The 144,179-nt window shown below is 30.5% G+C and overlaps 13 protein-coding genes across 15 annotated transcripts; 6 read left to right on the plus strand and 7 right to left on the minus strand.

The window, feature by feature from the left end:
• Nucleotides 1–1,623: 1,623 nt before the first annotated feature.
• On the minus strand, nucleotides 1,624–4,555 carry LOC137835672 (UDP-D-apiose/UDP-D-xylose synthase 2). Its single transcript, XM_068644277.1, has 9 exons — nucleotides 3,998–4,555; nucleotides 3,804–3,896; nucleotides 3,617–3,724; nucleotides 3,023–3,137; nucleotides 2,799–2,932; nucleotides 2,590–2,691; nucleotides 2,359–2,451; nucleotides 2,129–2,264; nucleotides 1,624–2,043 (listed from the first exon to the last, which is right to left on the minus strand). The coding sequence occupies exons 1-9, from the start codon at nucleotides 4,265–4,267 to the stop codon at nucleotides 1,931–1,933; spliced, it is 1,164 nt and encodes a 387-aa protein (XP_068500378.1). The 5' UTR covers nucleotides 4,268–4,555; the 3' UTR covers nucleotides 1,624–1,930.
• Nucleotides 4,556–11,284: 6,729 nt separating this feature from the next.
• On the plus strand, nucleotides 11,285–13,156 carry LOC137835673 (GDSL esterase/lipase At5g22810). The gene is made up of 5 exons (XM_068644278.1): nucleotides 11,285–11,728; nucleotides 11,836–11,966; nucleotides 12,086–12,319; nucleotides 12,454–12,709; nucleotides 12,779–13,156. The coding sequence occupies exons 1-5, from the start codon at nucleotides 11,491–11,493 to the stop codon at nucleotides 12,970–12,972; spliced, it is 1,053 nt and encodes a 350-aa protein (XP_068500379.1). The 5' UTR covers nucleotides 11,285–11,490; the 3' UTR covers nucleotides 12,973–13,156.
• Nucleotides 13,157–13,628: 472 nt separating this feature from the next.
• On the minus strand, nucleotides 13,629–19,255 carry LOC137835674 (uncharacterized). Of its 2 annotated transcripts, none has more exons than XM_068644280.1 (10): nucleotides 19,079–19,255; nucleotides 18,637–18,959; nucleotides 17,913–17,978; nucleotides 17,697–17,836; nucleotides 16,741–16,867; nucleotides 16,375–16,526; nucleotides 16,039–16,174; nucleotides 14,839–14,923; nucleotides 14,486–14,757; nucleotides 13,629–13,869 (listed from the first exon to the last, which is right to left on the minus strand). In XM_068644280.1, exons 2-10 carry the CDS (start codon nucleotides 18,772–18,774, stop codon nucleotides 13,726–13,728), a joined length of 1,260 nt encoding a protein of 419 aa, XP_068500381.1. In that variant the 5' UTR covers nucleotides 18,775–18,959; nucleotides 19,079–19,255; the 3' UTR covers nucleotides 13,629–13,725. The 2 variants fall into 2 exon arrangements, with proteins under 2 accessions (XP_068500381.1, XP_068500380.1); XM_068644279.1 differs by having other exon boundaries at nucleotides 18,637–18,981.
• Nucleotides 19,256–20,787: 1,532 nt separating this feature from the next.
• On the plus strand, nucleotides 20,788–30,369 carry LOC137835675 (magnesium transporter MRS2-11, chloroplastic). Of its 2 annotated transcripts, none has more exons than XM_068644281.1 (14): nucleotides 20,788–21,472; nucleotides 21,880–21,952; nucleotides 22,219–22,289; nucleotides 22,894–22,979; nucleotides 23,089–23,179; nucleotides 23,958–24,026; nucleotides 24,455–24,535; nucleotides 24,618–24,783; nucleotides 24,903–24,948; nucleotides 27,323–27,403; nucleotides 27,936–28,018; nucleotides 29,454–29,497; nucleotides 29,606–29,727; nucleotides 29,927–30,369. In XM_068644281.1, the coding sequence occupies exons 1-13, from the start codon at nucleotides 21,092–21,094 to the stop codon at nucleotides 29,699–29,701; spliced, it is 1,368 nt and encodes a 455-aa protein (XP_068500382.1). In that variant the 5' UTR covers nucleotides 20,788–21,091; the 3' UTR covers nucleotides 29,702–29,727; nucleotides 29,927–30,369. The 2 variants fall into 2 exon arrangements, with proteins under 2 accessions (XP_068500382.1, XP_068500383.1); XM_068644282.1 differs by having other exon boundaries at nucleotides 20,796–21,472; nucleotides 29,937–30,369.
• Nucleotides 30,370–38,881: 8,512 nt separating this feature from the next.
• LOC137835676 (uncharacterized) lies at nucleotides 38,882–44,277 on the minus strand. Its single transcript, XM_068644283.1, has 4 exons — nucleotides 43,866–44,277; nucleotides 42,026–43,012; nucleotides 39,844–39,891; nucleotides 38,882–39,577 (listed from the first exon to the last, which is right to left on the minus strand). The coding sequence occupies exons 1-4, from the start codon at nucleotides 44,052–44,054 to the stop codon at nucleotides 39,194–39,196; spliced, it is 1,608 nt and encodes a 535-aa protein (XP_068500384.1). The 5' UTR covers nucleotides 44,055–44,277; the 3' UTR covers nucleotides 38,882–39,193.
• An 11,415-nt stretch (nucleotides 44,278–55,692) lies between these two features.
• On the plus strand, nucleotides 55,693–60,126 carry LOC137835680 (aspartic proteinase 36). Its single transcript, XM_068644287.1, has 10 exons — nucleotides 55,693–56,254; nucleotides 56,479–56,608; nucleotides 56,937–57,187; nucleotides 57,287–57,514; nucleotides 58,161–58,323; nucleotides 58,480–58,553; nucleotides 58,691–58,787; nucleotides 58,961–59,027; nucleotides 59,398–59,469; nucleotides 59,685–60,126. The coding sequence occupies exons 1-10, from the start codon at nucleotides 56,022–56,024 to the stop codon at nucleotides 59,855–59,857; spliced, it is 1,488 nt and encodes a 495-aa protein (XP_068500388.1). The 5' UTR covers nucleotides 55,693–56,021; the 3' UTR covers nucleotides 59,858–60,126.
• Nucleotides 60,127–65,478: 5,352 nt separating this feature from the next.
• LOC137835677 (uncharacterized) lies at nucleotides 65,479–69,311 on the minus strand. Its single transcript, XM_068644284.1, has 9 exons — nucleotides 68,824–69,311; nucleotides 68,507–68,693; nucleotides 67,792–67,925; nucleotides 67,598–67,710; nucleotides 67,265–67,511; nucleotides 66,465–66,620; nucleotides 66,236–66,315; nucleotides 66,110–66,159; nucleotides 65,479–65,830 (listed from the first exon to the last, which is right to left on the minus strand). The coding sequence occupies exons 1-9, from the start codon at nucleotides 69,223–69,225 to the stop codon at nucleotides 65,664–65,666; spliced, it is 1,536 nt and encodes a 511-aa protein (XP_068500385.1). The 5' UTR covers nucleotides 69,226–69,311; the 3' UTR covers nucleotides 65,479–65,663.
• Nucleotides 69,312–82,081: 12,770 nt separating this feature from the next.
• Nucleotides 82,082–87,139, minus strand: LOC137835678 (uncharacterized). The gene is made up of 9 exons (XM_068644285.1): nucleotides 86,695–87,139; nucleotides 86,426–86,612; nucleotides 86,183–86,316; nucleotides 85,966–86,078; nucleotides 84,834–85,080; nucleotides 83,973–84,125; nucleotides 83,674–83,753; nucleotides 83,508–83,557; nucleotides 82,082–82,380 (listed from the first exon to the last, which is right to left on the minus strand). Exons 1-9 carry the CDS (start codon nucleotides 87,100–87,102, stop codon nucleotides 82,196–82,198), a joined length of 1,557 nt encoding a protein of 518 aa, XP_068500386.1. The 5' UTR covers nucleotides 87,103–87,139; the 3' UTR covers nucleotides 82,082–82,195.
• Nucleotides 87,140–95,187: 8,048 nt separating this feature from the next.
• LOC137834404 (uncharacterized) lies at nucleotides 95,188–95,943 on the minus strand. Its single transcript, XM_068642460.1, has 2 exons — nucleotides 95,492–95,943; nucleotides 95,188–95,386 (listed from the first exon to the last, which is right to left on the minus strand). The coding sequence occupies exons 1-2, from the start codon at nucleotides 95,941–95,943 to the stop codon at nucleotides 95,188–95,190; spliced, it is 651 nt and encodes a 216-aa protein (XP_068498561.1).
• A 23,186-nt stretch (nucleotides 95,944–119,129) lies between these two features.
• LOC137834405 (uncharacterized) lies at nucleotides 119,130–119,645 on the plus strand. The gene has a single exon (XM_068642461.1). The coding sequence runs from the start codon at nucleotides 119,130–119,132 to the stop codon at nucleotides 119,643–119,645; it is 516 nt and encodes a 171-aa protein (XP_068498562.1).
• A 3,138-nt stretch (nucleotides 119,646–122,783) lies between these two features.
• LOC137834406 (uncharacterized mitochondrial protein AtMg00810-like) lies at nucleotides 122,784–123,353 on the plus strand. The gene has a single exon (XM_068642462.1). The coding sequence runs from the start codon at nucleotides 122,784–122,786 to the stop codon at nucleotides 123,351–123,353; it is 570 nt and encodes a 189-aa protein (XP_068498563.1).
• A 1,999-nt stretch (nucleotides 123,354–125,352) lies between these two features.
• On the plus strand, nucleotides 125,353–126,411 carry LOC137835681 (uncharacterized). The gene is made up of 3 exons (XM_068644288.1): nucleotides 125,353–125,785; nucleotides 125,868–126,054; nucleotides 126,163–126,411. The coding sequence occupies exons 1-3, from the start codon at nucleotides 125,378–125,380 to the stop codon at nucleotides 126,294–126,296; spliced, it is 729 nt and encodes a 242-aa protein (XP_068500389.1). The 5' UTR covers nucleotides 125,353–125,377; the 3' UTR covers nucleotides 126,297–126,411.
• Nucleotides 126,412–138,023: 11,612 nt separating this feature from the next.
• On the minus strand, nucleotides 138,024–142,957 carry LOC137835679 (uncharacterized). Its single transcript, XM_068644286.1, has 9 exons — nucleotides 142,428–142,957; nucleotides 142,159–142,345; nucleotides 141,931–142,064; nucleotides 141,714–141,826; nucleotides 140,062–140,305; nucleotides 139,177–139,329; nucleotides 138,881–138,960; nucleotides 138,715–138,764; nucleotides 138,024–138,397 (listed from the first exon to the last, which is right to left on the minus strand). The coding sequence occupies exons 1-9, from the start codon at nucleotides 142,833–142,835 to the stop codon at nucleotides 138,243–138,245; spliced, it is 1,524 nt and encodes a 507-aa protein (XP_068500387.1). The 5' UTR covers nucleotides 142,836–142,957; the 3' UTR covers nucleotides 138,024–138,242.
• Between the last annotated feature and the right edge of the window lie 1,222 nt (nucleotides 142,958–144,179).

A 144,179-nucleotide genomic window follows, 5' to 3' on the forward strand; every position in this document is an offset into this window, starting at 1 on the left:
AATATCTGGGTGGAGACCCGAGATAAAACAATTGAGAATAATATATGGAGTGAGACCTACTGTGCAGTTACAGAGTTTTTCAAACCGAGTTTGGTATTCTGTTACCGTGGTTACCTGTTGTAGTTTGAAGAGCGATGCTTGATGGTTGGTGTATGTTGAAGGCCCAAAGCGGAGCTCCAGGGCACGAGTGAATGATACCCAGTCGGTGACTAGGTTGTTCTGGTGTAATCATTTAAACCAACTGAGTGCTTCGCCTTTCATGTGAAAAGCGACCATCAATAGCCTTTGTGCAAGGGGAATCTAGTAAAATGAAAAATATTGTTCAACTTGAAAAAGCCAGTCCAGGGGATCAGAGCCCTCAAAGAAAGCCAACTGCAACTTAGGTGGTCTAATATTAGAAGGGTTTGGTGGATGGTATTGTGGATGAGGGTTAGGGTTTGGCATGGTTTGTGGAGCAGGGATCTGAGGGTTAGTGGGGATGGGTGTTGTAGCTGCTGGAACAAAAGGGGTTTCTGCAGAGGAGGAACTTTGGTGGTGATGTGGAGGTATCGTATGATTTAAGAGAAGGGTAAGGGTGGACTGGATGGAGTCGTTTCTGGCTTCCATGGCGGCGTGACGGGTTTGTTGTTCATCCATCTGGAATTGAAGGGCAGAGAGACGTTCCTGGATGGAATTGAGTATGTCTTCTAGTTCTTTGGCTTGGAGTTTGGGAGCCATGAGAAGCAATGAAAGCACCAATGTTAGGTTTTCGCTACAGTAATACTAAGAACTAAGAACTACGAGAGATAGAATTTTAAGACTAAGGACAAAGCTCCCTCTTCATTCATTGAACTCGTATTTTAGAATTTTAAGACCAAGGGCAAAGCTCCCTCTTCATTCATTGAACTCGTATTCAAATAGGGTTTTCCCAAAGGATACAATGGGCTTCCCCTTTAAGTCACATTAAAAATTGAAAACAATTAAATTGAACATTCTTTAAGCCCATTAAATCAGAAAGTCTTTCATCCATCTAGGTTTATTGATCTGACATTTGGGCCTGTTGATGTTGTTGGGCCTGGTGTAACACACGTAGTCGGATTTCCACTAGGATGTAAAATACAAGCACCTTTGCGTTGCAGGTGTTTGTTAAAATTCCTATGCCATGAGAAAAAAAAGAAAGCAACAAGAAAGAAAAAGATAATTGCAAAAAAGAAACAACAAAACCAAAAAATGGAGCATGCACAAAGAAGAGCTCTAATATCATATCAAAACAAAGAAGAGCTCTAATATCATATCAAAAGAAATTCTGCAACATAATATATTTACATATAATGCAAAACTATATTGCATTCAGAATGGAAATCTAAGAGGCTTAAGACAATTTGGTAAGCAAGGGAAAAGAAGAGAAAGAAAAGAAAAACGGAAGAAAATTCTCATTGATTAAAGAATGGTGTATATTGATATAAGAGAGAGAGCAGCAGTTATATACACATAACTTTCAATACTAGAGAAAAAAAGAAACTAACTGACTGTTGGACCCTATACTAAGAGATAACTCCTGAAAACGTTATTTCTAACCAGACAGATCAGTAAATTTATGTGGGTGGATTTGGAATTTATCAAAATATACGAGATGTAAACATATTGCAGCAAAAGTATTCCATTAATTTAAATTTAGAAAGTATATGATAAATGTTACAGCTGAATCTCCTTTCCTCGTATGTTTCTCCCCAAGCCGTGTGAAAATCACATCCCAACAACACATATTGCCCTCGATAAATTCTTACTTCTTCATAAATATGTAATGAATAATATGGGTATTGGCTACCGAAACCAAAACCAAGGGGAAAAATACTATGTATGTAAAAAATAATTCAGTAAACTATCGTAGGTAAATGCCCCCTATGGGCTGAACACTCTTCTTCTCAAAGCAGTTCATCACCATACAAGTTTAACTTGCCACAGGCTTTGCAATGACTTTCTTGATGGCTTCAGCATAAGTTCTGTGCTGATAGGTGAGAGTTGACTCAAGCAGGTCCCAAAGTGAGGTCTCAGGATTCCAGCCTGAAATAGGAGTGAGTGATACATCATTAACAGGTAAAACATTTTATATTAATAACCTTTAAGGTAAAGTAACAAGGAAACATACCAAGTTGCCTATTAATTATGGTCATGTCAGGTATTCTTTTGTCGCTATCATCATATCCCTCGCCATAAAATTCTTTGGAGCTCACATCAATAGTAGGTTTTTCCAGAGGTGATTCTCCACTTACCTTTGAATAAACCTGCAGAATTGAATGAAAATAAATATTTTATGGCACCAAACACCACCATTTTAAAAATCTAATAGGGTCAAACAATCAAACTTGATGCTTAAACCTGAGTCATCATTTCAGCAAGCTGCCTAACTGTAACCTCATTGTTTGGGTTACCCACATTGAAAATATGTCCATTGGCCCTGCCAGGATTTTCCTGTTAACAAGTTATTGATCACATTTAGTGGAACAGCCATCCAATAAGAATAATACTTTAAAAGGTGAACTTCTACAATCAGATAATCTGTACTTAAAAGTCATAAAGTCTCATTAAAGATTGGATATGGAAGCCTACAATCATCAACAAGACAGCTTCAATAGCATCCTTAATATACACAAAGGTTCTCTGGGATTGGCCACCATCCACAAGCTTAAGGGGCTCACCTCGGAGGAGATTCTGCAGAAAAGGAATGGAGAAAATATTTAGAATAGTAATTCAAAAATATTCACCAGCATATATTCAATCTTAAACAAAACAAAGTATAAATCTCAAGGTAAGCTCACATTGCTAAAGCATGCCAGAACCCGAGGAACACCCTCACTTGGACCATCAATGCCGGGTATGAAATCCATTCGTGGTCCAATCCAATTAAAAGGCCTCACAATTGTGAATTCCAAACCATTTTCAGCGCCCTCAGCTGTCAACAACACCATCTCAGAGAGACAAAAATCAATACATGAAAATTGAAAGTCTATACATAAAAAGTAAAAAAAAAAAAACAGCTTACCATAGACAAGCCTCTCAATCAACTGCTTAGCACAGGCATATGACCATCTCTGCTTTTCAATCGAACCAAAAATACAAGGAGACTCATCCTCCTTAAGTACGTAGTATGCAGGATCCTAACACGACATGGAAACAACATATATTATAACTCCACACATTACCCAAGAAAAAACAAGCAAACCATTCCACTGCTAAGATGCTGTTAGATAATTTTTTTCATAAATAAGATTTATAAGAGCAGGAAACAAGATAAAATGAAGTAAGCTTATTCCATAAACTAAAATCAACTTACACACTTAACTTATACAGAAGCCATCTCATCTAACTTACCCAAAAGGTAAAAATTAAAAAAATTGATTTTAGTTTACGAAAAAATAAACTCAATAGATTTGATTTTCTTGATTTCGTCCTCCACAGGTTTATCTAAACATTGTGTGTAGACAACAGTTAAAGAACACACAAAGATAGATAAAAAGTATTCATTGAAAAGACCCATCATTGCAAAACAACAAACTGTTGACGCATTGCAAATTTCAAACCATCATCGATCATGCACAGATCTGCAGTAGTAAGTCCAAGGAAAGTGAAAGGTTACCTGACGAAGTGCACTATCTTTGGGGAGGAAGCTTCCAATCGTTTTCCCATAGACTTCACAGGTAGAGAAGTGAATGAGACGCTTGTTGTTTTCCGAACAGTACTTAACCTGAACCCAAACTCCAATCCTCAATTCCAAGTTCCACACACAGAGAGTAACAGAGAGAGAAAGTAAAAGTAACACGCACCACAGGAAGCGCGTCGATGAAGTTGCTGTAAATGGTGTCGAGAGGGCGCGTGTTGTAATCCGCGGGAGTGCATATGGCAGCCAGATTAATGGTCTGAAACAGAGAAACCCAATTGTGTCTCAAACATCAAAATTTCCGGAAAAGAACACTGCAAGAAAAAAGATTGCATTTTTACGAGGGAACAAGAGTGAAACCAGATCTGCAGTCTTGATGAGGCCCTCAAGTCGAGAATCGTGCTTGATGTTGAGGCGGTGGAATTGGATGCGACCAGCCCAAGGGAGCGTGTCGGGTTCGAGAAGGTGTTTGATCTTGTCGTTGTAAACATCCAAGGCAAAAACCTTGTGAGGGGTTTCAGACATGAGCTTCTCGCAGAGGTGGGACCCGATGAAGCCACCTGCACCAATCATGCAGATGGTGATTGGTTTTATGAGATTTCCGTCCAGATCCAATCGCGCCGAAGCCATTGCTCAAAATGAATGTCTGTGAGAACTTGAGAAGAGAAAATGATAAGAAGAGTTTAAGGTTGATGTAATATATGAATGGAGAATAGTGTTTCTTCTCTTCTATCCCTTCCACAGTGTTCCTGTTTTGGTTACTGTCACATTAGCGATTGTGTGATGTCAGAGAGTTGCAAGCAAGGTATAAATACTCTTTATTCAGACTCTCTTTTTTTATTCATCAAATAAAGCTTTGCGTATTATTCTAAATCTACAGCTACCTATGTTTCGTCCACATCTTTACGCGCATATCTCACTCACTCACAGCACATACACACTCAAATACTAACAAATAATTCAAATGTAATTAAAAAAATTAAATTACATCTCCATATAAATTATTATATTTTGAATTTTTTTATTTTTACGTATAACCATTCATAATAAAAAGTGAAATTTTGATTATTTTTAAGAATTTTTTTACTAAAGAGATGTAATCTTTACATATTAATTATTAAAATAAATAAAATTTTAAAAAATTATTAAAATAAATAAATCGTGTCAGGTTAGCACGAAAAAAATCATAAACAACTTAATATAATTTTAATGTGTGACACGATTTCAGTATAATTAGATTTCAATTGAATCATATTAACTTAATACAATTTATCCATCATTTTATTTACGTATAAATTACTATATTTTTTATGTATAACTATTAATATTAAATTGATTTTTTAAAAATATTTATATGATTTTTTTTATTAAAAAGGTACAATTTCAGGCTCAATTCCCTATCTAGCACTATTTACACTTTTATTTTCTTAATTAGCACTCTTTTGCTTTTATTTCCCTATCTAGCACCCTTTTGTTTTTATTTCCCTATCTAGCACCTTTTTATTTTTTATTTCCCTATCTAGCACCATTTCAAAAATAAATAAATAAATAATAAATTAATTTTTTTTGATAATTTTAATTTTGAATGCATTAAAAAATAAGTATTTTTAATGTTTAAAATAGTTAGAAATATAATTAATAAATAAAGAAATGAGTTTTTACAAAATAAAAATTAAAAAGTAATAAATTAAAAATGTTTAGTTTAAAATTAATTTTTTAAGAATGAAGAAAATAAGAAATTAAACCCTACAACAACATAAAAGTTGAATCTATAAACATAAATTAGTATTTATTTTTATTATTATTGATGATGTAATCATGTTAATTTTAAGTAAAAAATACAGGACATAATTATGAAAAAACCAAAGTCAATTAGTATTAATTAATAATGGTCACACAAATAATATTGAGGCGTCTACCCTAAATGCAAAATCCTAAAAAAAATATAATGCAAATGCTACACTTAATGCTTAAAAATGAGAAGAAGAAAAATACAAAAATAAATAAGTATAGAAAATAAAAACAACAATAATAAAATAAAAACAAAAATAAATAAACAATGGCAGAAAAAAAATAACTAAAAACATATAAGATATAAAATAAAGGAAAAACAAAATAAGATAAATATACAAGATATAAAAAAAAATCCAAACAAGATAAAATAAGAGATATAAGACGATACTAAATAAGTAGATGTTGATCATAAAAAAAAAATGAAAGATGATCATTCATTTGATATTTTTTTCAATAGTACATTAAATAGTTTGTGCGAAATGAAACATAATTAATGACGAGAAATGCACAATTCTTGGGACATGTTCTTTTTGTGTGTCCTAGTGTTTGACAATATGAACATTTTTTTGTTCAATTATGTTGTTCTCTTATGTCCATATCAGTCCTTATTCGACTTGACTTAGGTATCTCATTTGAGGTTATTTTCATGTCGGGACTTGGACATAGTATTTGACCAGTGTATGCAAACCAACACTCTTCATTTCTGAGTTCCATCAAATAGTCTTTCGTAACATGAAAGATCCGATGCAATATTGTTGTTTTTATTTTCTATATTTATTTATTTTTACATTTTTCTTCTTCTCATTTTTAAGCATTAAGGGTCGCAATTGCATTAGCTTTTTTTTAAGATTTTGCATTTAAGGTAGATAGACACTTCAATATTATTTGTGCGTTCAATATTAATTAATACTAATTGACTTTGATTTTTTTTATAACTATATCCTGTATTTTTTACTTAAAATTAACATGATTACATCATCAATAATAATAAAAATAAATACTAAGTTATGTTTATAGATGTTGTGGTAGAGTTTAATTTTTTATTTTCTTCATTCTTAAAAAAAAATTAAACTAAACATTTTTAATTTATTACTTTTATTTTATTTTGTAAAAAACTCATTTCTTTATTCATTAATTATATTTCTAACTATTTTAAACATTAAAAATACTTATTTTTTAATATATTCAAAATTAAAATTATAAAAAAAATAATAATTTATTATTATTTTATTTATTTTTGAGATGGTGCTAGATAGGGAAATAAAAAATAAAAGGGTGCTAGATAGAAAAATAAAAACAAAAGGGTCCTAGATAGGGAAATAAAAGCAAAAAAGTGATAGTTAGAAAAATAAAAGTGTAAATGATGCTAGATAGGGAATTTACCCACAATTTCATACATTAATTACTAAAATGAAAAAAAAAACATGTGATGATTTTGTTAAGAAAAATAGTGTCAACGTCATATAACTTCAATTAGATAACACAATGTTAATGTAATCAAATTTCAATTAAATCATATCACCTTATTTTAATAAATTTTATTTATTTTAATAATTAAAAATTACATCAAGTAATTAAAATTCCGCTTTTACTTTTATGGAGATCTTTCTATTTATTGGACCTTTTTATCTCGTCTTTATTAACTATCTTTTTTGTTTTCTTGATATATAGAAACTACAAGGATAACAAATAAAAAATATTTTTTATTGTATAATTATAAATTTTTATTATAATTTTACTTTTTGTATTTTAGTAATTCTTATTTAGTGCAATTATATTTTTAACTATATTTATTATCATAAAAGTGTAGACATGCCATATGGGTCACCAATAATAATTATATCACTTCTTATAGTGTACAATTTAATAAAAAGATAATTATTACAGGTATTCATATTCAAATATTCTCTTTGATAATTCCGACACTGTTAGTGGACGTAAATGCCTAATAATTGAAGTTTCTAATATTTAAAACATTAGTATATATTTTAATAGTTATACGTTTTTTGAATAAATCGGTCATAAAATCATGTCATTTTAACTTTTCATTTTTTTTTATTAAAATTTATCATTTTATTAAAAATTTAAAGAACAAATGAAATGAAAAATACAAAGTTTGATTTCATGAAAAAATAATTAAATGATAAAATTCGTAAATAAGGATAGACGGACAATAAAATATACTATAAAACTAATATTAAATATACATAAATTGTTTTTTACGTATATATATTAGTTCCTTTCCCATTTTATCATTAATAACTAATTCATATTTGCTATGAAAATTGGTTAATTTAATTAATAATATTCAATTTATAAGTGATTACAACAATTTTCTCTCAAAAAAACACACACATATATATATATAAACTCTTTAATTTTCTCTAAAAAAACAATTCATAATAATATTTATTTATTTATTTACGAACACAGATAACTAAGGGTGTTGTGATAAAAAAATTATCAATATAAATGCCAATTTTAAGAAGAGAGTTATAAAAAGGACAAAAAAAAATTATAGCAATATCGTGTAATGTGGAACGAAGAAAGTAAATTCACCAACATTTTTTTGTGATTATATTATTAGAATTAATTATTCATTATTTTTGTCAAAAATCAAATATTTAGAATAAAAATCAAATTCAATTTAGTATAAATATAATTAAAACTAAATTAAAAAATGAAAATGAATAATTGAGAAATTTATCAATAATTCTAGATTTATTATAGAATAAAAAATATATTGAGCTATTATTTTCATTTATAATACTATTTAAATTCAAAATATTTAAGAAATTTAAATGAATTCATGTTTAGATTAACCCCTTATTGATATATTTAAAAAACATTCAAAACACCAATTTAAATCATTATGAGTAACTAAACTGGGTTAATTTTAATGCAGGGCTATCACATTAAGTCATAATTTACTTTTTATACTTTTTTATAGGTTCATCTGTACTACATTGTTTTTAAAATTTCATTTTAATTTGAAATCTAATGTAAAAATTCATATTTTAAATAATTGTTTGCTTATTTGTTAGTAGAAGATTAATTTAAAAAAGATAATTTTTTTATTTTATTTTTACAAAGTTTGTAACATGGCAAAACAACACTTTATGTATTAGGATGAGGTGGTGGATGAAGTAAAAAAATATTCATTGACAAATTGGAAAAAAATGGATAAAATGAAAAAATTGATGTTGTTTTATGATTTAAGATTAAAGATACTTTCTATTTATATTTATTTATTTTGATTTGATATTAGTACTCTATATGTGTTTTGTAATTATATTTTCATCTATACAAAACTTTCTTTTACAATTTGCATAGTTTAGGGATAATTGTTTCTTCTTGCACTTCATATGTTTTTCTTGTATCACATACAAAATATAAAACATACTTTTTTATTTTTTTTTCACCTGCATATTTTGATTACATGATTTAAAATGGTATTTTAAATTATATAATTCGAAAATATGAATTTAATAATAGTTTTTGAATTATGTAATTTGAACACACATTTGAAGAAATCCAAAACTTAGAAAATACTTATGAATTATATAATCGAGAAGCTAATTACGAGTTTAAAAAACGTGTCAAAATATTACTTATAAACATTTTTGAAAATACAAAAAAATTGTGAAGATGAAAAAATAACATATGGAATTACAGAAAAAAACAGTCTTTAGGAATTTGACGGAGTTGCAACCTGCAATAACATAGACATGTTTAAAGAACAGATTATTTTGGGTTCTGCCAAATGTGGAATTTTAATCTCTAAAAAAGTTTAATTGCATAATTTTGGTTTGTTATTAACATGTCATTCAATTGCTAACAATTTTTTTAAACATGTATAAGAAAATAAAAACTATTAAAGCTTGTTATAAAAATTTTACCATCACTATTTTACGTGAAAAATAATTTATATCATTATCATTAACAAATATATATAATTTTATCTCACAATTCGATAATAAATTAAAAGTTTCTCAAAATTATTCAATTTTAGGAAAGACCAAATGTACCATTAAAATTTTATAAGAATCAAACTTCCACATTTTCAAAATTATAGTACCAAAAATAGATTCGTGCACGAGAAAAATACTTTTTGGGGTTGAGACTCATCATTTTTTATCTTCCCTTCAAGAGTGGATTCAGGGAGTCACAGACGTTCAAATGGGCACTGATCAAAATTTTATTTCTTATTTCTAATTAATAGATAATAATAGTTATATTTTTATTATACGAATTTTAAATGTAAATATGAAATATTTTAGAAAAACATTTTAAATTATATAGGTTAGGATTATAAGTGTGAGTTTGTTAGTAAGAATATGTTTAAAGAACAATATATTAAAAAGAATACTCACTTAAATTCAAAGCTCTTTATAGTTTATAGGTAGGGATAAATAAAGCATGTGCCATAAGAAAAGTAGACTGATTCTATTTCAAAGTATTATAAAAAATCATGTATGGGAAATAAAAATATAATACTAAATTTAGTATTAAAATACAAGAAATCCAAAGAAAAGATAAATATCACCTAAAGCAAATACTTGACACTAGTTAATTCCAAATGTAAAATTACATTTTAAATGGATGGGAGATAAAAAAAAAAAATCTTGAGAGAATGACTTATATTCCAAAAAACCATTATTATTTATATGACATTTAATAACTTATTTGAGATATTTATATCATTTTGTATTTTTGTATTGTTTATTTTTTTGTATACAATCAAATAAAAATAAATTATCCATTTTTCCTAGATAAATTATACACCATCAGTGCTATGAAAAGAAACCATAGAATTATTTCACCAACCGAACATCTCATATGGTCGAAACCTTAGGTCACAAGAAACAGTTAAGTGTTGCCAACAAGAAAAGCTACTTAGTTTGTATCAGTTACCTTCTAATGAATTTTTTTTTAAAATTTACTAATTTTTATTTGAGGCTAAGCCTACAACTTAATAAATATTAATATTTTAATTCTTTATAGAAATTTTTAACTTTGTGAATTTAAAAAAAAAATTATAACTTTATGCATTTTGAATGTATTTTTTTTCTGTTCTAAATATTAATATTTATTGTGGTTGTATTTTGGTATTAGTTGTAAAAATAGAACTCTTTTAAATTTTATCTATTAACAAATTTTGTAACATGTAAAAAATAAAATAATTTTTTTTTGACAACTGAAATTTGAAAGTGAACAATTTACTTATTATCAAAATTATTTCTTTTAAATAAAATTTATTTCTCATTCTAATTGTAATTTATGCACATTTCTCAACATATAACACTCCATCAAATGACATCAAACTTTATGGTACAAAGATGAACATCAATGTGTCCAAATCCATATAAGTTACTTACCTTAGCTTCTTCCTCTTGTTTCTTTTCCTTTTTGATATAAGTTGTCTTCTGTTGTGCAGTAAATCTGGTGTGGTTGAGAAGTGCGCTTGTTTAAGAAGCTTGTAGTTGCATGTCACGTGCAAGACTATACTTGTAACCGACATCCTTTCTTACTTGTATATTAACTTTAGACAGGTTTTTGGTTTTGGGAAATGTAGAAAACAGACTAAGAAAAAGGCCATTTCTTTGCTTGTCAAATTACAGTTCATGTGTGCTGAAAACTTCATTCAGCCACACCATATAACTTGCTACTAGTAGCTCTCTTTGATTTTGTTTTGAGAGATATCTTGTAGCTCAAGACATGAGCATAATTTCATTGATACTTCTGCAACATTAAGATGGTTACAGCTAAGAACGTTTATGCTACCTACTTATAATTAAAAATTGTACTAATTTTAGTTACACTAGAAGAAGCTAGCATGCACTACGTGGATATGATACCGAGATTTGATATCTATTTTGACTAGTGTATCTCAACTAACTTGTTCAGACATTTATAAGATTCTCGGAACTGCAGCCTTGCCAAACCAGTCCCACTGCATGCTTCAGACCATTGCTCAGATTATCAGTTCCCAATACTATAACACCCCTTTTTAAAAGCCCTCCCACTTCCCTTCTCTCTCTGAAGAGAAACTCAAAAGCATGGGGAATGCAAGTTATTTCATGACTTCCTTTCTTCTGGCTGTAGTGTTCAATGTGGCTAAAGGGCAGCCTCTGGTTCCTGCATTGTTCATATTTGGGGACTCTGTGTTTGATGTGGGCAATAATAACCAGTTATCCACCATTGTAAAAGCAAACTTCCCTCCTTATGGAAGAGACTTCAATAATCACACTCCAACAGGGAGGTTTTGCAATGGGAAGCTTGCATCAGACTACACAGGTATTGCTCAAAATCCCCATTGAATGAAACACCATTTTCTCACCTACATTATCATGTTTTTTTCTATAAAAGGATTGCATGCTTGATCTTTATTCTGTTCACTGCAGCTGAAAACCTTGGATTTACCTCTTACCCGCCAGCTTACCTCAACTTAAAGGTCAAAGGAAAAAACCTCTTGAACGGTGCCAACTTTGCCTCAGCTGCTTCTGGCTACTACGATCCCACAGCTAAGCTTTATGTAAATATACACTTTGCAAGTTTAAAAATCTTCAGTTTTTTTTTACTTGTCTTCATTATTCACAAAGCCTAATGTAGGAATGTGTGTTTTTTCTTTTGTTTTGTTTCCAATTGGTCTAGCATGCAATTCCATTGAGCCAACAGCTGGAACACTACAAAGAGAGCCAGAATATATTGATGGGAATAGCAGGGCAGTCAAATGCTTCATCAATTATATCTGGTGCTATATATCTTATCAGCGCTGGAAACAGTGATTTTATTCAGAACTATTATATAAATCCACTGCTTTACAAAGTTTACACTGCTGACCAATTCTCAGATATTCTAATGCAACAGTACGCCACTTTCATTCAGGCATGTCTTTGTCAACCTTAAGAAACCACCTTGCCCTTAAACAAGGGTTACCAATGATAAGAAGTGAAAAGAGAAAAAAAGGGGCTATTTATTTTCGTTTGCTGACATTTCCAAATTTCAAACATACATGACAGAACTTGTATGCACTTGGAGCAAGGAAGATTGGCGTCACAACATTACCTCCTATGGGTTGTCTGCCAGCAGCTGTCACTCTCTTTGGCTTTGATAGCAACGAATGTGTGGTTAGACTAAACAGTGATGCTGTTAACTTCAATAAGAAGCTAAACACTACGTCGCAAAGCTTGCAAAAATCGCTTTCTGGTCTGAAATTGGTCATCCTTGATATCTACCAACCTCTCTATGACCTTGTCACTAAGCCTTCTGATAATGGTACACTTTCTAACTGTGCTAAGCCTTATCAAGCATAACTCATGAACTAGTTTTATTTTACTTTCACAGGCTTTTTTGAAGCAAGGAAGGCTTGTTGTGGAACAGGCTTGCTAGAGACATCTATACTGTGCAACCAGAAATCCATAGGAACGTGTGCCAATGCATCTGAGTATGTATTCTGGGATGGTTTTCATCCTTCGGAGGCTGCAAACAAGCTTTTGTCCGATGACTTACTGGCTGCTGGCATCTCTCTTATATCCTAATCCCGTGTCATATCTACTCTGGATATATATTTTTAAGAATTGTGCGGTTATTGTTGCATTAGTTTGGCTTATAAAAAAGCAGGTTGAGTATGTTTAATTATAACTTTTACTGTGTTTCAAGTTTCATGTAATAAGACCTATATTCCAATGAGTTTTCGTGCAAAATTTCTACCGAGTATTCAAAGCTGCTCCTCATGGGAAAATTACATATAAACTCACTTTATTGCTGATAAAAAATATACAGACTCACTTTATAACAGTAATACAATGTCCGCTTATATTAAAGACAATTTATATAAAGTTTTCTTAAATGGTTCTGCAATTATGCAAAATGGAGTTTTACCCAAATGTACCTAACAAAAGTTTACATTAAAAAATCAACCTTAATTACAGATGTAAAAGTTCCATGGGTCTTTTTAGTTTTATTTTGTAATCAAAATTAAAGTTTGGATTAAAGATTAACATTATCAAGTTGAATGTCAATATTTAAGTTTTATCCCTAAAAATTAATACTCCAAAAAGCCAGTTGTAAAACTCCTCCAAATTAAAGTTTGGATTAAAGATTAACATTATCAAGTTGAATGTCAATATTTAAGTTTTATCCCTAAAAATTAATACTCCAAAAAGCCAGTTGTAGAACTCCAACTACCAATAGCTTCTAAAAAGATGTACCATAAATAAAAAAATACAAAAACAGTATCGACAGGTGCAGAGCCTTCAAATTGTCTAGACAACTGTAATTTACAAGACACATCAATTGTAATTGAAGAATTTATTACAGCAATCCAACAATCTTTTTACATCTGACTCACTGACGGGAACTTCAGCATTCCGATTATTCTTGGCATTCTCTTTTTCTGCAGTCCACTTATTCAGAATACTGATGATCATCCCAAGCTATTGATTGCGATGGTAAAGTGAAACAACCAATAAATGGCAAAGCAAGCATGTGGATAAATAAGCCTGTGAACTTAACTGTCTGTAGGTGTGGTGGGCATTGTTTAGTTTAGACACATTTGGATGGCTAGATAGAGGTTTAAAAAGGTCTAAATTAATGGTTCAGAATTAAAGACAAGCAATCTAAATATGCAAAGCTCTTGAGTGTTTTTGTTCCCTACTGAAGGATTGTCCATTGGAAAGTTTAATGACACTCAATATAGAAAGTAAATAAAAAATACCATGAATGGATTCTACAAAATTAGATACAAACAGTCAGTGAAAGAAAAAGGAAGACATGATAATAGTTTTTGCCACGCTTGTACCTGATTTGGTAAGAAATCCTTTTTAACATATAGCATCATTAGTAAATTGGAAAAAAAAATCCCCTGCATTTTAGACTGAGTGAAAATAGATATATTATCATGTAATCATGAAACCATAGATATGAATGAAATAAAATTCAACATCTTATTTCAAAGAAATTGTAATCTCAGAACAGATTTCAAATAAAGTCATCCAAAGGGGACCTGAGAATCACAAAGAACAGATTGAACTGACTAAAAGAGAAGGATACAGATACATTCCTAGCATTTGCTGCTGAGCCAGGAGAACACAAGCTATGCTGTTCATCACCAGATTCAACTCGTTGGCTGAGAAGCTCATCTTCAATCAGATCATGTTTTTCGACAAGAACCATAATACAGTGATGTACTCTTGAAGGGCTCATTTCCGATTCTTGAATTCTAACCAATATCCTAGCAATTACATTCCAGACCGCATTTCTTGCTTCCACATCATCCGAAGCAAAAGGGAATATATCAAGCAGACCACCTAATAGGGTCAAATCTAGAAAACCCAATACCAGTTACCATTATATTAAATAATCCAGAGACTCAAGAAAGAATACAAAGTGAATACATAGTTTACCCTGTGATATCCTCAATGCATGATCCGGAACATCAGACAACATATTCGCAATGAGAACTGCAGCAGTAACACAACAGTTCCCAACCTGCAGAAGAAATCAACAATTCAGTTAGCCAAATCATTTTATTTCTTTGTCAAAACTTAAAAGTTTGCTATTAGGCATAAATTAATCTAGAAAATGTTATCAAATAATTAGAACTTATAAAAAAGCTGATCAGTAAAAAAAAAGTTTGGATCATGGTAGTTGAATCATGATACAAATGATGTCTTGGATAGCTTATATTTTGAATAATGGATCGTGAATTGTAAGATTCTAAACATTTAAAAATATAATTAATATTAACAACCACATCAAAAAGAGTGGTTGTATCAGTGGACAGATTAGGTTAAGACTGTTTCTTCCTGCACCTCGGTGCTAGGAGAAACTATGGAGGTGCACGAAGAAACAGCCTTAGGTTAATGTTATAATAGTTGGATTGGGTTGGGTCGTATGCCCCAACTCCTTTGTTAAATGGAAAAAAATTATTTGGGTTGATAAACGTTTGGCCCAAGGAGACTAAAAAGAAAGAGACAATATTAGGATTGTCTTCTCTCATGCACCACTGCCTCTTCATTTTCCATATCAAAGTGAGACCTGAATCAATGATTCAAATTGTGTTTCTTGTTAGGATCGTGATTCCCAGTGCACAAACAAGTTTTCGTACGATTCGTATAGTGGGGGATGTGAATTGTATCGTGCAATACTTCATGTATCCTGATACTTACTAACATGGTTTAGATTAAGTTGTCTGCATTATGAAACTCTCAGCTCAACTATGTGTAGATTTATCTAAAAGGGGAAATGGTCCTACAGAACAAAAGAGGATAGCCTTTTTTATTCAAGTACGAGCAAAATGAAGCAGGAGTGTATCACAAGCAATAGTAACTTCAATTCTCACCCAAAATGAAATATTAACAAAATTTTCAAGTTTTCATCAATAATATCCACTGATAGAGAGAAAGCTTCATAGTTTAAAAATATTTAAAAGCTCATTATGCATCTGGGAAGAAAGAAAAGGATACAATGTTGGAGAAGTTTTTAGATATTTACATGAATAACGTGGTCTTAATTTTTCCGACTTAGATACCAAAATATTTATATAAAAAATTAATATTGTGAAAGATGTATCAGCGTTGAAACTGTTAACAATAACAATGTACCTCAACTTTATCTGGAAACTTAACCAGATCACATATTAGTTGAAACAGGCCTGTACTTGAGCAAATTTCCTGAGAATGATCATCCAAAACAGAAAGAGCTTCAATTGCACGAAGAATTAAATCAAGAATAGAGTACCTGAAACATTAAGATGAGGTTTTATCATACCCATTCCACCAGATAGCCGAATGGAATAGTTATCTGAAAAATAAATGTAACAACAAATTGCAAGACAATGTATTCTACAACCATTTGCCAGTGATACCAGAATTAGAATAAGGGGATAATAGGAACTGTAATTACATCATTGCAGAATGGAGGACTGTGGATCACACTACCTTTCAGGTATTCTTTCACTCGTTAATTTGCTGATCTCAAAAGTCAAGAGACTGATTAATATATTTGCCAAACCAAGCTTCATCATAGGTAGAAGGAGAGCCTCCATAACTTTCTGTTGACTTTCTAATACAACTAAAATAAGCCCCATGATCTGTTAAAAAGTAAAATGATGTCATGTCAGTTATTGGACAGATAAAATTTGCATTCTGATGAAAAAAAATAAACATATTATTTTTCCTCTGAAATTATTGAAGTTTCTAGTGCATATATTCACATATAATCAATGAAGTACTTCACACATTGCAACCTCTGCAAAAAGTAAAAAAAGTTGAAACTACCCTGGATTGGCACCAAGTATTGATTACCTTGTCTAAAAGTTGATGGTTCAATGTATTTTCTGCAATCCATAAGATTTGACAGAGTACGTGTTCAGACTGCAATGCCTCAGCCCATGTAATAGATTCACCACTTTGAAGACCTGCAGTCAATAATCTGTTCCAAAAATTAATTGTAAAAAGGTTTGTATTTAGTAAAATAAAGGCATAGTGTCAAAAATAGTGTGATACTTGATTTACAGCATAACACAGATAAAAGTCTTGAGATAAATAAATAAAAAACATGTCTTTCTTCTATCCATCTATTTGATGGGTAAATCAATGTGTCTTTTATCTTACACACACACTATAATGCAGGAAATTTATTCAATGACAATTGTACAAATAAGGAGGATGAGACATCTTATTAAAAACAAAAAGAGAAAAATTAGAACCAATGTGATTGAATCATGTAGGAACACACACCAATCTTTCCGGAAACAACATGAACATAACATCAGAGCTTGTCCAAAAATTTCACTATCCCAAAAGAAGTCTACAGTCAAAGAAATTGACATTTAAAATTCTGGCTCTAAACAGAAAAGATTCACCAAGATTTTACTGCAAAATATTAGCCTCTTCGTGCGGCAAGGTCAAGTGAAAAGTACAGATGCAAATTCTTAGGACAGAAGAAACAATGAAAGTTAAATAAACGGGGGAAAATTAAAGAAATAGACATAATATACAAGTATAAATAGATAAGCTTGGAACAAATATATATTATTTCTTTAAAAAAAAGACAAAGGAACACTTATACTATCAGAGTTTTTCTTTCACAATGAAGTTATGCAGTATAGAAACAAAGTGAAAATAGCAGGAATAACAAGGCATACGATAGGGAAATAGTAACTAATCATGCAAATTTGGTACTAAACAAAAAGGAAGGAACTAGACATATCCCAATTCTGAAATTGACGAGAAATGTGGGTGTAAAAAACGTGTCATACCGGCATGCTTCATATAGGCATTGAGGATCATCCAGAAATAATTTGTCAATGATTATCTCAATCAGTCCTTTTGTTGAGATTATATGCTTCATTGGGACTTCATGACAGGCAAGGTTCCCAATAATTCCTATACTAATTTCCTACACCATGAAATTAATCCATAAAAAAGTGATAAGAGATTCTTAGTTTTATGCAATCTGAATAACATTGACTTACTGTTACACGCGCTGATTTGCAAACTAATAGATTAGCTAACAGAACTTCAAGTATGAGATTATCCACCTGCAGTATTACACCAAGTAAACATTTCGTTTCCGTCTATAAAAGAATCAAATGACTAAAACTTGAAAGACAGCAAACTAAATGTATTTAGATCTCCAGAACATGAGAGAAAGTCTCAACAACCATTGTAACATTAATGATTATTAGCTTGGTGGTACATGGATAAATTGGGCAGGGTTGGAAAAAATACATTAGAGAACATTCAAAGAATCAGTTACTGTATTCTTACAACGATGATATGAGGGAAATTTAAGACTTATGGCCAAGTTGGTTTAAGAAAAAGGTTTTCTATTTCTGCACATAATAACAAAAAAGACACTTAGTTTTCCTCCATTTCCTGTTTTCATTTTTCTGTTTTTCACCACTCACAAATATTTTTTTTTAAAACGGGAAACAATATAAAACAAGGTGACTTTCTTATTTATACAAATAAGAATTCAAAATGAAAAAATGTTTTATCAAACTAAATAGAAGAAAAGGTTCTGTGGGACCTGGACCAAATTATGGCTGTACAGTACATCGAACTCAACCTACTCATTATTTGGAGAGTGGAAGCTAGTGGTAACAACCTCGCCTGAGCTAAAAGATGATTTGAAATGAAGTAGTACATGATAACAAGAAAGAAACTCGAATAAAGAAAAAACCAGCATTGCTATACCATGAGCTCCGCATGTGTTTTACTGGCAGCTAAATCCCACAAAACGCAGCCGTATTCCTCCCAGGCGCTCTCTCCAACCGAGACATCAGTACCTTCACATTCCCCACGCGAAAATTCAGCAGAAACATCAACATCCATATTCTCGGATTTGTTCCTGGACGATTTAACATTTTCCTCGTTGGAAACAGACACAGAGGGCGCATCCCCTTCGTCTTCTTCCCCTCGATTAGGGTTTTCAGAAGCAACTTCACTATAGGTACTCCGAGAAGCAGAATCCAACGGCAGAAGCTTTCTTATCAAGGAGATTATGTAACTCGGATCAACTGTCGTTGATAAATCAAAAAACTGCATCAGGAGGAGTAATCATTCAAAACAATCACTGAATAGCATTAAAAAAAACATAGCTTAAACGTGTAACTTAAACGGAACGGTCGATGAGAACCTCGTGTGACGGAGCATAAGGGTGGTGCGCTGGACCACCATCTTCTACTTCTTCTTCTTCGTCAATTATTGGATCTGCCGGAACCGCCATGCGCTTCTTGGAATTTGCTTGTTCCCTCCAATTTTAAATTTTTATGACTGATATCGATTGCGAGTGCCTTCAAACTACTAAACGAGTGAGCGAAAGGCATTGCTTTTTTTTTTTCATATCATGGGCCAATGGGCCTGTGTTCAGGACCCGCTCGAAAGTCACTGGGGTGTTTCTTTCTTCACTCCTACATTTTTCGTAAAGTACCCCTCCATTCATGTGAATTTACAAAATTAGCCTGGAAGTTTTTAAAAATCCCAAAGCCCGAATACCACCCTTCTCTTTTCTTCTTTGCCTTCTCATGGATAATATTAAGAGTAAACATGGGTAGTGAGATCCTTTCCTTTTAGGCAGTTTCTTTCTGTACCCCTAAATTTTTCTTCCTGCACTCCATAAGGTTGTGCAAAGACAAAAATGTCCCTATATAAACTGTAAATTTTTTTTGTATTCCAGATTATGAAATGCGGTAAATTTTCGGATTGGTGCTTCCAGTAAATTTTCGGATTGGCGCATCTGGTAATCTCCCGGATTGATGCTTCCGGTAATACATGAATGATAGTGTTAATCCAAAATAAAAAAATGCAAAACATCCATAATTGAAAAAACCATTTTGGATCCGTCAATCTGTAATTCAAAATATGCATTCCGGATTCAGAAATCCATAATTGAAAAAAATCATTCTGGATCCACCAATTCATAATAGAAAATAGGCTTCCAGATTCAGCAATCCAGAAATCAATAATTTATGCAAACTTTGCTTTTGGAACACCCCCTTATCCGGAATGCAACATGATTCACTTCCAGATTGATGCATCCACAGCACACTCCTAGATCCCAAAATTGTGGGGGTCAGTTTCGGAATTTACAAAATTATGGGGGTGCAGGAAGAAAAATGTAGGGGTGCAGGAAGAAACCTCCTTCCTTTTATTCATGAATTTGTTGCGTTTTTAGTAAACATGTGTGGTTTCCAATGACAATTGGCTAATAATTGTTGAAGATAAGTCTCATTTTCTTATTTTGAAATTGGTATTTCATAATATTTGTTAAAATAACAAATTCAGAATGAAATAGAAGAGTATATTATGTTCTGGAAAAGGCAGTCCATAACATGTTTTCAAAAAGGATAGTCCGTATAAGAATACTATTTTCAAAATATATTTTATGAATTTTGGAAGTCAAAAAATATGTTTCAGAAAAAGATATTTTAGAATAGTTTTTTGTCATCTAATTTTTTATTCTGAAAACACTTTTTTGCTTGAGGAGCATCTCCTAGGACCTCCCTTAATTATTAAGGATAATATTCAAGAAACTCCCTAAATTATTAAGGATAATTTAGATATTTAGAAAAATGTGGGTGTGCAAGAAGAAAGAAGAAAAATTATAAGGGTGAAGAAACACCCAATTCACTATAAGTGGTCCAAACTAAACTAGAAAAGTCCGTCACTCTCACTGTCAAGTGTCAACTACACCAATTACACAAAAATGAATTAATTAAATATTTTTAAAGCAGAGGATTGTGGGATTCCAATTCGAATGCTGAAGACTACGAATATCAGCCACACGTAAGTGCAACAAGATTATCCCCCACAAATTTAAATTTAAATTTAAATTTACACACTGTTAACGATTTAGTCTATTTTTCTTACGGGAGTTTCGGACAAATTCGGCTTCGCCACTTTCCGCGGCTATCCAATATCCATAATCAGTTCATCACTTTTCTCGTCCCGTCAACGTCATCGGAATATTATTATTATTGTAATTAAAAGAAACATGTTTAGTAATAAAATAATTGAATTCAGATAAACTATTCACCTGTTCCGTTTTGATCGTTACGGACACATACACCTTCAACTACCTAGCTCATCCTCCTGCACGGCATGCACGACCACCGTAACCATAACTGCAACTGAACTGAACCACGCTAAGATGGCGTTATCTTGGCCACACGTGCTGCAGATTCGTTCTCAACCTTCTCTCGGACATGCTAACTTCGTCTTCTTCTCCGATCTCACTGAATCCCGCTCTGTGGAACTGTCGTACACTGGTTCCCTCACCCTGCTTCGTCGGTGCAAGATCTCCGCTCCATCTGCGGCGGCGCTGAAACCGGTGAAATGCCTCAGCAGATCCACGGAGGAGAAGCAGAGCGACGCCGAAACCGCTGTATCCGACTCCGAAGAAGTTTCCGATGAACCAGATGACCGGAACCGAACTTCCTTTCCGGCAAACGGTCGTGTTGGTTCGCAGAGGATTCTCACCACGTCTTCAGGCGATTCTCTTTCTCTCGGAGTTCGAGAACCGGTTTATGAAGTTCGTTCTTATGAGCTCTTTTATTTATTTTTTTAATTTTGAAATTTAATTGTGGAATTTAGGCAAGTCTCCTGCTCCAGTTAAATGAACTAAAACCTCAGGTCTAATGTTGTTGACGGCTTCACTCTATTTTAATCCAGCTTATAAGTAGACATTTTTGTAGCTGAACTCTCAACGAAACCAATCATTACAGTTTATGTACAAGAGAAGAATACACACCAAAAGATTAGTTCATTAGAGGGGATATCTCTCTGATTAAGTAACACGTTAACGAATTTATCCTATTGGAACTCCTGCAACGAATTTAGCAGCTTAATAATGTAATTGCATACTAGTAGTAGAGTTTTCGTTCATCTCACTTGTTTATTGTGTTCCTTTTCCTCTTTCTGTTTGAATAAATTGTGAAGGTCGTTGAAGTGAAGTCTAACGGGAAAGTGTCAACTAGAAAAATCAATCGGAGACAATTGTTGAAGTCAAGTGGTAAGTAAAATTCATCTATGTCCTAAGATTTGAAGTTGAGAATACTTGCCTCTAGTATCTTATCACATTCTGTTGTTCATGCTATGCTTATTTCACTTTCGATGAGATAAATATGAGTTTCTTATAAACATGATTATAGTAGAATTTGCGCAACAATTGTCTTTTAATGGGGCAGTGTATCTGCCTCGCGTTCTGTTTGTTTTGTGCAATGATACTGTTCATCTATTTATATATCTTTGTTTTTCATGTTCTGTTTAATTACTCAGGTCTTCGTCCTCGGGACATTCGAAGTGTGGATCCTTCATTGTTTATGACAAATTCAATGCCTTCTTTGCTGGTAAAATTTCTTCTTCCCCCCTATCATTTCTTAATACCTCGTTGTATGAATAAACACACGAATTCAAGTTAATGAATATACCCACTGATGAGTGCCCCGTTATCCATGTTATTGTCAACAATGAATTCCACATATTTTTCCTGAAAAATTGTATGTTTCGTTACATAGTTTAAGAAATATATTTTGATTTTGGTTTTCGTCCTCATCCTCCCCAAATTGCGGCAAAGCACTCCTTAGCTACGAGATACAATCAAGTATGTAGATAGGTTAATTGGAAAACAAGACTTGTGCCCTAAAATTTTGGGAGTAAAAACTACGAGAAATCGCTTAGAAATATTAATTTAATCATCCTGCTATGAAGTTAATAGATAAGTTATTCTAGAGCTATTATTACAATGTTAATAGAAATTCATCCTCAAAATGAATTCATTTATGGTTTATTGTGTGTGTATATGGTTGTATATACATATATGCTCACACATACACAAAAACCTTTTATTTTGTAAACTTTACCCCATACGTGGTAAGGATGAATATACTACGTGGGTATAGATTGCTGCCTTTATCAATTAATTATTTACTTCATTTCTTTGTCCTGTATTAGGTCCGGGAGTATGCTATACTTCTAAATTTGGGTTCTCTACGAGCAATAGCAATGCAAGATTGTGTACTGATATTTGACAATAATCGGTATTATTCTAATTCTGAAATAATTCATAATTTATATGGGATGCATTACCATCATTATTCCTTTGATAAAGTAAGAGAATAGACTAAAACTTTTGTTGATATTTATCAGTATAGGTGGGAAAGCTTTTCTAGAGACATTGCTGCCTCGATTGAACCCCAAGAACAACAATGGAGGACCATCGATGCCATTTGAAATTGAGGTTAGTCTGGAATTTCAAATTTTCTTCATTTAGCATCCTGATTACTAAATAGGAGAAAAACAAAAATAGAGTAGCAGTCTCTTCCCGATACTCTTCTGCACTAATGCTATGGCATTGTGTTCTGCTATATCATTGAAACAAGAAGATCCGCAGTCCTATGAGACAAGAAAGTAAAGTGAAACTGGAATGAAGTTGAATATGGTTTATTTTCAAGGGTTGAAATATGATAGTCATCTGATCACCCTCAAGAGTGAGGATATAGTATGAATATAAATGCATTTCTTCCTAATTTTATTCTGAGAAACAAGATAGTTATTAGAATTATATTTCGATACATATATTACTGTGCTCAACTCAAGGTTTGGTAAACCTAAGATGGTGTGGTGTCATGGTAGTTGTTGTGGATGCTTAGGAATACTAATATAAAATAATGACAATATTATAACAAATAAAATGTATCAAGTGTAAATATGAGGCAGAAGGATCTAATCATGGTGACAATTACAAAATGTGAAAGACCAAGAGAAGTGTGTCTTAAACAAAAAGCACACAGGGAACTCTTAAAACTATTTTTGGACAGTCAATTTCCAAGTAATTGGGCCAAAGTTTGTTCCTTGGGGCAAACACCCTCTTCAAAAACAACATTTAATATGACTGTTTAGGTGAGGAGGCATATAATGAGTTGCCTATCATGGGTGTAGTTTTGTCATCATTTGCTTGTCATCTTACTCATACTGTTGTGAATTGTCTTCCCTTAGTCATTTGGTGAAATTTTCAGGTTGTTGAAGCAGCATTGCTTTCAAGAATACAGCGATTGGAGCAGAGATTGATGGACTTAGAACCTCGTGTGAGTATGGGAACACAGTGAGTAACTGAGTATATTTATGTTAATTCTTTGTACGTGTATACTTGCTGATATTTTTGTCTATTTTGTTTTATTATTATTTTGACAAATAGAGTAGCTATTTCTAAACCATCCTCTGAATAAAAACTGGTAGGGAACTTTTGGGTTTATTTTTTCTCGTGTAATGTGCTCCAGCCACTCTCTCTATGCAGACATTCTACACGATCTTAAATATATCATAAAGTGCAAGTCATGGTGCTTTACTTTTAACATGGCATGTATCCAGAAGCAGAAAACTTTCTAATTTTAATATTTAATGGACAATGTTGGGTTTTAGGTTTTGGAGACCATAACAGACATTTATTGCTTCCCTCTATCTCCGAATTCACTACTTGATTGGAATTTTCTCTCCCTCTCCCTTTTGATCCTAGGTACAAGCTCTTCTTGAGGCCTTGCCAAATAGGTTAACTGGTGACATATTGGAGCAGCTTCGTATTAGCAAACAAACTTTGGTACTTCTATCTCTAGAATTTTTAACCAATCTTGAGTGGTTCTGGATAAAACTTGAAATTTAACTTTCTACCCAATTTCTAGGTTGAGTTAGGCTCTAAGGCAGGAGCTCTCAGACAGATGCTGCTTGACCTTCTGGAAGATCCCCATGAAATACGTCGTATATGCATCATGGGACGAAACTGCACACTTAATAAAGGAAACAATAATATGGAATGCTCGGTGCCTTTTGAAAAGAAGAATGCTGAGGGTAAGCTATTTGAAATATAAAGGAGTTTTCTGTTGCTAACATCAATACGGATCTTTCCTTTCCACAGTAGTAGAGCTATAACATAGCTTCTCATTTCTTTTTTTTCTCATGGTATGTAGAGGAGGAGGAGGAAATTGAAATGCTTTTGGAAAATTATCTTCAAAGGTTATATTCTCATTCCAAATATGTGCAATACATTTCATAGTTGATTTTTTGTGTGAACTAACGTGTTGTTGGGGATTTATCTGATATTAAGGCTGCAGTCACTGAATTAAAATAAAAAAACACAAATTGAAAGGAAAAACATTAACCCTTCACCTGTCACTAATATTCTTACACAAGACTTCAATGTTACAAACCCCTTGTACATCCAGAAAAGTTCTTTCAATATGTCCCACGTGGCCTAGGGATATAATCCAAGTGGTCCTTATAAAAGTTGTGCAACCCAGAGAGGTTTTAGAATTGAGTTAGACCCATTCTATTTCTATTACTCTCTAATCCATATTAGAATATCTAAAGTGAAACTGCATTTAGAAACAAGTCTCATAAGGTGTTAAATATTTGCTTTATGTATTGCATGTAACTGCACGTGACTTTATGTTTTATTTCAGTTTCCTAAATAATTTCATAATAATAAATTATTTGCACTTTTACTTGATGAGAAAGTCACTTAATTACTACTTTTACTTGAGGAGAGAGTATGAAAGTTATGATAATTATATGTATAAATTTGTCAGTCTGTTTAGCTCTTTCAATTATTTTAAATATAAACATTAATGAAATATCAAGTTCATTGCTTCCAGCTGAAAATATTCCGACGTGTTCCGTTTCCCTTTTTCCCTAATTTTTTCACCACAATTCCAACAATTGGTATCTAGAGTCCTTTTCTTCTTGGACTTGTAAAATGGAAACTGAAAAGTTTCTCCTTAGCAACTCCTCATATAGTTGATGAGGAGAAGTGTGACCTTTGGGCAATGAAAATGAAGTCTTACTTGGAGATATTTGATCTTTGGGAAGCTGTGGAAGAGGATTATGACACATAATCCTACCAAGGCAGAAATAAAATATCACAAGGAATCAAAAGCATGTCTTTTTGTTGGTGTATTTTAGACCATCTTTACAAGAATCATGACTTTTAAATCAGCAAAATAAAATTGGAATTATCTAAAGCAGGAGTATGTTGAAGATGAAAGAATACAAAACATGCAACTACTTAATTTAATGATGGAATTTGAGTAACAAAAGATGAAAGAGTCTGAGACAATCAAGGAACAATCAAACAAATTGTTGGGCAGTGATTTCGTTGATTCTAGAATTGCTAAGAAAATTCTAGTAATGGTCTAGAGAGGTACAAAGAATCTATGGTATCACTGGAGAATACAAAGGATTTGTCTAAGATCAAATTGGTAGAAGTTTGTAAAGAAGATGGAACAGAGAAGATAGGCCTCACATATTTTAAAAGCATGATTTGTTTAATTTATCTTACAGCCACTCGGCTTGACATCCTAAATTATATAAGTGTTTTTTCTCGGCTTATTCATTGTGCAAGTGAAATGCACCTCAAAGCTGCAAAAAAGGTGTTTAGATATGTTGAAGGCACATGCAGTTCTGGCCTTAAGTACAAGAAGATTGAAAATATCAAGCAAGACTTCTGTGATAGTGATTTGGGTGACTTAATTATTGATATGAGAAGCACATCAGGGTACTATTTTGCACTTCTTTTTATGAAGATTGAAAAAACAAGAAATTGTCGCTCAATCTACAACAAAAGCTCAATTTGTTGTTGCTACCACTACTGTTAACCAAACCTTGTGGTTGAGAAAATTTATTTGACCTTAACACGGAGCAAAAGGAAAGCACTAAGATTCTTGTTGACAGTTTGCAATGGTTATATCTCACAATACCATCTTTCATAGGAAAACCAAGTTTTTCATCATCAAGTTATTTTTCCCAAGAGAAGCGCAGAAAAATGGAGTTGTTACTCTATTTATAGAACAGAAAACCAGGTTACAAATGTCTCTACCAAGCCACTACATATCAACTAGTTCAAGTTCTTAAGATAGAAGATTGAATCTAGCAATCCTTAAAGCAAGAAGTAGTGTTAAATATTTACTGTGTATTACACGTGACTATGTTTTTGTTTCAGTTTTCTAAATAATTTTATAGTAGTAAGTTATTGCCACTTTTACTTGAAGAGCAAATCAGTCAGTTACTACATTTACTCGAGGAGCAAGTCGGTCAATTACTGATAATTATTATATCTCTAAATTTGTCAATATGTTTTGCTTTTTCAGTTATTATAAATCTAAACAATGTTGATCAATAAAATATCAGATTCATTGATTTCAGCTCAAAATATTCTGACATTTTGTTTCTCCTTCTTTCCTAACTTGTTTTTCTGCCATAATTCCAACATAAAGTTTTCAAACTCAATTATTTGTTTATTATTCTAGCAAATGACATTTGCTTTCTTTTGTTTGTAAGTCTACCATTTCTAATGACTTCTTCACAAAAGTGATTTCTCTAAATGCACATACAGATGTGAATCCTGTCATGGTCAAGCTGAAAGGCTTCTTGATTCTGCAAGGGAAATGGAAGATTCTATAGCTGTCAATTTGAGGTTTGAATATCTTTACCTCTTGATAATTGATTGTGGATAACTGCATTGAAAGATTACATACTTGATGCTAGAAAGTTAGTGTTCTTCTAAAGCCATGAATATGGCAACCATGGGATTGTGTTTGGAGTGCTATCTTTGGAAACAATGTGACTGCTTAGGCTCAGAAGTCACATTAGGCATTGAACCATTTAATTTCCATATTGTCAATGAGGTTAAAATCATGGTTTAATACTTTGACATTTAAGAACTTCAATAAGACAGGTGGAGATCAATCAAGAATTTCAAAATTCAAATCTCACAATTAAGAATGCATGAAATATCGGGTGCTGTTATTGCAAACTTAAGGGAGCCATCTCGATACCTTCTTGCAACAGTTTTCCATAGAGTAACCTGTGAGCATCGTGCATTTAGTCAGACATTATAATATAGATTAGGTTAAATTTAAACCCAATTCAAGAAAAACTAATTGTTTTATGTCATCAACTCTATCTATCATTAGAAACCTTCTAATAAAATTGATTTCATTCAACAGTTCACGAAGGCTTGAGGTTAGCAGAGTAGAACTCCTTCTGCAGGTTGGAACATTCTGTGTGGCAGTGGGTGCCCTTGTAGCAGGTAGTTTGGGTGATTATTGGATGCGATATATAAAATGATACAATGGGTTTTAACAACCCGTAGTTAACTAGCCAAAAGAAAACAACCACAGTTTTAACCGAAAATTATTTAATTAATCACTCTCAAAACCACATCAACCAGCAAAACAAAATTTATTTGACATCAATTACATTAAAAATTTACCATTTATTGAAGTGAACTCAAACATTTAGTAAGTTATCAATTTTGTTAAATTTTTAGATGGCATCAAAACATTTGTTTTCGGAGTGCAATCAAAACATGTTTAGAAAATTAATAAATCATTATCAATTTAGTTCTGACGTTTGGCTAAATACATGATTCTACCATTTAACCACCTGGTCAGGGTGCATGCTAATAAATTTGGCACTATTATGATCATGGCTCCATTTTACTGCTTTAAATTATTTATGTATAAAGCACGTACAAGATTTAGATTAAGATGTACTCAATTTGATCTTGAAAGGAATCTTACAAAGGAACATACAGGTTACATAGGAACCTTTATGAATACGGCAAGGTTGAGCCCCGACACTTACCCTAAGCGAAATCATAGATCCTCTTAAATACAAATATTTTAAAATATTAAAGTATTCAATTTAATTTAGTTTATAAAATTGAAAATCCTATTAAAAAAACAAATAAACCAAAAATAATAAAATGTTCGACTTATATTTTATTGGATTTCAGATTTAATTTTAGAAACTAATTCAATCCAAACAAAACATTTACATATTTTTATTTTTATTTATAAATGTATGAGATACCCGTGCTTATAGTTTCATTTCTTATATATATATTTGTAAAATTATCACAACATATACTTATTTATGAAAAATAAACTTATTTAAAGAAAATAAATTTAGCTATTCGAGTAAATGTACACAAATATAATCATTAAAGTCCTAATCTATTTTTTAATAGTATATATTTGAAGAGTTTATATTAAATTATCTATACAATGACTTATAAATAAGATATTTGATATTTGAAATACTTTTAACAAATCTCAAAAAGATGCATCACATTTTTTACAGTCGACAAAATATATTTTCTTTCCATAAGATTGTCGTTTATAACTTGCAAAATAAAATATGTAAATTATCATAAAAGTGACTTCTTCAAATATTTTGAGATAAATACTTCAAATATTTTGAGATAAATACAAAGTATTGATTAGTTTCGTTAATAATTATTTTTCATAGTGATGCCAGAGAGTTTTTATAAAAAAAATATATTTTGAGATAAAATAATTACTGATTACATCAATATTAGGAGATAGACAGATATACTTTCTTTTTTAATAAATGCATATTATGGCATGAATAATTATGTCAACTCCAAGGAGTGGTTTATTATCTGAGAGGATATTATAACTGTTCCCTGATTTTATTATGATATATTTTGGTGACTTCAGGTATATTCGGCATGAACCTGAAGTCCTATCTTGAGGAACATGTGGTATGTGAATTGAAGTCTGAAGTCTTATTCTCTGCATGATTTGCGTGATTCTTATTGGAAGCTGTTATTAATCAGTCTTTAATAACCACATGTTTGGACTTGATGCAGTTGGCATTTTGGCTGACAACAGCGGGGATAATTGTCGGTGGAATTATTGCTTTCTTTCTGATGTATTCCTACCTCAGGGCGAGAAAAATATTTTGATTGCAAGAAACTTTATATATATTTAGGTAATTTAAACCTGTCTCCCTACAATACTGCTCTAAACCATTTTTCTTCCGTCATTGGATCTATTATCATGATATTGAAATTGTAAAATCTTTAATCCATGATATCTTCATAGAAGCTAATGACCTTCCAGTAAACAACATAACTACACAATCTGTATTAATTCCTGAGAACCTGAAAGGAATCTAATTTCTTTTTCAGGTAATGTCAGGTCGTGAACAATTGTAAGCTCCCAAAAATGCAGTGATTTACACGAGGATCAATCCAAAATGACTTCGAACGTATGCATGATGGTACTCACATTACTGTGATGAGCATTCACTTTATTCTTGTTTTGGAGAAAGGGATACATTTTTTTGGTTCGTGAATTCATAATGTATATGGCAATGACTGTCATGATAGATTGTCAGCCATCAGGAGATCATCGTTTGGTTGTTGTGAATGTAGGCGTGAGTCTTGTGTCCACTGAAACATTATTCAACTTACAATATTATATGCTGTTTTTAGGTTCAAGGCACTGCATCATAGAGGTAGTTCAGTGCAGACGTCGATCAACACTTGCATGGTTTTCAAGAATGTAATTGCATGAATTGCATCTTCAGATTCAGTCATTATTCAAAAGATTCCTATAGATTAAGCTCGTTCGCTTGGTGCCTGGTTTTTCCATGCCGACTAAGTTAACTGACCCCTGTCATCAATCAACTAAGAAAAGTGATAGGTAGAAGCAGTACAAATATCAACTCGTAATTCTAAGACCTCGTAAAAAAATCTCTCCAGGAACGCTGATTTCGTTCTCTTAACTATTATTTATATTCATGAATCATACCAGAAAATTATCCTCTCCGTTTTCTTTTTCTCACCATTTCTTTCATTCTTAAGATTTTTATGAAATAAATGTTAGTCTTTACAAAGTGTGTACCGTCTGTATTTCGTTTTTTTTTTTTTCAAAACCTTTGTAAGAAGGGAAAAACAAAACGGAGAGGCTTTTTTTTTTTTCAATCCATATATATGTACCAAATAATTAGACTCGTTAATTAATTAGACTTCACACAAGGATCTCATAAGATCAATAAAGTCTCGTTAAGAGAAGTTTTAAATGACTGCTGGCCCGCTAGCCCGAAAAAAAAATTTAATTGACTTAACAATGGTTCAATGAAGGAGTGACAACTTTGAGTGAAAAAAATTAGGTTTTCACTTAAAACACAATGTCCAAAAAACGCACACAACACACGATGCACTCTCCTTTGCAGCGCTGTTGCTCGCTCCGCTTGCGACTTCGCCTGCAACTGTTGCGCGTTATTGCTCACCGCTACTGCCTGCACTCCTCCTCTTTGTTCCAAAAAACAAAAAGAAAAAGCGGGTCGGCCCGCAAGCCCACGGGCCAACCCGCATGCGAGGTGCATCATGAAAATCAATCCACATTTTGTATACGAGGCGGGCTGGCCCGCTTTGCCACCCCTATTTATCAACACACGCAATTCTCTATAAATAAATTATATGTTAGCCAACTTATTAACACACGCATTCCCTTCATGAAAAATATAAGTAACCATAAACTTGATTTTCCTATCGTAATTAAGACAATTACGAAGCATCTACATAACATTAGACCCCATCTTTTGAACTTTCTCCACAACATGTATAGCTACATAAAACTCAACAACCATATTTGATTAAAACATATTTGAAAAAAACTCAATTCTCAAAAACTATCATTTTCGAAAGGTTGGTAAAAATAAATTCTTCAAAATGAGATATGCTGAATATATTAGTGTTAAACATTTTTAATCAATAAATATCTAGGAATTTGCACTAAAGTAGTTAAGTTAGTTTAATAATCGCTAGGTTTTTTTTGTAAGAAATTATGTAAATTAATTTCTATAAAGTGACTCACATGACTTAGAGTTTGGGCTTTGGGCCCAAATATGATTTAATAATAATAATAGAATTAAAGGCCCATTGGTTAATGTGAGAAATATATATCTGATGATATACCTAATGGAAAACCTACATCTGATGGAGATTGGGTACTAAAGGCTATAAGGTTCTGTCTCTGCAAATAATAGTTGTCTCACTGTTAACCATCACGAAAGTGTGTGACAAGAACGAAATTGCAAGAGATAGATTGGGATAAAGGAGATAAAGTAACTGCTCAATTAGGATCGCTCATGGATCAAGGTAAGTGCCTATTTCTTCTTCACTTTTATGTTTTGTGTGAGAATCATGATATGATAAGATCTATATGTGAACACATTATTGTATGTGTTCAATTTACGTTCATTCATGTTTTGACTTACATGTGGTATTAGAGCCTTGTTGCTCATGTTGTGATTCTTCATTAATGCTTTTCCAAAATCAAATAACCCTAATTTTAAAATATTTTCAATTTAAGAACTTTAATTTTAAAATTAGGATTTATAGATTAAGGTTTTCATTTCTCTATAATAGATCCCTAATTGTCCTAAACCATCAAAATTAAAGAACCCTAATTTTAATTAATCCCAATTGAAAAACCCTAATTTTAAAATTAGGGGTTTATGGAGTGTGCCTATTTATATCTTTTTTTTTAATTCAATTAAAGAAAGATGAAACTGCAATCATCTTTTCCCGTGGCACATTTAGTTATTGTTGACACCCCTTTCATGATAAAGTGAAAAATGGTGGCTGTGTTTTTTTTTTCTAGGATTTCATGATAAAGTGAACGGGGAATTGTATTATAATATAAAATAATGATATTTGTATTATAATATAAAATAATGAAACAATATATAAATATATAAAATAGTGAGAATAATTCTCTGCACCTAATGTCATGTTTCTTTATTTTTATTTTTATTTATTTTATTTTGATTAATGTTTAATTAAAGTTTTAATTCAAATTTTATTATGTTATTATTATTAATTAATTCAATTTGAATTATATTAAAGTTTAATTAAAGTTTTAGTGAAATTTTATTATGTTCATTAAATTCAAGTTTAATTAATTGACTGAAAGTGAGGAATGGAAAATTAATTTTTCGCTTTATGTATTATTTTTTAAATTTGTATGGAATTATTTGTATGATAGATTTGTAATCACCAAAGTGATTAATATTTATGTTTTATTTAATTCCAAATTATGGATGAAATTTTATTTCAATTAATGATATTATTTATGGAATTATTGGTATGATAGATTTGTAATCACCAAAGTGATCAAATCTTTATGTTTTATTTAATTCCAAATTATGGATGATGAAATTTTATTTCAATTAATGATAATATTTATGGAATTATTTGTATGATAGATTTGTAATCACCAAAGTGATCAAATCTTTAAGTTTTATTTAATTCCAGATTACTGATAAATTTTATTCCAATTACCTATAGAATGGATGCTAAATTATTTATATATATGGGTAAATGGAAATTCATTATTATAGGGCATTATGGATCACCCAAAGGTTGATTAGTTGTCCTTATAATTAATGGATATGATTGTTGGTAGTGAGTATGTGTTATTAATTTTGCTTGTATATCCAAAGATAACAAGTGTTTCTAGTTAATGCATACATCTTGCCAAATAAAGTTAATACTATTAGCATCATTATGTTTTGTGTATTAATGGATCTCCCAAAGGAGAACATTAGTATACATATAATGTTTTATGAATCTGTATAGTATATTTAGTTTATGACTCGAAGTATTAATGTTAAGCATGTGTGATTGCAGTATCTGTTCCTGTAGCCTTACGTTCACAAGTTACGTCTGTTCCAGTCTTTAATGCTTATTATGTATGTTTTGAATCAAACTTAACTGAAGTTCCACATAATTCTTGGTGGATTGATTCTGGATGCACAACTCATGTTTCTAACATGATGCAAGGATTCCTTTCAACCCGAACCATAAAGCCAAATGAAAAGTTTGTCTTCATGGGAAATAGAGAGAAGGTTCCAGTGGAAGCAGTCGGGACTTATCGTTTAATCCTCGACACTGGATTTTATTTAGACCTGATGGATACTTTTTACGTACCTAGTATATCTAGGAATTTAGTATCATTGTCTAAACTTGATGTTGCCGGATACTCTTTCAAATTTGGGAATGGATGTTTCAGTTTATATCAGCGTACCTATTTGATTGGATCTGGTACTCTTTATGATGGATTATATAGATTGAATCTCGATAATCTATATGCTGAAACTCTTATGACCTCGCATCATGATGTTGGCATTAAACGAAGTTTGGTGAATGAATGTTCTGCTTTCTTATGGCACAAACGTTTGGGACATATTTCCAAGGAAAGAATGGAGAGATTGGTAAAGTATGAAATATTTCCAAGTTTGGATTTTACTGATCTGAATGTATGTGTGGATTGTATTAAAGGCAAACAAACAAAACACACAAAGAAGGGAGCCATAAGAAGTACTCAGCTTCTTGAAATTATACACACTGATATATGTGGACCTTTTGATGCAAGTTCTTTCAATAAAGAAAGGTATTTTATCACCTTCATTGATGATTTTTCACGTTATGGTTATGTCTATTTACTGCATGAAAAATCGCAAGCGGTGAATGCCTTGGAAGTTTATATAAATGAAGTGGAAAGGCAATTAGACAGAAAGGTGAAAATTGTCAGGTCAGATAGAGGTGGTGAATATTATGGAAAGTATGATGAAAGTGAACAACACCCTGGTCCGTTTGCTAAGTTCCTTGAGAGACGTGGTATTTGTGCTCAATACACAATGCCAGGTACACCACAACAAAATGGTATTTCAGAAAGGCGTAATCGAACCTTAATGGATATGGTTAGGAGCATGTTAAGTGAGTCAACTGTACCTGTTTCATTGTGGATATATGCTTTAAAAACTGCCATGTATCTATTGAACAGGGTTCCTAGTAAGGCAGTTCAAAAGACACCTTTTGAATTATGGACAGGAAGGAAACCCAGTTTGAGACACTTGCATGTTTGGGGATGTCAGGCAGAAGTCAGAATATACAATCCGCAAGAGAAGAAATTGGATGCAAGAACAATCAGTGGATATTTCATTGGTTATCCAACAAAGTCAAAAGGGTATATGTTTTACTGTCCTACCCATAACACAAGAATTGTTGAATCTGGAAATGCACGGTTCATTGAAAATGGTGAAACCAGTGGGAGTAATACTTCACAAAATGTGGAGATTAAGGAAGTTAGAGTACAAGTTCCTTTAACTAGTACCTTTACTTCAAGTATTGTTGTTCCTAATGTAGCTGAGTCACTCAACGATGAAGAAGAACAACAAATTAATGATCATGAAGAAAACAATGAACCCGTAGTAGAACAACCACAAGAAATAGTATTAAGAAGATCTCAAAGAGAAAGAAAGTCTGCTGTTTCGAATGATTATGTAGTTTATCTACAAGAGTTAGAAAATGACTTAAGTATTGATAATGATCCAGTTTCATTTTCAGACGTCGTCAATGATGATAATTTTGATAAGTGGTTAGATGTCATGAAAGATGAGCTTAAATCAATGGCACAGAATGATGTATGGGACCTTATAGAATTGCCAGAAGGATGCAAAAGAGTCGGGTGTAAATGGGTCTTTAAGACTAAACGTGACTCTCATGGCAATATCGAACGTTACAAGGCCCGACTTGTTGCCAAAGGTTTTACTCAAAAGGATGGCATTGATTATAAAGAAACATTTTCACCTGTTTCTAAGAAAGATTCCTTTAGAATTATCATGGCATTAGTAGCTCATTATGATCTTGAGTTGCATCAGATGGATGTCAAAACTGCTTTTCTGAATGGGGATTTAGAAGAGGATGTTTATATGGACCAACCAGTGGGGTTTATTGAAAAAGGAAAGGAACACATGGTGTGTAAAATTAAGAAATCAATATACGGGCTTAAACAAGCTTCTAGGCAATGGTATCTTAAGTTTAATGATACTATTGTGTCCTTTGGGTTTAAGGAAAACATCGTTGATCGGTGTATATATATGAAGGTCAGCGGGAGCAAGTTTATATTCTTGATTCTGTATGTTGATGATATCTTGCTTGCAACTAATGATCTTGGTCTATTAAGTGAGACTAAGAAGTTTCTCTCTAATAACTTTGAGATGAAAGATATGGGTGAGGCATACTATGTGATAGGAATTGAAATATTCCGTGACAGATCACAAGGACTGTTAGGTTTGTCTCAGAAGGCATATATTAATAAAGTTTTAGAGAGATTCAGAATGGATAAATGTTCGACATCTTCTGTTCCAATACAGAAAGGAGACAAATTTAGTCTCATGCAATGTCCAAAGAATGACTTGGAATGGAAACAGATGGAGAATATACCTTATGCATCTATTGTTGGGAGTTTAATGTATGCTCAAACTTGTACACGACCAAATATTAGTTTTGCAGTTGGTATGCTTGGTAGATACCAGAGTAATCCAGGATTGGATCATTGGAAAGCTGCAAAGAAAGTTTTACGATACTTGCAAGGAACGAAGGATCACATGCTTACTTATAAAAGATCTGATCATCTTGAGGTGATTGGATATACAGATTCAGATTTTGCTGGTTGTGTGGATACACGAAAGTCTACATTTGGTTATGTGTATCTTTTAGCCAGAGGAGCGATTTCATGGAAAAGTGCGAAGCAGTCAGTCATCGCTGCGTCCACTATGGAGGCTGAATTTGTGGCATATTGGATCATTGGAAAGCTGCAAAGAAAGTTTTAAGATACTTGCAAGGAACGAAGGATCACATGCTTACTTATAAAAGATCTGATCATCTTGAGGTGATTGGATATACAGATTCAGATTTTGCTGGCTGTGTGGATACACGAAAGTCTACATTTGGTTATGTGTATCTTTTAGCCAGAGGAGCGATTTCATGGAAAAGTGCGAAGCAGTCAGTCATCGTTGCGTCCACTATGGAGGCTGAATTTGTGGCATGCTTTGAGACCACAGTTCAGGCTAATTGGTTGCGGAATTTTATTTCAGGACTTGAAATTGTTGACAGTATTGCCAAGCCGCTGAAAATTTATTGTGATAACTCCGCAGCAGTCTTCTTTTCTAAAAACGACAAGTATTCCAAAGGTGCTAAACATATGGAATTGAAATACTTTGTCGTTAAAGAAGAAGTTCAGAAACATAAAGTGTCAATAGAACATATTAGCACTGATCTTATGATTGCTGACCCTTTAACAAAAGGGTTACCGCCCAAAACATTTACTGGTCATATTGTAAATATGGGCATTATGTCTACTAGTGAATTATGAATGTTGTTAATGCTTATTTGACACTCTGAGCTCATTGATAAATAAAGTTTCTGAAATTTATGTTGTTTTCTACTTTATGTATATGCATGCAAATTATGTTATTATGGTGTGGAAAACAAATTATGTTGTTATTGATGACAATGACATTATGTTTGAACCTATTATGAATTTCTCACTATAAAGTCATATTAAGGAGAAAGAATGATATAGTAGTACATGGAAGGAAATGTGTTGATTCAAATGACATGTAACCGCCATGACTCTTATTATTTCTGTATTCTTGATTATGAATAATGATAGAACCAATTTATGTAAGGCCTTTTAAATGCGCATTTATGTCATTATTAAATCATGAAAGTATTACAACTCATATGAGTCAAGTGGGAGAATGTAAGAAATTATGTAAATTAATTTCTATAAAGTGACTCACATGACTTAGAGTTTGGGCTTTGGGCCCAAATATGATTTAATAATAATAATATAATTAAAGGCTCATTGGTTAATGTGAGAAATATATATCTGATGATATACCTAATGGAAAACCTACATCTGATGGAGATTGGGTACTAAAGACTATAAGGTTCTGTCTCTGCAAATAATAGTTGTCTCACTGTTAACCATCACGAAAGTGTGTGACAAGAACGAAATTGCAAGAGATAGATTGGGACAAAGGAGATAAAGTAACTGCTCAATTAGGATCACTCATGGATCAAGGTAAGTGCCTATTTCTTCATGATATGATAAGATCTATATGTGAACACATTATTGTATGTGTTCAATTTACGTTCATTCATGTTTTGACTTACATTTTTAAGAGTAAATAATCAATTTAATTTTTATTGCAGGAGTTATTCTATGAAATTTTTCCGTGTATTATATTATTTTTAACATTTTTTTTTATAATTTTCACTTCAATTCAAAGATTTTATAAAACTCACTTTAATTAATATTTTATTTAATTCTTAAGAAATATATGTTTATAAGATAAAAATATTTATTTTTATTGTTATAAGGCTCTTACTTTGTGTCGCATATTACAGTAGGAAGATCTTATGAAATCTACATAATAATATCATGAGTGTATGACTCTGCGATGAAAATGTTCTAAATCCTTTAAAAAATTATTTAGAATATTTAATCATTAAATTAGTCTCAAAGTATTTTATTTGTAGCTGAGTTAATCCCTTAAAAAATTACCACCAGTTTAATCCTCTAGTTTCGATTATTAAAGACTTGCTTTCATTGCAGTTTAAATCTTTGAAGGTCTAATCTTAGAAGAGCAATAAATATGCGAAGATTTAAATATTTTAGAGGCTAATATATGGTAACTAAAATTTAGTGACACGTGTAAACTTTAGAAGACTGATAAAAAAAATCTAAACTTTTTTAAAACAGCTTCCTCAAACTTTTTTTTCCATTTTCATTTTTTTTTTCATTTATTTTTCTCCTTATGAAACACATTTTTTTTATCCCTATTCAAAATAAAGAAATAAAAAGATGCTAGTGAATTGTTTATTAGCATACATTTGGACAGAAAGAAACCCATAAAAAAGAAAATGGTGAACTTGCTTTTTCATGTTAAAACACTTTTCTTTTTTCTTTTGAGAAAAGAAATGTAAAAGTTAAACTAATGGGACAAATAAGTTGAAATAAATTAATTAATTGCTCATTAGAATAAAATTAGCTTTTATTTATTTATTTTGTAATTAATTGATTGGATGGAGATAAATCATTTGGGTTGTGTCTAAATCCATCCGCTTATAAACAAAATTAGAAACTCTGATTCAGCCAAATATATATTATAGATATGTGCATACTATGATAATGAACCCTAAGCTCAGTTTTAGGTTAAAACTCATGTGAATTACTAACAAAAAAACAAACCAAAACTAGGAAACAAAAGATGTAGTAAAGTCTTAAGCAACAAAATCTGATCTGTGGATACATAAAAAATAATAATAATAACTCGTTCAAATGTACAGTTCGAACCTCTCAAATATAGCACTTCCAAAAAGATGAAAATCTGACCTAGGGAGAAGCTTCATACAAATTCTCCAAAAAGATAAAACAGTGGTTATATCACAGTGTGACTAGCTTCCCCGGAAAGGGCTTCTTCCCAAATGACAACCTCATGTATGACCTTTGTTGCATATAACAGTTACCTACAACATCATACTCCTAAACAAGCCAATTAACTTCCATTTTGATGGCTTAACAAATTGGAACTCTTAGAGTTGCTTTGAATTTCCATCTATGGCCATATTCCCCATACCAACTTCCACAGCCTCATGCCCAGCTTTTTCCCTCTGCATCTTTTCAGATATTTCCTCATCAATTCCAGCATGCTGCACATTAGCCACTGAGGGCTCAAGAGTCCGGGGACCAGCACTGAACCATGGATGCTGAAGGCAGACTGCAGCAGTTGGCCTCTTTTCAGGGACAAAATCAAGTAATGGAAGAAGGAAGTCAGCCATGCTACTTGCATCTTCTTCACTGAAATCATACTTCTCCATCATCACCTTATTAAGAGGCCAGAAACGCAATCGACGGATGTGTCTCAAATCGCCATATCTATTGAAAAAATCTCGGGAATAGCGCCCACCAAGTGCAATCTGAAGGCAAAGGTGTTCAATTTCTATGAGAAGAAAGGAACAGATAAAATATTCACAGTTGTCGGAATAACATATTGCCGCAAACTACCTACTAGATTGTTTAGTTTTTGGAAAGCAGAAGAATTCATTAACACAGAAATATGGTTGAATAAAATAGCATCAGGAAAAAGTGTGTATTCTATGTTGAATTTTTTTTTCTTGATCACATCAACATGCAAACTGATAACAGCTCTGACATTCTACAGCCAAACGCAAAACAGGCCTACCTTGCGAGGCATCATCCCAAGAAGCTCCATCATCAACGCTAGATGATCCTGTAGAGTAGATTCCAAAATTGTCAACAATACATAGATTGAAATTGAGGTGCAAATAACCACAGCAGTATTTCACAGTTTTGTACATTTTTTTCCCAAAAGAATAGGAAATGATGACATTTTCAGTTAGTAAAACGCAATATTTTAAATGAAACGGAGGCTTAGAACCCCAATCACTTTTAAACAAGTTACTTGACCATGACCTCAATTGATCCAAACTTCAAAATGTGTTTAAAGAAGCATAGTGAAGCATCAATTTTAAGATCATTTGAATAAACAAACAAGTTCAAAAATTGAGAAGATTATAACATCTTCATCAAAAACTCCATAATTTAGTTCATCAACAACTTCAAAATGTTATTGACTTGAACTATTTTGGCCAAACCAACCTACAGAAGCATTTTAGCATGATAATCTTCTCAATCGTTGCTTCGTTGGGTTAAGAAAAGCTAAGGAGCAAAGTAAAAGAGAAGAAAAAGTGTAGGTTTTCTGTTGTTTAAATTTGGCAAATTAAAAGGTGTCGAAGTGAAAGAAATAACAAGGGCAGTGTAGAAATGGGGTGGAGAATTCTGCTAGGCGTATCTCCAACAGATTGGCAATAGCATACAGGAGAGGCGAGTACAAAATCAGACATGATCATAGAGAATGTGGGAGAGAGAGGAAAGGGACAAATGTTTTGGTAGTGGCAGAGGTCACAGGGCACAGAAGCACTACTTTAATATGTATTCAATTTTATCTTAATTTTCAGAACTTGTTCACTGAATTTCTTCCTATCTTTCCTATAGTAATTTCAGCATCTATCAAGGGGTATTGTCCGAGTCTTCCAACATGACTCTCAACTGCAAACAAGCATGACACTCGGACGCAGGAACTGGAAGCCATTTCTCCACTTCCAAAGTGTCGTCAACAGAGACACACTGCAGGTGCATACTTGACATGACGACATATCTTGGACCAGATGTGGCCCTACAATTGGATGCACATGAAATGACACAGCCCATCCCTTGGATGCAGTGCAGACACAGCATGCTCCCTGAAAACACGATATATGCTGTTTTATTTTAAAAATGAGGAAATTAAAAACAAACCAACCTATTTATTTAGATATTATTTCTCCTTGCCATTTCATCTCCACTGTCATGGTCATTCGTAAAACTCAACAACTGTCGCATCTTCACCATCATGCACCATACCTCCACTGTCATGTATTACGAAAAGGAAGGCTTTGATGATGTTAACTATTTAAGGGATAGAGGAAAAATGGATGCAAAATCATGATGGCTTGTTCATGGAGCTCATGCAAAACCATTTTCTTGTGAAAAAAAATTGGAACGCCTACTCCTTCATGCATTCTTTGAAAAGGAAATAAGATGACCCCTCAAAGGACGGAGGATCTAGTATTTGTTCATAGCAATCTTCATCTTCTCTCAGAAACTCCTCAAAAATTCAATGAAGAGGCAATAAAATTGTGGGATATTGCAAAAGATGACTTCTCGTTGGAAGACAATGGGATTCTTGAGATTGCTCGTTTATCTCTTGATGAATCAAGCTCAAAAGATTTCTTTATAGACCTATTGATTTTTTGGATTATGAAGTATGATTAGTACTACTTACTAGACTTACAATCATATGAATATATTCATATGTGTGTGTGTTCTTGTGTCCTATATCTTTTAATTTACATGTATCCTCGTGTTTGTGTCTATCAGCTTCCGTGCCTCTTAGACATTTATAAGGCCTTGGGCTCTCCAAATACAACAGCTAGCTTTAATGGTGTGGCTCTCTCAAGGTTCAAATCAATTGGTATCATAGCCTTTATGCAATAGAAGGTGTGACTCTCACAAGGTTCTTATCAATTTTTAACAAAAATTTACTTAAAAAAACTAGGAGAAATATTATTTAAATGCAAATAAGATTCAAACAATGTGAGGTACAAAATTGAATTTTACCATTGAAAAACAACAACCCAAACGGTCAAGGACAGGTTTTATTCTCAGAACAAACATGATAGCAAGCCAGTTTCAATAGTCAAAATAAAAATAATAATAATAGTAATAGTAACAGAAAGCATTAGATCATTATGACAAGAAATGAAGCCAACCAGTGCTTTCAAAGTCCCAACAGGTGCACTTACCTCATCCCTATCATAGTTGTCACCACTATGAGGATCAAAAAGAACATCGCCAGAGGCAAGCTCAAAGCAAATGCAAGCAAAGGACCATAGGTCTGCTGGAGTTGAGTACTTAGATCCAAGAAGAACTTCAGGACACCTGTACTGCCTTGTCTGAATATCATTTGTGAATTGCTTATAGGTCCAACAAGCGTTACCAAAATCAACCAGCTTGCACTTAAGATTGACAGATTCAAGCAACTTCTTTCTTGTAGTGCGGCTACCTCTTCTCTGACCATGACTTCCTTGAGGAACATCCTTATTTTCAGAAGTCTTTGTGGATTCATCTTTACTAAGAGGACTATTAGGTTTATTGTCACCAGATTCTACACTTGGTTTCACATCATTACTACAATCATCTTGCTCATCGGGTGCTTTGGAATCCTCCTCAGCTTCCTCGGCATGTTCCCTTCCAACACAGCCCTGGGCTGCCTTTTTAGCCTTTTTTCGCAATTTCTTTTTCTGGTTCTTGGTCAGATCTCCATTCACACTCTTACTGGCTATTGTTGTCCCATTTTTTGTGACAGTCTTATCCTTCGTGTTTGGAAGGATAAGTGGAACACCTGATTTTCTAGGATCCTTAGATGGATCTATGGGAGACAGAAGCAGGACATTCTCAGGCTTCAAATCAGTGTGTATTACAGAAAGCTCACGGTGCAAGTAATCCAAACCCACCAAAATATGGAAACAAATTTCCTTGACCATAGGAATGGGAATACCTCGGTAATCACTATACTTGATAAGGGTGAGAAGATTATCACCAAGGAATTCAAAAACCATGCAAACATGCTGGCCATTAGGTCCTGAGTGCTTAAAGTGATCCAAAAGCTTTACAACGCATTTTTTGTCATCTGGATCCCCATCAGCAATTTGTTTGAGAATCTTTATCTCGTCCATTGCCGCTTCAGTGTAATGCTGAGCACTCTTTTGAATTTTTAAGGCAACATATCGCTAAAAACAAACAATTTAAACCATCAATAATAAAGTTCCAAACGATAGGATGCTGAGTGTATGTTAGCTAGGCATTGCTGAAATAATGAAGAATAACATAGACTCTGTTTGGATAAATTTCTTTGTAAACCTTTATAAGAGAACAAAAATTAATTGAACTTTTTCCATAAGCTAAAACCAACTTCTATACTTAACTTTTTTAAAAATTCTTCTTATCTAACATCTCTAGAATCTAAGACGCAACAATTGATTTGAGCTTAGGGGAGAAGCTCAATGTATTTATTTACCTTCTTATTTTCCTCTCCTGTAAGTGCTACTAAAGAAGTTTATAGAGACAGGATCACAGTCCTAAAAGGAATTTCCACCTAATGACAGAAACTCTAATGTGACACAGTAGCAAGACCAACAATACGGCGAATTAAAAGAACAAGGCAACAAAAAACAAATAACCCGATAACAGAATTTGTTAGCTGAAGAAGAGAGATCGATACATACAATAAAATAAAATATATATAAAGAAAAATAACTCTTGAGATACCTGTACTATAGAACATTACAGGTTGACAAATTTCTTTCAATAGCCAACCATAGACCAACAATGAAAAGCATAAACTCCAATAAAAACAATTTCTTTCAATCACCAACTTTAGTAGGCTAGGTCAAATTCAGTTCATCCCTCCATAGACAAAAAACGGTAATAAATAGAAACAAAAACTTGTCCAAATCTCCATAGAACAAACACTCCTTCACAACCCAAATAAAATACAAAACTTAAACTCTCTTAACTAATTGTAAATTGTCAAAAGCGTTCATTTCTGTCATCTTGCGAGGAAACAAACAAAAGGGCACGCACCGATTTGTTAGTGTCCCAAGCGAGCCACACAGTGGAAAAATGACCCCAACCAAGCTTGCTCTGCACCACATACCACCCATTCTTGAAAGTGTCACCAATCCGAACCGCATGGTACCCTCCGCGCCTGTAATCTTCAGTTCCTTCGTCCTCCGAACTGTAATCACTCACCTCAGTCCGGTCCTCCGCCATTCCAGGACCTTCAAACACAAACCCAGGAAGGCAATTTGGAAAATTTCAACGAAGATAATCGATTTGACCAATATTGAGAAATATTGGAGTGAGAAAGAAACGAGAGAGGGGCTTGAATTCGGTGAATGGTGGATATGGGAAATTAGGGTTTTTGAGTGATCTTGTTGCCGGGAAAACAACATAAGAACTAAGAAGGGAATTCAGTAGTAAGTCACATTTTGCCATTTTAAATAGAATAAAACTAAAACATAAATGTTTATTTTTTATAACTACAAGTTATAGTAAGTAAATATTTTTAATAGATAAATTATATTGTAATTAAATTTAATAATATATAATATTTTGAAGATGTAATTTATATTTTTAATTTATTATAAACATTTTATAATATGTTTAATTTTTATTTTAAGTTTTGGTATTTTAAAAGATATTAAAATTTAATTTTAAAAAGAAAATGAAACAACTAAATTGAAAAAAAAAATATTAGAAAGAACAACTTAAAGGTGTATGTGCTCCTTCTTTATTTTACATATTTTACATCTGAATATATTATTTAATCTACATAAAAAAATATCCCCTTCTAAATAACAGTCAAAAATTCATTGTGGTTCACTTTTCACATTCTATTTAATTTTTTCAAACTTTCAAGATTCTTATTATCTAATTTTTTTTCCCTTTTCTAATTAGTGATTTAAAATGTTTTTATTTTAAATTTAAATACCTTAAATAATATCTCAAATTTAAACAAAATAATATAAAAAAATGTTATAAATAAATATTATTAAAATGATATTAAATTTAAAATTAGTATACACATTAATATTGAAACAATTAAATTTAAACTTAATAAATACGAATTCGCAAAGAAATGTGTTTTTGCTAGTTTGCATAATAGTATTGAGGAAAAATAGTTAAAAATATTTTTGTTAAGAAAATAGCAGCTAAAATCACTTATATTCAATATTATTACTTCTAGTTTTATATGAAAAGAGATAACCATGTACTGAAAAAAATATTATCTCATTTGATGCTGTAGTTTTTATCTCCACTTAAATAATTTTCATTTTTTCAGTTTTTGTAAAGGTTTATTAACTGATCTTTTCAAAACACTATCAATAAATTTATTAAATTTAATTAAATACACAAATTTCAAGTTAAAAAAAAACTTATATATTTTCAATTTCTCAAATTTAGATTTTTTAATCCTTTCAGTAAATTATAGAAAATATTTTTTTATTTCCTGAAAGTTCATTTATTTAAGTTTACGCTAGAATGTTTTTATTTTTTTTATTTTCACATATAATTTTGATATATTAAGTCCCTCACATTTTTTTTAAAAATAGTCCAAATTTAAATTAGTTTTTAATTTCTAATTTAAAAATAGTTTATTTTGATTTTCAAAGTTGATGTTGCTAAAATGTTGTTAACATAACTAACACATATTTAATTAAATAAATGATTTTGATGCTGTTTAAAATATTTTTCTTTTCTCCTTTTTTTAATAATTGTGGTCTGGATTATTGTTACTACTATAATGAAATTTTTCCTTTATCCTTACATAATGTGTAAGGAACTAGCTAATTGTGTAATAAAGAAAGTGATTTGAATGAGATATGTATGTATATTTTAATGTTTGAATAAACAAATTTATAAAATTGTGTTATCTTCGCTTTTAAATAAGTAAAAAAAAATGAAATTTAGAATGAAATTGAGTTCTGCTAGAGTAAACTATATTATTTTAATAATTATTTGACAGAATATGTTACTGAAGGAAATAAATTATCTAAATGTTTTTTTTTTCAAAATTTTCCAAATATTTACCTCTTTTTTGTAATGATGTGTCAAATCAAAATGAATGTTAGAATTCAATTGTAGCCAATATAAAGAACACTTAAGTAATAAAGCAATACACCAGTATAACAAGTGAAGATACGAATATTTGTAAAATACTACAAATAATCAAATTGTATATTTTAATAAAAAAGTAATAATATTGAAAAATAGTTTATATTTATCTATAATTTTTAAATGATATTTGTACTTATATTAAAATATCCATGTTAAATAAAAATTAAAATATTTAAAAAGATCGACTCTGACTAATTTTAAATTATTTGAACCAAATTTACGAAGAATATTTGTTTAGTTAAAAATATATTAGCAGACTGATTTTCAGTCATACCAATCAAACTAGTTGGTGTAGTCCAATTTTGAAAACAATGGTAGGAAATGACTAAATCATTATAAAAAAAAATAATAGAAATAAACGGTGAAATAACATTAGAATATATCACAAAACCCGTGCATCAAGAAAAAAGATAGGAGTGTGCGTTGACGGTTTCTTCCTACACCTCCATATGTTCATCTTTTCATATAAAATGTAAAAATATTTTTTATCTTTTTGTGTGACTCTCATATAGTATAGTTTCTAGATTATATATTTCGGACATACATTTAAATAAAGACTTTTGAATTATATAATTAAAAACTAAAAAAAAATTAAATTATATAATCCGGAAGCTAATTACAAATTTAAAAAAAGATTTTTAGATTACGTAATTCAAAATATTTTTGCAATGAAGATGAGAGAAGAACATATGGAGATGCAGGAAGAAAGAGTCGTGTGTGGTTTTTATAGTCCATAAATGAGAGAATGGCTTGCCGGGATGTTTCTTTTTACACCCCTATAACTTACCTTTGCACCTGTAAGAATGAGTAAAATGCCAAATTGTCCCTAATCCTACTATCTGTCCTTCAAATATTCTCATTCTCTCCTGGTGCTCATTCTACTCTCTAAGTCCTTGCATCCTCTCTCACTCTTTTTCCTATGTGTTTCATTTTTTTTGGTTGTGCAATATTTTGAATTTTGTTTTTCAAGAATTTTCTAAATTGTATAATCCTTATAAATAACTTTAGGTCTACATAATACACAACTGGATTTTTTAATTTTTTTTACTTTTAAATTATATAATTCAAAAGTCATATTGGATAATTAATTTTAACTTTTAAATTATATAATCTAAAAGTTAAAATTAATTTGTAGATTGCTAATTTAAAATGTTTCTGAATTTTGTAATTTGAGTTGAACTCCAACCCAAAAATCCATGGTGTGTAAAAATCTCTCTTTCAACACCTGCACCACCTCCATGAATTCTACACTGCAAAAACCAACAATAGTGACTACTGTATTTCACACACTAAATTTAAATAAACTATTAAGATATTTTACATATTAAATCAAAGTTGTCTATTTATATTAATAGTATAAAATAAATTATTTGAAAAAGTTAGTTAACAAAATTTTAATTACTTATTACTTAAAATTTTAAATTAGTTTTTATTATCTTTTTAAAATTAATTTAAAATTTAATATAAATTTTAAATTATTCTTTATTAATTTTTTAAAATCAATTTAAAATCTAAAATATTAGTAACTAAAATTTAAGTAGTTAATTTAGATATCAATTTATAAATTATTTTATAAATTTTTATTAATAATAGAAATTATTTTAGATATAAATATTTTTTTAGTTTTTAAATTAGTATTTAGTTTAGTTAATATAGTAATTAATTTTTTTTATTTTTAAATATAATTATTATTTAATGATTTTTTAGTGTTTATATTGATTTTATAAAATAGAATATTTGAAAAAGTTATTTTTTTTTCTTTTTTGACAGGTCATATCAAGACTTCTAATTCATTTTCAATTAATTAACCACTTACAATAATTCAATCACTATGAGTTAGTCTAACCTTATTTTGTTTATTTAGTATTATAAGAGAAACTATTTCCTTAACTATTATTCCGGCTACAATTGCGTTGAAATAATAATACTTTTATCACTTCACCTTCCTTTTTTTTTGTGTTGTTTCAGACAGGTTCATGCTTTATGGGAGAGGGGCAAAGATAATACAATATTTCATAATATTGCATTGATGATGTTTTCGATGTGTAGTGTATAAACTATGATACGAAAACAAAAGATGTTGATTGTTGTCCAGTTCATTACTTTCTTACGTTACCTTGTTTTTTTATTCACCTTTTGTGGAATAGAAAAAGAAGACAACTTCAAACATTCGGAGAGACCAACGCAAAGAAGAAAGGAAAAATAAAATAAAATGGAGGAGTTTACAAGGTACTGTTTGCAGACCCCACTGAGAGTTTCTTTCTCTAGAAATATAAGAGAGAATTTATAATATTATTGCCACAAAGTTCAAAACAAAACTGAACCTTCACTGATTCATGAATGTGCATCCATCCACTGACTATGACTGCGAGAGATGTGGATGGTGTCTCAGAAAAAGATGATCCAAGGGAATTAACATGAAAAGAGACCCAAAGTTGGTTTCTTTCTATGCCACTGTGCTTGTTTCAATTCAAAATAGTAACCACTCAGAATCCAAACTTGTGTTTTTTAAAAATTTAATTCAATTCTATGTCACTGTGGTTTTTTTGAATTCAAAAGAATACCACTCAAAATCCAAACTTATAAAAAAAAAAATTAACTATTTTGGTTTTGAGTATTATAATTTACACCGACATAAAGATAATATAATCTCTAAAAATTAGGATACGAGGACACAAATCTATATATTATATAATTATAAATTATATAAATTGACAATAAAGATTTATGTGCACAAGTATGTTTTAGATTATTTTTTGAGTAGAAAAACGTTTTTCGTAACTGATTTAAAATGATTTGTTTCTTATTTTTATAATTATAATAAAAATTTATATAATAAATTTGAGTTTTTAAAAAATTAATGTATTTTTTCTTTTTAAAATTATGTTAAAATCGTACTAGATCAAAAATCTAACAAATACTTTTTGAATTAGACACTTTACAGATATGTATCTTACAAATGTCATGGAGTGTCGGTGTGTAATACGAGTATCCAACCGACACACCATTTAAGATAATTGTATAAGTTTCATATATTTATAATAGTGTTATTTAGAAGAAGATGTTCATAGATTTTTTAGTAATAGTGGTTTGTGTAATGACATATGGGATAGAAGTCTCCATATATGGTGTTTGGTATTTTAAAAAGACAAATAGAAAGTATTTAAAATAATTTGAACTTAGATGTGATTCATGGCTAATATAGTTAGAGTTTATTGTTGATGTAACTGTTTGGGGATTTGGAACCACATGTCTTGCAAGGAAAGTTGAGCATATTTGAGTTGGTGAAAAGAGGCGGGTATATCTGCTACACAAGTTATATCTGCTTTACTCATACCTTCATTCACTTCAATACTCTAACCAATAGCAATCAACAAAACATCAACATTACCCACACTTGTTCACTTTCTTATTACAAAACGTGGTCAACATTTTTTCCTTATAAAAAATGGTGACCAAGATTTTATATTTGCTTTATACGGTTCAATCAAATTTTTGAAAGTTTAAAGTTTAAATTAAAAAAACACTAATTTTTGCATAATATAAGAATAAAAACATATTTAACAATTTCTCTTATATTATAATATAAGATAAAAACATATTTAACATTGAGAGTGTGAAATCCTGGTGAGTTGATATAATTGTATTTGTTGAGTTTCTATATCTCAGACTGGTTTATTTTGGTTGGTTTGTAGTGTATTATTTGTTGGATCCTGTGTTGGTAAAGCGTTAGAAAACTTGTTTTTGATGTTTTGTATAAGAGTCAGAACACTCCTAAAGTATCTCATTTTATTTTATTTATTCTTTGCTGATAAAAAATTATCTTGGGATTGAGTTTTGTTGATGAAAGTTTTTGTCAACGAGATCTAATGTTTTGACAACAGAAGAGTTGGGTTTGTTTGGTGTGTGGTGTTAAAGTGTATCTATCTCAGTCTTCTGGAACATAACATCATCCGTTTGAAATATTTCCCACATTCATAACCAAACAAACAACATAGTTCCAATCAACAAAAGAAGAAACGGTATCGTTTTCTTTCATCAATTGATACAGTTTTAATGTCAAACAAGTCGGTTAAACGTGACACAATAATTTATACACTTATACGAAATTATTAGAGGGAGATTGTGGATACGACGTTCACAAATGTGTTTCTTTTTGGTAATGTGGATTATTTATTAATGTTTAATCAATGTAGTCATTATCAACTGACGTATATTTATTTATTTATTTAATTTAAATTATACATGGTTTTGATTGACATAGAATTTTTAAATAAACTAGCATTTAATATTCAGCAGACCGAGTTTTTCGGATTAAAATAAGAAATTAAAAAAAAGTGATTTTTTTATTTATTTAAAATATAACTCTTTAAATCTTACTTCCATGCTATAAAAATAGTTGAGTTTAATTAATTTTCAATATTTAAATTACTTTATATTATAATAGTTTCCTTTCATTATAAAGATGAAAAGCTTCATATTTATTTAATGGAAATAAAGGCCCTAATAAATAAGCCAGAAAAATCCCAGTTCTGCCACTTGAACGTGCGTTGGCAATAAGAAGAAGAGAAGAAAAGCGTAGGGGTAAAATGGGGAATATGGAAGTGGAAAACTTTGGCTTTTAGGATATTATTGGTGTTGTTGTGCTTTATCTTTCCGTTTCTACAATACAAAATTGAAAGCAAAAGAGGTTTTGGTTGTTGTGGATGTGGACTGCATTCACTTTCTTTGAAAAAACGATTATCTAAAGGTGAGATTTGAAATAATTGTGCATTGGGGTTAGCTAAAGCTTGATTTGATGTGGTGCAATTTGCAAAGCAAAAGCTGAAAGCACTTGTGTTTCTTCGTATTTTAATTTTCCTCCCTATGCTTTTTAAGGAAAGCGCGATTCATGTATGTATAAACGAACGTAAGATTTTTGTGTCGCGGAAATGAGTATCATGCATTCTGAATTAATGATGCAAAGACACAAAGAGTTCTCAGTAGGTGTCGGGGACGTGGTTACACGTCGGGGACGTGATTATGTGATGAGAAATTTAGTATTTGATTTTCATCGTATTTTAAACTTTTTCGAATAAGCCACCATTTAGTATTTGTTTGACTCAAAATTATTTATATTTAATCAGATATAATGATGATATATAGATGGATAGAGTAATTTAATTACTCCTATCATGTTAATCAAAACGTTTATGAGTTTCATGTTAATCAAAACGTTTGAGTTTGGATTATTGTGAAAGGAATACACATATCCATATATATAGTTTTGATATTTTAGTTTTTTTAAAACCTTATAAAAAGGGAAAGATTTATTTATTGTAAATGTGACATACAATAATAAAAATAAAACAAAGTTATTTTACCTTATTATTTGTTATTCTTTTTTTTTCTTCTTCAATTACAGCTTACACTTGTAGGAGTCATCAAGTTTTCTCTCTTATTCTTCTTCTTCTTTCTAAAACATACTGGAGTCACAAATCTTTGTTTAAGTTTTTTATGATGCACTCATGCTTTTGCCCTCTGTCATTTTACTACTTTACCCTTAAATATTTTTTGCTAATATTTTGTTCTTTATTGTTTTTTTGACCCTTTCTTGAGGAAGAATGGAATTTGACTCATTAGAAACTACTATTGCTGAAATGGATCCATATTTGAATCTCACTAGTCCTTACTACTTGCATCCTAGAAAAAATCCAGGACTGATTCTTGTCTTTCCATCTCTCAATGAACCAACTATCATATATGGAGTAGAAACATGAAAGGGCCCTTTTATACAAGAATAAACTCAAATTTGTTGATGGAAGCATTCCAGTACCCAACATAAGTGATTCAAGTTTTGAAGCATGGGAAAGATGTAATGTAATGGTTCTTTCTTGGATATCAAGAACCTTATCACCACAAATTGCAGAAAATGTTGTGTATATAGACATAGACATTGCTCAAAATCTTTGGGAAGATTGGAGAGAGAGATTTTCTAAAGGAGATCATTTTCGGATCTCATATTTGCTTCAAGATTTGCATTCCACAAATCATGGAGAAAAGAATGTGAATCAGTTTTGTACAAATTTGAAAATTATATGGCCAGAGTTAGAATTTCTTAGACCTATACCTAACTGTGTTTGTAATGTTCCTTGTAATTGTGTTTTGTCAAAGATCTATGCTAAATAGAGAGATTTAAAATATGTCATCCCTTTTCTAAAGGGTCTTGGAGAGATCTATAATATTGTTAAGACTTAAATTTTACTTATGGATCCTCTCCCAAATATGAACATAGTTTTCTCTCTAGTTTTCCAACAAGAAAGACAACCTACAGGTGCCACTATAGACATAAAGGTTCTCCTGAATACTAATGAAAAATTTGTCAAATAGAAACAACAAGAACATGGTTTTTGGAAACCCCAGAATCATAATCAAAATCAGGTTTTTTGGAAGACTCAAGGAAGGGGAAATGCATGGTGTGGCCAAGGAAGAGGTAGAGGAAGATCAAATAATCAATCAAACACAGTGTTCTTATTGTCACAGAACAAATCATTCGGTAGATGAGTGCTACTCTTAACATGAGTATCCTCCATGGTACAAACAGAAGAATGAACAATTCAACACTAATCAAGACAAAACATGCAATCTGAATGTAAAGAGTGACTCTTTACAAAACAACAATAAAAAATAAACTCTATTTTATTTCTGTTATTGTATATCACATTTACAATAAAGAGATGTTCCCCTTTTTATAGGGTTGCATTCCTTTCTCAATATTCTCTCCTCAAGTTGAATGATGTATACTCATCATACCAAGCTTGTTCACAAAATTTTGGATGGGAACTTGTTGTAGGTTTTCATAAACATGTCCGCTAGTTGATAAGAAGATTGAATAGGTAGGAGATGTAGGAATTTGTCTTGTATTTTCTCACAAATCACATGATAGTCAATGTCAATGTGTTTCGTTCTTTCATAATCCTAGCTTTCAATTGAGAGATTTCCCGTTCAATCAAATTTTTTGTTCAAATAAGAGATAGACAAAGAATAAACCTCTTTTTTTATGATTTTCTCTCAATCAATATTCTTTGTGTTTAAACATGTATAAATAAAGAACTTATGTTTACATGCTTATTTGGAATAACATGATGAATATTTTATGGTATTTAGTACAATTTGAAATGTAATTATTGATGCATGTCATTCGATAGTATTATATATATTATAATATTTGTTTGTTGTATGTAGATACTTAGTGTAGTATGATGACCTTTTATGAATGTATAATGAGACATAAATCAAAATACTAGGAGATAAAACGCTAAATTTCTATAATAAATACAAATAAGACATAGAAATTGATATTAATTTATTTTATCAATAATTATTACGAAGTGGACTTTAAGCCTAACTCAACCCCATAAAACCGGCTCATAAGATTGAGGTTTGCACCCACTTATATACAATGAAAGACTCTAATCTCTGGTTGATGTGGGATCTCCAACAATAATGTTTTTGATAATAAAGTGTTAATCTCTATAGAAATTGATATTAATTTATTTTATCAATAATGTTTCTAATAATAAAGTGTTAATCTCTATTATAACATGTGTAATGCAATTTTTTTAAAAGATGTTAAATGTAAGAAATAACTTTGAATAATTAAGATGCAATTGATTTCTTGTATTTTGGATAAAGTGATTCAATAACAATTTGTAATTTTTATTTTTAGTATAAAAATATGTTAGTTATGCTTTAGTATGTAATTATGTTAGAAGATTAGATATTCATGTGAGTGTGAAATAATATCTGTACTAAAACTTATAATTATTATATTTGACCATTATAGTGTATGTGTCACGATGTGAATTATTGTAGTTATATTTTATAGAAGTACATGTAAATTTATAGATAATATAAGAGATAATTTATATATATATATATATATATAGTTCTATTATCTCTGTTATTATTGTTAATTACAAGATTTTGGAGTGTTACCATTATTGTAAATAATTAGCTATAAATTATATTTTCACTTTTATAGTTTATTTCTTGCATTCCAAAATTATAATACTTGAATCTTTTAAAAAAAATCCATTTGGCATTCTCAAATTTTAATAAACTGTTAATTTTATATTCTTATTTTATTTCAATTTATAAAAGTGATACATTGGGAAAATGATGTTATTTAAGTTAAAGTGATAAAGAGTGTGAAATTTACCCCAAAATCTAAAACAATAACTAACTAAACACACAATCACTATATATAATATTAAAATCATATAAACGACCTTTATATCATTCGATAGCTGATTTACTAAAAAATGTAATCATATAAGCTACCTTAATCATATTTAGTTATTTATTTTATTTTATTTTTAACCAACCGAACAAATAATTTTAATTAAATAAAATTTAATTCGAGACGGGTTAAATAAGATCAACGTTAATAATAAAACCTATAGCTAAATACTTAATCTGTCGGAAAAAAATCTAAATAATAAAAAACAAGGTAACTGATTTCTAAAAGATAAAAATCACTTGCATTACAACAAAATTATTAAATATCAATAATTTAGAAATAAAAAATATTAGTCATTATATTAAGTTAAATACTATTTTATAAACTAAAACATTATTAATATTTAAATATTTTTTATTATTAATAAAAAATTATAAAGTAGAATTTAAATTAATATTTAACATTAGTTATTATCTAATTTATGTTTTACATTAACTATTACCATTTCAAATTAGCTACTAACACTGATTACATGTTCATAACTTTTAATATAAGGTTAAGTATTATTATGCTCCAACTTGTATTCTTGCTTTGCCTGATACAGAAATAAGACGAGTGTGTTTGCGTTTGACTATTGAGTCTAGAATCGCTTAAAAAACGCGAAAAGATTGAAATAATATAACTTTTATTGGACAAAACCCTATAATTGTTGATTCCATGTCAACACGGAAGTTTAATCGATTTTGTTGAACAATTCAAAATGTAATTATTTTATATTGAAACTCTGAAAACAAGTGTTCTTTTGATTCATGTAGCTTTAACCAAATTTGATTTTGATTCTGTCATTTTAAATTAAATAATTTAATCTTTCATTCTTCTATATATAATCTCTTTTTAATTTGACGAAAGTTAAAAATCGCAAATAAATATCAAGTGCAAGGATAAAAGAGATTAAATTCATATATTTTAAAAACTAAAAAGGCAATCATTAAGTTTTCTCTATCTTTAAAATATAAGTAAATTATGTTTTTAAGTCTCTATAAAATATATATTTTTATTTTCATTCTTTTAATTTTTGAAATCATCATTTTTTATCAGAAAATTTAATTTGAAGAGAGCTAATAATAACATTTATTTATTTTAGATTTTGGAATGTTTTTTTAAAAGTGTCACAAATATTAATCGGTCTCATATAATATTAACAATAAAAAAGTTATTTTTAATTTAAAGGAATAAACACATTTTTTGATTAGAAATCTTTGGTTAAACCGGAAAAAACCATATTTATGCTAAAATAATAAAACTGTGTTTTTTTGTTATTTAGTTAAAATTCAGTGATTAAATAGGAGTGAAAGGAGTTTTAGTGCATCTGTTTTGACCAGAAAAGAAACTTCCGAAACTAAAAAAGTGGCTAAAATAAAAATAAAAATAAAAACAAAAACGCGTGCGACGGACGCACATGATTATGTAACACGTAGTTGTAGTGTTGGTTTATGAAAAGGAAGATGAAGTTCCGTTGAATTAAACGAACAAAACATTAATAAAAGCAAACGATAGACACAGAATCATAACTTTACGTAATCCATAGTTGAAAACTCAAATTCTCTGTTCTGTTATCTTCCTTGTTCCAAAACAAACTTCATTACAAATAACGTTGTCTCTTCAATTACAATGAACAAAAACATCATCGTCTTCCTCAACCTTCCAATCCACACACTCTTCTTCTTTAGTGTCTAAATTCTAATTCCCTTTTCTCTTCTTTCCTACACATATTACACATACGTACATATACGTACATACGTAAGTTACATATAGTAAAAATATTAATTACGATATCAATGGCAGCGGCGGCTTTTACAATCTCCGCCGCGTTGTTGTTGGTGGTGGCGGCGGAGGTTGCTGCCGGATCGCCGGCGAGTCTGACTCTGGAAAGAGCGTTTCCGACGAATCACGGAGTGGAGTTGAGTCAGCTGAGAGCGCGCGACGCGCTGAGGCATCGCAGAATATTGCAGTCTTCAAACGGCGTCGTTGATCTCTCCGTCCAAGGCACCTACGATCCCTTCCAAGTCGGGTAAACTTTGTCGGTTCTTCTGTTTTTACTTTTCACCATTTTTTTTTGGTTTCGTGTAGTTGAATCAATTTCAGAGGCTTTTGGATTTGTGTTGGATTCTGAATGAGCACTTTTCTGTTCATATCGAATTCATGTGTTAATACTTTTGATTAATCTGTGACCTTCCTTTGAATTATATAGTAATTGTTTGAGTTTTGAAATTTGGAATTAATGGCTTATTGCAGGCTTTACTTTACAAAGGTACAGTTGGGTACTCCTCCAGTGGAATTTAATGTGCAGATTGACACTGGCAGTGATGTTCTCTGGGTTAGTTGTAACTCCTGCAGTGGTTGTCCTCAAACAAGTGGGCTTCAGGTAAATGCAAATTTTCTATTTATCAAGATTCTGTTTCAATAATCTTCTTGTAAAATACTTGTAAAAGAAGAAAATAAGTTTTTCAAATGAATTGATTTTCTCTTCAAGTTTTAAACTAGCTTACCTATAAACTATTTCATTGAGCCTCTTGTTGAATTTAATTTCTAGATAAACTAATTTTTACATGTTCATTTTCGTCTAGAAGTACTTGTTGAGAAGTTTTATGTGACCTAATTTGATGTCATGAAGTATGTTTGTAGAATAGTAAGGTCAACAATATACACCACCTACAATTTGTGAATGTTGTGGTTGTTGGATTTTGTTACAGATTCAGCTAAATTTTTTTGACCCGGGGAGTTCATCAACGTCTTCACTGATCGCTTGTTCTGACCAAAGGTGCAATAGTGGCATACAGTCATCAGATGCCAGCTGTTCCAGTCAGAACAACCAGTGCTCATACACTTTCCAGTATGGGGATGGAAGTGGTACATCAGGGTATTATGTGTCAGATATGATGCATTTGAAAACTATTTTTGAGGGATCTGTGACCACTAACTCTACAGCGCCTGTAGTTTTTGGGTGAGCTTTCATTAGTCTGAAATGGTTGATTGATACTATTCTGGTTTTCCTATGTTAGTTGGTTTAATCTTGGGAAGTGTTGAATTGTGAATGGAACAGTTGTAGCAACCAGCAGACTGGGGACTTGACAAAGTCTGATAGAGCAGTCGATGGAATATTTGGATTTGGGCAACAGGAAATGTCTGTCATCTCTCAGCTTTCCTCACAAGGGATAGCTCCAAGAGTATTCTCCCATTGTCTGAAAGGAGATAGCAGTGGAGGAGGCATATTGGTTCTTGGTGAGATTGTGGAGCCAAACATAGTTTACACCTCACTTGTTCCAGCACAGTAAGTTCCTTTCATCAGGAAAAAAGACGTGTTTAGTGTTTGTTTGGTAAAAATAATATTTGCAGGGTGGGGGTAATCCAGATTCTTTGGTAAATGTAGTGAGTGAATGGAAGTTTGTGCTTTTGTACTTGGGAGTCTGATAAAGTGTCTGCATAAAAGTTTCAGCACTACTGATTGATAGCAAATATTCAATACCGGAAGTCTTCCAGTGATCTAGGATTCTGAACCAAGATTTAAAATAAAGTTTCTGTCTGTCAATCTAGAATGTTGCAATCGCTTACAGGTTTGGAATGTGATTGTGATGAGTGGAATATCAATACGAAGATATAGAGTTGACACAAAATTTTGGCTATGAAACTAGGATAGTATGTTATAAATTTGTCATGTACTCTGGTGAGAGCTCTTGGTATAGTGCCATGCCATGTGCAAGGTTGATGATAAGTTTAGTCAGTGGTTAATTAGGTGGTCACGAGCCAGAGTAAGATGTAGATTCATTATTGTATATTCAAAGTTTTGTACAGAAGCTGGATAAGGAACTGGGAAATTAAGCGTATTACTGAGCTTAGGTATCTGTTCTGAGGTGTCTAGAAAGAATGTCCCTCTGTAGAAGTGTTTAGACTAACTCGTTCCTTTGCAAATATTTCAGGCCTCATTACAATTTAAATCTACAGAGCATCTCTGTCAATGGCCAGACTTTGCAAATTGATTCATCAGTTTTTGCAACATCAAACAGCAGAGGTACCATTGTTGATTCTGGAACAACTTTGGCGTACCTTGCTGAAGAGGCTTATGATCCTTTTGTCAATGCGGTGAGTTTCAGTTAGGTAATTTTAAGTAATTCAGTTTATCCAAAACATAGCTTTAATGTTTATCGTGATGCAATAATTATCAATCATTGCATGCTTTTTCTAGGTTGGAGGTTTATCAATTATTGATGGCAAGAATGCTTATTTTCATTAATGCAGATTACAGCTACCATTCCACAATCTGTACGCACTGTTGTCTCCAGGGGAAATCAGTGTTACTTACTCACCACTAGGTTAGGCTGAGTATTTCCTGCTTCTCTTTTTTGGACTTTCTTTTTTATTTTATTTTTCCCATTGGTAATTGGGTTCTAAAAAGTGGATCATCTTCATAGTCTCTTTTTCTAAATCCGTTTGTATGTACTGTGTTCAGTGTCACTGATGTTTTTCCTCAAGTAAGTCTGAACTTTGCCGGTGGGGCATCTATGCTTTTAAGACCACAAGACTACCTGATACAACAGAATTCTATTGTAAGTATTCAAACTTCAATTGCTATTTCTTAGATTATTTGAGCGTCTTGAGAACAGATATTGCTGACAGCTTTGATTCATTTGTTCTTCACGTACACTGCTTTGTATTGTCCAACTTTTATGTACTATATGTGACCTCACTAAATGCTATGGTGAACCTATGCATGTTACAGGGTGGTGCAGCAGTGTGGTGTATTGGTTTTCAGAAAATCCAGGGTCAAGGGGTAACAATTCTAGGAGGTATAATACATTCATACCAATTTGAAAACTTTATGTTCTGTATCCATCTCTTTTATGTTGACATCTAGCATGAATAAATGGACTAATTTTTGCTTTTTGATTGAGCACAAGTTAAAAGTTTGAAGCTTGAGCCTATATTTAGAAAGAAAATTGTTATATTGATTAGATTTTTTGGACCACTTATAGCAAAGTGTCATATTACAATCCCCTCCTGTTTTTACCTTATTCCCCCGCCAGGTTCCTCAGACTCACTATCATGAGGATTTGACCTGGCAGAATATTATTTTCAATTATTTGTTTCTTGTACAAAAAAACATCATTAGGATATTTTCTTCAAGTGTACGACTAACATCATTTTCTGTCGTGGCAGATCTTGTGTTAAAAGACAAAATTGTTGTTTATGATCTGGCTGGTCAACGGATTGGATGGGCTAACTTCGACTGTAAGTTTCAGCCACACTACCAGAAAAGCATATAGTAGATGGCATAATTTACCTTTTTCATGAGGCTCTTAAGTTCATGCTTTTTTCAACTCAACCAAGAATTTCCGTTTTGTTATTCTGAGTGTGGGACCAGCATAAAAACAAGAGCCAACTTTGTTTTAATTTATCTTTAACACTACCTTCTGACGCTATTGTTTTCAAATTCAACAACGTAGGTTCTTTGTCAGTGAATGTTTCTGCAGCAACTGGCACTGGCAGAAGTGAATATGTGAATGCTGGAGAGGTGGGTGGAAGCATTTCTTTACGCGATGGACTTCAATTGACAAGGACAGGGTTCTTGGCTTTCCTTGTGCATCTAACACTAATCTACTGCTTTGGATTCTTATAGCATATATACATTGCAAGAGATATTCTTTTTTATATGCATATTCTTTTGTCGGTATATATTTGTCACAATAGCCAAGACCACATCAATTTGAATGTTTGTGCATCCTCTCTGCACAATAGGCTTGTCCAGTTTATCCTCAAGGTGATTCTGTTATCATGTAGAATCAGATGATCACCCTTCACTTTTGGCAGTATTGTAAATTACTTCACAGTAATACTGATTGTAATGCATACACATGGTATAAAATAGCTTTTTCTTCCCCTGGTTTAGTTCAGCTTTTGGTTTCTGCTTATAATCTTATAATCAATGTTGTACTCATAGGGTGGTTCCAGGACCTATCACCCAAATGGTCCCAGGATGTATTAACTAAAGTGTATATTAATAATGATTATATTGTATGAAAAATTAGATAATACAAAATATTAATGTTTTAATTTAGGTTTAACAATAAAGAGATTCATCAGATAAGTGTAACAATCAAGTCAAATATACATAATTATTCCAGTATTAATTGTATTCAAATATTCAACAATCACTTGATCATTGAAGAACATCACTCAGAGGAAGGAAGAAGAACACAACAAAAAGAAAAAAAAATCAATTATTCATTGATAACAGTTAGTCTAATGGCCCTCACAAAATAACAAATGTTGTTGATGAAAGCTGATATTTTAAGTAGATTACATTAAGTTGAACAAGGCCAAAAAAGCAAATTTTTTTGAGAAATCAAAATGTAAAAAAAATTTCTCTTGTCAAATCATATCTCTGTATATGCATGAAGTGAACAAATTTTGCAGGGTTTCATCCTAATTCACCGGATGCACCGAAATGTAATCAATTCAGTTATTTTAGATAAAAGTGAAATAAAGACAAAAAAAATGAGATAAAAAGAAATAACATTTGAGTAAAAAAGAGATGTTATTTTTAGAGATAGTGATGAAAAGTAAAAAAAATTGAAAAAATATAAGAAAAATTTGTATATTGATAATTACTAGTATTTATTTTTTATATTAAGAAATAACTTGAAGCGAAGTTTTATTTATTTAATTTTAAATAAAAAATCATAAATTTATTACGTGGCACATATTAAATTTTCATCACCTTTGTAGTGTCAAAACGAATATCTGATTAAGTTTAAAAATGTGTTAATAAACCCCTTCGAATAATATGTTAATAATAATAATAGTCATGTAAATAACTGATTAAATTACTTTCATTAAATATTAGAAACTATTTTTAATTAATGATTTAACAAACCTTAATTTCAGCAGTCATCTCTATTGTTCTGTAAAACATTCTCATCTATTTTCTTCCATTTCCCTTTCTATCTATAAAGGTCTTAAAATCGTAATTCATTCTATACAAATTTATCATACATATAAAAGGAAAATACTCTGTTACGTGCACAACCTATGTTCAATTTTTAACAAACTCTCCTAAACACATCGTTTATTATCAGATAAATACTGGTTTAGACTTATTAAAAAAATTTACTCGTGATTTTGTATTTTTTAATAAATTTGAAGCAATAACAGTATGAATGTTCAAGGGTTCGGATAACCTGTTAAACTAGTGACTTTTTTTTTGTAAAAGTAAGTATTTCTTTAAACCCACAAACTGGATGACCCAAGATGTTACTTTTTTTAACATATATTTTGAATTTTATATTATTTATATTTTTTAGAAAAATTAATCATTTTAAATTATTTTTATCAGCATGCCCAAACCAAAAGATTTTGATCAATTTTAATGCAATTGTTTCCTGCACCATATCACTGCACCCAATCACCGGGGAAAACCCAAAAGTACCCTTAAAAAATAGGGTACATATAAAATTACATACTGGACCCTTTTTCCAGAACACAATAATCTCTTCTGGATAATTTTTTCTGGAATGTATTATTTTCAGTTTCAGATTTTTTTATCCGGAATGAAATTTTGTTTTTTTTTCCGGATTTTTATATCCAAAACACAAAAATCTTTTTCGAATTTATTTTTTTGGAATGCATTATTTTCACTTCCGAATTTTTATTTCCGGAATAAAGGATATTTTTGGAATTTTTAAAATCATGTTGGGTGCAGGGAGCATTTGCCCAATTTTAATAATGAGTTTAGTCCAGCTTACACATGCATCCTAAATATTGAATCCTAAATAGGCTGTTTCTTCCTGCACCTCCATTTATTCTTCTCTCACCTCCATAAAATTTCATATTTTTAAAAATACCCTTCTGTAATATTTCAGATTACGTAAATTAAAAACTTTTTTTCAGATGCATGATTAGTTTCTGGATTATGTAATCTGGAAGTCTTTTTTAACTTTCGAATTACATAATCTAGAAGTCTTTTTCAAATATGTGTCTGGATTACATAATCCGGAAACTACTATATGAGGTGGCAAAAGAACCTAAGGATGTGCAGGAAGAAACAGTCTCCTAAATATTGCTACATGTAGACAATGATTTTGAACCTATACTCTATTGATAAGAAATAATCAAAATGTCTTTTTTAGTTTTTAATTAGAAGTAGGGAGTGCAGGACAAAATATATTCTGAATTTAATATTTTGAAATATATTTTTGAATTTGAGTTGAGTTTTTAGAACATTTTTCAGGTTAGGTTTTCTGGAATAGTTTTTTCTAGAATATGTTTCTAGATTTTTGTTTTTTTAAATATATTTTTGAATTTTGATTTTTGAAATTCTTTTTTCGAAATGTATTATTTATATTATGAATCTTCGTACCTCGAATAGGATTTTGATTTTTCAATTTTGTTTTCGAAATTTCATTTAGGAAAAAAAATAAAAATTCTGAAATGTATTGTTTATAGTTCATTCTGGATTTCCAATTCTGAAGTGAAGATTATAGAGATTAATTAGGTGCAGGGTTAAAATCATTCAATGAAGGAAGCAATTGCCTAACAAATGTCTATCTTTTTAAGAAAGTATAGAACTATTATACTTGTATTTGTTTTGTACTCTGTATTCACAAATTCTCAAATTAATTTCTACCAATATTAAATCATTGTTACGCTGTTACTGTGTAACATATTCCCTTCAAATTGATTTCAGATCGATGTTTTAGCAATAAAAAAATCTACATTGATTAACTTTTTATTTTCAATAAAATATTTAAAAAATATTCCAATTTTATCTTCTAATAAATATAGTATCTTAAAATACCTAGGAATATATTTATAATCATTTTAAAAAAGTAAGACTATTTTAATAAAACTGTTTCATAATAAACACTATTATATAATTCCTTTCCGTCCTAAATTATCTACATTTTAATGTTTTTCAATATAGTAGTAATAATATATGTCTTTTTGATACTCTTTTAACAAATCCAATACATTTATTCTATTCATTCACAAATTACTAAAGCAATTTATGTATTAAAAAAATTTGTTAATATAATTGGGGAGAGAGGCAATATTATGTCATAAATTATTAATAGTGTAAAAAACTTTAAACATATGCTATAGGTGAAATCAATAAGGTTCGAATACGCCTCTTAAATGACGTGTCTATGTTGGACACATGTATCGAACACTGAAACTTATAAGACACGTATACGTAAAGTGTAAAATTCAAAAAAATATTTGTAGAATTTGTGACAATTCTAGAACGATTATTACACAATTTTAAAAAGGAGAAATACATTAATTTTTTAAAAACTCAAATTTATTGTATAAATTTTTATTATGATTGTAAAAATAAGGAACAAATCCTTTTAAACCAGTCATAAAATACATTTCTATGCTAAAAAAAACTGAAACATACTTGTGCGCATAAATCTTTATTGTCAATTTATATAATTCATAATTATATAATATATAAATATGGCTTATCATGTTTTACATTATACGTATATCCGTATTCGTAGTATTCGTATAAGTATTTATACTACATACTTGGAATACATATAGTATTTAGCAATTACGCACATCACTTGAAGTAGTTCACTAACGTTTTTTAAGCTATTATTCAGTGTGTCACCAACAAATGGCGTTTTTAAGCTATTATTTAGCAAGAAATTCCACCGAATGGCGTTTTTAATCTCTTGTGGCAGGCAAAAACAATGCCTAAAGCCTTAACAACCGCTTGGAGGATTTTACTAGATAAAATACCAACTAGTATTAATCTTATAAGGAGAGGTGTGATTTTAACTCTTTGGTATGTGCACTCTGTAAAGCGGCGTAAGAATTCTCCCAACATCTGTTGTCTATGCACAACGAGTTTGGTCTCTATGCTTTAGTATCCGTTTTCTGTTTGTCCAACATAAGTCTCTAAAATGTCACTTTGAGAACTTTTACTTAGTACATTTGTCTATCAAGCAGAATCAGGTTTGGAAGGAAATGTGGATGGCTATTGGAAGGTATATCTGGCAACAGAGAAATCTGGTTGTCTTTAAACAAGGGTTCCTGATTCCCAATATGGAAGAAATCTTTCACTCCGCTCAACTTCTTTCTTGGTTAAGGTTGAAACACAGGGTGACATTCTTTAATTTTGCTTTTTCGGATTGGCACTTGAACCCTGGCCAATGCTTGCAAAGTTGCTGATGTAGAGGACGAAGTAACGGCCTAGTGGTTTTAGGTTCTGATGCCTTTGTGTGGACAGGTGCAGTGTGGTTCATATCTCGGTGACCAATGCAGAGTAGAAGTTTGTAGGTGCAAAGGTTGTCAATCTGCTGTAGTAAATTGTGGGGGAGTTTTTGGAGTAGCAGATTTAGTCGGTAACTGCTGCAAACATTGTGACTATATGCTTTAGAAGATGGAAGATGAAGGAAGAGGGAATTTGCCTGGAGATGTAGCTATGCAGAATTTATCCTCTGTCGAAGGTATCGGTTAGTTTAGGAGGTCGGAAGGTAGCATATGAAGGGACCTGGAAGAGTTTTTTGTTGTGGTTTATGTTCTAAGCCTTGGTAAACCAAGGCCTAGTGGCAAGCTGTCCAATTGCATCTTCTGCTCTTTGTTTTAACATTTGGACAGGTATTGGAACAAAGCCGTTTTATCCTTAAAGGGGCACGAAGGTCTAAAGCTGTGACCCTTTATGTGGTATGGTTAGCCCCAGAATGTGAGGCAGGGCATGGTTGTAGTTACAAAACCAAAATCTGGTGCTTTTTTGAATTTTGCAGCAGCCATGTTTCTGCATAATTGGGCTGCACAAGAGCTAAGCTGCATAATTTAAGCTCTCTGCTGCATAATGGATGCTTACGTGGGGTGCCTCAGGTATTTGGACCGGTAGTAGTTTTTCAAGCTTGGTTTTGTGAAGATTGTAACAGTTTTTATCTTAGTTTTTTTTAATGCTAGAGCTAAGGTAGTTTAGGCCTCTGTGCCAACTGCTTTCTTGGTAGGTAGTATATGTGGAAATGAGCTATGTATAAGGGTTGTGCCTTTAATTTATTTATTTATTTTTGATAATATATATATATATATATATTATATATATATATAATTTTGTCCCTTAAAGACACACAGAAGATAAAGGAACAGATAAAAATGGTGTTGAGAAGAGGTGGCATTCATTGGTGCGTGCTTGCAGGGAGGAAGCATGATTGCGTTATGTTCCCTCTCAAATGCTTTTTCAGGTGCATTCCGCGTAAGAAAACCAAGTTCAAATCCTTATACATTATAATAATCCATTTCTTTATTTATTTATTCATTATACAGTTCAATTGAACATGCACTCCATTCATCACTAACCCACACTTAGTTGGTGGTTTGAACTTTAGTAGCACAATCTTGGTTACTACTTTTTAATGGAACACTATAATTGGCTTCATTAAGAATATATGTTGGTGGAGCAATTAACTTTTTCTGGGTGTTGGTGCTTTTGTTTGTTTAGTTAGTGCTATTAGATCAGCTTGGTACTCAGCAATCCAACCTTTGATTATTTTGACCTCCTTATTTCTCTGCCTCACCAACCATTCTGGATCGTTTGTTTTTCTTGATTGTATGTCCAAGCAATGGCACCCTGAAATTGTTATGTAAATTCATCATAAATGTATTACATGCATGGAAATTGGTCAAGTTTTTAGTCAACTCCTCAACCTGTGCTTTTCTAAACTAAACATGCAAACTTAAATTGTTTGTTTGAAGTAAATCTTATTTCAGGGTCTGATTTATTCTAGAAACTTATCTAAAAAGTCTATTTTTTTTTTATAGATTTACAATGGTAGTAGTGTGATATTAAGGATGTGATTGATCTGTATCTTAGTGCGTGTGTATATATGATTTAAAGAAGATAAAGTACCATTTACAGTGGTAACAGCAACGACACTATCTGAAATACTCTCCAAGACCCTGCGATTCATGAGAGGAGGTTAATTGAAACAAGTTGGAAGAAAATAATGGTTTTTGAAGAAAATATTTACTGTACCCGCCAGAGCTGTAAGGATCTCGCAATCCATTGGAGAATATGATGTTGCTGGCAAACCTATGGAGAATCAGTTTCAAATCCTGCATTTTGTTTCATATATACCAAAAGTATCAATATTTTATATGTAATCATACAAAGTAATTATGTATGGAAACTATGGAACATTTTAAGAGAATTATATTTATGTATGTTTGATGGAGAAGAATGATGATACATGGAAGAAACTTACAGGACCCCCATAATATGTGGTGACCCAATGAGGCTGAGGAAGGACACCATATAAGCTCCTACACTCATGAACAAATCTCTTCATGTTGAAAGGTGCTGGTGGGAACATTGAATCGTTCCTTTCATGACCTATTGGCATAACCATCTCGCTGCATGTCTGTTCATCAAGTTAATTAAACATTAATTTATCATGAATGTGGCTTTTAATATAAGGGATAGACGGTGTTTCTTCTGGTTTAATAAAGGAATTTAATGCTGTCATCACTTAGGGATGGGTAAGAAAATAGAACTGTCATAACAAAAATGGAACTGTAACTAGAAAAGATCTAATCAAACACACATAACTTTTGGACATCAAATATAAGTAGTAATATAAATGATGACGGTATTAAGAATTAAACTTTAAATCTAATTCAACCTTATAAAATCAGTTTATAAGGTGAGGTTTACGTTCACATTTGATAACAGTGGTCTAATAAGATCAACAAACTCTCATTAGAATAGACTCTAAATGAGTCATATTAAGAAGTGAATTTTAAGTCTAATTCAATCTTCTAAAACCGACTTATAAGTAAGAGGTTTGCATCCACTTATATACTATGAAATGTTTTTATCTGTACTCGATATATGAAATCTCTAACAAAAGAAGATGGTGTTGATTTTTGTAATAGTTGCTAAAATTTATATGTAATATGATTTCTGATATTGATTTTTATAATAGTTACTTAAAATTTATACTTAATATGATTTCTGATACTGATTGAAATTAAGGTTATTATGGAGAGACTAAATAACATTTACCTGCCATCTCCAACCTAGGTTAGTTTCAGTTGGATGATTATATCCATTCATGTCATAACATGAATGATGTCGCATAAAAGCAACAACACCTTCAAATATTTGTCCAAGAATGTCGGTTTTCTTAGCAGCAGCATCGATTGCACTACATATAACCTTAACTGGGTTTTCAGAAGGAAAATTGTATTGAGCCGCGTCAGTATATAAGGAGTCTAAGTAGTCCTTCAGCTCAAAACTTTTGCTCAATTTCCTGGAACAGAAAAAACAAAACCACCATATTAATTTTTTAATCAAATAATTATCATTAGTAGATGATTGTGCACAAACTAAGCTTACTCGCAAGTTTTAAATCTCTTGCTCAGAATTGAAAGACCATTAGGCTTCTCAGCAACTCTGTCAATTTCAGACCATGATTTACTTATAGTTTGGTAACACGTCTCACTGGTTTCCTGAACCATGCAAAGTTTTTAGTTTGAAATAACATAAAAATATTTATTATTTTGAAATAAAACAGCTTAAAAGAATATTACTTTGAAATCCTTTGTCACAATATAGTAGTATCCGGCTTTTGGGGCAATGCCATTGAAGTAAAGAATCGGTGCTGATGAAGCAAGAGCACCAAGAGCAATGTGGGGATACTTTAGGCGAAACCATGATGCAAGCACTGCGTAATATATTTATAAGAAGACAAAGTTGAATGAAACCCCCTTACACTTACACATAAGCAAAATCAAAATGTCATTGAAAAAACTAATATCTTTAATAAAGCCATATCTTAATAATAGAAGTGCTGAAATTATGCAGAAGAGTATCATCTAAACTGCATGACACGAATAACTTTATCTCCATATCTTGTTACTCAACTAATATTTATCAACCAAGGATTTATTCAAGGACATGATTTTCCACTAACCAAATTTTAGTAGTGTTAGAAAAAATCAGTCTTATCTACAAAGAGGATGAATACATTATGTTGTATTCAAGTCTTAGGTTATGAATATAAGTGCTGATATATTGTCAATCATACATATCATAATTGGATGCATCATATTATAATTGAAAAGAAAAATAATGTTTTAGTGAACCTTTGTATTAACACTTGTGTGTTAATTTTCAACTTAAAAGCTTCAGTATTAAGTTTGTGGGCTTTTGTGTTTGTATCATTTATCTTTTTACTTGATTAATGTAGAATTTCCAACTCCATAAATGAATCTCTCTTAATTTGCCTTTTAAATGTGTACTTACTTCCACCATAAGAGCCTCCAATAACAATAATGGGAGAATTCTGAACAGACAAAGTTTTCTTGATGTGTAGAAGCACAGCAGCATAATCTGCTATTGCTTGGGCTGAGTTAAAGTAGCCGCGAGTACTTGCATTTCTCATTGCTTCTTCCCTTGACCCAAATGGTATTGATTTCCCATAATACCTATGCTGTTTACAAACAAACATACATAAAACAACAATTTATTCATTGTAAAAAAGAAGAAGTGGTAGCTTGTTACTAAATAATGCTGTTATCTCAATTGCATGTACTCTCCTTAATAACGTTGTTAATTATTACCTCAATATAAACAATAAGAGCACTGAACTGAGGAGCGTTATCTCTGAGAAACCCAACATAGTGTATATCGTCATCCACTGGTCCTTCTGCACCAAAGAATGCAAAAATGGGTGCACTTGATTTTGGTCCACCCCAGTACTTGAAATCGATAATATATCTTTGTTGGAAAGTGTGGTAGCTGTCTGGTCTGTAGTTGAAGTGATCGAGTCTTTGGGTATAGTAAAATGTTTTGAGGTGGTCATGATTATCTCCTAAGTCTGATGAAGAAGAACTCATCTGGGCCTCACGTTCCTTGCTTCTTCGCCACGTTCCTAACCTTGGAATTTTGAAACCATACACATTAACTGAGATCATTAGAAAAAACAACGAAAGCCATTCAAATGATTTCAAAATGCTTCCCATGGCTAAATGAGTTTCAGTCTCTGTCCTCGGTACTACAATGATTTAAGGTTGTAATCTAAGCACATGTCTATGCGTGTCTATATATATATATATATATATATGAATAAATTATGTTGGTTAAAGGTAGATTTTCTTATTTCATCCCAAATTACTATGTATTCACATATAACTATGACCAATCTACATGAAGCATACAGTTTATTTTCAATTTATATAAAAAAAATTATAATTACGTTTTATATAATTTAGTTGAATTATAAAAAAATGAAAACTAGCACTTTTATATATCAACACATTTTTATGTTTTTATTTTATTATTTCACTAAAAGAAATTATTAAATAATAGTTAATTTTAAAAATAAAAAATAATTAGTAAGTGAATTAGATATTATTTTATAAATTAAAAAAATAGTAATATCTAAAATAATTTTTATTATTAATAAGATTTATAAATTAATTTTTAAATTAATATATAAGATTTTAACTAGAAAAAAATGATATTTTTTTGGTAGACTCAACTCTATATTATGAATAATTAAAAAGTATGCTTAAAAATTATATTATGAGCATTGAACTTACATATTACCAATTTTGTGAATTTAAAAAAATAAAAAAATATTTAAAAAAGTATGTTACTTAACACATGGAAGGCAATAGAAGAACAAAAAAGTTTAAAATGAAAAAGAATTGGCACAAGATGGTGCTACTTTGCTGAATAATAGTAAACTAAGGTACAACTAAGTGAAGCTACTATACCTTGTATTTAGACACCTGGGATGCAAGCAAAACTTGAGAGCTTTGGAAATAAAAGTGCATTGTAGTTTAAGGTAAGCATAAAAAGATGTGGATGCAGCTAAGATCTGACTCATGCATTCGATTATTAGTTCTTCAAATTCAATAATTCTCTTAAAACACTTTTAGAGAAGGTAGAAAATAATTGAATGAATCATCATACAAGTTTATGCGGTACAGGTATTATATATGGTTCTTAATTATACTACTACTCTCATTATCTTCATTTTTAAGAGAATTATCCATTTTTTTTCAAATATAATAATGCTTGTTGTTAACATTATAGTCTTTTTTTACATCATGTGTCAAACATTAGTTTCACTGTAATGGTTATTTTGATTGTCTATATATAATCTTTGTGAGAATGTTGGTTTTTTTTAATAAGAGTTGAAACACTCTTAAAGAGTCTCTTTTATTTTTTTTTTATTTTTTATTGATAAAAAATATTATATTATTTTTTTATAAAAAAAAGAGTAGAAGCTAAATTTAATTTGTATAATCTCATAAATATGTTATCGAATTTTTATGTTACACCTTTTTGATGCTGATTTGGTTAGCTAAGATAATATTATAATTGATAGAAAAGAAATATATATCATATGTTTAAATTTTATGAAATGACTAAATCTTCTAAAACATATTACTTCAAGAAAAATGAGAAATAATTGTCAGAAGAAACTATCATACCTTATCATAGAGTGGGTCGACTAAACTCTAAACAAACATAAATGAAAAAAAGTGAGTCAAATCCACTGTAGTGATATTATCTTAAAAAATAAAAATAAAATAAAACAATAACTCATATATAAAGTAGATTCTTACAATTTTATTTAACCATTTAAATTATGACATCTACTTGAATAACAAGTAATTAAGACTATATGTAAATAATCCCATTATAGCTAATAAAAATATGATATATTATAATGATTCCTTTATCTATAAATACATAGTAAAACAGAATATACTAAATGTTTTCATTAGGATAACTATAAATTTTAGCTAGAATAATTGGTAACAAAATGTGTACTAGATGCTTTTATTAATAATTGCTAATATTTTTGTAGTAATGGTAGTGACGTGAGGGTTTAAACCTACCAAATCTAGAATATTGAGATAATGTTACCCAACAAATGAGTCCATGGATTTTATGCAGGAAAAGGTGAATTAACTTTGTATGGTATGAGTTAACTTTGTATGGTATGAGTTACTGCTTCAACGTTGGCATAATGATAGCATCCAATAACTATGTGGGTGAAATTCTGTGGGAAACCGTGGAAAAAAAGGCATTATTCAATTCAACACTGAAATGAAAGTACCTTGTTTTTAAATTGCCCATAATTTTGAATACTAAAAAAAGGTTATTACTTCACTCAACCTATAACCAGAGTGAACAAAGTTCCTTTTATTTTGACAAAAATAGAGTGGCAACATCTGCTAGTGGAAACAAAATAAACACACCATTTTCTTTCTCAGGGATATGCATCATTGCACTTTCTTATCATTTCCTTCATAAATTAAATTGTTTATAATACAATATTTTATTTTATCATCCAGTATTATTCTATAAATTTTATTATTAAAGTAGAATTTACATTCATTTATATTATTTTTATATTATAAGTGATATTTTAATATTTATTGTACCGGTATGGGCGAGGCCGACCCCTGGTCTCCCTGCCCGAGACCCACCTGGCTGCCCGGGACTTATCCAACCTAACCAAGACCAAAGGAAAATTGGCAGAGACTTAAGAGATTTGACCGAACGACAAGGCCGACGACCTACCTGACCGAGACCTTAGAAGACCTGGATGAGATGACCGAGACCATGGAAATCTGGCCGATGCCCGACTCATACCAGGAAAACTTGGCCGACGGCCGACTACTATTACCGTTAACACTCAAACCAATGTTAGTGAAGCTAATCCATCATTAAGAATTAGGTAATACAACCCTAAGCGGTATCCACTCCGATAAGCGGGCCCAACAAGGTAGGCCCATTAGAATAATATATAAATAGCACGCATTCCAAGGAGTAAGGTATGTCATTTATTACTGTTCACCTACCTGAGAGCTGACCACCCGCTTTACTGACTTGAGCGTAGGAGTGCCTTCGTAGGTACCCCCACCATCCGGTGTTCACCCGAGACCGAGTGCCGAAGGAGAAGCAGGAGGACGAGAAGAATCCCGGCTCATCACCCAGTAACCTGACCGACCGAAGGAAGAAGAAGAAGACTTCAATAATTCTCTAGGTCTCATCTCCCTAGTAGGAACATTTATTATTATTTATTTTCATGTTCTTTATTTTTATATAAATTTTACTAATTTGTTAAATGTATAACAAAATATAAACATGTTATAAAAGTTAGAAATAGTTTTATCTATTTTTTTAAGACATCATCGTTTTATTTATTTTTTATGACGCATCAACTTATCATTAGATTTAATTTATCAACAAAGAATTAAATGAATTAAAATAAGGAACACTTCAAGAGCGTCCCAACCCGTATACAAACATCAAGAAACCTTACCAACTATAAGCTTAGGCTTCTTAGACCTACATTTCATTCTTACAAAAAAAGATCAAACCGTCACAACCCCACTATGAAAGTCAAACTTGCCCCCAAGTCACATATAAAGGCCTAGACCTGGCCTGTGCTACATAAGGAAACAAATATGGATGACTCTATCTCATCAGAGAGCTACACCCATAATTGAACTAGATGAGCTCCCTCTTTATAAATGTAGCACCAACAATGCAGTTCCAAAACATTGAGAAATAGATTAGAGAGACAACTTAACAGGACTACCTTGCTATGAACGTATGGAGCCCTGCTGCACTAAAAAACAGGATCTGCTATGTCACATTGCCTAAATATGAAGAACAATACGCAAATTTGGCTTTGGCATTGGGAAGTATTATGACATAACAGTTAAATGCATATTATTATACATAAGTACCTTCATGAAAATTCATGACAACAACTTCAGACTATGCTGCTTATGCACAAACTTCTGCCTTGTTGTGAACAAAAGAAGCATTGCTGCACTGATTAACAGAAATAGATATGCCACATTTCCTAAAATTCACAAGACCTCTAAAGAGGAATTTTTGGTACTAGTAGTGGGAGGTTTTATGGCATATCAGCTAAAGACTCTTAATTCTGCATAAACACATTCACAAAAATTCATGAAAGTAGCACATATACTGCTTAATTATACATCCTCGTAGGATAGATTATCCCTCCCTCAAAAACAAGAACACGGTCCATGCTTATCAAACATCACTTCTTCATCTCCCACTTTTCCAGCCTCATATAGTCCACGTAGAAATAGTAGAAACAGGTTCCCAAGATACCCCTATACTCCTGGCAAAGCATCAGCTGCTCCCATCCACTCCTCTCCTAGTACAATGATAGCTCTCCATTTTATTAACACCCTTCCAAACCCGTCAGACCATAATAGAGCCCCATTCTTACCATTGGAATAGGATACATTCAGCAGCAGAGAACTGTACGTACTGCACAATCTTTAACCCATAGACATAGTGAACACCAGAGATGTCAGACATCATTTCCTCATAAGATTCTCCTCTGCACCACCTCTTCCATTACAAACTACAGGGTTCAAGTGCCAGTCTGAGAAAGAAAAATTAAAGGAGCATAACCTATATTTCAACCACAGTCAGGCTTTAAGTTGTGCCATATGGAAGTTTTGTTCCTCATCGACAACCCCTTGCCTGAAGATGATAAAATTCCTTTGTTCCCAAATACTCCATACTACAACCGCCCATACACCTTTCCAAATCAAATTCTGTTTGTAGGTGAAATGTGTCAAGAAGAAGTGCTCGAAGTGACACTTTAGATCCTTATGTTGGACAAACAAAATATCTACCATCTGAAGCAACAATTCCACACTCACTGGGAAACATTGCATTCTAAAAAGAGATGTTGTGAGCATTCATCCACACCTTGGAACATCACACAGGAGGGAGAGGTTACCGTCACCCCTCTCCTTATTAAGCTAATTCTTGTCAGGATTCTATCCAGAAGAGCCCTCTAAGTTGTAGCCAAAACATTGGGGAAGGCTTTAACCTGCCATAGATACTTGAAGATTCCGTTCTGAGATCTTCTTACATGATTTGCTAAACATGCATAAACAAATTTGACGGAGAACTCCCCTTAAGCGTCACCTTCCCAGAGCTGAATGTCATTAACCTCCCTATTCAACTTAACTCTAGTTATAAGCCTTAGGAAATCTTCTTCTTGTGTAGATTCCCATTGGTTATAAGCCACACAAAACCTTTCCACTCACCTACCTCTGCCACCATCAACCCCTAAACCAGAGATAAGGAAAACAAACTAGGGTAGAGTGTAATGAGAGGGCCACTTCCAGCCCAAGCGTCCTCCCATAATCTAACCTTATCCCCACTTCCCACCTTTCACCCTATTGTTGTTTGGAACCAACCTACTTTCTCTCCTTCACCACAACTTTTAGACAAATCTCTCCACCACCATGATTAGAACTTCAGATTGGCATGACTATAACCTAGACTCGAACCATACTTTGATAAAAGAACATATTTCCACTTTCCCTTTTCTTCACTCACAAGCCTCCATTTCCATTTAACTAGAAGGGCACCGTTGAATTTTTTGACATCTTTAATTCCTATTCCACCCTCCTCCAGAGTTTTGCATAGGTTCTCCCAAGTCATCCAAGAGATTGACCTATTTAGTCTTTCCTCAACCCCATAAGAATTTTCTTTCGAGACTAATGATTCTATCACACACAGATTTCGGAACTTTAAAAAAGGATAAGTAGAACAAAGGTAATGAAGTGAAAACTAACTTAACTAAGCAAATTCTTCCCGCTAAAGACAAAAATCTCCCCTTTCAAGCACTTAGTTTAGCTTTTATTTTATACAGAATGGGATCCTAGAACAAATTCTTCCTTGGATTATCACGTACTTCTAACCCCAGATATTTAATAGGTACCCTCATTAGAGTACAATGTAGAGATTTTGCGTAGACGTAAAAGGAATTTCTTTCAACATTAATACCTGCCAACTTTGATTTATGAAAGTTGATCTTCAGCCCAGAAGCAAGCTCATAACATCTGAGAATAACTTTAATAGTAAGGACATCAGAGAAGGATTCCAGAGTTTCATCTGCAAATTGTAAGACGCAAGACTCAACCTCCTTCCTACCCACCTTCATGCCTTTAAGCATGTTAGCTTTGATCGCATGTCTTACCAACCCAAACAAGCCTTCAACAACCATAATAAAAAGGAATGGGACTAGGGGATCACCCTGTCTCAATCCTCTTGTAGGTTTCAACTCCGTGGTGGGGTATCCATTAAGCAGAACTGATACCGATGTGGATTCCAAGCCCCTCTGATCTACATAATCCATCTCCTATGGAAACCAAGCCTTTGAAGCATATCAAATAAGAAGACCTAGCTGGTCGAATCATATGCCTTTTCATAGTCCACCTTCAGACACAAGCCTCTCCTCCTTTTCCTTCTGAGATCCTCAAGAACCTTATTAGCCACTAGAACACTATCTAACAATCTCTATCCTTCAAGAAAGTCGATTGACTGTCATCAATAACCGCAGACAACACATACTTAATGCGACATGATAACACTTTCGAAATGATTTTATAGAGAGAGCCCACAAAAGAGATAGGCCTATATTGGTCCAGCTTTGTAGGTCCCTCACTTTAAGAACTAGAGCTATAAACGATGCATTGCAACCATTCGAAAATTGGACCATTTTTTGAAAATGGTGTACAACTGCAACAACAACATCCTTAAGAACCTCCTAGCTATTTTTGATGAAGTTAAAATTAAAACCGTTCGGGACAGGGCTTTTTGACCCCTCATACAACCAAACAACTTCCTTAACTTCTTCCTCTATGAAGTCAGATATCAGGCTTAAGCTAACCTCTGAGGACAAGGACTTGAAGTGTATAAAGCCTAATCTGACCCCAAAATCGATTGTAGCCATAAATCTCTCTTCAAACAACTTTTTCGCTTCCCTACAAACAATCTTAGGTTCCTCCCTCTATTGATCTCTAACAACAACACCTTTAAGCTCATTCCTAAGCTTATTTATTGGTAAAATACAAGAAAAATCAAGTTATAAAAGTAAAATGTAGAAAAAACCATATGAATAATACGACTCGTGAGTTATGGTGTAATTAAGTCAAATAAACTTTAGACTATTAATTGTAAATAATCATGTTAAAAATGAGTTATTATATAATTATAGTAAATTTCAATGGATTTATCGCGTATCATAATTTTTGTATTCATAAGGTAAAAATATTTGTATTAGTAATGCATGCATACTTTTATCTAAAACTGAATTGAAACTTTTTGCAGTGAATATTATTAATTAAATACGGATGTTATGCGAATATATAAATAATAAACTACTATGCAAAATATGTTAACTTATTGGGATAGATTTTTTCAAACATTATTTTCCAATTATAGCAATTACATACAATTTTAAATATTATATTCAAAACACACAAATATCGAAGTATTTTTTAAAGAGTGAACTTTTAAATCTAATTCATTTTTATAAAATTAATTAAAATTAATTTATAAGATGAACTTTGCATCGATTTATATATTATAAAATATTTTTATCTCTAATTTTGATAGCGGGTATCTGATAAGGCTATTAAATTCTCAGTGGAATAGACTTTAAATGATTCTAAAGTCATCCTAATAATGAATTTTAAGTTTAACTTAACTTTACAAAATCACTGATATTTACATTCACTTAAATACTATGAAATTATCTCTAATCGACCTGATCTCCAATATTTCTTGTGATAAAATTATGAAAATCACGTTATCAACATTGTTAGATTGCAGGAAGCTGCAGTGCATCACCCTCCCAAACATGCACTTAGTTTCCTAAACATGCACTAAGTATGTTGTGACCAACAATGATAGATCGAGATGACATGAATCAGAATGCTTTAACAAATCAATTACTCTGTGCACTAGTGGAGCCTTATGCGATGAAAAGCTCAATTATGCTAACCAGATTAAGATTAGATTAGATTAGGTAGCTGACTTTTTTTTCTCCTGTTTTATTATAAAAAGGATAAAAAATATTTGGTGCTTTTATCTTTATTGCAATGATGGAAGACATTTTTGGTACTAAAGATGGTGGTTCCATGAAAACAAAGAAGAAAGTGGAGGGGGAATGAGAATTACACTAACCCAAGGGAAATGTGAACAACAATGAGAATAATTAAATTGAGCACACACACATTTGTAGTGCAATGAGATTGAAGAAATGGGAATTTTCTGTTATAAGATGGAACCTTTTCTGCTCCACCATTTCCATTTTGATACAATCAGAAAACAGCACCCAGTTGTAATGGTCTGAGTTCTGATGCACTTGAGGCATTGGTGACAGTGAGAGTAACTAGCAATGTGCTTTCTTAGCACCACACATGCGATTCACATGTAAATTGTTATCATGGCCACTCACCCATATGCTCTCCATAAAGAAAAATTCAGAAGGTTTAATTTCCAAAGATAAATGTATAGTGGACACGCTCTATGGTTTCTAAAAGTATAACATAAACAAGTGTATGTGTCAATGCACATTCTTCTGATATCCACCATAGATATATATATGTTGAATTCAAATGCAGGGAAAAGCTTATTCTTTCGTGGAAATATTGTCCATGGTTGATGATAAAATCATCCATTTTCCTTCTGATTAAAGCATTTTGCTTTCCTATAGCAGTACTTTGCATTTCCACTTCTTTGATTAAAGTGTATGCAAATGGAAACAGGGATAAGAGGTGCTATAATAAAGTTTCCAATTATTTTCTGCACATTTTCACCAGAACTGTTTTGCCAACTCTTACTAAAAATATGTATTCTTTGTTAAACTGATATGGTAAGTAAGAGTATTAATACTAATATATTACGATGTATATAGAAAGAAACTAATTATTTTGGATATACATAGATCCTAAAACTAAGTGTTCTTAGTAAAAGTTTTTAACTTTAGTCTTTAAATCTTATTTTAATGTTAGTTTGTGAGTGTCTTATACCATGAAAATATTTAAGATTTACGGTTTAAATATTAAAGACAAACATTTTTTTTTCTATCTAAGTTTTCTTATACCTTCTCTTTATCTTCATACATTTAATGTTATGTATCTTTTAGAATTCGATTGTAATTCAAAGTAATTGGAGAATCACTGATCTTAGTGTGTCAATTTCTCTTTTCTATTTGAATTTCAAAGTGTTGAGTGGTCTTTTGCGTGAGTTGAAAGCTTATTGAAGAAGAAGAAAATTTCAAGTAAGGAAAGATACTTCAGATAATGTAGTTAGTGAATTTGAATAGGTTTGTTAACTTTGTGAAGGTTTTAGTGAAATGATATTTTCTTGCATGCTAAGTTTGAAGTCCTTGGATTGCATGTAAGAATAAAGCTCTCCAACTAAAAACCGAAGAACATCCATTGCATTTGCCATTGCATTTGCATTTTGATGTTCTCCACTTACATGTAAAAACTGAATAACATTTGTTGCAGTGTGGTGTCTAAATTGTTTTCCAATTGCATGTAGAAACTGAAAACATCATTGCATTTGCATCTAATGTTATTTGGTTGCACGTAGAATTTGACTAACATTTGTTGCGCATATATTTGACGTTCCTCATGATCATGTTGAGTATGAAATCCCCATTTTTTTACGTGTCCTTATTTGTTTAAATTTGAGCCTCTAATTCATATTAAGTCTTGAAATTTATGTATGATAATTTCCCGTTTCGAAATGAAAAGTCTTATGAGGTGAAATAGGAACATGTTTCGAAGAATGTAGGGAGATAGTTATATTTTGTGTTTATGAGCTATTGTAGGGGGTTTTATATGAGATGTTAAGTGAGAGTGTCGTATAAGTCGCTCTAGTTAGTGTCTTGTCTGATACCTTCGCCCAACAAAAATAGATGTGCTCGTGCGAATGTATCGTTTAAGTCACTTCAATGAGTGCTTCGTTTGATTGCCTTGCTCAACAGAACTATTTTCATTCAAGCAGAAATACTATCTAATTCTTTATTTAAGTGATTTTTCGAGGTTTGTCTAAATGTAGGTGTTATATATATGTATATCTAATTAAGATACGTGACATTGAATGTGTGTGTGTCCAAGTCTCATAGACTAAGACACCAAAGTGAGAAACTAGAGGATTTATTGTATCGTCATATCACATGTTGGAGTTTGAAAGAGTGAATCAAAATACATGTTGAAGTCTGGGTAAGGATAATTAAACCCACAATGATCCATGAGTTAATGTTTGGATACCTAAGGTATTAAAATGGATAATGTGTTAGATTTCTGATGGAGAACACTTAATATGAGTCTTCTAAGAGATGTCAGTAGATTTATTCTTTGATGAATATCCTAAATATGTAGATTCATGTGTGATTTATATATATATATATATATATATATATATATATATATATATAAAAGGAATTATGAATTTTAATGTTAAGTTAAATAAATTAAAATTTATGTATTTATGATTTTTCATTTAGTAGTTTACCTTATTGTTAACTTATTGTTAAGGATATATATTCATTATACAAGCTGACCTTATAACTATGTTTAAAGGTGTGTTTGACTGGGTGTAAAATCAAGATCTTGATTTTAAATTTATATAAACAGTTAAATAGTTACATATATTTTTGTAAACAATTTGGAGGCATTACGATAAATATATAAAAAATAACTATACTTATGCTAATTCTTATACTTTCATCTTATTATTGAATTGTAATTTTAATAAAATTACATCACGTCGTTAAGTTTTGTGGAATAATTTATACTATTGTTTCAATACTATTTTAGTAAATTTTAAATTTATTTTATCTTTCTAGAAATAATTAATCCGACTCGTCAATTAGTTAAGAGCAGTTTAGAAAATAATTAATGTATCATATAAATATAAAAGAATCTTATATAGAAATAATAATAATAATAATAATAATAATTTTGAGCAATAATTCAAGCATCTTATATCAAAATTGATTGGAAAAATTTATCTTTAAATGTTTTTAGGAGAGAAAAAACATCTATAAGTAACTCGTGTGTATCAATTAGAGGGAGGTATTTGGAATTTGATCTGTTTTGCAAATAGTGTGCGGGTTTTTGAAGATATTTGATTTGCGATTTCTTTTATCATGATTTTGTTGAACTTGAGTTAAGTGAATTTTATTGACAAATTGTGTAAATTCTCACATTTTTAATTTAACATAAAAAATAGAGTATTAATAAATAAAATGGATAAGCTAGGTACTACATTCTTCTATATTTTTAAAAATGTTAAATTTAATAAATTTAATTTTTAATATTAAATATCGATCATACACGTTCATATAGATGCTATTTTTAGATATAATATTAAAAAAATACAAAATCATTCCTTTAAACAAACATAATTTTTAATTGGTATATTATATGATTTCTAATAGAGGTAACATTACGGGCAGGTACGGGCCTGCAGTTTGCTATGAGAAACGCATGAAAGATTCACTATTGTGAATTTCTCCCTGCACCATATCAATTACAACATGCATCCAATCCATTTTTGAAAATGACAAAAATATCCTTTATAAATGGCGAAAATAACCTTACACAAAAGAGGGTGTAAATAAAATTCACTTCCATAACCTTTTATCTAAAAATATTTCAGATATCACCTTTTATCTGAAAATATTTCGGATTTTGATATCTGAAACACATTTGAATTCAGGAAATTTTTATCCAAAATACTTTTTAATTTTGTGTTCCAGATTTTTTTGTCCAGAATTTATTTTTTATTTTTGAATTTTATTACTATTTCAGATTTTCAAATTCATAATAAGGATATTTTTAGAATTTTGTAAAAATGATAGGGTGCAGGTCAAAATTAATACGCGCTGACTCACTTAGGCTTGTCTGCATAACTCGTAACTCATGCGGATCAAGGACGGGACGGGACATGCCAGTCCACATAATAATAAAAATGGTGTTTCTTTATACATCTCTCAAATTTCTTTATGCACCCCATCAATTTTAGAAATCAAATTCTGAAAAGAAAAATAGTTGTTCTAGATTTCGAAAGGTAAAATAGGTTTTATGGAAAAAAGCTATTTTTTTTTCTCTTCTAAATTTTCATTTACAAAATTGACTTTTTATGTTATGAAAATTAAATTTTGAAATTGATGAGGTGTAGGAAGAAATTTAAAGGGGTGCAGAAAGAAATACCCTAATAAAAAATACAAAAATTGTCTCCTCCAATTTTTATTGTCTATACATATTACAAGAAAATTAATATTTTTTTTTTATTTTCAATAAAATTTTAATTTTTCATGTGGACTATCCCTTATGCGCGGTTTAATACGAGTTAGATTGATATGTCTAATTTAGTTAAAATAATGACTAATTATTTTTTATCTCTAAATTTAGTTGCTATTTAATAATTTTCTTGTAGTAAAAAGTTTAGAACTCGAAATTTGGAAAGTATTACATTTTAAAAGTTCCAACTTCCATAATAGAATTCATTTTATTTTTAAAATTTATACCAAAGATAAACCAAATTACTACAAATTCATATTTATCTAGAAATATATTGAGTTTAAATTTTCAGTTTTTAATACTGTCTAATCTTCTATGTCTTCAAAATAAACTTTGAAGTTTCAAAAAATTTACTTATAATGTATATGTCAAGTTTTATAAAGGAAAAACTCTAAAGTGATTATCCTTACTTAAATCTTATCAAAATGCAATATTTGTTAAGAAGTGTAATTTAAGCCTAATTCAATCTTATGAAATATCCTTATTTTTAATCGATGTGGGAGATCCAACACATTCCCTCATGTCGAATCTCCCACATCGATATTTAACAACTCCTACGTGACACTATATATTATGAGTAGTTTGATAGCGATCCGATAGTAGGTGACTCAACAAACTCTCATTATAATAGACTATAAATGACCCTGATACCATATTAAAAAGTGAATTTAAGTCTAACTCAACCTTATAAAACTTATTTAGGAAATATTCTCATTCTCATTCCATTTGTAACATGAAATGGTTTATTTATATTATTACACATCACCACTAATGTATATTAGTGATGGAAAATACTCTATTATTTCATAGAGAACAACTTGTTTTCATTGTTGATTGACAATTTTGTGCTCCCTAGTGTTTGGAGATCAACATAATACTGGGCGATCCACCCTTTGATAATGCTTACCTCCTTGTTCCTTAGATCAACCAACCATTTTGGATCACTAGTAAGATTTTGAGGCACAAGATCCAAGCAATGAGATCCTGAAAAAGTTACATTGGTCAAAGGTTGAAGTAGCTTTTCCATTTTTCTTCCTCCAAAACAAAAGGATTGGGGGAAAAAGTATCTATAATGTTAAATTATTTTTATTATAAGTGTATCACCTTTAAATTCTAAAAATATTTGGGCTAGATATTTACACTTCTTTTTATATTTTAATCTAAACAATTATATAATGTTTAATTTTCTCATCCTCATGTAAAAATTGAGAGTCTCTCATAATATCAGTTTAACCAATGATTTATTGAACATATAATGATGTTAATAACATGAAAACTGTTTAAATAGGTATAGTCCAACTAATTTAAAATGTTTCCCAACCGAAATAGTTTAAGCGAAATAAATATTATTTAAATTGAAATAGATTACTCTTTATTTTATTTATCTGATCCACGATGTAAAAAGATTTAGGTTGAGTCTACCTATAAACTTATAAATTGAATTATTTTTATAAAATAATAATTATATTTTAAAAAATTAAAATAGTTTATTTTTTAGAATACCTATAAATATTATAATTTATATTTATTTATATATTAAATTACTATACTTAGTATTTAATTTTAATAATATGACTTAAATTTAAAAATATATATTTGATTTTTATTTTATTTTTTTCAATGGGTTCACTACAAGAAAATCATGAAATAGAAATCAATTTTAGAGACAAAAAATAATTAGTTGTTATAGTGACTAAATTAGATATCATTTTAGACTAAAAACATTTTGGTTTCTAAATTAGTTTCTATTATTGTTAAATGATTTTTATATTGGTATCTAATTAACTACCAAAGTTTTAACTACCAATTATTTAGATTCTAAATTTGGTAACAAAAACCTTGGTTGCTAATTAGACACCAATTTAGAAACCATTTAACAATAATAGAAACTAATTTATAAACTAAATTTTTTTTAATCTTTAAAATGATCTCTAATTTAGTCACTATAACAACTAATTATTTTTTGTCTCTAAAAATTTGTTTTTATTTCATGATTTTCTTGTATTGGTTAAAATGGTGTTTGGGTCATCTCAAGTTGAAAAGTTATGCTCTATTTAGAGAGAAGGTTTGAGAGAGAGAGAATTGACTAGGAATATAATTCTAAGGCATACCTTGAGCTGCTTGGATGGCAACAAGACTGTCTGATAAGTCCTCAAGAACCCTGAATTTATTCATAGAAGATTCATACAAAATTGTTTTAGAATATTGTTCTCAAACAATTCACACCAAAGTAAATATAATCCAATTAAGATAATTTATGTATTCTGCAGTGCTTACCCCCCACTACTATAAGGGTCTCTTAGTCCATTATAGAAAATGATGTTGCTACCAAACTTGTTAAGGATCAACTTTATACTCTGTCATCATCCACCACACAATTAAAAAATGTTACACATATCCTATGTAAATATCAATATAATCTTACACATATTTGATTCCTGCTCAATTTCTTCTAAAAGTTATAATTAAAATGAAAAATGTTTCAAATTTTTTCTAAAGAATTTAAAATTGTTTGTAGATTGAATAGGTTGATCCTTGTGATTGTTGTAGAGAAAAGAGAAGAAAGAAGCACTTACATGGCCACCATAGTAAGTGGTGACCCAGTGAGGGCGAGGTGAGACAGCATAACGTTTCTCGCACGAGGTGGCAAAGCTATTGAAATTATAAGGTTGTGCTGGGAACATAGTATTGCTTCCAATACCGATGGGAAACACTATTTCACTACATGTCTGAATGAATGTACAGATAAATTCACATTATTAGAATGTATAATAGTATGAATAAATATTAGAATATAAAAAAATAAAATTAAAAGTTAGAATAATATTTTACACTACAAGAAAAACATGAAATAAAAACCAATTTTAGAAAAAAGAATTAGTTGTTATAATAACTAAATTAGAGACCATTTTAGAAAAAAAAAATATTTTTAAATTAGTTTCTATTATTGTTAAATAGTTTTTAAATTGGTATCTAATTAGCAACCAAGGTTTTAACTATCAATTATTTAGTTTCTAAATTTGGTAGCAAAAACCTTGGTTGCTAATTAAATACCAATTTAGAAATCATTTAACAATAATAGAAACTAATTTAAAAACCAAAATTTTTTTATTCTATAAAATAATATCTAATTTAGTCATTATAGTAACTAATTATTTTTTTTTACTAAAAATTAGTTTCTATTTTATGATTTTAGTAATTTTACATTAAAAGTAGCTGATAACTTTTAATCAAGATAATATAAATAATATGACAATTAATTATTATATTAACAAATCAGATAATATTTTATAGTGATATTTAGTGGTGATTAAGGTTTAATAATTGAAAGTAGGTAATTTCAATTTACAAAGTTCCCCAACTTAATGATTTTTTTGTGTTAGGCTATGTTATTTAGAAATAAAAATGAATAATTAAAAAAGTGCAATGATCTTTACCTGCCAACCCCAACCCTCACTTGTCTCAGATACAGTAGTAGAAGGAGGATTAACGAAGCATATGCCATCTCCCCTTAAAGCCACCAGCCCTGAATATATCTTACTCAACACATCACTTCCATATGCACCTCCATCAATGCCACCACAAATCACACTAACAGGATTTCTTACTGGATCATTATATTGAGCTGCAGTAACATACAAACTATGCAGGTAGCTTTTCAACTCACGAGAGTTTGTTAAGGGCCTGTAATAAGTCACACACTGAACTTCAATATTATTATCCCTAATATCCAGTTTCAGACTTTTTACCTAAATTATTTAAACATTCTTGAATCCATATATAGATATTGTCAATATAACAAAGTGAGAATTTTTTATATTGTACTTAAAATGAGACATCACAATTTTTTGTTTTCAAAAAAATAAATTCATTTTTATTAAATGATATATAATTATTAAAACTTACAAGCAATATATTAAAACCACCATCTCACTTTTAAAAAAAAAATTAAACACATGTAACTTAAATAAAGAATAAAATAACAAACATGATAAGAAACTTTCATTGAATCATAATGATGGTATGGTAGGAGTATTAAAATTAAAAATTAATTTTATTCAAGACTTTAAGTTTTAATAATAAAAAATTATATTTAGATAACTAAATTTTTATTTTTTTAATTGTAAGAAATAAAAATTTATATAAGGAAATTTTTATAGGACATCATTATTGAAGTAAAACTTGGAAAAATATAATTTTAGTTGTTTAAAAATGATATAATATGATAAAAATCATTTAAAGTAAAATAAAAAAATAAAAAATTATTATAAAAGGATTAAATTTTTTTTTTCTCTTTACTTTGACGCGAAATTATATTGATTGCTAGTCCAAACTTAAAACATACCGAATACTTGTAATAAGAAAATTCAGTACATGAAATAGAAACCAATTTTAGAAATTAATTATAAAAAATATTGCTAAATGATTTTAATGAATATTCATATTTTAGAGTTTAACAGCTTTAAAAAATTAATGTAAATTCTATTAAGTATGATTATTCTCAGCCTATAAAACAAAATACGTTTGGAAGAATGTTACAGAGGCACTTTAAGCAACATGCTTGTATACCGGCAAGTGTTGAATCTCTGGCTAAGAAAGTTCACTCCATTTGGCCCAAAACCTATTCTGTCAATTTCAGACCACGACCTCTGTATAGTCTGGAAGCATGTTTGGCTGGCATCCTGCATATACCAACTCTTCATTATTAACTCACCTTTTTTATGATATATTTTATGATAAAATTAAACAAATAAAGAAAAATTAAAATCAAAGTATGATAAATTACTCTAAAATTCTTTGAAACAATATCAAAGTAACTATTTTGTGGTGTAATATCATCAAAGTAGAGGATTGGAGCAGATGAGGCCAGAGCACCAATGGTGATGTGAGGATATTTGAGCCTAAACCATGAAGCAAGCACTGCATATAATAATATAATAAACAACATCAGCAACATATATAAGAATAAACAACAGTAACATAGAGTACATAACTATGAATGAAGAGATGAATGATTTGAGGAACTAACTTCCCCCATATGATGCTCCAACCACAATCACAGGGGACTTTGGTGCATTTAGTGTCTTCTTAATATGTATGATAACTGATGCATAATCTGCTAGTGCTTGAGCTGAGTTGAAATATCCAATGGTGCTTGCATTCTGAAGTGCTTCATCCCTTGATCCAAATGGTACTGATTTCCCATAGTAACGGTGCTGATGAGGAATTTGCAATCTGTCAAACTCAAATGCACCTTATAGAATATTGAAAAAAAAAGTTCTATAAAAGTATAAATACCTCTATGTAAACCAAGAGAGCCTTAAAGGAAGCAGCGTTTTCATTGAGAAAGCCCATGCTTTCAGGGGAATTATCTATTGGTTCTTCTGCACCCAAATAGGCAATTATTGGGGAATTAGAAATGGCACCACCCCAGTACTTGGAATTCATCAGATATCTTTGTTGAAAAGTTTTGTAACTTTCGGGCCTATAGTTGAAGTGATCAAGAACCTGTTGGTAGTAAAGTGTTTGAATGGTATCTGCATAAGTTTTTGCATCCCAAGTTACTGGGTCATACAAGATTGTATCCCTAGGAATGGGACTCAACCTTGGAATTTCCACAACAGCATGTGTTGAAGTGAAATAGGTTGAGTAGTACATGAGAAAAATGAAAAGAAGGCATTGAAACAACAAGGGGTGGCGTTCCATTGCAACAAAGGAGAATACCAATGGCTTTCAGAATAATCTATCATATTTCATATATATATAGTGTGATCATAGTGCAAGTGCCTTTTTTTCTATTTTTTTTTTTTAAAATGCTTTCTGTTAGGTATTACTATGCAACTTAGACTTCTCATTCTCAGTTAGGCTTACACCTCAAGCAACAACAATCATCCATCTGCCATCACATGAAAAAAGTATTATTAACAAAAGAAAAAGTAAAGAAAATACAAAAAAAAATGGAGGACTATGCCAAAACTCATATGTTAACAAAAACGATATATATGTAGACTATACATATTCATAAAGAATTATAAGAACAGACTATAGATGGGAACCTATTATACTAGTGAAATAATTCTTTATGAATAAATCCTAAATTAGCCAACTTATCATTACACGCATTCCCTTCACGAAAAATATGAGTAATCCTAAACTTGATTTTCCCACAGTAATTAAGACAAGTATTCCATCAATTTCGAAGAATCTAAGGAACATTTTTCCTAACAATAAACGCAGCACAAACCAAAGTCGATTTTATGAGATTTTTTCTAGTTTATTCATGAAGTGTTTACATTTACGTGAGACTTCCTACTATATTCATAATCTAAATTCAAAATTAGTTGTTAAATAAATGGTTAAATATATTTTTTTATACTATATTACAAAATTAATTTTTGTTTTTTTATAAATTTTAGAACTTTTGAGTATATGTAGCTTATCATTATTTCTTTTATGTATTAATTTTTTTTTAACATGAATCTTATTATAATATTACAAAATTTACGTTAACAACGACCAATTTAACATTAAATATTTTAACATCCTAATTTATACTAAAAATACATTCATCACATAAAAAAAACAAACAATTATATATTTTTCTTAATACAAATATTCAAAAGATAAATTTAAAGTTTGATATAAACGTAAAATTATATGAATAATTATATGAATAAGCATATTTAATCCTTAAACAAATTGAGATTTTTCTGAATTAATTAAAAACTCTATTTCTAAAACATATTTTTCGTATATTTCATAATACAGTAATATCCATCAATAGATGGGTTAACATTGATCCTTATAGTTTCCAAAACATTAATATTATGTTTTAGACTTTTAATGAAGATAATTATGGATGTAAATGATTTCTAGAGATAATAATGATGATAATGACTAAAACATATAAATGATAATATATACGAATATAACTTGCTACTAGAAAAATCTTATTTATGAAAAGTATTTACAAATTACATGGTTCTTATAAATATGATATGTAGTGATAACTAATTTTTGTCCATGGAATATGAGTGACAAAATTGACCACTTTAGTGACTTGATATGTTGAAAGCTTTATGCACCAAAAAAACAAAAATTTAAAGTAGATAATGATAAGACATTAACTCTGAACCCACTTTCCCAATATAAATGTTTTTCTCGTTTTTTAGTCTACAATTTTAACCATATGATGTTAGCTATGTTTTTGGAAGATGATGACATGATATGCATAAAAAAAAAATAAGATCCACTTTATTTAAGTTTAGAACATATATATACTTTAAGTTATTTTTTAAAAATATTCACTACAAGAAAATCATGAAATAGAAACCAATTTTTAGAAACTAAAAATAATTAGTTGGTATAGTGATTAAATTAGAGACCATTTTAGAGACTAAAAAAACATTGGTTTATAAATTAGTTTCTATTATTGTTAAATGATTTCTAAATTGGTGTCTAATTAGCAACCAAGGTTTTTGCTACCAATTATTTAAATTTCTAAATTTGGTAGCAAAAACCTTGGTTGCTAATTAGACACCAATTTAGAAACCATTTAACAATAATAAAAAACTAATTTAGAAACCAAAATTATTTTAGTCTCTAAAATGATCCCTAATTTAGTCACTATAGCAACTAATTATTTTTTGTCTTTAAAAATTGATTTCTATTTCATTTTCTTGAAGTGATTATAGATAGGTTTAAAGTAATTTATTTATTATAAATTTCATATAATAAATATGATATGATATAAGTGATAATATATACGAATATAACTTGTCACTAGAAAAATCTTATTTATGAAAAATATTTACAAATTACATGATCCTTATAAATATGATATGTAGTGATAACTAATTTTTATCCATGGAAGATGAGTAACAAATTGGACCACTTTAATGACTTGACATGTTAAAAGCTTTCTGCACCAAGAAACAAAAAAAATTAAAGTAGATAGTGATAAAACATTAACTGGACCCACTTTGCCAATATAATTTTTTTTCTCTTTTTGGTCTACAATTATGACCATATGATTTTAGCTATGTTTTTGGAAGATGGTGACATGACATGCAAAAAAAAAATAAGATTCAATTTATTTAAGTTTAGAACATATACTTTAAGTTATTTTTTAAAAATATTATAGATAGGTTTAAAGTAATTTATTTATTATAAATTTCATATAATAAATATGATATGATATAAGTGATAATATATATGAATATAATTTGCCACTAGAAAAATTTTATTTATGAAAAGTATTTACAAATTACATGATCCTTACAAATATGATATATAGTGATAACTAATTTTTGTCCATAGAAGATGAGTGACAAATTGGACCAGTTTAGTGAGTTGATATGTTAAAAGCTTTGTGCATCAATAAACAGAAAATTAAAGTAGATAGTGATCGATAAGACACTAAGTGAACAGGTTTTCCCAATATAAAGTTTCTCTGTCTTTTTTTAGTCTACAATTGTAACCATAGAATGTTAGCTATGTTTTTGAAAGTTAGTGACATGACATGTATAAAAAAAAATAAGATTCATTTTATTTAAGTTTAGAACATACTTTAATTTATTTTTTAAAAATATTATAGATAGGTTTAAAGTAATTTATTTATTATAAATTTTATTTCTTTAAAAAAAATTAAACTTTCTATATTTTTCTAAATTTATGAACTGATTATGAATAAGTTTGGTTAGTCGAGAGATACTGAAACAATAAAAATAATTATTAAAATAAAATATTGCTCAAGCATTACTTTAATTTTGTAAAAGATAACATTCATTATTTAAGCAGTAACTTGAAGGAAACTAAAACAATTCTATCTTTTTGAAACTCATAATTCATATAGATGGGTAAGAGTTTGAAGTAAATTTTAAAAATATATAACTTGATAAAATAAATCATTTTCCCTAAATAATAATGATACCATGGTGAATGATAGTTTTCTTTTCACTAGAAATTAAACTTAAACATTCAAATGCTGATTATCTCCAATAAAATTATTTTTATGATTTTATTGATAATTTATGTTATATATATAATAAATAAAAAAATTATTATGGATTAAAATATTAAAATATTTAATGTTGATTATATGTAAACTTGTTGAATATTCTATCCGAAGCAAATCGATTAGAAACCAATGTGTCGTCTATGTATCAACCTACTAATCACATATATTTGACTTTTATTTATATTTTAATATTACTTTTAATATATATATATATATAAGTAAAATATCTATTATTTTACTGTCTTGAAAACACTTCTTTGTGGTTATATGATAATTTGTATTTGTGGTTATATGATAACTTCATAAGGGGTTTATACTATTCCAACTTCTATTTTAAAAGATTATCTTGAAAAATTAATGTGAAATTGAAAACCCTTGCCGGAATATAGAAGTTCTACAAAAAAAATTATTAATAATAAAATAAAAATATAAATAATTGTAATATTTTAATCTTTCTTTGCATTTTTTTTAAATTCCATAATATAATCAGTATATTAATAAATCACAAAAAATAACTACTGAGAAGTTTCAACCAAAGTCTTAATATATATACTTAAATAAAAATTTAGTTCCTTTATTTGATTAAATCCATAATTTTGTTTCTTAAATTCTAACATATATAAATATTTAATCCTTTCATTTTGGAACATTTATAATTTTGATCTAATTCTCAGTTTTTTTTTATATTTTTATTTCTTGCATTTTAATTAATTATATATTTTTTGATGACTTCACCTTAAATAAATACATCGGGTCTATGATTTAATTAAATAAAAACAAAAGAAAAAAAACATTGGTCAAATTTAGATCAAAACTAAGGATTAGACTAAATTTGTAAGGTTTTAAAAATAAAAACAAGGGTTTAAAATTGTATTTAAGATAAATATAAAAAATTCAATGTACACAAGTAAAATATATAGAGAAAATAAACTGTTCCCAGAATTAGAGAAAATAAATAAGAGTATATGAATAAAAAGATAAGGGAAAATAAATAAAAATAATAATATAGTGAATCTTATTAATTTTAAAATAATTTTTGTATAAAGTTTTCTCTTTCAAACACTTCAACTTTATTTACTCATTATTTTTCTCTAATTTTCACTTATTAAACACACCCGTTAAATTTAAGTGTTACACGGTGTTTGATATTTTTTTTTAATATTACTGAAAAAATAGATTAAAAAAATAGATTAAAATTTCTTAAATAAAACTAAAGAAAAAAAGTGTAACAAATAATCAAAGGATTATTTATTTTTAATTAGAAAAAACACTTGGTAAGAGTTTGAAGAAGCTTTTTGGGAACGCGTGCAATCTCCTAAGATCGTGCCTCTCATATCATAATGAATGGATATAGACATATTGAAAACGTGACCTCTGCAATCTTTTGTTTGCAGATAAAGGGGGGAAATTGAATAAAAAGTATTAAAAATAAAAGAAATAAAGTCAAAATAATTAATTAATATTAGTATTAGTATTATTATTTTACTATTAAATCTTGATATTTCTTTAAAAAGTATTAAAATATAATTTGTATAATGAAACAGAAAACAAATTGAAAGTAATGATAGAAGATAACTAAAATCATGTGTACAAATATAGTAAAAGAAGGAAGGATAATTTGAAGTAGTTAAAATAATTCGGCTTTGTTTGGTTGAGGTGGGATTGAAAATAGAAAGAAATGAGAAGAAAGAGTGGGAAAAGATTGGTTATAGATGTAGAAAAAGTGAGTGACAATAGTTATGAATATTTGTAGATGATTTAGTCATGAATGTTTCTAGATGATTTGATTGATTTAATTGAAATGTAAAAAATATTTAATTATTTATAAAAATACTCTTATCTAAAATTAGATAAGTTTTAGTTTTAAAATAAATATAAAAATTTATATAAAAAGGTTTGTAGTATTTGTATACTTGTGAAGGAAATTTTTAATCAAAGAAAATATTGGGTAAAATAAATTTTACAACCAATATTATTATGTAAAAAAAATATTCATAATTATTATTTGTATCATCATGTTTATTAAAAAATAAATACTTCATAATAATCATGTACAAAATATGAAATTTGGTTGATAAATGTGTCTAAACAACAAGTTTCAACAAAAAAAAGTAAATGAGTTTGAAAAGAAGTACAATGGATAATCTGATTAACTGAAGACTAATAATCAATTACATTCAAAAGCCTAATTGATTATGATGGGTTACATAATTAATTAAGTGGTTGATCTTAATCGATTAAGTATTGGAGTTTTTTTTTTATCAGCAATAAACAATGAATAAATGTGAATCACTTTAGGGGTGATTCAACCCTTATACAAAGCACATGACCTTTAACCTTTTTCTCTCGACACGTCCCCGCCAACGCCTAAAGATACCACTATTTAATTCAATTCGGAAAGAATCGCCTACGACACTCACACTTATTCCAAACAAAAACATCATGACATCATCCCCATACAGACCAAAGGGTCTATACACCAATTAGAGAAGGTGAAATTCGCACCCTACGACTTGGATGTAACCCAAGACCAAGCTTTTAGCTGCACTAAAGCAAACACTTCCAATACATCTATTACACCCCTTTAAATATTACTCTGTTTTTGTGCTTCCAAATCTCGTTTACAACTGTGATCCAAATCACTCCACAAACCTCATTTACCGAAGCAGGCACATTACACATCCTAAACTGAGAAAAATTTAACGATGGAGCATTATGGAACACACTTTGCACTCCCAACCAAGCACAACAATGGTTCCACAATAGCCACACAAATCTACACTCAACGAACAAATGTGTACAAGACTCCTCCTCCACCTCGCAGAGATTACACACAGAACTTACCACCGTGATCCCGCGTTTTTCCAAGTTATTCTTAGTAGCCAACTTATTTTCCAACACCCTCCAAGCAGTAACTTGTGCAGAAGGTACAACTTTACACTTCCAGAACTTTATAAACTCCCTATCTCTCTCCCCTACTCGACCCCCCCTTAGACGAAGATACCCAGATTTAACCGTATACCCTATCTCCTCCCCTTCCTTTTACTCCCAACTATTTTCCTTCCCCAAATCCCAGCTCACACCTTGAACTTTCAGAGACACACTAAATTCTTTTTCCACTAAAAAAGATTCATTCTCCAACCAAAATTCCATTCCCAAAAGTTGTTATTCCAATACCCTAGCTCTGCCACCGTATAAGCTTTTGAGACACATAGTGAAAACAACATTGGAAAAACACTTTTCAATTGTCTTCCTAGAACAGAATTTCCTTCCCATTACCCACCTTCCAAACCAAGGCTTCTTCAAAATTCTGACCCCACCCTTCTAAGCTCCAAACCTCCCTTAAATTTTTTCACCACAGGGATTCCTTACTAACTATCCTTCCTGCTGTCAAGCTTCTCCAACCCCCGTACTTGGAATCAATTACCTCCTTCCACAAACCTCCCTTATCCGATCCCAAACGCCAAATCCATTTACCGAGTAAAGTCAGGTTAAAAATCCTTAAGTCAATGACACCAAGCCCACCATCCTCTCGAGCTTCACACACCTTATTCCAAGAAGCCCACACTACCTTTCTTCCATCAGAACCTTACCCTCACAAGAAATTCCTTTGAATACTCACTATCTCGTTTGCCACCCCCACATGCATTTTAAATAAAGATAGGTAAAATAAAGGAATAAAAGAGAGAACCGACTTAATCAGACAAATTCTCCCTGCCATAGACAATAGCCTACCTTTCCATCTACTCAGTCTTCTCTTCATTCTATCAACCACCCCAGCCCTAAACTCCCTTTTCTTATGACACCCTCCTATCGGCAAACCCAAATAAACAAAAGGAATTGCCATTTCTTCACAATTAAGAATTGCACAAAACGTTGAATCATTATTTGCTCTACCCCCAAACCTCCTAACTTGCTCTTCATAAAATTCACCTTAAGCCTGGACACGAGTTCAAAACAATTCAAATCTGCCTTTATATTGAAAATACTTTTAACATTAGCTGCACAGAAGAAAACAGTATCATCAGCATAATGCAACATGTTTACCTTCACCTTTTCTCTACCAATCTCCAGACTATCTATCAACTTTCTCTCAGTTGCCATTCTAGACACACTTGCCAAGCCTTTCATTGCAATAAGGAACAAAAAAGGAGCTAACGGGTCGCCTTGTTGAAGTCCTTTTTTTTTGGGAAAAACTCATTAGACGGACTACCATTCACTAGAACAGACACCTAAGCAGACTCCAAACATCGTTTTATCCAACATATCCATTGGCCACAAAAACCAAACCTTTCTAACATATAATAGATGAACTCCCATCTCACTGAATCACGCCTTTTCAAAATCGGGTTTGAAGAAAACACAACTTTTCTTCCTTCTCTTCATCTTTCCAAAACTTCATTGGCAACTAACACACTATCCAACAAGCCCCTCCCCTAAAGAAAAGCGGACTGCCTAACATCAATGACTTTACTAATCACCTTTTTTAGACGCAACGACGGTACCTTCGAAATAATTGTGTACAAACATCCGACCAATGAGATAGGTCTAAACTCCCTAAGTTGTAGAGGATTTTCAATTTTTGGGATCAAGCATAAGAATGATACATTTGAACCCCGAGGCCATTTTTTGAGGAATTCGAAATCCTTTACTGCTGCCATAATATCCGCTTTAATGAGATCCCAACTAAACTTTATAAATCCCATATTAAAGCTGTTTGGACCAGGACTCTTCGAGCTATCACAACTCCACACCGCTTCCTTAATTTCCTCTTATGAAAAAGCTTCAACCAACATCTGATTATCCTCCTCGGAAATGGAATTAAAACAAACATTATCCAACCTAACCGGCAGCTCATCATTCCCAACAAACCTGGCTTCAAAAAAATCTCTGACCTTATCCTTAACTTCATCCTTATCCTCACTCCACCGACCGTTCTCAAAAACCCCATGTAACTCATTCTTAGCCCTCCTCCATTTAATAGATGAGTGAAAATTTTTTTGTATAAATTTCACCTTGTTTCAACCATTTTAGCCTCGCTTAAAAAGATTTTTGTAAAGGTCAGCTAGTATAGACTTTTTTTCCTCCCTCTCATGCTCATTAAGATCAAAATCATCATCTCTTGCATCCAACTCCCTGATCCTTTTTAGCAACCCATCACCCTCCTTATTCACGTCCCCAAAAACTTTCCTATTCCATACTTTTAAATTAGCTTTGAGCTTCTTCAAATTTTCTTTGAAAATATATATCCCTCCACCTTGTACCTCATACTTGGAACATCTTTCTTTTAAGAACACTTTAAATATGCTGTCACTCTGCCATACATCTAGACTCCTAAACAGTTTCGAGCCCCAATCAACGTAGTCATTTTTAATGATAATCGCACAATGATCAGAAATCGATCTACTTAATACATGTTGTTTACAATGCGGCCATGCTTCAATCCATTCCTTTGACACGAGAACCCGGTTGATCCTGCTCTTCACTAAACCATTTGGTTTATACCACGTAAGCTTTCTTCCAGTCATCGGAATATCTACCAATTATGCTTTCTCAATAAAATTATTAAAACCATCTATTTCTCTTCCATAGTCAAATACAGATAACAAACTCTTCCTCTCCTCCCTTCTTCTGATTGAATTAAAGTCGCCCACTACACACCAAGCCTTAGTCACTTGTAACAACCTATAATTACAGATCTCCTCCCAAACCTCCTTCTTCTCTCGTAATGACCCAAAACAGTAAACATTTACTATTGTGTCCGGGACCTCCGTCCCAAGCTTCCAAAGCCCTTCAATTATAGAATAATTTCTACCGTTAAAAAACCTTAGCATCTGAAAACAATTTTTCCTCCAAATCGTAATAATCCCCTTGACATTATTATTTGCACCGTTCTCAACCCACTCTATATCATTAGAACCCCACAACAGAAAAACACTCTCCCTACTAATCTCCGAGCATTTTGTCTCTTGAATACACACCATATTCGCCTGCTCCTTACCAATCAAAGTTCTTATATACTTTCTCTTTAAAGAACCTCCTAACCCCCTTATATTCATACTAATTATCTTCATCAACATTCACACTACTCTCCCCCTATCATTCCTCAATTTACAACTATCCTGAACTTCCAAAGACTGAATTCTACTAATGACAGTATCTTCCTGAGCATAACGTGTGTAACCCATATCCTTACCAACCTTCCAAACTCTAACTACTTTAGACTCATCATTCTTCATACTGTAGATTATGTTGCAATTCTCAATTGCACTATCTGACAAGAGAATAAAAGTTGGCCTCACCTCCGACTGCTGAACCAAATAATCTACTTGAACCACCCTGACATCAACCAAATTACATTCTTCTAGAGGAGGAAATACCGAGTCTGACTAAGCCCCCCACATCTCTATCCGTTGAACTTATTGTATTAAAAGTTGCATTCTCCTCCACAAGACTGGCCATGTCCTTTATCATTACCGTTCTCGCATTATGAGAAACTCCAATACTCGTCGGACCACCAAACAACCTTGAATTCTCTATACTACCCCTCCTAGCCTTCTCGCCACAGTGATGGTAACAAGGAGAAGCACCTACGTATTCCCCACAACCATCCCTCATCGGAGACCGCGGTTTTTTGACCATCATGGGGTCATTTTTTTTTTAACAAAGTGAGGTCCCTTTTAAAAAAATTACAAATATGGGCAAGTCTTGTCAACTTGGCACGACTTCATATGTAGAAGTCGTGCCAAGTTGGCAAGACCTTGTCACGTCAACCTGAAGTCGTGCCAACTTGGCACGACTTTTGCCACGTCAACCTGAAGTCATGCCAATTTGGCATGACTTTGTCCACGTCATTTTAAAAAAAAATATTTGTAAAATTTTATTGTTTATATATTAAGTAGTAAGTTATGTAATGTTTAAAATTAATTTGATACATAATTTTTTAAGGATGTTAGTTTTAAGTAATAAAAAATTAAATAATCGTGTATGGATCATGTTTGACGTTAATATAATATGTTAATTTGGTTATTAGATTAAAAAAAATATGAAAAAATTGTTATTGCATTTGGAAATAAATAGAGAAATAAAAATTAATTATTTGGAAAATAAATAGAGAATTGTGGGGAGTTGCAAGCTATACACGTCTGCCTTGTCCACATGTAATTGTTGTTTGCTCATTTTGTCATTTACTGTTAATGACATTTATGGCCCCAGTGTACAGTCTCCACAATATTTTCAAGGCTTATGAGGTCTAATTTAATATAGTTCAAAATCAGAATTATTGTTCTACTTACACGAGACCGAGTTTCTTCTTACCTTACCCCATGATGTGTTGACATCAATAAGGAAGATCCAGCCCTCAACATATTCGTAACGAAAAATTTATTCATCAAATTAATTTTAAATATTACATAATTTATAATTTTAATTATAATATATATATATATATATTTAAAAAAAAAATTGACGTGGACAAAATCGTGTCAACTTAACACAATTTCAAATTGACAGGACAGAAGTTGTTCGAAATTGACACAATTTCTACATAAAAAAACGTGTCAAGTTGACACGACTTGTTCAAATTAATATTTTTTTAAAAAAAAAATAAAAAATAGCCCTATGCTAAAAAATACGGAGACTGCAGCCCTTCACCTGTTTCTAACCCTAGAACACCGTTCTCCCTACTAACTCCATCCCTGCAACTCAGCTGGAGAAGCTATTAATGCCCGTGCCCCTACACGGACCTACTGTCACCGACCACTACCTGAGCTCGTCCCGACAACCCCCTTCAATACTCCTGTAGACTGCTCCACCTCATCAATTGCTGAACCTGGCCCACCAAAACTACCCACCAATCAACTCCTCTCCTCTCCACGTGAAGTCTACGACCTCAAGGCCCCTCTCCTCCTGCGCATTCATTTCTCCAACGTGGCAGCCATAATGGCTCGCTGCATGTTGCTCCCCACTTTGTGATTGCTCCCTATCAATACAATAAAGGCATCAGCATGCGGCTCCCCCATCGTGAGGCCCAATGTCAGTCCTCCACATTAAGACTTTGTTTGTATCCATGCAGACAGAGAAAGGCGTTGAAACACGATCACAAAGCCACCTAATAACAACAACAAAAATACACAAATCCAAATTTTTTTTTCATGCAAATATTATTTTTAATTAATTAATTCTAATTTATTTTTTACCTTTTTTTATTTATTTTAAACTTAAATTATTATTATTTATTTAAAATATAATTATAATTTAAATATAAAAATATAAACATTATAAAAAATATAATTAATCATATTATATATAATAAATTATAAATATAAATAATAGTAAAAATAAATTTATATAATAATTATATTAATTAAAAAAGTAAAGATAAAAATTATAATGTTATTTAATATAAAAATAATTTTTTATCAAATATTTATAATTATAAATATTTAAATAATATTTTAATTAAAAATAATTATAATTTATAAATAATTATATCAAATTAATTTTTAACCATTTTTAAATATAAGGTTAAATTTGTAAACTTACATTTTATTAATTAAAAAATATATAATTTTAATCACATTATTCACAAACTTTTATAAACTTTTTCTATACTTTCCACTCTATTTACTTTAATCCAAACACGTTAACTTTCTTTACACTTTTCCTCCAAATCATCTCAAAAAAATTCACTCTCTTCTTTTCACTCCCTAATCCAAACAAAGCATAAATGAGTTAATTACTTTCTCTCACCCAAACCAACTTTGACACATTCAAAGAATCAATGCTCATCTCAATTAGAGCCTTTCCTTGCTCAACTTCCAACCTACCATCCTTGAAATCCTTCCTTATACGTTTTTAATCTATTGTAATCAATTTAATCTATTGTTCTGTTGTAATTAACATACTCACAATTACAATGTTTACGTGATGTTCATTCAAAATGTTTTTTCATTTTTTTTCAAATAATAAAACAAACCACCAGGACTCGTGAAAAAATCACTCTTATGTAAGAACAACCTAATAAAATTACATTTAATTCATTTTATTTTATTTTATTTTCATTAAAATCCATCCAAATATACTCAACAAAATCTCTATAATGACTCTATGAATATAATCCCAAACAAATACAACATTAACTATTGTTAGTTTTTGGTAAAGTGTGTGAAATACATGTCAAATAAAAAAGAAGCGTTTTCATTAAAAAAAATCGATGGTGTAATTACGCAAAGAAGATTCATTTTGTCTATATTATACATTGTTTGTTTTTAGGAAAATTCTTTCTACAGCTTTGTGTATTTTTTTTTCTTTGTACTCCATACTTTTAAAATGTCCAAATTATCCTTTAATTTTTTTATTAAATGTTTTTATTTTAGAATATCAAATCTGAAAATTTCCTAAACTATAGAATCGATAAGTTAAAAGTTTTGATTTTTTTATTATTTTAAAACACAAATTATGAAATAAAAAATTTGTATAATTCAGAATAAAAAATTTGTATTTCAAATTACACATTAAAAAATACACAAATTTTATATTTGAAATAATAAGAAATGAATAATTTTAATATTTTTAAAATTACGGGAATGCATGAAGAAATACCTTGCTTTTATTTTAAGTTTCAACTACGATGTTTAATCGGTAATTATTTCCTGCACCATATCACTTATCACTCACTGCACCCAATTTCAATATGAAAGGACGAAAATACCCTTAAATAAATAGGGTTATACATTATGGATCCTCTTTTTCAGAATATTTTCGGATTTTTTTTTCCATAATGAATTTTATGAATTACGAATTTTTTTTATCTGGAATGAGATTTTGAATTTTGAATTTCAGATATACTTTTCCAAAATATATTATTTTCAATTTTGAATTTTCATTTTCAAAATGAAGGCTATTTTTAGAAATAAAAAATTAAGTTGGATGCGGGTTAAAAATATTGGGTATTAGGAAGAACTTGTCTGTTTAATCTCTCTGTCTATTAAAGCCCATTTACAGTGGGCTTATGCATTGACCCATTATTGCATCCCACTTTTACTCATGACATCCCCATTTTCTTTTTTAATTTCCATAATGGCTAAGGATTAATATCTTGGAAAATAATTGGGCTAAGTGTAGCTTTTATATATTCGGGTAGGATGACAAAAAAAAATCACAATAAAATAAAAATGAAATACACAATGAAAATGTTATAAAATATAATCATGCTAAATTTTTTTATGGTGTTAATATACTGAATATTTGTGAATGCATAGAATATTTGTTATGCTTTTATTGTTAATTAAATTTTTATCTGTGGTTAAATAAATATTTTTCTATGAATTTTTTTAATAATTCATATTTAAGTGTATAGCTTATTACATTATATTTATGTGAACGGAGGAGTTTTATAGCAACTTGTACACTATTTTGTGATTTTTTTTAGAGTCATTTAGAAAGTCTAATCAATACCTAACTAGTTATTATTTCGTTATATTTTATTTGTTTTCAAATTAAAAAAAAATATAACAAAAATATTAAATTTTAAAAAATAAAACTACATAATAGAATGAAACTAAACCACAAATTATTAATTTTTTTTAAAAGGGGACTTAAAGCCCCAAACTATTTTTCAAAAGGTCGAGATTAAAAACAAATACTTATATTAAATAAATAGGTTAAACTTAATAAATAATTTAAATCAATTCATATACAGTACAATTTTTTGGAATATCACTTTCAACTTACCATTAAGAAATATTATCTATTTAAGTTTTTTGTTTTGTTGGATAATGGAGACAAATGCTTCATTTAATTTAACGAAAAAAATATATTTTATTATATACTTTAACTTAAAAAAATAAGAGAATGAAAATAAAATACATAATTAACTTGTTATTTATGATGTTTGTTATTTATGATGTAATTATCTTTACCTATATTTTAATTTACTTTATGTTAAATTATTATTGATTATGTTTTAACTAATAACTTGCAGGTTTTTGCATGGAGTCTGTCCTTCTGAGGAGAAGAAAAATGTGTATGGATTCTTAGATCTCGCATATACTAATCCAACTGGAGCAAAGACAAATGAGACCCAATCATACTTCACTAACACCCTGGAAAAACAAATTTATTTATGTCCTTATATTAATGAGTAAGTTTAATTATATGTCGTCAATTATTACTATTTCATGTTTTAAATATTTACTAACTTTTTTCATGGATGATATAGGGGTCATTGACAGTTACTTGTTTTATCAATGGTTGATAAGACTATTGTGTGGTTATGTTCCCTACACAAGAAGATATCCCCAAGTCTTAAGAATATCATTGATACGTAAGTACATTATAAATTTAAATTTGTATGTTACTAATTAACCATCTACTAACGAGGTTTTTTCAAAATTTGAACTGGATAACACTGAAGGTTTGCAATTTTTTCTTTCTCTTTTCATTGTTTATCAATATACTAACTTTTACTTTTTATTGAATTATAGTGTAATAAACAACTAGGAAGTTATGAGTGTGGCTATTACGTTATGCAATGGATGATTACCATTGTAAGAGTAGGCCTTAAAAGTGATTGGAAAGAGGTAACATGATATGTTCAATTATTTTTATAATTCTTGAACATATATGTATCTTAAAATTAATTTATGTCAGCCATATTTTGAAATGCAGTTCTTCACGAATGAAACACCAATGTCTTCGGAATCCATAGCATATGTGAGACATTCTTGATCCACATATTTCATAAATTTTTATAACTCTAGGATAGTTGATGAATATTGTAGAAATTGTATATAATTTGATTAGCGTTTGTAATACATTTGGATCAATATATATAATTTGATTATCTGAATTTATGTATTTGTCTGACTGGGTATATATAATTGAACACGTTAATTTATATGGGAATTAACACTAAACAGATTGCACTAAAAAAAACACCATTTACAAGGACGATTATTTACCATAGTCGTATTTGTAAATTCAGTGCAAGATTTACAAGTTCGGCTATTACCATAGCCGCATTCATTAATGTGATTTACATGAACGGCTATTTCTAAAACATTTTTTTCTTATATTTCATAATAAAGTAATATCCATCAATAGATGGTTTAACATCGATCCTTGTAGTTTCCAAAACACTAATATTATGCTTGGGACTTGACTTTTAATGAAGATAATTATAGATGTAAATGTTTTCTAGAAATAATAATGATGATAATAACTGAAACATATAAGTGATAATATATACGAATACAACTTGTCACTAGAAAAATCTTATTTATGAAAAGTAATGTAGAGACCAAATTTAAGCGTCCCCGATGTGATTGATGGTATTAGGCTCCATTATAGTGTCCATAGACGGTTGCGAAAAGAACATGCACCAAAGCGTGGATTGTGGAGACGCAAATCAGACATAAATAGACTTCAGGAAGGAAAAATTGAATGAGCTGACGCATACACAACCAAACGTCCAAAGGTTTTTGCAACTGCTAAACGGACTCTACAGTGGGTTGGAGGCTGGAACGTCCGACCGTAGCTGTTGGGAAAAACACGTAATTTCCCCACTAAAACAGAACACTAAATAATATTGAATAAACAAAGCGGAATAATAAAAGAGATAAAGAGGAAAAAACACACCAGAAAATTGTTAACGGAGTTCGACCAATTTAGCCAAATCTCCGAGTACAACTGAAACAGCCCGCTTTTATTATTATGGGAGAAGATATTACAAATTAGGATATTTAACAGTGAAGGAGGAGATGTTAATTTATACCTCAAACCTCCTTCCCAAACAATGAACCCACCGATGTGGGACTTGAGATTAAGCCAAAATCAACAAATCTCCACCTTGACTAAATTTCAAGTCCCACCTAATACAAATCTTCTCAAAACATAACAAAAACAAACTTTGCAGTGCTTCAAATTTGTGCCTCCGGGCGCCAACTTCAAATGTGCAAGATATTAACCAAGTCTAAACAATGTTCAAACTTGGCTCTTGTAACCACCTTGGTGAGCATATCTGCAGGATTCTCCGTAGTGTGAATCTTCTAGAGAACAATCTCCTCTTCTTCGAGAATCTCACACACAAAATGATAACAAACATCAATGTGCTTCGTCCGTGCATGAAAAACTTGATTCTTTGCTAAATGAATATCACTCTGACTTTCAGAATATAACTCAAGTTGTTTCTGACCAACTCCCAAGTCTTTAAGCAACCTATGAAGCCAAATTGCTTCCTTCATAGCCTCTGTAATCGTCATATACTCTGCCGCTGTCGTAGACAAAGCCACCGTAGACTGCAGGGTAGACTTCCAACTAACTGGCGTTTTTGCTAAAGTGAACAAAGAACCAGTTGTAGACCGTCGCTTATCCAAATCACCTGCATAATCAGAATCACAATATCCAACTATGCATTGACGAAGTGATTCATCTTGCTCAAATGCCAATCCAACATTTAAGGTATTTTGGAGGTACCGTAGAATCCATCTCACAACTTGCCAATGACTCTTGCCCAGATCATGCATGTACCTGCTAACAACACTCACAGCCTGTGAAATATCTGGTCTCGTACACACCATTGCATACATCAAGCTTCCAACTGCATTTGCATATGGGACTTTCGCCATGTATTCTCGTTCTTCATCAGTCGTCGGAGATAAACGACTACTCAATTTCAAATGAGGAGCAAGCGGGGTACTTACAGGTTTTGTATCTTCGTGTATACCAAAACGTTGTAATACCTTCTGCAAATACTACTTCTGTGATAGCCAAAGTTTTCCCCTCTCTCTGTCCCTGTTTATCTCCATGCCGAGAATCTTCTTGGCTTCTCCCAAATCCTTCATCTCGAACTCTTTACTCAACTGAGCATTTAACCTGTCAATCTCTACTTGGCTCTTTGCTGCAATCAACATATCATCAACATATAAGAGTAAGTAAATATAGGAACCATCTTCAAGTCTGCGCAAATACACACAGTGATCATATTTGCTTCTCTTGTACTTCTGATCCTTCATGAACTTATCAAATCGTTTGTACCACTGTCTCGGAGATTGTTTCAGTCCGTACAACGATTTGCTAAGTTTACAAACCCAATCTTCTTGACCAACAACCTTGTATCCTTCTGGTTGAGTCATATAGATTTCCTCCATCAAATCACCATGTAGGAACGCGGTCTTTACATCAAGTTGAGCTAGCTCCAAATTCAACTGTGCTACCAAGGCCAAGAAAATTTGAATGGAGAAATGTTTAACAACTGGAGAAAATACCTCATTATAATCAATTCCCTTCCTCTGAGCAAAGCCTTTAGCAATCAACCTTGCCTTGTAGCGAACATCTTCTTTATTAGGAAATCCTTCTTTCTTTACAAATACCCATTTGCACCCAATTGCCTTCTTACCTTTTGGTAATTGTGCCAGCTTCCACATCTTGTTTTTCTTCAAAAATTGCATTTCCTCTTCCATCGCACCTGCCCAATTACCACTCTCTGAACTTAGAATGGCTTCTGGGTTTGTGGATGGAATGTCATCAACAACTGGAAGTGCATAGGCAACCATATCCATGAAACGAGCAGGCTTCTGAATATCTCGTCTCTGTCTTCTAACTGCAATTGGCGCTGATTGCTATTGAGATTTTTGTGTAGGAACCTCTTCCTCATCTGACTCTTCTTCTGCCATAGGAGAGTCACTTTTGGTATTTCGTGTTGGGATCACCATTGTCTGCTCAAACTCCACCTGCTTCCGAGCACACTCCACCTGTTGCGGAGTATTATAAGCTCCTTCTGGATTTACCTTCTTTAACATGGCAGATTCATCAAAGGTAACATCCCTGCTGATAATCGTCTTCTTTGCCTCTAGACACCACAAACGGTATCCCTTCACTCTTGGACTAAAGCCCATGAAAAGAACCTTCTTTGTCTGTGGATCCAACTTTGATTCAATCACATGATAATATGCAATAGAACCAAAAACATGCAAAGAATCATAATCAGTTGAAAGTTTTCCAGATCATACCTCTAACAGGGTTTTGCCATCTATAGCAGATGATGGCAAACGATTGACGAGATGTTGAGCGTATGTCACAGCCTCAGCCCAAAACTCTCTGCCTAACTCAGCATTAGACAACATACAACGAACTTTCTCCACAAGTGTCTTGTTCATACGCTCCGACACCCCATTCTGCTGTGGTGTTTTTCTAACAGTGAAGTGTCAAACTATGCCACAATCTTGGCATACCTTCAGGAACGGATCACTCATGTATTCTCCTCCATTGTCTGTTCGGAGAACCTTAATCTTCCTTCCTGTCTGGTTTTCAACTTGAGCTTTCCACTTAAGGAAAATTTTAAGCACATTATTTTTGTTCTTCATAGTAAACACCCAAACTCTCCTGGAAAAATCATCCACAAAAGTGACAAAATAATGCCTACCTCCGATTGACAGAGTCTTGGCAGGTCCCCACACATCTGAATGCACATAATCCATGTAAGACAACTGGGACAAAGTTCTTGAAATTACCCATGTAAACAACCCCGCCATCAACTTCTTGAAATTCAAAGAACCAATTCCGAATGGGACACATGATAGGTACAACCTAAATCCAATATCCATTCATCTGGATACGATGATGCTGAAAGCGAGACAAATAAAGAGATATCTGATTCCACATCACTTTTGCATTCTGCAACATTTGCATCTTGCGGAGCCTTCCCTTTCTTTTGTAGTTTTGGACAGTCTTTCTTCCAGTGTCCTTTCTCATGACAGAAAGCACACTCATCTTTGGCAACGATTCGACCTTTAGACTTAGACCTCCCTCTTCTCCCATTTGTCTGGCTTTGCTAACGACCTCTTGCCACCAATGCTTCTTCTGATGTCGTTGATTTGGTTTTCATCTTATCCTGCTTTCTCAATTCATGACTATATAAAGCAGAACAAACAACATCTAACGACACATTCTCCTTCCCGTGAAGGAGCGTAGTTTCCAAATGTTCAAATTCATCAGGAAGAGATGATAACAACATCAAAGCCAAATCCTCATCCTCAAACTTCACATCTAAATTCAACAGGTCTGCTACTAATTGATTAAACATAGTGATGTGTGCATTCATAGTAGTACCTTGTTGGTAGTCAAATCGGAACAACCTTTTCTTCATTAGGAGCTTGTTCTGACCACTCTTCTTCAGAAATGTCTTCCACAGTTTGTGTGCAGAAGTCTCGTTTTTTACAGCATACTTCTGCTCTCTAGACAAGCAGGATCGAATAGTTCTGCATGCCAACCAGTTGATTATGCTCAAGTCTTTCTCCTCTACCTCTTCTGGTTTCTCTCACTCAATAGCAATATCAAGACCCTGCTGAAAAAGAGAGTCCAAGACATTTCCTTGCCACATGCCAAAATCAAATATTTCCACCGCCAATTTCAAAGTGGACATCGGGAACCTCGACCATGATGACGAGGAGCCCGACACTCTAGATACATCCTTTTGTTCTTCTTCTTGATTTGTCATTACAAACTCAAAATATAATATTCAATATTACAAATAATTTCAAACAACCTAAGGGCGAACCTTGATACCACTTGTTGGAAAAAGCGGGTAATTTTCCCACTAAAACAGAACACTAAGAGAGCTACCCGACAAATAATATTGAATAAACAAAGTGGAATAATAAAAGAGATAGAGAGAAAAAACACACCAGAAAATTGTTAACTAAGTTCGACCAATTTAGCCTAATCTCTGAACACAGCTGAAACAACCCGCTTTTATTATTATGGAAGAAGATATTACAAATTAAGATATTTAAAGGATGAGATGTTAATTTATAACCCTCAAACCTCGTTCCCAAACAATGAACCCACTGATGTGGGACTTGGGATTAAGCCAAAATCAACCGTAGTTGCACCCACACCCATCGAGTGAGCGTGCACCAAACTTGAGAAAGACAGCAAGGGTTTGGTCGTCGATGACAATGGAGTAGCAACATTGGGAGTGAATTTTACCGTCTCTAAGATTAAGTGTCAGGTGCCTTTGAGTCCTTGCTTTGCCGTCAATGGTTGCGTGGTACGCGCCTTAGCTTTGACGTCAGGGTTTTGAAACTAACTTTACAAATTTTTTTCCCATTCGCATTTCAGTCTCTTATTTCAGTCTCTCATTTTTACATTATAAATTGAGCTGAGAGAACTGTTGCCTATTTTCGCGGTGAGTGAAAGATTAGCTTAGGAGATTTTTATTCTGATTTTGATTTTTGTTTATGGTTGTGGTTTCGGTTCACTTTAATTTTGATCTACTTCATTTGTGTTTACTGTGGTTTGTTTTTGTTCAAGGACGTTTTGATGCAAATTGATTGAGAAGTTATTAATGCAAATTGGTTACGCTTTCTGTTTCTCTTGTTTTCTTTTATTCATTTATATTGTAGGATATGTTGTTATTTTTATAGTGTGAAGCTGGTGGTTCAGAACAGTTTACAAGAAATTAAATAGTTCAGATTGCTACTCTGTGCCCTTTGTTCTAACTGTTATTAATGCAAAGAACTTGACCGCACTGTCTTAAACATTCTAGTTATATAGATGGTTCTTTAGTGGGATGGGAGATCAAATCATAGCTTTATTCATTGATATTTGTTAAGTGTCTTATTGGTTTGTATGTTTCAAGTCAGATTACAGAATATACGCATTGGTCTAGAGATTAAAAAAATGAAGAAAAGATATATGTAAAAAGTGGTTAGAAAGTATTAATGAAGAAGAATATTAAGAAGTAGAAATTTGAATAAAAAAAAGAATGAAAGATTGATGAGAATTGAGAAATGTATATGGAGAGAGGGTTGACGTGTGATACATTAGATGTTATTTGGAAGAACGTTGTTATTAGAATAGGAAGAAAAATGATACACTGCATACAAAGTAGACCCTAGTCAGCGTGAAGATTTCAGTGATATGGTTGCAGAGAACGAGAAGAAGAGAAAGGGAAAGATGCAAGAAAAGGAGGGCAAGTCAAAGAAGAAAGAGTTTAAGTTTTAGGTGTTCCTTGTTCGTTTCTTTTGCTGGAAAATGGGGCTATGATACCCTCTACTGGGGAAGTTCTCACATTCCATGAGCTGCGAATATGTTGTTAACAGCAGTTTAACACGACTGTATTTTATTGGGTGGAAGTAAAGTGTTAATGTTTTTGGATAGGAGGAATATATATGATTGACTATATAATAGAATGAAGACTCTACGCAGAGAATGTGATAGTCAAGCTTTAATTCAAAATTCAATACCATGAGTCCTTCTAAGGCTTTACAATAAAAAAATATATACATCAGAGAGATATAATGAGGTATATATGTGGCTGCAGGTGACATAAGCATTTTCTGATATGCACACAAAGTCATTAATCTGCATGTGCCCATAACTTTTCATATTTTGAGGCCACAGCATAGTAAAATGAATTTTTTTTGTATTCTAATTAAAGATCCTTTAGGTACAGTGGTTCTGTTGAAGATTTGAGATCATTATCCACAATTTGATCCCATTGAATTAAGACTATAATTGTTATTTGGCTTTACTTATATTATTCTCCCTATGTATCTTTCCTGTTCTCCACTCTGGAGCCTAGAAACCTTTCATACTCTAAGTCAGATGCAGCATCATACGATTGGAAAGTTTTGATGAATGACAGTTGTGTTTTTTTTTTTAAGTCAGGTTCAAAATATCATATTTTAACATTAGTAGATATCTTGTGTTAGTGGAAAAAGTTGAACCTCTTAAAACTTTGATCTCATATAATGCAAAACAATTAACTACTTATTGTTTATTTGTACAAAAAATTATTCATCTCTTCGTAGCAAAATAATTCATTTCTTACTTTTGTTTCATTTTTGTATTATCTTATAATTAGCCTACCATTCGATTTTGGTTTACACTTGTGAGCTAACTTCTGGAACCTATTAACAAGTCAGTGCATCCACTGTTTTTCTAACCTCTGATTCTCATTTATATATATGCCTTTATCAAACCTTGAGTATTGCAGTCTGCAACAAGAACTCACACAAATATATATGATGAAATTTTATTAACTCTCACTTCTATTTGGTTTGCCTCTCTATAAGTATAAAAAACTAAAGTTTGATACTTAATGAAAAAATGGTACATAGTTTAAAGACGAAGACATAAACTGTTAGTGGATATTTAAATTCATAATATGATATTGAGTTTTAGTTTGAATGTTAGTGGAGATTTCAATTTATAAATGATATTGAGTTTTAGTTTGCATGTCAGATAGAAGATTTATTAAATTGAGGTTGTTTGATAAAATTAATAATATTTGTTAGATGGAAAAGTGTAAAGTGGTAAAAAATATATATGATTTTCTTATATAATTTTTTTTTCTCAAAATGTATTTTAAAATGATATTTTCAGCTCTTATCATTTTATACATAATTAAATACTTATCACCAGTTAACTTAACATAATAGTGTAATGTTAAAAAGAAGAATAATTACTTTTTTAAAGTTCATGAAAATGATGCAAGTCGTGTCACTTTTGCAATAATCCCAACAATGAACCCGAACTTTAATTATGAAAAGTAACCGAGTTCACTATTTATGGGCAACACAATTGGTAGGAACTTGTCTATTCTTCTCCCCCAAACAAAAAACTGTTGCATATATATTATACTTATTGGAATTAGGGGATCTGGATAAGATCATATGACAAAAGATTTAATATAAATAAGTAGATAACTAAATACATTAATAATAAGTCATTTCTCATAAAATATTGCAATAATGTTGTCGGAGAAGTACTTAAAGAAGCATTGTCAAGATTAGCTTAATTGTGATATCTTTGCTACCTTGATTTAAGTTGTTTTGTCTATACTTGGTGGCTACCAAACCATCTTCGGTTATAATTCATTACATCTTCGCTTATATACAATGTTACTTGATTTCCACTTTTGTAATTTATTAATAAATATATTTTTATTTCATTTTAATTACTATTATTTTTTACAGGTACTTTCCATTAAATATTTCCGTCTTATGCTTTGGGAAACATCATATGTATTAAATTGGAGAATTTATTTTAATTATGTAATATTGAGATAATATTCGTATTTCTTTCAGTTAGTACATTCACTTAACAAAAGTAATTCTTACATTCAAAGTGATGATTGAAAAAAATGATTGGATGATTGAAAATGCATAATGTTTGATAATTGTAAATGGTGGATGGTAAATTTGTAAATGGCTGGATATGTGATGTTTTAAATGTGGATGAAATTTGGATAGATTATTATGGATGTGATAGTAGAATTATGCAGGTTATTATGAATGTGAGAATGAGATTCTAAATAAGACCATCAACTTTTTTTATGCTATGCATGGGAGCAAGGGCTAATCCCTCACCAAGTCCACTTTTACCATAGCTAGGGTTTAGCCCTCTCTAAGTCATAATGAGCTAGCTAGGACTTAGCCCATGCATGTTCATAATAGGTTACGATTTAGCCTTCTCTAAGTTAGACTAAGTGAGGGTTTGTCCCTCACTATTTTAAGAGGAAACTTGCTCTTAATGACGAAGAAAATGACCCTAAAGCTTACTCTAACAGTGAAGGTTAGGTCGTCTCTACTAGCTTCAAACTAGAGAGGGTTAAGCCTACACTAGTAGCTGCAATTCCACACACAAAGATTAGCGTCCAACCTTTTAGCTTCCCTTGGCCAGCCCAAGCTATGCCCACGCTAAAGGACATTTAGTGTCCAAAATCCAACATTTGAGTCCATATTTGACGAACGCTATATGTACTGTTTCTTGTAGTGTTACATGGTCGGTAAAGAGAGAGATATATTATCCCTTTACATGTAAAGGGATAATATATCTTTCTCTTTACATGGTCTTTATAAATATGATATATGGTGATAACTAATTTTTGTCCATAGAAAATGAGTGACAAATTGGACCAGTTTAGTGAGTTGATATGTTGAAAGTTTTGTGCATCAAGAAACAGAAAATTAAAGTAGATAGTGATCGATAAGACACTAATCGAACGGGCTTTCCCATTATAAAGTTTCTCTCTCTTTTTTTAGTCTACAATTGTGGCCATAGAATGTTAACTATGTTTTTGGAAGCTAGTGACAATGACATGCATAAAAAAATAAAATAAGATCCACTTTATTTATGTTTAGAACATATACTTTAACTTATTTTTTAAAAATATTATAGATAGGTTTAAAGTAATTTATTTATTATAAATTTAATTTCTTTAAAAGAATTTAAACTTTCTATATATTTTTTCTAAATTTATCAACGGATTATTAATCGTCTTTTATTATCAATCACATTTTTTAAGTTCCAGTTTTTTTTTTCTCTTTTTTCTATGCAGGTTTTTTATATATATTTTTATCTAGATCGATTAAAAATTAGAGATTTCTAGATGACATGTGATGTTGTTGATTTTATAGGTTAGATTTTTCAAAATTGTTTAAAAGTATTTAAAGATTTTTAGCTTTAACATAGAAATCTTTGGTGTTGAATTTGTTGTTTTCCTAAACAATACTTCAAGGAAAACTAACAAGTTATATTTAAAAAATTATTGTAATTTAAATATATTAGAGATATGTTGAGCATTTTGTGGAGTTGAATTGATATTTATATAAATTTGAAATATTGGAGTTGTTAGCAATGTGATTGCTTATGTTTATATTAAGTTCACATATAATTTATTATTAAATATTTTAACATCTTAATTCACAATAAAAAATTTATTTATTATATAAAAAAAATTGATAATAGCTGATTTTAATAGTTTCTTTATTAAATATTCAAAATTCAAATTTTAAATTAAAAATAAATATCAATTTTACTATAGTAAAAAAAAACTTTAACCTACAAAATTTATATCCTTCAATATATATAACATGAACTATTAATAAAGTCATAATAATAATTTTATTAGAGGTAATCAACATTTGAATGTTCAAGTTTAATTTCTAATGAGAAGAAAATTTACTTTCATCATTAGCATGGTATCATTATTTTTTTAAGGGAAATGATTTATTTTATCAAGTTATATATTTTTAAAATTTACTTCAAACTCTTACCCATCTATATCAATTATAAGAGTTTAAAGAAAGATAGAATTGTTTTAGTTTCCTTCCGGCGGCTTAATATTTTTAGACAATTAAAGTAATGTTTGATATATAATATTTTATTTATTTATTTTTTATTTATGATAAAAAAACAATATTTTATTTTAATTATTGTTATTGTTATTGATATATAAGTCAAGCTAAATATGACTAGTCAACCCTCGAATTAAATTAAACTTAGTATAAACATAAGCAATCACATGGCTAACAACTTCAATATTTCAAATTTATATAAATATCAATTCAACTCCACAAAGTGCTCAACATATCTTTAATATATTTAAATTACAATAATTTTTTTAATATAACTTGTTAGTTTTCCTTGAAGTATTGTTTAGAAAAAAAAAACAAATTCAACACCGAAGATTTCCATGTTAAAGCAAGAAATCTTCAAATACTTTTGAACAATTTTGAAAAATCCAACCCATAAAATTAACATCTTCACATGTCATCTAGAAATCTCTAATTTTTAATCGATCTAGACAAAAAAATATATAAAACACCTGCATAGAAAAAAGAGATTAAAAAATGTGATTGATAATAAAAGACATTGATAATCAGTTCATAAATTTAGAAAAATATATAGAAAGTTTAATTTTTTTTAAAGAAATTAAATTTATAATAAATAAATTACTTTAAACCTATCTATAATATTTTTAAAAGATAAGTTAAAGTGGATCTTGTTTTTTTTTATACATGTCATGTCACTAGCTTCCAAAAACATAGCTAACACATTCTATGGTCACAATTTGTAGACTAAAAATAGAGAGAAAACTTTATATTGAGAAAGTCCTTAATGTATTGTCTTATCAATCACTGTCTAATTTAATTTTATGTTTCTTGATGCACAAAGCCTTCAACATATCAACTCACTAAGGTTTTGTTTGGATTGAGAAGGGAAGAGAGTGGATTAAAGAGGATGTGTGAGGATATGTGAGGTTGTTTGTATTGAGGGATGATAAAGTGAATTTGTGAGGATGGTTTATTGTAAGTTTACAAATTTATCCTCGTTATTAAAAAATATTTAAATAATGAATTATGATTTTTTTTGTATGCTTGAATTAATTAAATGTTTTTAATATATAATATTCATAATTATTTATATTTTTAATAAAAAAATAGAAAATATTTTTGTGTTAAATTAAAATAAATTTATTAAATACATTAAAATTTATGAAAATAATATTTATTATTATATTCATTTGTTACTTTATATAATTATATAATATGGTTGATATTATAATTTTATTTTTTTATTTTTATTAATTATAATTATATGTTATTATTAATAGTATAATTAAATATTTTTGAAATTATAAATAATAAATAAATTTATATAATATTTAATTTTGTATATTGTAATAAAATGTATGCACAAGATATTTTGGTAAAATACAATAATCTTAATCAATCTCCACAAACACAAATAATCCCCCGTCCCTCCTCACTCATGGAAACAAACACACCATAAAGTAGTCCAATTTGTCACTCATCTTTCCTGTACAAAAATTAGTTATCACTACATATCATATTTATAATTTTCGTATAATTTGTAAATACTTTTCATAAATAAGATTTTTCTGGTGCCAAGTTATATTGGTATATATTATCACTTATATCATATCATATTTTTTTATATGAAATCTATAATAAATAAGTTACTTTAAACCTATCTATAATATTTTTTGAAAATAACTTAAAGTATATGTTTTAAACTTAAAAAAAAGTGGATCTTGATATTTTTTTTATGCATGTCATGTCACTAGCTTCCAAAAACATAGCTAACACATTCTATGGTCACAATTGTAGACTAAAAAAAGAGAGAAAAACTTTATATTGGGAAAGTCCTTCATGTATTGTCTTATCAATCACGGTTTACTTTAATATTTTATTTGTTGGTGCACAAAGTTTTAACCATATCAATTCACTAAAGTGGTTCAATTTGTCACTCATCTTCCATGGACAAAAATGAGTTATCACTACATATCATATTTATAGGGATCATATGTAATTTGTAAATACTTTTCATAAATAAGATTTTTCTAGTGGCAAGTTATATTCATATATATTATCACTTATATCATATCATATTTATTATATGAAATTTATAATAAATAAATTACTTTAAATCTATCTATAATATTTTTAAAAAATAACTTAAAGTATATGTTCTAAACTTAAATAAATTGAATCTTATTTTTTTATGCATGTCATGTCACCATCTTCCAAAAGCATAGCTAACATCATACACTACAAGAAAAAAGATGAAATAGAAACCATTTTTGAGACAAAAAATAAATAGTTACTATAGTAACTAAATCAGAGACCATTTTAAAAATCTAAAAAAAAATTGGTTACTAAATTAGTTTTTATTATTGTTAAATGATTTCTAAATTGATATCTAATTAGCTACCAAAGTTTTAACTACCAATTATTTAGTTTCTTAATTTGGTAGCAAAAGCCTTGGTTGCTAATTAGATACCAATTTAGAAACCATTTGAGAATAATAGAAACTAATTTAGAAACCAAAAAAATTTTAGTCTTTAAAAATGTCTCTAATTTAGTTACTATAACAACTAATTATTTTTTATATCTAAAAATTGGTTTTTATTTCGTAATTTTCTTATACTGATATGGTCAAAATTGTAGACTAAAAAAAGAGAGAAAAAAGTTTATATAGGGAAAGTGGGTCCAGTTAGTGTCTTATTGATCACTATCTACTTTAATTTTTTGTTTCTTAGTGCACAAAGCTTTCAACATATCAACTCATTAAAGTGGTCAAATTTGTCACTCATCTTTCATGGACAAAAATGAGTTATCACTACATATCATATTTATAATTACAGTGTAATTTGTAAATACTTTTCACAAATAATATTTTTCTAGTGGCAAGTTATATTCGTATGTATCATCACTTATATCATATCATATTTTTTATATGAAATTTATAATAAATAAATTATTTAAACCCATCTATAATATTTTTAAAATATAACTTAAAGTATATGTTATAAACTTAAATAAAGTGGATCTTTATATTTTTTTGTATGCATGTCGTAACACTAGCTTCCAAAAACATAGCTAAAAAATTCTATGATCACAATTGTAGACTAAAAAAAGAGAGAGAAACTTTATATTGGGAAAGTCCTTCATGTATTGTCTTATCAATCACTGTCTACTTTAATTTTTTTGTTTCTTGGTGCACAAAACTTTCAATATATCAACTCGTTAAAGTGGTCCAATTGGTAACTCATATTCCATGGACAAAAATGAGTTATCACTACATACCATATTTAGAAGGACCATGTAATTTGTAAATACTTTTCATAAATAAGATTTTTCTAGTAGCAAGTTATATTCGTATATATTATCACTTATATCATATCATATTTTTTATATGAAATTTATATTAAATAAATTACTTTAAACCAATCTATAATATTTTTAAAAAATAACTTAGAGTATATGTTCTAAACTTAAATAAAGTGGATCTTATTTTTTTTATGCATGTCATGTCACCATCTTCCAAAAACATAGCTAACATCATACACTACAAGAAAAACATGAAATAGAAACCAATTTTAGAGACAAAAAAATAAATAGTTACTATAGTAACTAAATCAAAGACCATTTTAAAAAACTAAAAAAAAATTAGTTTCTAAATTAGTTTCTATAATTGTTAAATGGTTTCTAAATTGGTATCTAATTAGCTACCAAGATTTTAACTACCAATTATTTAGTTTCTTAATTTGGTAACAAAAACTTTGGTTGCTAATTAGATACAATTTAGAAATCATTTAACAATAATAGAAACTAATTTAGAAACAAAAAAATTTGTGTTCTCTAAAAAGATGTCTAATTTAGATACTATAACAATTAATTATTTTTTAAATCTAAAAATTGGTTTTTATTTTGTGATTTTCTTGTAGTGATATGATCAAAATTGTAGACTAAAAAAAGAGAAAAAAAAATTTATATAGGGAAAGTGGGTCCAGTTAGTGTCTTATTGACCACTATCTACTTAATTTTTTGTTTTTTGGTGCACAAATCTTTCAACATATCAACTCACTAAAGTTGTCAAATTTGTCACTCATCTTCCATGGACAAAAATGAGTTATCACTATATATCATATTTATAATTACCGTGTAATTTGTAAATACTTTTCATAAATAATATTTTTCTAGTGGCAAGTTATATTCGTATATATCATCACTTATATCATATCATATTTTTTAAATGAAATTTATAATAAATAAATTACTTTAAACCTATCTATAATGTTTTTAAAAAATAACTTAAAGTATATGTTATAAACTTAAATAAAGTGGATCTTGATATTTTTTTTATGCATGTCATATCACTAGCTTCCAAAAACATAACTAACAAATTCTATGATCACAATTTTAGACTAAAAAAGGAGAGAGAAACTTTATATTGGGAAAGTCCTTCATGTATTGTCTTATCAATCACTATCTACTTTAATTTTTTAATCACTATCTACTTTAATTTTTTGTTTCTTGGTGCACAAAGCTTTCAACATATCAACTAATTAAAGTGGTCAAATTTGTCACTCATCTTTCATGAAAAAAAATGAGTTATCACTACATATCATATTTATAAGGACAATGTAATTTTTAAAATATATTTCATAAATAAGATATTTTTAGTGACAAGTTATATTTGTATATATTATCACTTATATCATATCATATTTATTATCTGAAATTTATAATAAATAAATCACTTTAAACCTATCAATAATATTTTTAAAAAATAACTTAAAGTATATGTCCTAAACTTAAATAAAGTGGATCTTATTTTTTTTATACATGTCATGTCACCATCTTCCAAAATCATAGCTAACATCATACACTACAAGAAAAAAAAGATGAAATAGAAACTAATTTTAGGCTCTGTTTGGATTGAGGAGGGGATTTGTGAGGATGAGAGGGAGTGGATTTGTGAGAATTGGAGAGGATATGTGAGGATATGTAAGGTTGTTTGGATTGAGGGATGATAGAGTGGATTTGTGAGGATGGTTTATTGTAAGTTTACAAAATTATCCTTCTTATTAAAAAATATTTAAATAATGAATTATGATTTTTTTTGTAGGTTTGAATTAATTAAATATTTTTAATATATAATATTCATAATTATTTATATTTTTAATAAAAAATTTAAAAATATAATATAAAATATTTTGGTGTTAAATTGAAATAAATTAAATACATTAAAATTTATGAAAATAATATTCATTTGTTATTTTATATAACTATATATATATATATATTGTTGATATTATAATTTTATTTTATTATTTATAATTATATGTTGTTATTAATAGTATAATTAAATATTTTTAAAATTATAAATAATAAATAAATTTATGTAATATTTAATTTTATATATTAAAATAAAATACATGTACAAGGGTATTTTGGTAAAATGCAACAATCCTATTAAATCCTCACAAATCTCTTCATTTTGTGAAGAATGAAAAATTCCCTCCACCCTCTCCCCCATCCTCTCCCCCACTCTCAAAACCATGGAAACAAACACAAAAAACACCCCCTCCCTCCTCCCACTTGGAAGCAAACACACCCTTAGAGACAAAAAATAATTAGTTATTATAGTAACTAAGTTTGAGACCATTTTAAAAACTAAAAAAAATGGTTTTTAAATTAGTTTCTATTATTGTTAAATGGTTTATAAATTGATATCTAATTAGCTACCAAGGTTTTAACTACCAATTATTTAGTTTCTACATTTGGTAGCAAAATCCTTGGTTGCTAATTAGATACCAATTTAGAAATCATTTAACAATAATAGAAACTAATTTAGATACCAAAAATTTTGTAGTCTCTAAAATGGTCTCTAATTTATTCACTATAACAACTAATTACTTTTTGTATCTAAAAATTGGTTTTTATTTCGTGATTTTCTTGTAGTGATATGGTCAAAATTGTAGACTAAAAAAAGAGAGAAAAAATATATATTGGGAAAGTGGGTCTAGTTTGTGTCTTATTGATCACTATCTACTTTAATTTTTTGTTTCTTGGTGCACCAAGCTTTCAACATATCAACTCACTAAAGTGGTCCAATTTGTCACTCATCTTCCATGGACAAAAATTAGTTATCATTACATATCATATTTATAAATGTTAGTTAGCATATTTTTTTGATTATTTTGGGCTATTTGGGCTTTGGGGCCTTGGGCCTTCTTTTATTTCTGCCACCATGTATCTTAGATTTAGTGGATTTTTTACTTTACAAATTGTAACTTTTGTAATTCAGTATTCTCTCCCTTAATTCAATTTCACAATACAATTCACGTTTTTTTCCCCTTTTTCTCTGGTCAAATCCTTTCAACCCTTTTAGGGTTTATCTTCCCTTCATCTCTGCATCATTCTTATCACGAATTCTTTTCATCATTCACGGAGTTCTTCCGCATAATCAACACAGAGGATTTATTTCTATTATGGTATCAGAGCTCTTCAAAGAAGAACTCTGTTGTGCACTTTGAATTTCGTCTTCTTCTATGTATTTCGTTCTTCACCGTTTCTTGTTCCAAATCTTGATTTTTTTTGTTTCTCTTTTAGATATGGCTGAAATCGCTGGAACTAAAGAAACCACAGTGCAATTGTCTCAGCTGAATACAATGAATCAATCGGTGGAACAATTGAATTTGATGAACAACTGCCTTTATCTCCATCCCAGTGAGAACCTTGTTGTCCCTTTGGTCTCGCCGGCATTGGACTCTACAAATTATCACTCTTGGAGTAAGTCGATTATAACGGCGTTGAGCGCGAAAAATAAGGTGGAGTTTGTCCTTGGCACGTGCCCATGTCCGCTCAAGAACCATCCCACTTACTCGGCTTGGTACAGATGCAACAATATGGTCGTCTCGTGGTTAGTCCATTCTGTCTCTATTCCCATTAGACAAAGCATCGTATGGATGGATATAGCTTTAGATATATGGAATGATTTGAAGAGTAGATATTCTCAGGGGGATTTACCTAGAATTTCATATTTAGAACCGGGAGTTGCTTCTTTACATCAAGGTGAATTGACAGTAACTGACTATTTCACTAAGCTGAGAATAATTGGTATGAACTAGAAAACTTTAGACCTAATCCTGTATGCATTTGTGAGACAAAATGCTCTTGCTCTGTTGCTTTTACTTCTCCTATCAATCAAAGAAAATGTGAGACCAGGCCATGCAGTTTCTAAGGGGGTTAAATGAACAATATCATAACATAAAATCTCATGTACTTCTTATGGAGCCTATACCTCCTATAACAAAATTTTTTTCTCTTGTGGTGCAACAAGAACGTCAACTGGCCAGCAACTTTTCTGTCTCAAATGTTAATAGTGTTAATTCTAATCGCATCTCTTCTTCTGTGATATGCACCTTTTGTGGTAAAAATGGCCATACAGAGAACGTTTGTTTTCAGAAGGTTGGGTTTCCTAATCAAGAAAATAAGTCCTTCAAAAATAATGGGAAAAAGAAAATATGTACCCACTGTGGAAGAAATGGTCACACCATAGAAACTTGCTACAAGAAACACAGGTATCCTCCTGGATACAAGTTTTATGGTAGTAAAACCAATCAGGTTAGTAATATTGTTATATCTGATGATGTGCTTTCTGAGCCTTGCCAAAAAGAACAGGAAAAAGGGGAATATCACCTCACAGCACAACAATATCAAGTTTTGTCAGATTTGTTTAGACAAAGCACCAACAATAACACTGCAACCAATATTCAAGTAAATCAGGTGGGCTCGTTCATTGCAGACACCAATCATAAAATGGTAGAGAGGTCTCCAACTAGTAATATTCTTACCTTAAATAATTTACAGCATGGTAGAAATTATTGGATTCTAGATTCAGGAGCAACTGATCATGTGTGTTCTTCTTTATCTGAGTTTACTTCGTACAAAAGCATTAAACCTATTTCTATTAGTCTACCTAATGGCCATCATGTGTTTGCAAAATATTCTGGAACTGTGATTTTTAATCACAAATTTTACCTCATTGATGTCTTATATGTTCCTCAACTTTCCTTTAATCTTGTATCTACTTCTAAACTTTCTTTAAATATGAATTGCAGTTTAATTTTCTCCTCCAATAATTGTATGATACAGGACAATACAACCAAAGAAAGGATTGGTATAGTTAGTGTCAAAGCTGACTTGTATGCTTTTGAATCTTTTTTTTTTCTTCGTAATACTGCTACACACACTATTGCTCATTCTTTCAATTGTATTGTCAAAGACATTAATCTGTGGCACTATAGAATGGGGCATCTTTCAGATGAAAGATTAAATGTTTTGAGAACTAAATACTCTTATATTCCTGCTGAAAAACCGCATGTATGTGATGTATGTCATCGTGCCAAACAAAAGAAACTCCCTTTTACTTTAAGTAAATCTCATACTACTAACATTTGGGGTCCTTATTCTGTTATTTCAATGCACGGTTTTAGATATTTTTTAGCCATTGTGGATGATTTTTCACGTTTTACATGGGTTATTTCTTTACACACAAAATCTGAAGTTAGAAATCATATTGTTAATTTCATTGCTTACGTTGAAAATCAGTTTAAAGCTACGGTTAAAACTATTCACACTGACAATGGTGCTGAATTTGCCATGAAAAATCTCTTTTCTTCTAAAGGCATTGTTCATCAAACCACATGTGTAGAAACACCTGAACAAAATGGTATTGTTGAAAGAAAACATCAACACATTTTAAACGTTACCCGTGCCTTGCTTTTTCAAGCAAATTTACTTCATTTATTCTGGAATTTTGCTGTACAACATGCTGTTTTTTTAATCAATTGCACTCCCACTCCTTTGTTGTACAACATTGCACCCTATGAAAAATTGAATGGTAAACCATATGATATTTCTTCTTTACGCGTATTTGGATGTTTTTGTTACTCTAGCACGCTCACTGCACATAAAAAGAAACTTGATGATCGTTCTGTGCATGGTATCTTTCTCGGTTTGTCTTCCAACACAAAGGGATATATTTTTCTAAATCTTAAAAATCATAGTATTGAGGTATCAAGGAATATTATCTTTTATGAAAACCATTTTCCATATCATTTGAACAAAGATTCCTGTGTGAATTCCAACAACCTTTCTTTGCCTATTCCTCACAATTATGATTCAAGCTGTGATATTACTTTTTAAAATGATTGTCATCCTCATGAGACTATGGGTATTGCACAAATTGATGTGGACATAGATCCTAACCAAAATGAAGAGACCCTGGATGATACACAAATTGATGATCTGAACATACCACTGAGGAGATCAAATAGACAAAGAAAGGCACTAGCATACCTTGCATATTTTCAAACTGATTTGACCACCACAAACAGTGTAAGTACTAAATATCCCATTAATAATTTTGTTTCTTATAAATCTTTATCTCCTGCTTTTAAATGCACTATTCTTTCTATCTCTTTCCATTCGGAGCCTCACACTTACAAGGAAGCTTCAAAACATGCCTGCTGGAAACAAGATATGCAAGAGGAGTTGACTGCACTTCATGCCAATCACACTTGGCAGATTACCACACTTCCGCTTGGGAAGACGGTTATTGGTTGTCGTTGGGTTTACAAGATAAAGCACAAATTAGACGGGTCTATTGACTGGTACAAGGCACGCTTAGTTGCCAAAGGGTACACACAGTTAGAAGGCCTTGACTTCATAGATACTTTTGCCCCTGTTGCAAAATTGACAACATTGCGTCTACTACTTGTTGTTGTTGCTTCCAATGATTGGATTCTCAAACAACTCGATGTCAATAACGCATTTTTACATGGAGATCTCCTTGAGGAAGTGTATATGCAGCCACCACCCGGTCTCACTCTCCCCTCATCAAACCACGTTTGCAAACTCCAAAGATCTCTTTATAGTCTTCGTCAAGCTAGTCGATAATGGTATGCCAAATTATCTAATTTCTTGCTTTCACATAATTACACATTGTCATCTGTTGATCATTCATTATTTTTAAAACGCACTGATACTAAACTCATTGCTCTTCTTGTATATTTGGATGATATTGTACTTGCTGAAAATGATGATAAGGAAATCGCTCATATCACTAAGTTGTTGGATCAACAATTCATAATTAAAAATTTAGGGGACCTCACATATTTCTTGGGACTGGAAGTGGCTCGCAACAAATCTGGTTTACATATCAGTCAAAGAAAGTACACACTAGATCTTCTTCATGAAACGAAATGCTGGATTGTGCCCCCATGCCTACACCCATGTCTCATTCCTCTCGCCTTTCTTCCACGGACAACGTCCAACTCAATGAAGAAGAATCATCTACCTATCGTCGACTTATTGGACGACTGATCTATCTCACCAACACGCAGCCTGACATAGCCTTCAGTGTCAACAATTTAAGTCAGTTCCTCTCTTCTCCTACAAAGCACCATCAACAAGTTGTTTTTCGCATCCTAAGGTACCTTAAGGGTAATCCTGGCTCGGGAATTTTTCTCCACAAGAACAGTAACAACCAGCTTCGAGGCTACAATGATTCTGATTGGGCAACATATTCTGGAACCAGAAAATCTGTTACTGGCTTTGCCATTTTCTTGGGTGAGTCTCTTATATCATGGAAGTCCAAGAAACAGCCTACTATCTCAAGAAGTTCTTCAGAATCCGAGTATAGAGCTCTTGCAGCAACCACTTGTGAAATTCAGAGGCTGACTTACATTCTTAAGGATCTTGGTATCCCCTACATTGAACTTGCAATTCTATTCTGTGACAATCAGTCAGCAATTCATATTGCCTCAAATTAGGTTTTTCATGAACGGATGAAGCACATAGAGATTGACTGTCATATTGTCCGAGAGAAAATTAATGTTGGTCTTCTCAAGATGCTTCCAATCACTTCCTCCATGCTAACTGCTGACATCCTCACTAAACCACTGGCTGCTTCCACCTTTACTGCTCTCAAGTCCAAGCTCGGAATGCAAAATATCTATTCTCAGCTTGAGGGGGGGTGTTAGTTAGCATATTTTTTGATTATTTTGGGTTGTTTGGGCTTTGGGGCCTTGGGCCTTCTTTTATTTCTGTCACCATGTATCTTAGATTTAATGGGTTTTTTACTTTACAGATTGTAACTTTTGTAATTCAGTATTCTCTCCCTTAATTCAATTTCACAATACGATAACTTAAAGTATATGTTCTAAACTTAAATAAAGTGGATCTTTTTTTTTTATGCATGTCATGTCACCATCTTCCAAACACATAGCTAACGTCATATGGTCAAAATTGTAGAGTAAAATAAGAGAGAAAAAATTTATATTGGAAAAGTGGGTCCAGTTAGTTTCTTATTGATCACTATCTACTTTAATTTTTTGTTTGTCGGTGCACAAAGCTTTCAACATATCAATTCACTAAAGTGGTTAAATTTATCACTCATCTTCCATGGACAAAAATGAGTTACCACTACCTATCATATTTATAAGGACCATGTAATTTGTAAATACCTTTTCATAATAATATTTTTCTAGTGACAAGTTATATTCGTATATATTATCACTTTTATATATATATATATATATATATATATATATTCCAGTTATTATCATCATTATTATCTCTAGAAAACATCTACATCCATAATTATCTTCATTAAAAGTCTCAAGCATAATATTAATGTTTTGGAAACTATAAGGATCGATGTTAACCCATCTATTGATGAATATTACTCTATTGTGAAATATAAGAAAATAATGTTTTAGAAATAGAGTTTTCAATTAATTCAGCAAAATCTCAATTTGTTTAAGGATTAAATATGCTTATTCATATAATTTTACGTCTTAATTCAAACTTTAAATTTATCTTTTGAATATTTGTATTAAGAAAAATATATTATTGTTTGTTTTTTATGTAATGAATGAATTTTTAGTATAAATTAGGATGTTAAAATATTTAATGTTAAATTGGTCGTTGTTAATGTAGATGTTGTAATATTATAATATGATTCATGTTAAAAAAAATTGAATACATAAAAAAATAATGATAAGCTACATATACTCAAAAGATCTAAAATTTATAAAAAAACAAAAAAAAATCGTAATATAGTATAGAAAAAAATATATTTAACCATTTATTTAACAACTAATTTTGAATTTAGATTATGAATATAGAAGGAAGTCTCACATAAATGCAAACACTTCATGAATAAACTAGAAAAAACCGCATAAAATCGACTTTGGTTTGTGCTGCGTTTATGGTTAGGACAAATGTTCCTTGGATTCTTCGAAATTGATGGAATACTTGTCTTAATTATTGTGGAAAAATCAGGTTTAAGGTTACTCATATTTTTCATGAAGGGAATGTGTGTGCTTATAAGTTGGCTAATTTAAGATTTATTCATAGAGAAATATTTCACTGGTATAATAGGGTTCCATCTATAGTCTGTTCTTATAATTCTTTATTATGAATATGTATAGTCTACATATATATCGTTTTTGTTAACATATGAGTTTTGGTCTAGTCCTCCATTTTTTTGTATTTTCTTTACTTTTTCTTTTGTTAATAATATTTTTTTTAATGTGATAGCAGATGGATGATTGTTGTTGCTTGAGGTGTCAGCCTAACTGAGAATGAGAAGTCTAAGTTGCATAGTAATGCCTAACAAAAAGCATTTTTATAAAAAAAAAATTAGAAAAAAACGCACTTGCACTAGGATCACATTTTATATATATATATATATATATATATATATATATATATATATATATATATATCTATATATATATATCTGAAATATGATAGGTTATTCTGAAAGCCATTGTTATTCTCCTTTGTTGCAATGGACCGCGACCCCTTGTTGTTTCAATGCCTTCTTTTCATTTTTCTCATGTACTACTCAACCTATTTCACTTCAACACATGCTGTTGTGGAAATTCCAAGGTTGAGTCCCATTCTTAGGGATACAATCTTGTATGACCCTGTAACTTGGGATGCAAAAACTTATGCAGATACCATTCAAACACTTTACTACGAACAGGTTCTTGATCACTTCAACTATAGGCCCGAAAGTTACAAAACTTTTCGACAAAGATATATGATGAATTCCAAGTACTGGGGTGGTGCCATTTCTAATTCCCCAATAATTGCCTATTTGGGTGCAGAAGAACCAATAGATAATTCCCCTGAAAGCATGGGCTTTCTCAATGATAACGCTGCTTCCTTTAAGGCTCTCTTGGTATACATAGAGGTATTTTTAATTTTATAGAACCTTTTTTTTTCAATATTCTATAAGGTGCATTGAGTTTGACAGATTGCAAATTCCTCATCAGCACCGGTACTATGGGAAATCAGTACCATTTGGATCAAGGGAAGAAGCACTTCAGAATGCAAGCACCATTGGATATTTCAACTCAGCTCAAGCACTAGCAGATTATGCATCAGTTCTCATACATATTAAGAAGACACTACGTGCACCAAATTCCCCTGTGATTGTGGTTGGAGCATCATATGGTGGAAGTTAGTTCCTCAAATATTCATCTCTTCATTCATAGTTATGTACTCTATGTTACTGTTGTTTATTCCTATATATGTTGTTGATGTTGTTTATTATATTATTATATGCAGTGCTTGCTACATGGTTTAGGCTCAAATATCCTCACATGACCATTGGTGCTCTGGCCTCATCTACTCCAATCCTCTACTTTGATGTATATTTAATTTTCTATTTTAAATTATTGGGCTTTGTTTGTTTGACCTAACTTTCCTTTTCTGTTTCAGCTAGGTCTTAATCTTTTTCTTATATACACACCATGTATTTTACTCTCTAACATACCAGTGAATAAAAGTTTCTTTTATATTTATTTTTCTCTACAATTAGGGTTCATCAAAACCTCTCTTTCTTCATTACGATTACGTGTGATTACGTACGCTACATTAAAGTATCACATCAGACAAGGAAATATTCATCTTCATTTACTGTAATATGGTATCAGAGCTCTTCGAATGAAGAGTTCTGCTGCGCTTCTCTCTGATTTTTATTTCCCTCTTTGCTGTTCTTGGGTTTTTTTTTTTTTCTGTTCTCTTTCAAAATCTTGATTGGTTTTAAAAATCTTTTAGACAATGTTTAATGAAAACCCTAGTCTTCATAGTCTTAATAGTAGTCACATTATTACATGCAATTTTGTGGTAAATATGGTCATACTGAGGCTGTTTGTTTTCGCAAAGTGGGTTTTCCTTCTGATTAAAACCTCAAAGTTTTCTTTTACTAGAAAAGTCTGCACTTTTTGTAATCGTCTTGGCCACACTGTTGACACCTGTTATAAAAAGCATGGGTTCCCTCCTGGCTACAAATTCACCAATTGGACATCCCAAGCCAATAATATGATTACTACTAACACTTTTTCTGAGCTTTTTCCTAAAGAACAGGATGTAAAGGGGATTCAACTTACATCACAACAGTGCCAATTCCTTACCAACATTTTGCGTCAGCAAAACCTTGAGGATCCTGCCCCTCACACTCAAATTAATAAAGTCGGCACCATCTCTACGGATGAAATCCCCAATACTGAGCATTCTTCAACAGGTAAGTTCCTCTCTTCACTATCTTCTATAAAAGAATCTTGGATTATTGATTCTGGTGCCACTGATCATGTTTGTCACAATTTGAACGTTTTTACTACTTATACTAAAATTAAACCTGTCTTAATTAGTCTTTCAAATGGCCAAACTGTTTATGCCACATATTCTGGTTTAGTACAATTTTCTGATCAGTTTTATTTGTCTGATGTGTTATACGTGCCTCATTTTCAATTAAACTTAATATCTGTTTCTAAACTCACACACCAACTTAAATGCATTTTAACTTTCACTTCAACTCACTACATTATACAAGACAATCTCACTCAAGAGAGGATTGGTACAGTTAAAGCCATCGTTGGCTTGTACCTTGTCACTACCTTGCCTGCTTCTAGTCATTCTAAACCGCATTGTTTTGCTCCTTTTATTAATTGTAATATCACAGACAAAACACTATGACATTATAGACTAGGACACCCTTCACATGAAAGATTACATGTCTTAAGCAAACAATACTCTTTTATTACTGTTGATACTCATCATGTATGTGACACTTGTAGTCGTGCAAAACAGAGAAAACTTCCTTTCACTTTAAGTAATATTGTTACCTCTGCTATTTTTGATCTTGTACACTTTGATATTTGGGGACCATGTTCCATAATTTCTATGCAAGGTTTTCTTTATTTCTTTGACTATTGTTGATGATTACTCGCGTTATACTTGGGTTATTCTGCTGCATAACAACTCTGAAGTGCGTCAACACATCATTAACTTCACTGTTTTCGTTCAAAATCATTTCAAAACTAATATCAAAACGATTCGTACTGACAATGGTGTTGAGTTTGCTATGTCAAATTTTTATGCTTCAAAGGGAATTATACATCAAAAATCTTGTATTGAAACACCACAACAAAATGGCATTGTAGAACGTAAACATCAACACATACTAAATGTAACCGGGGCTTTACTTTTTCAAGCCAATCTTCCTCCTATTTTTTGGGAATTTGCTGTAAATCATGTTGTTTTCTTAATAAATGCTATTCCTACTCCATTACTTGATAACATCACTCCTCATGAAAAGTTGTTTGGAAAACCTTATGACATTTCCTTTCTAAAAGTGTTTGGTTGTCTCTGTTATGCTAATACCATTACTGCACATAGGAAAAAATTAGATGATAGATCTATCAAAGGTATTTTTCTTGGCTTCCCGCAAAATACAAAAGGTTATATTATCTTAAATTTAAAGTTTCATAGCATAGAGATATCAAGACATGTCATCTTTCATGAAAACCACTTTCCATATAAATTGGACAGTGGCTTGCCTAAGGACCCTAACACTTTATCTCTCCCTATTTCTAATGCATATAATTCTGCTTTTGATTTTTTTTCTGATACTGCACCTCCTGTCGAGCCATGTGCCTCTACTCCTGCACCCAATACTGTTCCTCCACCAGCCTCATTATCCTATGATCTTCCAACAAATAGTGCCTCTGCTCCTGCATCCAACATTGCACCTCCATCAGAATTATCACCGCCTGCATCTCCAGGAAGCATCTCACCCCAATTTCCAAGAAGATCAGCTCGTCCTCACCGACAACCTGCCTATCTTGCAGATTTCCACACTGCAACCAACACTGTAAGTAGTAGATATCCTATTCATAATTACTTGTCTTACAATTCTTTATCTTCCAATTTTAGAAATGTTATTTCCTCTATCAATTCTCATCCTGAACCTCGGACATATAACGAAGCCTCCAAACATGCTTCTTGGCAATCTGACATGCAAGATGAGCTTCAAGCTCTTGCTGTTAACGATACTTGGCAACTTACCCCTCTCCCTCCAGGAAAGAAAACTATTGGTTGTAAATGGGTATATAAAATCAAATACCATTCTGATGGCACTGTTGAGCGCCACAAAACTAGAGTTGTTGCCAAAGGGTTTACCCAACTTGAAGGACTTGATTTCTTAGACACTTTTGCACCTGTTGCTAAACTCACTACCCTCCGCCTTCTGCTTGCTATTGCCACTACCAAAAATTGGATTTTAAAACAACTTGATGTCAATAATGCATTTCTTCATGGTGATCTCCATGAAGAGATATACATGACCCCCCACCTGGCCTCACCATCACTTCAAGATAAAAAATTTAGGCAATCTCACTTACTTTTTGGGACTGGAAATTGCTCGCAACAGTACTGGTCTTCATTTAAGTCAACGCAAGTATACTCTTGATCTCCTTCAAGAAACTGGCATGCTTGACTCTGCACCTGTGGCCACTCCTATGACTCACACCTCCCGTCTGTCTCCCGACCAAGGCTCACCTCTCGATGCTGATGTCACTTCTCAATACAGAAGACTCCTTGGACGTCTAATTTACTTAACCAACACGCGATCAGACATCGCCTTCGCTGTCCACAATTTAAGCCAATTCATATCTGCACCCACAACTCATCATCAGCAAGCTGTCTCACGTCTTTTGCGTTACCTCAAGGGCACCCCTGGTGAAGGACTATATTTTTCTCACACTAGTTCACTTCACCTTTGTGGTTTTAGTGACTCTGATTGGGCAACATGTCCTACCACACGCGAAATGCTTTTTCTTGTATAAAAGAAGGGATTACCCGATCCATTTCTATATCGGTCATGATATATATAATAATTCGAGCACCCTTTTCAAATGTATATCCAATTTTTGCACAGCAGGGTTATGAAAATCCCCGAGAAGCAACCGGTCGTATTGTCTGTGCCAGCGGTACTTCCTGATACTGTATTTGAAGCAGTTGTTCGAATTCCTTATGATATGCAAGTGAAACAAGTTCTAGCTAATGCTGGATATTCCATCTACTTAGGAGACTCCCTAATATCATGGAAATCAAAGAAGCAATCAACTATCTCCCGCAGCTCTTCTGAAGCCGAGTATAGAGCCCTTGCCACCACCACATGTGAGTTACAATGGTTGTCTTACCTCCTTCAGGATTTACATCTTCCTCTCTCCCAGCCTGCAACCCTGTACTGTGACAACAAATTTGCCCTTCAAATAGCTTCCAATCAAGTTTTTCATGAACGAACCAAGCATATCGAAAATGATTGCCACCTAGTTCGTGAAAAACTTAACTCTGGTCTCCTCAAACTACTACCCATTACTTCTGCAATGCAAGTTGTTGACATATTCACCAAGCCCCTTACTTCCGCACAATTCTCTACTTTCAAATCCAAGCTGGGCCTGACAAATATCTACTCCACAACTTGAGGGGTGTTAATATATTTAATTTTCTATTTTAAATTATTGGGCTTTGTTTGTTTGACCCAACTTTCCTTTTCTGTTTCAGCTAGGTCTTAATCTTTTTCTTATATATACACCATGTATTTTACTCTCTAACATACAAGTGAATAAAAGTTTCTTTTATATTTATTTTTCTCTACAATTAGGGTTCATCAAAACCTCTCTTTCTTCATTATGATTACGTGCGATTACGTACGCTACATTAAAGCATCACATCAGACAAGGAATATTCATCTTTATTTACTGTAATACAAGATGCTTACTACTATGTTGTTTCAAAGGGTTTCAGAGTAATTTATCTTATTTTGATTTTAATTTTTCTTTATTTGTTTAATTTTATCATGAAATATATCATAAAAAAGGTGAGTTAATAATGATGAGTTGGTATATGCAGGAAGCCAGCCAAACATGCTACCAGACTATATCGAAGTCGTGGTCTGAAATTGACATAATAGGTTTTGGGCCAAATGGAATGAACTTTCTTAGCCAAAGATTCAACACTTGCCGGTATACAAGCATGTTGCTTAAACGTGCCCTCTGTAACATTCTTCCAAACGTATTTGTATTATAGGCTGAGAATAATCATATTTAATAGAATTTACATTAATTTTTTAAAGCTGTTAAACTCTAAAATATGAATATTCATTAAAATCATTTATAATATTTCTATAATGGGTTAAATATATTTTTTCATTCATGCAGTTTAAGGTGAAATTTGTTTTTGGTTCCAAACTTTTTAGACTTGGGTAGTAAAAAAATTATTAGAATGAATTATTGTTAGTGTCTTTTTGTCTTTTTTTCACATAATAAACGAATTTTATAAATTTTGTGTATTATTGCTCGTAAGTTTTAATAATTATATAACATTTAATAAAAATGAATTTATTTTTTTGAAAACAAAAAATTGTGATGTCTCATTTTAAGTACAATATAAAAAATTCTCACTTTGTTATATTGACAATATCTAGATATGGATTCAAGAATGTCTAAATAATTTAGGTAAAAAGTCTGAAACTGGATATTAGGGCTAATAATATTGAAATTCAATGTGTGATTTATTACAGACCCTTAAAGGACTCTCAAGAGTTGAAAAGCTACCTGCAAAGTTTGTATACTGTTGCAGCTCAATATAATGATCCAGCAAGAAATCCTGTTAGTGTGATTTGTGGTGGCATTGATAGCGGTTCATATGGAAGTGATGTGTTGAGTAAGATATATTCAGGGCTGGTGGCTTTAAGGGGAGATGGCACATGCCAAGTTAATCCTCCAACTAGTGTAACTGAAACAAGTGAGGGTTGGGGTTGGCAGGTAAAGATCATTGCACTTTTTTAATTATTCATTTTTCTTTTATCATTTTATTTCTAAATAACATAGCCTAACACACAAAAAATAATTAATAAATTAAAATTACCTACTTTCAATTATTAAACCTTAATCACACCAAATATCACTATAATATATTATCTAATTTCGTTAATAATAATTAATTGTCATATTATTTATATTATCTTGATTAAAAGTTATAAGCTACTTTTAATGTAAAATTATTAAAATGTTTATTTTGTAAAATTAATTGGTTTCTATTTCATGGTGTAAAATATTATTCTAACTATTAATTTTATTTTTTATATTTAATTAATATTTATTCATAATATTATATATTCTAGTTAATAATGTGAATTCTATGTTCCCACCACGACATTTTAATCAATGCGTGTAAGAAACGTTATGGTGTTTCACCTCGCCCTCAGTGGGTCATCACTTACTATGGTGGCCATGTAAGTGCTTCTTTCTTCTCTTTTCTCTACAACAATTATTATAAAGTGGAATTAAGCCTAACTCAACCCCATAAAACCGGTTCATAGGATTGAGGTTTGCACCCACTTATATACAATGAAAGGCTCTAATCTCTAGTCGATGTTGGATCTCCACACCCCTCACGCCGAGACTGTCAACTCGTGCATGCGTGGGACTATATATTTTGGGTGGTCCGATAGCGGGTGGCACGATAGGCCCAACACAAACACTCGCTAGGATATTCGAAATGCTATCTAATAATAATAGAAACTAATTTAGAAACCAAATTTAAAAAAACATTTAAAAAACATTTAATAATAATAGAAACTAATTTAGAAACCAAATTTTTTTTAATATCTAAAATGATATCTAATTTAGTCACTATAGCAACTAATTATTTTTCATCTCTAAAAATTAGTTTCTATTTCATGATTTTCTTGTAGTGAACCCATTTAAAAAATAAAATAAAAAAGTAAAATAAAAATCAAATATATATTTTTAAATTTAAGTCATATTATTAAAATTAAATATTAAGTATAGTAATTTAATATATAAATAAATATAAATTATAATATTTATAGGTATTCTAAAAAATAATTTTTTTTAATTTTTTAAAATATAATAATTATTTTATAAAAATAGTTCAATTTATAAGTTTATCGGTAGACTTAACCTAAATCTTTTTACATCGTGGATCAGATAGATAAAATAAAGAGTAATCTATTTCAATTTAAATAATAATTTATTTCACTTAAACTATTTCGGTTGGGAAACATTTTAAATTAGCTGGACTATACCTATTTAAACAGTTTTCATGTTATTAACATCATTATTTGTTGAATAAATCATTGGTTAAACTGATATTATGAGAGAATCTCAGTTTTTACCTGTGGATGAGAAAATTAAACATTATATAATTGTTTAGATTAAAATATAAAAAGAAGTGTAAATAACTAGCCCAAATATTTTTAGAATTTAAAGGTGATACACTTATAATAAAAAATAATTTAACTTTATTGATACTTTTCCCCAATCCTATTATAAAATCAACAAACTAATTATATAATATATATATATATATATATAACATAGAATAGGCCTTTGGCCCATGTTGTTTTGGAGGAAGAAAAATGGAAAAGCTACTTCAACCTTTGACCAATGTAACCTTTTCAAGATCTCATTGTTTGGATCTTGTGGGTGCAAATCAGACTACTGATCCAAAATGGTTGGTTGAGCTAAGGAACAAAGAGATAAGCATTATGAAAGGGTGGATCGCCCAGTATTATGTTGATCTCCAAGCACTAGGGAGCACAAAATTGTCGATCAAAGATGAAAACAAGTTGTTCTCTATGAAATAATAGAGCATTTTCCATCACTAATATACATTAGTGGTGATGTCTATTAATATAAATAAACCATTTCATGTTACAAATGGAATGAGGATATTTCCTAAATAAATCAGTTTTATGAGGTTGAGTTAGACTTAAATTCACTTTTTAATATGGTATCAGAGTCATTTATAGTCCATTATAACGAGAGTTTGTTGAGTCACCAACTATCGGATCGTTATCAAACTACTCATAATATATAGTCTCGCGTAAGAGTTGTTAAATATCGATGTGGGAGATCCGACATGAGGGATGTGTTGAATCTCCCACATCGATTAAAGATAAAGATATTTCATAAGATTGAATTAGACTTAATTTACACTTCTTAACAAATATTGCATTTTGATAAGATTTAAGTAAGGGTAATCACTTTAGGATTTTTCTGATAACTTCATAAGGGTCTATACCATTCTCACTTCTACTTCAAAAGATTATCTTGAAAAATTAATGTGAAATTGGAAACTTTGCCGGAATATATAAGTTCTGCAAAAAAAAAAAAGTAATAATAAAATAAAAAATTGAAAATTTAATGTGAAATTGGAAACCTTGCCGGAATATATAAGTTCTGCAAAAAAAAATAATAAAAAAAAAAAATCGAAAATGTAATATTTTAATCTTTATTTGAATTTTTTTATTTGTTTCTAACTGATTAAATTCCATAATATAATCAGTATATTAATAAATCACAAAAAATAACTACTGAGAAGTTTCAACCAAAGTGTAAATATATATACTTAAATAAAAATTTAGTTCTTTTATTTGATTAAATCCATAATTTTGTTTCTCTAATTCTAACATATAAATATTTAATCCTTTTATTTTGGAACATTTATAATTTTGATCCTCAGTTTTTATATTTTTTATTTCTTGTATTTTAATTAATTACATATTTTTTTGATGACTTGACCTTAAATAAATATATTGGGTCTATGATTTAATTAAAGAAAAATAGAAGAAATAAAACATTGGTAAAATTTAGATCAAAACTAAAGACTAGACTAAATAAAACATTATTCATGTGAATGTATCGTTTAAGTCACTTCAATAAGTGTTTCATTTGATTCCCTTGTTCAACATAACTATTTTAACTCAAGCATAAATATTATCTAATTCTTTATTCAATGGATTTTTCAAGGTTTGTCTAAATGTATGTGTTATGTATACGTATGTTTATATGTATATCCAATTACTTTGAAGTACAATTGAATTCTAAAAGATACATGACATTGAATGTGTGTGTGGGTCTAAGTCTCATAGACTAAGACACTAAGTACTGGGTAAGGATATCAAATGTTGAGTCTTAAAGAGTGAATCAAAATACATGTTGAAGTCTGGGTAAGAATAGTCAAACCCACAATGGTCCATGTAGTTAATGTTAGCATACCTAAGGTGCTAAAATGGATTATATGTTAAATTTCTAGTGGAGAGTGCTTAATACGGGTCTCCTAAGAGATGTTAGTAGATATATTCCTTGTTGAATATCCTAAATATGTGGATTCATGTGTGATTCATATTATATATGTTTGTTGAATAAAGATGATGCATTGTGTGAGGGATTATGAATTTTAATCTTAAGTTAAATAAACTTAAAATTTATGGATTCATGATTTTTCATTTGATAGTTGACCTTATAATGGTTGTTGTCTATATGATAACTTGTTGTTAAGAATATATATCCGGTATATAAGGAGATCATAGAACTATGTTTAAAAGTGCGTTTGAAAGGGTGTAAAATCAAAATTTTGATATTATGTTTTTCTTTTTTATTTATATATATATATATATATATATATATAAAGTTAAATTTATATGAATACTTAAATAATTACATATATCTTTGTAAACAATTTGAAGACATTACAATAAATATATAAAAAATAATTATATTTGTTGTTAATTATTATGCTTTCATTTTATTATTGAATTGTAATTTTAAAGACCAATAAAAATTACATCACGTTGTTAAGTTTTGTGAAATAATTTATACTATTGTTTCAATACTATTTTTAGTAAATTTTAAATTAATTTTATCTTTCTAGAATTAATTAATCCGACTCATCAATTAGTTAAGAGCATTTTAGAAAAAATTAATGTATCATAAAAATATAAAAGAATATTTATAGAAATAAATAATAATAATAATAATAATAATAATAATAATAATAATAACTTTGAACAATAATTCAAGCATCTTATATCAAAATTGATTGGAAAAATTGATCTATAAATGTTTTTAGGAGAGAGAAAATATCTATAAATAGTGTGCGGGTTTTTGAAGATATTTGATTTGCGATTTCTTTTAGCATGATTTTGTTAAACTTGAGTTAAATGAATTTTATTGACAAATTGTGTAAATTCTCACATTTTTAATTTAATATAAAAAATAGAGTATTAATAAATAAAATGGATAAGCTAAGTAAAAACAGAAAATTTAATATATATATATATAATTAATTTAAGTATTTTTAATTTAAATAGTTGTTATACAATACTTTTTATTTAGTATAAATTATAGATAAGTAAATATAACCTATAAACAATTTTTAGGTGAAAATATACGTTATATTATATTCTGGGTTACTAATTTTTTTATTTGACAATTCATAGTTAGATTTTTAGAATGACTAGAATTTTATTTTAGCCTAGAATTTTTCTAGGGAAGACTTATGAGTATGCTCACCTCTAAGCATAGATAATTATGTTAAACACTGATTTTCATTCAAATAAAAATATGGTGTAGTCATCATCTTATTAAGAGAATATTACTAACAATTTAAAATGAAAAATTTAATTTCTTAAAAATAAAGAAACTCAATAGTATATTTTCATAATCATCTAACGAAAAAGAAAATTATTATCTTTACATTCTCAAAAGTAAAATAAAAAATTATGTGAAACAAACATCTTATAGGATTTTTTTTCAACGACACCGTGCTACATTCTTCTATATTTTTAAAAATATTAAATTGAATAAATTTATTTTTTAAATCAATAAATATGATCATACATGTTTATATAGATGTCAGTTTTAGATATAATATTAAAAAATTAATTTTTAAAAATACAAAAGCACTCCTTTAAACAAACATAATTTTTAATTGGTCTATTATGATATGATTTCTTATAGAAGTAATAATATATGGCAGATCATGCGGATTGACAAACTTACTATTTTGACTTGCTGATCCACTTAAGTTTGTCTGCATAACTCGCAATCCATGTAGATCAAGGATGACGAGGGACAAGTCAGGACAAGTCAACCCGCATAATAATAAAAATTATGTTTATTTATGCACCCTTAAATTTCTTCATGCACCCCATAAATTTTAGAAATCAAAGAAAACAAAAATAGTTGTTCTAGATTTTCAAAGATAAAATAGGTTCTGAAAAAAAAATTAGAATTTTTTTTTCTTCTAAATTTTCATTTTTGAAATTGATTTTTATATTATAAAAATTAAATTTTGAAATTGATGAGGTTTAGGAAGAAATTTTATGGAGGTGCAGAAAGAAACACCTTAATAAAAAAAAATGTCTCATCCAACTTTTATTGTGTATACATATTACAAGTAAATTAATATATTTTTTTATTTTTAATAAAATTTTAATTTTTTATGTAGACTATCTTTTATACCAGACTGATCGACACAATTCGTATTTTTGCAGTCTAATGTGGAGTGGGTCAACTAGACATGTAGGCCCGCGTTTTTACCCTGAATTTCTAAACACACCTGATATAGGACCCTTCATTCATCATTTTATCTTTATTTAACCAAAAAAAAAAAAATTCACATTTGATTCTGTGATTAGTCAATAACAAATTTTCAATTGTACTATAACTCTATGGAACACGTGTGACTGTTAAACGACAACCCTTTAATTTTTAATTTAAAGAAATTGAATGAGAGTTCAGAACTCGAAATTTCAAAAGTGTAACCTTGATTTGCAAAGTATTACACTTTAAAAGTTCCAACTCCCAGAGTAGAATTTTTTTATTTTTAAAATTTATGCCAAAGATAAACCAAAGTACTAGAAATTCATATTTATCTACAAATATATTGACTTTAAATTTTCAGTTTTTGATATTGTCTAATCTTCTATGTCTTCAAAATAAATTTGAAGTTTCAAAAGTTTATTTATAATTTACATGTCAAGTTCTAAAAAAAAATCCAAAAGTATTATCCTTACTTAAATGCCATCATAATGTAATATTTATTAAGAAATGTACTTTAAGTCTAATTCAATCTTATAAAATGTCATTATTTTTAATTGATGTGTAATTCCCAACACATCCTCTCGTCGATATTTACCAACTCCTATGTGAGACTATATATTATAAATGGTCCGATAACTTCTATGTGAGACTATATATTATGAGTGGTCCAATAGTAGGTAACTCAACAAACTCTCGTTAGAAGAGACTATAAATGACTCTGATACCATATTAAGAAATGAATTTAAGCTTAACTCAATCTTATAATACCGACTTAGAAGATGAAGTTTGCATTCACTTATATACTATGGAATGTCTTTCTTTCTAAATATGAAACAATATCCTCATTCCATTTGTAGTTATTAATACTAATATAAATTACTACTAATGTATATTAGTGATGGGAAATGCTCTACTATCTCATAGAGAACAACTTGTTTTCATCTTGATCTACAATTTTGTGCTCCCTTCTAGTGCTTGGAGATCAACATAATATTGGGTGATCCACCCTTTCATAATGTTTATCTCTTTGTTCCTTAGCTCAACCAACCATTCTGGATCAGTATGATTTGCACTTGTAACCACAATATCCAAGCAATGAGATCCTGAAAAGGTTACATTGGTCAAAGTTGAAGTAGCTTTTCCATTTTTTTTCCTCCAAAACAAAAGGGGCCAAAGGCCTATTCTATGTTTTATATATATATATATATATATATATATATATATATATATATATATATATAAAATAAGTTTGTTGATTTTTATAATAGAATTGGGAGAAAAGTATCAATAATGTTAAATTATTTTATATTATAAGTGTATCACCTTTAAATTCTAAAAATATTTTGGCTAGTTATTTACACTTCTTTTATATTTTAATCTAAACAATTATATAATGTTTAATTATATAATCTAAACATACCATTAACTGCATGGATGGCAACAAGACTCTCTGATATGTTCTCCAGAACCCTGAATTTATTCATAGAAGATTCATACAAAATTGTTTTAGAATATTGTTATCAAACAATTCACACCAAAGTAATTATAATCCAATTCAGATCATTTATGTATTCTACAATGCTTACCCTCCACTACTATAAGGGTCTCTTAGTCCATTATAGAATATGATGTTGCTACCAAACTTTTGAAGGATCAACTTTATATTCTGTCATCATCCACCACACAATAAACACAACCATATCCTATGTCAGTATCAATATAATCTTACAATTAAAAAATATATTTGATTCCTGCTCAATTTCTTATAATTAAAATAAAAAATGTTTCAAAATTTTTCTAAAGAACTTTAAAAATTGTTTGGAGATTAAATAGCTTGATCCTTATGATTGTTGCAGAGAGAAGAGAAGAAATAAGCACTTACATGGCCACCATAGTAAGTGGTGACCCAGTGAGGACGAGGTGAGACACCATAAAGTTTCTTGCACCCATTGGCAAAGCTCTTGAAGCTAAAAGGTTGTGGTTGGAACATAGAATTGTTTCCTATGCCGATGGGTATCACCATTTCACTACATGTCTGAATGAAAGTTCAGATAAATTCACATTATTAACTAGAATATATAATAGTATGAATAAATATTAGAAGAGAAAAAATAAAATTAAAAGTTGAATAATATTTTACACAACAAGAAAATATGAAATAGAAATCAATTTTAGAAACCAAAACACATTAGTTGTTATACTAACTAAATTAGAGACCATTTTAGAAACAAAAAAAAATGGTTTTTAAATTAGTTTCTATTATTGTTAAATGATTTCAAAATTGGTATCTAATTAGCAACCAAGGTTTTAACTACCAATTATTTAATTTATAAATTTGGTAGCAAAAATCTTAGTTGCTAATTAGATACCAATTTAGAAACCATTTAACAATAATAAAAACTAATTTAGAAATTAAAAAAAAAATAGTCTTTAATTTAGTCACAACTAATTAATTTTTGTCACTAAAAATTAATTTTTATTTCATGTGTTAGTAATTCTGTTACAAAATAAACATTTTAGTAATTTTACATTAAAAATAGTTGATAACTTTTAATCAAAATAATATAAATAATATGATAATTAATTATTATATTAACTAAATCAGATAATATATATTTGGTGGTGATTAAGGTTTAATAATTGAAAGTAGGTAATTTCAATTTATAAAATTCCCCAACTTAATGATTTTTTTTGTGTTAGACTATGTTATTTAGAAATAAAATGATAAAAGGAAAATGAATAATTAAAAAAGTGCAATGATCTTTACCTGCCATCTCCAACCCAGAGTTGTCTCAGATACAATAGTAGGAGCATTAACTTTGCATGTGGTATTTCCCCTTAAAGCCACCACCCCTGCATATATCTTACTCAACACATCACTTCCAAATGAACCTCTATCAATGCCACCACAAATCACACTAACAGGATTTCTTGCAGGATCATTGTATTGAGCTGCAGAAGCATACATACTTTCCAGGTACTCTTTCAACTCAAGAGACTCATTTAAGGGTCTGTAATAAGCCACACACTGAATTTCAATATTATTAACCCTAATATCCAGTTTCAGACTTTTTACCTAAATCATTTAGACATTCTTTTAATCCATAGATTATAATTTTAGTTTTCAAAAGAATAAACTCATTTTTATTAATGGATATATATAATTATTAAAACTTACAAGCAATATATTAAAACCACCATCTCACTTTTTTTAATAAATTAAACACCTGTAACTTAAATAAAGAATAAAGAATAAAATAAAAAAACATGATAAGAAACTTGCTGGTAAAAAAAAAAACATGATAAGAAACTTGCTGGTAAAAAAAAAACATGATAAGAAACTTTCATTGCATCATGATGATGGGATGGTAGGAGTATTAAAATTAAAAATTAATTTTATTCAAGATTTTAAGTTTTAAGAATAAAAAATTATATTTAGATAACTAAATTTTTATTTTTTTAATTGCAAGAAATAAAAATTTATAAAAGGAAATTTTTATAGGATATCATTATTGAAGTAAAACTCGGAAAAATATAATTTTAGTTGTTTAAAAATGATATAATATGATAAAAATCATTTAAAGTAAAATAAAAAATATATAAATTTATTATAAAAGAATTAAATATCTTTTTTGTCTCTTCGCGAAATTGATTTTGGTCACTAGTTCAAACTTAAAGCATACTGAATACTTGTAGTGAGAAAACTCAGTACATGAAAATCATGAAATAGAAACCAATTTTATAAACAAAAAATAATTAGTTGTTATAGTAACTAAATTAGAGACTATTTCAGAGACTATAAAAAAAAATTTGTTTCTAAATTAGCTTCTATTATTGCTAAATAGTTTCTAAACTGGTGTGTAATTAGCAACCAAAATTTTTGCTACCAATTATTTAAATTCTAAATTTGATACCAAAAATTTTGGTTGCTAATTAGATACCAGTTTAGAAATCATTTAACAATAATAGAAAGTAATTTAGAAACCAAATTCTTTTAGTCTCTAAAATAACAACTAATTTTATTTTTTTTTCTAAAAAATAATTTATATTTCATGATTTTCTTGTAATGACTTTTAAACTATTAGAATAAATATGTTAACATAATGTTGATATAAATATTATAATACAGTTCATAAAATTCGTTTATTACATAAAAAAAATATTGACAATAACTCATTCTAATAATTTTTTTATTATCAAGTCTAAAAACAAATTTCACCTTCCACCACGTGAATTGAAAAACTATATTAAACCCGTTATAAAAATATTGCTAAATGATTTTAATGAATATTCATATTTAGAGTTTAACAACTTTAAAAAATTAATGTAAATTCTATTAAATATGATTATTCTAAGCCTATAAAACAAAATACGTTTGGAAGAATGTTACAGAGGCACGTTTAAGCAACATGCTTATACCGGCAAGTGTTGAATCTCTGGCTAAGAAGGGTCTTTCCACTTGGCTGAGAAGCTGTTCTGTCAATTTCAGACCACGACTTCAATATAGTCTGGTAGCATGTTTCACTGACTTCCTGCATATACCAACTCATCATTATTAACTCACCTTTTTATGATATATTTCATGATAAAATTAAACAAGTAAAGAAAAAATTAAAATCAAAGTATGATAAATTACTCTAAAACTCCTTGAAACAACATAAAAGTAACCGTCTTGTGGTGTAATATCATCAAAGTAGAGGATTGGAGCAGATGAGGCCAGAGCACCAATGGTGATGTGAGGATATTTGAGCCTAAACCATGAAGCAAGCACTGCATATAATATAATAAACAGTATCAGCAACATATATAGGAATAAACAACAGTAACATAGAGTATATAACTATGAATGATTTGAGAAACTAACTTCCACCATATGATCCTCCAATCACAATCACAGGGGAATTTGGTGCATGTAGTGTCTTCTTAATATGTATGAGAACTGATGCATAATCTGCTAGTGCTTGAGCTGAGTTGAAATATCCAATGGTGCTTGCATTCTGAAGTGCTTCTTCCCTTGATCCAAATGGTACTGATTTCCCATAGTACCGGTGCTGATGAGGAATTTGCAATCTGTCAAACTCAATGTACCTTATAGAATATTGAAAAAAAAAAGTTCTATAAAATTATAAATACCTCTATGTATACCAAGAGAGCATTAAAGGAAGCAGCGTTATCAGTGAGAAAGGCTATGCCTTCGGGGGAATTATCTATTGGTTCTTCTGCACCCAAATAGGCAAATATTGGGGAACTAGAATTGGCACCACCCCAGTACTTGAAATTGATCAGATATCTTTGTAGAAAAGTTTTGTAACTTTCAGGCCTGTAGTTGAAGTGATCAAGAACCTGTTCGTAGTAAAATGTTTGAATGTTATCTGCATAAGTTTTTGCATCCGAAGTTGCAGGGTGATGCAAGCTTGTATCCCATCTAGGAATGGGACTCAACCTTGGAATTTCCACAGCATGTGTTGAAGTGAAATAGGTTGAGTAGTACATGAGAAAAATGAAAAGAAGGCATTGAAACAACAAGGGGTGGTGTTCCATTGCAACAAAGGAGAATAACAATCATTCCTATTTCAGATATGTAGTAAATACTTCACTTTTTATATATATAATGTGATCTCAGAGTGCAAGTGCGTTTTTTTTCTAGTTTATTCATGAGGTGTCTATACATATGTGACTTCCTACTATATTCATAATCAAAATTCAAAATTAGTTGTTAAATATTTTTTTTTTCTATACTATATTACAAAATTATTTTTTGTTTTTTATAATTTTTATACCTTTTGAGTATATGTAACTTCCCATTATTTTTTTATATATTAATTTTTTTAATATGAACTCTATTATAATATTACAACATTTACATTAATAACTACCAACTTAACATTAAATATTTTAATATTTTAATTTATACTAAAAATTCATTCGTCAATTAAATTAAAAAAACTGACAATAAATTATTTTAATAGTTTTTTAATACAAATACTCAAAAAGATAAATTTAAAGTTAACTAAGACGTAAAAGTATATAAATAAACATATTTAATCCTTAAACAAATTGAAATTTTGCTAAATTAATTGAAAAATCTATTTCTAAAATATTTTTTCATAATAGAGTAATATCCATCAATCAATAGATGGGTTAACATCAATCCTTATAGTTTCCAAAACATTAACATTATGCTTGAGACTTTTAATGAAGATAATTATGGATGTAGATGTTTTCTAGAGATAATAATGATGATAATAAATGGAACATATAAGTGATAATATATACAAATATAAAGTTGCCACTAGAAAAAAATTATTTATGAAAGTGTTTACAAATTATATGGTCCTTATAAATATGATATGTAGTGATAACTCATTTTTGTCTATGAAAGATGAGTGACAAATTGGACCAATTTAGTGAGTTGATATGTTGAAAGCTTTGTGCACCAAGAAACAAAAAATTAAAGTAGATAGTGATGATAAGACATTAACTGAATGGCTTTCTAATATAAAGTTTTTCTCTATTTTTGTAGTCTACAATTATGACCATAGAATTCTAGCTATGTTTTTGGAAGCTAGTGACATTACATGCATAAAAAAATAAAAATAAGATCCACTTTATTTAAGTTTAGAACATATACTTTATTTTTTTTTAAATATTATAGATAGGTTTAAAGTAATTTATTTATTATAAATTTTATTTCTTTAAAAAAATTTAAACTTTCTATATATTTTTCTAAATTTATGAACTGATTATTAATCATCTATTATTATCAAATCACACTTTTTAAGTTTCAGTTTTTTTCTCTTTTTACTATGCAGGTGTTTTATATATATTTTTATCTAGATCAATTAAAAATTAGAGATTTCTACATAATATCACTACAAGAAAATC

Source organism: Phaseolus vulgaris, chromosome 5 (assembly GCF_000499845.2).
Source record: "Phaseolus vulgaris cultivar G19833 chromosome 5, P. vulgaris v2.0, whole genome shotgun sequence".
Taxonomy (NCBI): domain Eukaryota; kingdom Viridiplantae; phylum Streptophyta; class Magnoliopsida; order Fabales; family Fabaceae; genus Phaseolus; species Phaseolus vulgaris.

Bases quoted from the DNA above. Each gene is read 5' to 3' on its own strand.
- LOC137835680 (XM_068644287.1), top strand. From the start codon at position 56,022: ATGGCAGCGGCGGCTTTTACAATCTCCGCCGCGTTGTTGTTGGTGGTG. The intron at 56,609-56,936 runs GTAAATGCAAAT...ATTTTGTTACAG, and splicing joins CTCAAACAAGTGGGCTTCAG to ATTCAGCTAAATTTTTTTGA. The intron at 58,554-58,690 runs GTTAGGCTGAGT...TACTGTGTTCAG, and splicing joins TGTTACTTACTCACCACTAG to TGTCACTGATGTTTTTCCTC.
- LOC137835672 (XM_068644277.1), bottom strand. From the start codon at position 4,267: ATGGCTTCGGCGCGATTGGATCTGGACGGAAATCTCATAAAACCAATC. The intron at 3,138-3,616 runs GTAACCTTTCAC...ATGTCGTGTTAG, and splicing joins AAGATAGTGCACTTCGTCAG to GATCCTGCATACTACGTACT. The intron at 2,692-2,798 runs GTGAGCTTACCT...CCTTTTCTGCAG, and splicing joins TTCTGGCATGCTTTAGCAAT to AATCTCCTCCGAGGTGAGCC.
- LOC137835675 (XM_068644281.1), top strand. From the start codon at position 21,092: ATGGCGTTATCTTGGCCACACGTGCTGCAGATTCGTTCTCAACCTTCT. The intron at 23,180-23,957 runs GTTAGTCTGGAA...TGAAATTTTCAG, and splicing joins CGATGCCATTTGAAATTGAG to GTTGTTGAAGCAGCATTGCT. The intron at 29,498-29,605 runs GTATGTGAATTG...GACTTGATGCAG, and splicing joins CCTATCTTGAGGAACATGTG to TTGGCATTTTGGCTGACAAC.
- LOC137835674 (XM_068644279.1), bottom strand. From the start codon at position 19,168: ATGGCGGTTCCGGCAGATCCAATAATTGACGAAGAAGAAGAAGTAGAA. The intron at 17,979-18,636 runs GTATAGCAATGC...GTAATACTGCAG, and splicing joins AAACACATGCGGAGCTCATG to GTGGATAATCTCATACTTGA. The intron at 16,175-16,374 runs GTAGTGTGATCC...TTAATGTTTCAG, and splicing joins AGTGAAAGAATACCTGAAAG to GTACTCTATTCTTGATTTAA.
- LOC137835676 (XM_068644283.1), bottom strand. From the start codon at position 44,054: ATGGCGGAGGACCGGACTGAGGTGAGTGATTACAGTTCGGAGGACGAA. The intron at 39,892-42,025 runs GTAAGTGCACCT...TCTACTCTACAG, and splicing joins ACAACTATGATAGGGATGAG to GATCATCTAGCGTTGATGAT. The intron at 39,578-39,843 runs GTAGGCCTGTTT...CTTTGCCTTCAG, and splicing joins TTGGGATGATGCCTCGCAAG to ATTGCACTTGGTGGGCGCTA.
- LOC137835679 (XM_068644286.1), bottom strand. From the start codon at position 142,835: ATGGAACACCACCCCTTGTTGTTTCAATGCCTTCTTTTCATTTTTCTC. The intron at 141,827-141,930 runs GTAATTTATCAT...TGGTATATGCAG, and splicing joins TTGTTTCAAGGAGTTTTAGA to GAAGTCAGTGAAACATGCTA. The intron at 138,961-139,176 runs GTAAGTGCTTAT...GGATGATGACAG, and splicing joins CCACTTACTATGGTGGCCAT to AATATAAAGTTGATCCTTCA.
- LOC137835677 (XM_068644284.1), bottom strand. From the start codon at position 69,225: ATGGGAAGCATTTTGAAATCATTTGAATGGCTTTCGTTGTTTTTTCTA. The intron at 67,926-68,506 runs GTAAGTACACAT...TATATTACGCAG, and splicing joins TGGAGGCTCTTATGGTGGAA to TGCTTGCATCATGGTTTCGC. The intron at 65,831-66,109 runs GTACTTTATCTT...TAACAATTTCAG, and splicing joins TGCTGTTACCACTGTAAATG to GGTGCCATTGCTTGGACATA.
- LOC137835673 (XM_068644278.1), top strand. From the start codon at position 11,491: ATGGGGAATGCAAGTTATTTCATGACTTCCTTTCTTCTGGCTGTAGTG. The intron at 11,729-11,835 runs GTATTGCTCAAA...TGTTCACTGCAG, and splicing joins GCTTGCATCAGACTACACAG to CTGAAAACCTTGGATTTACC. The intron at 12,710-12,778 runs GTACACTTTCTA...TTACTTTCACAG, and splicing joins CACTAAGCCTTCTGATAATG to GCTTTTTTGAAGCAAGGAAG.
- LOC137835678 (XM_068644285.1), bottom strand. From the start codon at position 87,102: ATGGAACGCCACCCCTTGTTGTTTCAATGCCTTCTTTTCATTTTTCTC. The intron at 85,081-85,965 runs GTATACAAGCAT...GACTTATTACAG, and splicing joins CAGAGATTCAACACTTGCCG to GCCCTTAACAAACTCTCGTG. The intron at 84,126-84,833 runs GTAAAGATCATT...ACATTCATTCAG, and splicing joins GTGAGGGTTGGGGTTGGCAG to ACATGTAGTGAAATAGTGTT.
- LOC137834405 (XM_068642461.1), top strand. From the start codon at position 119,130: ATGGCTGAAATCGCTGGAACTAAAGAAACCACAGTGCAATTGTCTCAG.
- LOC137835681 (XM_068644288.1), top strand. From the start codon at position 125,378: ATGGACCGCGACCCCTTGTTGTTTCAATGCCTTCTTTTCATTTTTCTC. The intron at 125,786-125,867 runs GTATTTTTAATT...ATTCCTCATCAG, and splicing joins CTCTCTTGGTATACATAGAG to CACCGGTACTATGGGAAATC. The intron at 126,055-126,162 runs GTTAGTTCCTCA...TATTATATGCAG, and splicing joins TGGAGCATCATATGGTGGAA to TGCTTGCTACATGGTTTAGG.
- LOC137834406 (XM_068642462.1), top strand. From the start codon at position 122,784: ATGCTGGATTGTGCCCCCATGCCTACACCCATGTCTCATTCCTCTCGC.
- LOC137834404 (XM_068642460.1), bottom strand. From the start codon at position 95,943: ATGACTGGAAGAAAGCTTACGTGGTATAAACCAAATGGTTTAGTGAAG. The intron at 95,387-95,491 runs GTCTATACTAGC...TATTAAATGGAG, and splicing joins CATGAGAGGGAGGAAAAAAA to GAGGGCTAAGAATGAGTTAC.